General features: G+C 41.9%; 8 protein-coding genes across 13 annotated transcripts in view; 4 read left to right on the top strand and 4 right to left on the bottom strand.

Moving 5' to 3' along the window:
• LOC139623219 (rho-related GTP-binding protein RhoQ) overlaps window positions 1-2256 on the top strand; it is a 15996-nt gene extending 13740 nt beyond the window's left edge. The window contains exon 5 of the mRNA XM_071481265.1: window positions 2017-2256. Within this exon, the coding sequence (XP_071337366.1) occupies window positions 2017-2178 (162 nt within the window). The 3' untranslated portion in view covers window positions 2179-2256. The remainder of the gene's footprint in view (window positions 1-2016) is intronic.
• A 4670-nt stretch (window positions 2257-6926) lies between these two features.
• Window positions 6927-9635, bottom strand: LOC139623218 (GTP cyclohydrolase 1-like). Its single transcript, XM_071481264.1, has 6 exons — window positions 9266-9635; window positions 8925-9034; window positions 8770-8825; window positions 8630-8661; window positions 8439-8523; window positions 6927-7577 (listed from the first exon to the last, which is right to left on the bottom strand). Exons 1-6 carry the CDS (start codon window positions 9540-9542, stop codon window positions 7448-7450), a joined length of 690 nt encoding a protein of 229 aa, XP_071337365.1. The 5' UTR covers window positions 9543-9635; the 3' UTR covers window positions 6927-7447.
• A 7265-nt stretch (window positions 9636-16900) lies between these two features.
• Window positions 16901-32631, top strand: socs5b (suppressor of cytokine signaling 5b). Its single transcript, XM_071481263.1, has 2 exons — window positions 16901-17664; window positions 24178-32631. The coding sequence occupies exon 2, from the start codon at window positions 24197-24199 to the stop codon at window positions 25886-25888; it is 1692 nt and encodes a 563-aa protein (XP_071337364.1). The 5' UTR covers window positions 16901-17664; window positions 24178-24196; the 3' UTR covers window positions 25889-32631.
• Window positions 32632-60247: 27616 nt separating this feature from the next.
• prop1 (PROP paired-like homeobox 1) lies at window positions 60248-62620 on the top strand. The gene is made up of 3 exons (XM_071481257.1): window positions 60248-60450; window positions 61245-61474; window positions 61975-62620. Exons 1-3 carry the CDS (start codon window positions 60318-60320, stop codon window positions 62329-62331), a joined length of 720 nt encoding a protein of 239 aa, XP_071337358.1. The 5' UTR covers window positions 60248-60317; the 3' UTR covers window positions 62332-62620.
• Window positions 62621-62822: 202 nt separating this feature from the next.
• On the bottom strand, window positions 62823-66726 carry mcfd2 (multiple coagulation factor deficiency 2, ER cargo receptor complex subunit). 4 transcript variants are annotated; one of them, XM_071481258.1, is made up of 4 exons: window positions 66600-66726; window positions 65780-65959; window positions 65515-65674; window positions 62823-64804 (listed from the first exon to the last, which is right to left on the bottom strand). In XM_071481258.1, the coding sequence occupies exons 1-4, from the start codon at window positions 66683-66685 to the stop codon at window positions 64673-64675; spliced, it is 558 nt and encodes a 185-aa protein (XP_071337359.1). In that variant the 5' UTR covers window positions 66686-66726; the 3' UTR covers window positions 62823-64672. The 4 variants fall into 4 exon arrangements, with proteins under 4 accessions (XP_071337359.1, XP_071337360.1, XP_071337362.1 ...); XM_071481259.1 differs by having other exon boundaries at window positions 65780-65956; window positions 66600-66713; XM_071481261.1 differs by having other exon boundaries at window positions 64104-64804; window positions 65780-65956; window positions 66623-66671.
• Window positions 66727-67306: 580 nt separating this feature from the next.
• ttc7a (tetratricopeptide repeat domain 7A) lies at window positions 67307-121046 on the top strand. 3 transcript variants are annotated; one of them, XM_071481256.1, is made up of 21 exons: window positions 67307-67363; window positions 68447-68633; window positions 70424-70587; window positions 70774-70942; window positions 74644-74774; window positions 75880-76004; window positions 76995-77073; window positions 77621-77790; window positions 79704-79767; window positions 79954-80091; window positions 82468-82551; window positions 83500-83604; window positions 89559-89676; window positions 91396-91453; window positions 91845-91917; window positions 92034-92194; window positions 99622-99738; window positions 101363-101475; window positions 102114-102248; window positions 105631-105833; window positions 119303-120951. In XM_071481256.1, the coding sequence occupies exons 1-21, from the start codon at window positions 67307-67309 to the stop codon at window positions 119519-119521; spliced, it is 2670 nt and encodes an 889-aa protein (XP_071337357.1). In that variant the 3' UTR covers window positions 119522-120951. The 3 variants fall into 3 exon arrangements, 2 of the variants coding, with proteins under 2 accessions (XP_071337357.1, XP_071337356.1); XR_011691452.1 differs by lacking the exon at window positions 67307-67363 and having other exon boundaries at window positions 68365-68633; window positions 119303-119800; window positions 119911-121046; XM_071481255.1 differs by lacking the exon at window positions 67307-67363 and having other exon boundaries at window positions 68365-68633; window positions 119303-121046.
• A 5169-nt stretch (window positions 121047-126215) lies between these two features.
• Window positions 126216-135072, bottom strand: stpg4 (sperm-tail PG-rich repeat containing 4). The gene is made up of 6 exons (XM_071481252.1): window positions 134842-135072; window positions 133864-134118; window positions 133266-133330; window positions 132916-132961; window positions 128445-128549; window positions 126216-127068 (listed from the first exon to the last, which is right to left on the bottom strand). Exons 1-6 carry the CDS (start codon window positions 135010-135012, stop codon window positions 126961-126963), a joined length of 750 nt encoding a protein of 249 aa, XP_071337353.1. The 5' UTR covers window positions 135013-135072; the 3' UTR covers window positions 126216-126960.
• A 1544-nt stretch (window positions 135073-136616) lies between these two features.
• Window positions 136617-141011, bottom strand: calm2a (calmodulin 2a (phosphorylase kinase, delta)). The gene is made up of 6 exons (XM_071481254.1): window positions 140873-141011; window positions 139969-139999; window positions 138410-138553; window positions 138215-138321; window positions 138001-138136; window positions 136617-137907 (listed from the first exon to the last, which is right to left on the bottom strand). The coding sequence occupies exons 1-6, from the start codon at window positions 140873-140875 to the stop codon at window positions 137879-137881; spliced, it is 450 nt and encodes a 149-aa protein (XP_071337355.1). The 5' UTR covers window positions 140876-141011; the 3' UTR covers window positions 136617-137878.
• Between the last annotated feature and the right edge of the window lie 3168 nt (window positions 141012-144179).

The raw sequence follows: 144179 nt of genomic DNA, 5'->3' as shown, positions 1-144179 counted from the left end.
TATGAAAATCCCATAAATCTTTGAAAAAATCCAGAAGCAGAACCATCCAACACCCTCTTCAACAATCTGGATCAAAAAATACATCTGCTGCCAGATAAAAGCAATTTTTAAAGGAACAGTTAAATATTTTAGCAAATATGCTTATTCACTTTCTTGCTGAGAAGATCAATACCACTCTTAGATCTGTACACTAAATGTGCACTGGAGCCAGCAGCCAGCTAGATTGGCTTAGCATAGAGACTGGAAACAGGGGGAAACAGCAGGTTTGACTGGACACAAAGCCACAGAGAAGCACCTCTGAAGCTTACTGATCAACACATTATATTTGTTTTGTTTTATCCATACCAAAAACAAAGTTAGAAATGATGGCAAGAATACTTCTTGCCCAGGAGATGACAGCTCCCAGAAAAGATATAGTCCCCCTGTTAATACTCTTTATGCTAAAATAAGATAACCTGTTACTTACATTCACTGAGAGTTGCAAGGAAGTGAATTAGCTTATTCCCCAAAATGTTAATCTATTCCTTTGTGAGCCTGCATTTCATATCCATGTAGCTGGAAATGACATATCTCCTTGCTTCTTTAGCACAACACAGGAAACACATTAGCATGTCATTTAGTATGAAAATATAAAACAGTAGTAAGAGAAATATACAGAAATATAATGAATATTTTATATTTCGATTTTGGTGCATGTAGTGCAAACTGCTCAACAATATGTGTCACCTCCAGCTACCATCTTTGAGGATTTTGGAAATATGTTCAGAATAATGCTAAGGGTTGAATGACCAAAGCAACTGGGGTGCTTATTCAGACATGAGATTATCATGCCACCGTGCATATGTAATGAGGTGCACATCTGAGAAGCACTTAAAGCATACATAAGGTCATTTCTTATTGGCTGCAGACGTATAACATGAACTTAGTAAAGTTGTAAAGTAATTTTGGCTGCTTGGTCAGTGGCATTTTTTAATAGACAGTTAATAGACAGCAAAAGAGCTGCAGTAAGATGGGATGTTAAATCGAGTAACTGTACATCGTTGTGTCTCATCTGCACAAAGTGTAAAAACTGTAGTACACACTTTGTGTTGTTGTTTTAAATTATAACTTTTGTACAGATTACACAGACAAGATAGAACATGTTAATAAGAGTGTTAGATGTGCTGGTAGGAAGATTTTGTTACCTTTGGACCGTCAGGCTACACTCGCTGCACTTTCCATTTCCAGTCTTTATACTAGGCTAAGCTAGCCTGCTGCTGGCTATAGCTATAATATTTACCATATAGACCAAGTGGCAACCCCCTGTTACATCACCCATTGGTTTGTGAACTGCTGTTTTGAAGACTCAAGTTTGTAATGTGGCTGTTGCCATCTTGGTTTTTTGAAACCAGAAGAAACCATATTTGGATGAGAAGGTGGAGCTGAGGAGTGAGGGTACCTGCTTTATGCTCTATTCTGATTGTCCATCAGGTCACCACATGTGGTACAGTCTGTCAATCAAACCTTAGCCCCGCCCTAATGCATACCCCACTTTATTGTCTATTTTCCTCTAAATGGGACCATAATTTAAAAAATGAACATCATGTTGTGTTGAAGAAGACCTGAAACTACAGATTGAGAACAGAGAACTCATTAGGAAAACGATTACTGAGGTAAAAAAAATCACTTGAGGAGTTGGGCCATTTTCCCATAGACTTCAATACAATCAGGCTTCTTTTTGCAACTAGGGGAGTCGCCCCCTGATGGTTATTAGATAGAATGCAGGTTTAAGGCTCCTCAGCATTGGCTTCACTTTTCAGACCCGGAATCTACGTCCATTTTTATATACAGTCTATGGTACAGATGTGAGAATAATATAGATCTTCTCATCTAACCAAGCAAGCAAGAATAACTGTATTTCTCAAAACGTTAAATTATTTATTTACCTATGAATTTAATAACTTGAAATAACCTTTAGTTGACCACTTTTTTTCTGTTTTTTTTTTTACTGATGGTCTGTCTTTTCTTTCTCATCAGATCGGTGCATGTTGTTATGTGGAATGTTCAGCATTGACCCAGAAGGGCCTGAAGACAGTGTTCGACGAGGCCATCATTGCCATCCTGGCTCCCAAGAGAAAGAAGGGAGCCCTGAAGAGAAGACTGGGACCTCGCTGCATCAACTGCTGTCTGATCACGTGATACATAAACCCAGAGATCATTCAGCAGCCAACCATAAACCAAACCTGGACTGAAGGCAAAAGACAGACAAAAGTAAAATGCACAGACAGCAGAGAGAGACAAAAGAGAATGAAAAGGACAAAACAGGAGCTAGTTTCAAGCTGCAGTGCTCTTGAAAGGCCAAAACTTTTCCTCCTGCTGTCCATCACTGGGGTTGAGGATGCAGTTTACTACCAAAGGAGCACAAAACCCAAGTCAGTCTCTTCTTCGTAAAGACTTTTTGCCTCAAAATTACCTTCTTTTATAACCATTTTTAATCATTTTTTCCTGTACAAAATTGTTGTATGCTGTCATACAAAAAAGAAGAAAAAACACAAAATGACATTTCAGTTTTAAAAGAAATGCTACATTTAGGCGGTTCATATGATTTCTATGGTTTTAGAAGTTAGATTATTGATTTGTGAGTTTGACAAGATCAGATGACCAAATCAAGAGAGAAAAAACCTGCAGCTGATAAATAATGAGAGACTGATTTAAGTGACACTGTGACAGTGCCCAGGATATGTTTCTGGACAAAACGGCCCAGTTGTTTTCAATTTATAACTTGCTACAAAAACTCTGTTGGCCCACAAAGTCTGTCTCCAATTATTTGTCATTTGAAGACCTGCAGATTAAACCACATAAGAGGCTTTACTTTGTGTAGAGGATGACACAAATCAAAAACAGTGAAATGTTCAGATGACAGATTTTGGACCTAGAACTATATTATTTTAAAGTTTGAGTCTTGTGTTTTTGCCTTATGAAAACCCTGTCATTTTATAGTATGGCATGCCAAAACATACTGTAAGTTAAGACTGGGGCTGAGGTCTTTATCAGAAACTAAAGAGTTTATTATCCATTTTTAAAATATATATTATCCGGAGTTTATGATACTGTATCTCTAAAATAGAGATCATCCAGTCTGTGCAAATATTATTTTGTCATCCGATAGCTTAACTTTTTGTTTTATCTTTTGTTATCTTTCAATAATGTGTTATCCTTTTATCACCTTTAAGAAAGTTTAGAAGAGAGAACAAGAAGAGAGATCTCATTTTAGAAATGAAACTCTGATTCATATCCAACGTCCAAAGAATCAAATGCACACTTTCATCATCAGGTGGCTACAGTGACCCAATACTGTATATCTAATGCACAACATGAAGCACAGTCCGCACCACTTAATGTCCCAGCAAAACAAAGCACATTCCTCTGCTTCTACACACTGTCCCTCCCCCTGGAAGAGGCTGATTGAAGCTCAGCAGATGCACAAGTATTAGCATAGCACACCATCTTACCATGAACAATCATAGTCCATCACATCTCCAAAAATCTGTTAAAAGGCACTGGGTGAAAACCTTGGACATCCCAAATGTCAACTTTTTAGGAAACGTGGAAAATCCAAACAGTTCTGAACAAGAAGGATTCACAGTCCGTTGCACCAGCTCTTTGTAAATTTAAATTTAGCCTATTTATAATCTAAGTCTTTGCTAAGTGGAGATTTAAATATCACTCAATTCAAATAGGTAGCACCGCAGACAGAATAGCTGCCAGGTGTAGCTGTTCCGTAGCATTAGCTAACAGAACCAACTGACAAAGGTAATGTCACGTTATTGTTCACTCTTATATGGTTCACATCTGGTCTTATACGTGATTAAAATTCTTTCTAATAATGATAACAACTGGGAATATTTTAAATGAAACTGCACAAAACAACAAAACCTACCACAAAATGTTACGCCAATAAAGTTAGCTAGACTTAATGACAAAAATAACTCAAGTTCTGTCGGCATAAACATACATACATCCCACTCACACTCAAGTGTGTGAATGCTACTAACTCTGACACGTTTTTTCATACCTACATTTGCAAAATCCAATCTAAATATAGACTGCTACAGGAATGAGTCCTAAAAACGTTCAATTCGTTAGCACTTTAGAACTTCTGGTACCTTCTTCCAGAAGTGGGTTTTTTGAAGGGGTGTTTTAGTTAGATGACTGAAATAAGGTCTGTGGTGAACACAAGCTCAAGACATTTTAATGTCTTGTTCTGCGACACAAAACACATCGGTGACTTACCCCAGTCATGATTTCTTTAAGCTTTTATGTGTCCAAAAAAAGGCTGGTTTCTACCAAGCGGCTTAATGAGACAACAGAGGTTTTTAGGGATGTTAAACGTCATCACGCCAAACACAAAAACTGTCCTACTCATCAGTCCACCTGTACAGCCTTGTTGTGTTTATACTTGCACTTTTGCAAACTGTGACTAACTTTGTAAGAAGAAAGGCTTTTGTAGAAGGGGTAAGAGCTAAATCAACCTACAAGTTGGAAGTTTAGAGGTGGTGACACTGAAATCTTGTGTCATAGTTTGTTTATAGCCTAACATTAGCTTTTTACTTCTGGTTATTATATTGAGGCTTCAAAAATCATAAAACCGTTGTACATTTGTGAAGATTATTGTGCTGAACAAAACATAAGTATCACAAACTTTTGTTTGTCACAGAACTCATTTTCTTTAATAAACCAAAAGCTAATGTAAAAATCCAATTGGCTTTTTATCGAGGGATCCAGGGTTGGCCTACAAAATGACATCATCCCTGCGGCCCTCTACACCACTTGGCCTCCTAAAACTGTAGTCTTAAAGAGGTTTGTTACAGCTCTTGATGCTACAGTGACTTTATACAGATATAACCTTGCAACCAATTTCAACATTACTAAAGTAAACAGTTTCTTGAATTTTAATGGTGCAACCCAATTTTGTAAATGACAAATTTAAATCAAGACAGTAGTTAATAAGAACATTGTAACACTTTCAAACTAAGTGATGGATTTATAAATAGCTGGTGCAACCCAGGCTGTAGAAGTTGATTTAATAGAATTTAAATAAAAACAATTTGAAATCATGATATCCCCACATGATAGCCGTAAGTGATTTATGTAATGTATGGAAATAACATTAGTTTGACCAGCACTCATGTACCAACATTGTAGAGACTGGTTACCCCATAAGAATTCATTGATCTGTGTAATAAGATATTCTACGACATTTTGAACAAAAATGAAGGTAATATGCGAAGTTTACCAGGATTTAGAGAGTAGTTTAAATATCTATGACCCCCTAAAACAGTGTTATGCAACTAAGGTTTCAAACCTACATGTCTATCATACTGTAGGTAATAACCTGAGGTTGGGATGGAACTTTTTCTCGCAAGCCAAACTATTAGCTTTTCTTTTTTTTTATGCATTTCTTATTGGCTTTTTCTAATTTTTTTTTTAAAGACATTAATCAAAGGTGCCAACTCTTGCTAAATGACTTCTTTTAGTTTTCTGTTGAGATGATTGATTAAAAGCTTTAATGTAAATGGTGCTCCTCCTCTCCGTCCCAGCCTGTGTTGTATAACTGTCTTTTCGAGCTGAACAGCGGATTGCAGGCTGAACAGCCTTCTCTCTCGGACAGTTCTGCTTGCTTACGTTGTGTGAAGGTCCACCCTCAGGATCCAGGACCTAAGTGCCGCAGCCACCGATGCATTCTCCCGTTGATGCTTCTCTCTTCTCAATAAATGTGTTTACTGTGTTAATAAGTCGGCTCGGAGGGTTTAACTTGGAGAGCGTCAGATGTGACGTGAAACGCATTTGTGAAATTAACTTTTGCTGTGTTTATTCCTGGAACTAAGGGCGTTCATGTTTATAATGGGTCAGACATCACTGGGTTGACTTGATAAGCAGGTCAACAGAATTAAACTCTTACCTATTTTTGAATGAATGCACACGCATCCTCTATGTTGATGTATATATCCTTATATATTATATATTTATATAGGTTCCTTTTTATTTTCATCCATTTAGTGAAGACATTTCTTCACATTATTTTTAATGCCACTCCCAGGGATGAGTGTGGAGCAGTAGCACCACTCGTTGGCTGCCTCTTTGTATAGGGTTTCCCTCACCTTTCTGCTTAGAGGGCACCTTAACATGCACGCTACTCTTAAGTCAGCTGCCTTTGTTTCACAGTTACATAAAGCGTCTCTATCATGTAACCTTACACTCTGACTCATAGATTTTGTCTAAATGTTAAAGAAAATAACAACATTTTAGCCATATTCAGTTATGTAACTTCCATTAGGGATGCACAATACCATCAAATCTGGTTTTGATCTGATACTAAGTTTCACTAGGGTCAGCCACCAATAGCAATGCTTCTTATTAGTACAAGCAACTGTGTCATTTAAGTACCACTAAGTGATTTGCCAAACATTTTCTTTTACTATTCCTATGCATGTGTCAATCAGATGTATGTTAAATCTGAGAGTAGTTTTTAATATAATGTGTCTTAGTTTTGTTAAAGCTTATTTCTCAATTAATGAGCAGTAACTAAAAACCCAACACAGTGTACTTGATGTTAAAATGTTGGATGTGCAGACAAAGAACCGTCTCAAAGATGATTCACTCCACACCGTTACAGCCACATGTCTCATGCAGGGCTCTTCAACTCTTCAATGAAGTGACTCACTGATGATCAATGTGGCTTCACAGCAAGAAGGTGCTGTGTTTGTGGTTGACCATGTTGGAGTGGAGCCTTTCAGTGTGCAGTCTGCATCTTCTCCCCTGTGTGTTTACTGCCACAGTCCACAGACGTGCAGGAGAAGTTAATCAGAAACTGCTTTTCAGTGCAAAATGCTCTCTAATGTCTAGGATCAGCCACCTAGAGACTAATCAGACAACAAAGGAAAAAATTAAAGGCACCAAGAGTTTTTATTGATTTGTGAACTTTGACTGTACAAGTAAATAAATATCTCACACTGATGTATCAAAATGTTTTGAAATTATAATCCATCATGACCAGACATAGCACCATATAGCACCATATAGCACACAGTATAGTTGTTCATCAGCATACAATAAAATAACATATTCCAGAATAAGAAAGAAAAAAATGCCTTAAATATTTTTTCAATTATAAATCATTTCATTTACATTATGAAATCCACCTGAAGCACATTTTAGCCATTATACTATGACATCACTTCATATCCACAGACTTCATTTTTCAGTTATTTTTTTAGATTAATTTCATGTATTCCAACAGAGCTAGGCACCTACACAAAATATCATCTGAAGTGAGATTACAACCATCCCCACATGGAGACAGATGAAACAGCATTTCACTGAAAAAACTGGCAGATATAGACTTCTGGGGAGATCCAAGGGTGTGGACATGTCCCTCTGTAAACCTGCCTGCTGAGATCAAAACTTCTCATTTCCAACGTATCAGAGAAAGAAACTCGTGCCGGGTGTTGGGATCTTTCTGGAAAGTTCCCAGTAGGACACTTGTTACAGTCTTGGCGTTTATCCTCTGCACTCCTCTCATCATCATGCACATGTGACTGAAATTCAAAGAGACAGTTTAACTCAGCGTTAGAGTCCAAAGCATATGATTTATACAGAGGAGCTTAGTGTTGCAACATTTTTGCAAAAGTGTAAGTGACTAGTAGCATTTTGATCTAAACACTAAGGGCACCAGCCCCCGCGCTGTTTAAATGTTTTGGTCTTGTAATGAAGAAGGCTCAGGCGCATTGTCGGCGCATTGCTGCCGTGAGGCAGAGCACAGTGTTGCACTATTGAGCAACAAAAACTTGGTCTTAAGTATTTCACTGTCATTTTAAGGCAATACACTGGAACTGCGCTTCAGATGTTCGGATAAGGTGGAACATTAGAGAACAGCCTCGTAAGGTCGGAGCATCGTCTCTTGGACATAAACCAGGCTCTGGAGAGAAGCGCTCTTTTTTACTACCTGGTAAATCCACCACTGTGTTTCCCATTCATCACCTGCACGAAATTGGCCCCACCACATTTTCATAGTGAACCGAATATTGAATTACACTTCTCATAATGTAACATAAAAGATGTCTAACGTTGTGATCTGTGCCGTTTGTCCGCTTCTTGGCAGAGCTGTGCGCAGCGCATTGATTCGCTCGGTCGCTCCTTTCCCCTCAGGACGCACGTATTGTGTATATTCTCATTTGGATTGTTTCATGTTGCTTAAAATATTCAAGGGGTTTGAATCTAAACTGCCAACATCCCATTAATGATATGTCGTCTTTTGGTGCATATACTGAACCACGAAACCAGAACAATATGGTTTTTTTTGTAAATTTACCTTCCACAAGCAGAATACAGTAAAAACCAAGGTTTTTTTGCAAATAAATCTGAGTGTGTTAAGATTAAGACGAAGAGTTAAAACTCACGCAGCTTCGATCACCACTGCCACACCAGCAGGCTTCAGTGCCTCATCTATGGCTGTTGCTATCTGTTTGGTTAGACGCTCCTGAACTGTGGAGAAAAAACGCAGTGAATATAACACGGGTGGGGTGGGGTGGGGGTGGGGGTGGCGGTGGGGGATTATGAAAATAAAAGAGTAAAGTCAAACATATTTTACCTTGAAGCCTCCTGCTGAAGATCTCAACAATTCTGGAAAAGTAGACAACAAAGTGAATAAAATTTGTGTTTTGTTTTGTTTCATTTTTGCTCTGTGTGTGTGTGTGTGTGTGTGTGTGTGTGTGTGTTGCCATCCCTTACCTCGCCAGCTTGCTCAGACCAACCACCTTCTTGTTTGGGATGTACGCTATGTGAGCCTGACACAGTGAAACAAGGCATACAATAAGAACAAAAACAATAAGAACAAGAAAAAAAAGATTGTTTCGGGACTCTGGGTAACCCTTTCATCCATTTACCTTCCCGAAGAAGGGCACCAGATGATGTTCACAAAGAGAGAACAGTTCGATGTCCTTGACAACCACCACCTCGTCATGGTTTTCATCAAAGATGGCATCGTTCATTATAGCTGTGCAGATGAAAATGCTGGTTATGCATTCTGTCATACAACCAGCTTTCTGTATATAATGTTTCTCACTCTTAATTTTGGACAGTGACGCGCCTTTGCGTAAAGTTGCGTTTACACAATCTTAAACTTACTTTTATAAAACAACACCGCAGAGATTTATTGCAGTGAGGCCGCAAATGTTGACCGCTACTGAATTTTGTCATGTGAAAAGCTTGTCCCCTGCGCACTCACCTTGGGTCGTCTCCTGGTAGCCCTTTGTGAAGAACTGCATGGCTTTGGCTGCGCGTAATGGTGTGCGTAAAAGTCCCTCCCGCTCAGTGTTCTCTCCCAGCTCGCTCAGTATGGTGCTGTACGCTTTCTCTATGCAAGACAACCCGGTCAAATCTTCAGCTTCCTCTGGGTCTTTCTCCTCGTTGCGCAAATCACCATGTTTAGACTCAAGGCACTTGCTCAACGTTATAGCCACGGGACCCTTTCCGTTCACCTCTCTGGCGTAATGAAACTCCATTCTGGCTCTTGGTTGCTTTCAATGAAAGACGCTGCAGGACACGGATAGATGGGCCCCTGTTGTGAGTCCTTCGATCAGCGGTCTCAGGAGGGAAACCCCGCTGGTTTTTAAAGCCGAGGAGACCCCTTCGGGCAATTCTTTAACAGTCAAACAAATACGCAACAGTTTCCTGGAGTAAATGACCTGTGGATAATTTACCCTTTCCAGTTTCCCAGAGGGGGGCTCTGTAATGAGGAGAATTGCTGTGTTTTAGCAGGAGAAAATTACTAGATTACTAGATTACACCTATCAAACCGTATCTATCTCGGTTTTGTGGGGAGAAGTGAAGAGGGACAAGCAAAAGGGCCATTGTGGTGCTCCTGCCCAGCCAAGCTCAGCGTCATTGCTGAATCCTGATTCATCTGTGCCCATATATGATAGTTGTTTGAATTAATCTTACAAGTTTTCATTTTTTCATAAAATGTTGTGCTTAACCTCTTCCACGTAACCTCAGACTATCCCAGTCTCACTGTCCTGGCAGACAGAGATCTACAATCATTGGAATAACTCTACAATTTCCCAACAGAAGCATCTGATCAACATGCAAATCAATTCCAAATGATCTCACAACTGATGCCACAAACCAGCTGATCCCGTGACATCAGGGTAGATAATCAAGGGCTTGCTTATCTGAGCTAAGGTCACCATGGACCATGACTGCAGATTAAAACAGGAGGGTAGAACAAACCTCATTCTTATGACACTTAGGTTTCCTGTAGCCGGTGTTTGCCATGCATAACTGTCTGATCATGATAAAAATAAATATGGAGGAAAAGTATTAGAAGCAGCTCTCAGTATGACATGACATAACTGACTTTTTTCATTTACAGTCAAATGAAAGACATTATACTCAACTACATGTTCACAGTGAATTTGTGCTGAACCAGGTGACAACACTGAAAGGACTCAAAATGAATCTGCTCACATTTCATATGACCAGGCTGCAGGAAGTAGAGATGCTGGTTTCTGATAGGCTGGATTGAAAATGTATAGCGCTCTTATCTCCACAACAAGTTCAGTTAGTGTGCATCATGGTGAAAAATGTATCAGCCTACTGGTAACGTGACCAATCATATCAAACAAATCAACAGTTATGTATGAGGACAATGAAGTGGTGTTTCTGATTGTCATTCTCCTGATCACTGATCACTGACTTGCTACATACTGTTGTTATTGTTTGATGTGTTGATTGGTTTCTCCTCTGCTCTAGTTTCTTATTACCACATATCATAGCATCTCCTCCCTTATGAATTTTGTGTATCTCAGTAATATGTGTCTGTTTGCAGCCCTGGTGGGTTTATCGTGTTCCTTGCTGAATCCATTACTGCTTCTTAGATGTACTGATGAGCACCCTGAGGAGCAGAACTGATTCTGCAAAACAAAAGTGTGTAGCTGTTTATTGTGATGCTGGTGCGACATGAGTGTCTCAAACAGAAACACAGAAACAAGCCTTAGCTCATTTTAAATCGCACAAATATCCATGTAATATGCAAAATAAATGGTTCATAGAAGTTTTAACATGTGCAAAACAGAGTCCGAACAGTGGAAAGAGACTAATCAATCCAAGATCAATCAAATGATCATGAAAAGCTAAGAAAGCACAAATTATAAAGCAAGAAAGACGCCATGCTAAATTACAGCCTGTTCTCTGGCTCTGGGGTTAAGGGCCACAGTTTTACCACACCTGGAGCAGTGTGTTGTTGTTTGTATAATTTTTCACCTATCAGGACTGAATTAACAGGGAAAAAAACAAAAACTTAGCCAAAGGAGAAGAGTTTTGGAAGATACATAGAGTGTCGTCTGAGTCATAAGAGTGTAAATCCTCTACAGAAATTTTCAATAAGACTACTTGAAACAAATCGAATCTGCTATCAGGGGACTGCTCAAAATAACGAGTTCATTAGGCTGAAAAAGAGTCCGACAAATTGCAAGCAGTACAGATGACATGACCTTTTCTGGGGAAGCTATTCAAAGAGGACAAATGAATACAGACAAGGTTTTAACAACATATTCACAGAACTGGTGTAATGTGGCTCTTTAACATACAACACTGTGGCTACCCCCTCATTCAGAGCCATAAATGTTTTCATGGAGGCCTGCATTGGTGACTGCTCTGTTCATGTTTGGTTGTCTTACACTGTACTTGCTGCTAAACCATTTTTTTGCGCTTGCAAACATAGATTAAATTCATACGTCATCTTGGATTAAACTTTCAAGATTTCCAATCCTACCTGAGAGTTTTCTCCACATTTTCTGTGCACTGAGCTTTTGTCGTGCATTCTAGACATTTAAAACATCAACCATCAGCATGAACACACATCACACTGGAACACGAGGTGTGAAACACTTTCCCTGACGTGGAGAAGCCAGCTGAACAAAGAGCTTCCTGTCAGTCAGCGTAATCCCCAACTCCACTGTCCACATGATATCGGTTAAATCACCACTTTACATAACCCATTGTTACACCTTATCTCTGTGTTGTGGACTGAAATGATTTCATTCACTCATTTACATGGTTTGTGTCATGCATCTTTGTTTTGTTTCTAAGACGTTTTTCCTCTAATAACCTAAGAAACCTCTTTCTTTAAAATTTAGGCCCCTCACTTCTCAGCAACACAGACAGAACTAATTGAACAGAAAGTCACTTTTATGAGGCCTCTGTACAACAACTGTATGACCCTGTTTAACTGATGAACCAAAAACGATGCATTCTGTACTTATTTCTAGCCCTTACATTTATAAAAGGCTGCAAAAACAGCTAAAGCAACCTATGGACTTGGGAACGTGGAAACCTATGGAAAAGTGTGACTGTAAAATAATAACAAAGCAATCTACAATCTATAGGTCGATGCGACCTATAATTTTATACCTGAAAGTCATATTCTGTAATAGGGAGATTTGAAGAAAACTCCTTGAACCTATGTTAATTTGTGACACGTCAAATGTCATCACCTTTCAACCTTGTCTTTTTTCAAATTAGAGAATAATTCAGTTAAAAAAAAAGGTATTTTTAGACTTATCAGCACATAACTTCTTCATCTTCATTAGACAGGCAACTCACTGTGTCATTGATGTCACTTATCTTGCTGCTTTCTGATGTCACTGGGTGCTACATAGCTCTTAGGTAGTGACACTCAGTGCATCAAATTTGGATTATCCATCCTGTTCTACACAAGATCAGGCCTCACACTGCTGACTGTCTTGTGCTTCAGAGGGAAGCTGGTATCTACCCACATCACGTCTGGGTTCACTTACAGCACATTCATTAAAATGAATCCGGCACAGCAGGCTTGTCTATAATAACCACATCATCCAGTGATGGATCTGCATGTTGGTTTTTCAACATCTGGAAAATGGTTTGATGCTCCACATTGCTTATGATGCAAGAGTTCTCTTTATCTTGTTCTGTGTTTTCAAATGTTCAACGTGCAACACCAAATGCTGCATATCCAGAGCATCTTAAGACACGATGTAAAATCAATCTGTCTAAATTTTAGATGAAGCAGTGGCCAACAAAATATCCACTTCTATGATGTATGATAAGATAGCTTTGGTAGTTCACGGCCCTGCTAAAGTGTCCTTGAGAAAAATGCAAAATTCCTAATGCTGCGCCGGAGCTGATCCTGAGTTCTGACTCTGAACAACACATTTTTTAGTTCTGAATTGTTTGGCTTTGTTTTAAATGATTAAGCTTTTTGATCCTGTCAGGCATGACTGTGCAGGCATCACGAAGGACTGGTGTGTTCTGACTGTCACAATGCTGCCATGACTAATGATGCAGCAAATTCAATAAATTCTTCATGCATGCATGTACGTTGTGTATAAAATTGTCCTTTTTTTGAGACATTCATTTAATTTAGAGATACACTGGGACAAAAATAACGAAATAGCCTGATAATGAATTGATGCTGTCACTGTGGTTTATTTACAAGGTGTTAGGTGAGACTGTCATCAGACACACTGTGCACACATGAGGGATGTGCTGATAAAAATAATAAAATGATTAGACAAAGGAATCTTGATTAAAGCACAGCAGATTTCTGAAGTAGCTCACTGGTCGGCGACCCCCTACAGAAATCCCATATATGCAGAGACCATATGGCTTCAAATGAAGGGACATGCACTGCTTTACTGTCCAGCTGACTCATTTTTGATCCACGAGACCACAGTATTTTTTTAACAGAGCTCCAGGCTGTTGTCATGTCATATGTCTTCCTCCGGTGACTTCCCTCTGGTGACTGAGCAGCTCTGCCCAAATTCATGAGCTGCTGCTCTGACTGATCTCTTCTCGCAGCCATGGATCTCTGTGGTCTTCCGGCCTCCTGCCTGGCTGACCCCTTCAGTCAGAGTCTAATTGCTTTCACGTTTCTTCTTCTACAGATCTTAATTTTCTGTCTTCCCTGCATCTTCACTCTTGTGTTTGCCAGGACTTCCCGTCTTCCCGTGTAGTGGACAAAAAGACAGCTTTTTTTAAATGTTACTCGCCACCCTATGGGGTGAACAGTACTCCACTACTGACCCAACCATCCACAATACCTTTAAAACTCCTTAAAAACAACCGAATCCATGGAATTTATTAACTTAAATACACAAATTACCCAAGACACTAAATCAAGACTACAAGGTCAGAGCACATCGGCTACACAACAGCTCTCCACATTATGTAGCAATGGAGATTGATTTTGAGAAATGTTAAAATACAATAGATGCAAGGAGGACTGTTCTTCTTTAAATAAGACCACCTGCAGATACTATTAAGATATTCTTTATTTCAATGAAAATATTTCAGATTAAGTATAAAATTGATGTTTGAGCTATCATAAAATGGATAAGATAGGATTCTTTAACAAAAACCAAGAGGTTGAGCCGTGTTTGAAATGAAGTGCTCCACCAGGATGAGCAGGCATTTTGGGCTTGGAGGCGACATGGATAAAGTGACACCTGATTGGCTAATTCTTCTCTAAAAGCATGAAGAAACTCATGATTCATAGGATGAATCAACCAGCAGATTTAGATGTTTGTCACCAGGGATCAGTGAATCTGGATTTCATTTCAATGCAGTTTTGTTTCCACACTGTTGCCACAAGATGGCGACCCTGCCTTTGTCACCACATAAACAACTCCCATATACTCCTTATTAAGATTTATATAGTTTCATTTAAAACAGAAATAACTTTGTTCAAATATTTTATTCTATTTATTTATTGTTTACATGTCTTTTTTAGTCTGTGTGCATTTCTTTTATTTTGAATAATGTCTTTCTATATAGGACACTATTGTCTATTGTAACTCATAAATAATATCCCCTTTATCATTAAGCAGTTATTATTAGCAGTTATTATAAATCACAGCATCAGTTCTGTCCTGAATTTATATATATATATTTTTTATGTTATTATTTTCTCCAAAAGGTGCATTTAAATGAGTCATGAGTACAAGAGCTGCTCCCAGATTTAAAAAAGTGGATACTGTACATACTCGGCTTCTCCGCCAGCAAGAACTAGGCAAAGTGAATATGAACAGTAGCCATATGATAGTTATAGTAAAAAATAATAAAATCACAAGTATTAAAACAGCAAATACAAAAACTGACCTGGTTAAAAGGGTCAGTTATTCAGTTATCTTATAGCTTCAATTTCAGTGACTATAAAGAGAGATGTTGGACAAATTAATACCTTTATCCAACTGTAGCCCAACATGACTTGCTAAAGGGTTGATATTCCATCATTTCTTTAAATGTACAATACACAACCATTCACTTGAGTACTGTATAAGTACACTTTTGAGGTTTAAGTTAAATAAAGATTTCAGTGTGAAAAATGATCTGCACACCACACAAAATAATGCTTATGTTACTTTTCTTAGTCACCTTACTAGGAAAAAAACCTGAACCACTAAACATCCGACTTCTGTCTCACTCCATGTATTTAATATCACGACTGATCTGTATCCAAATCTATTTCTGTACTAAGTGACTCCACATGCTCAAACATTGTCTGTCAGCACTTATGATTTGCATTAGTTTATTTGGATGTCAGACTTGTAGCTTGCCCTCAATAAATTAAAGTTTACTAAACACTTTACCAACAGTGTATTCTTCTCTGTGATTGACACGACACCTAAAACTTTCAAAGTGATCCTGGTAGAATAAACTCCACCTCCTGCTCCTTCAATCTTCTGAAAGTGGTACATGCAAGCAGTCTTGCAAAAACAATCAATATTATTAATATTTCCGTGTGGCAGCTGGGACACTTCTCTCTCTGTAGTTTCTACAGTTTCACATTTATAGTAGAACTAGTGTGAGAATATGGGATTGTCATCAGACCTTACTCCTTCAGATCCCGCTGAATCACACCCATTCACCCACGACACAGTAGGGAGTTATCATATCCTCACTGTGGATTGCTTGCGGATGACACAGCACAGACCTGGTAGGAAAGGTCCCTCACTGACTAAAATAGTGTGAATCACTCCTGGCAGAAGAATCAGTGCTAATGCAATTCTCTTTCATTTCCTTTCATAAGCACAAATTAGATCAGCGTCTCGGAGATGTAAAAGCTAATGTGTTCGGGCTGGTGGTGATTTCCCCTGAACTCAACCTCAGCTCCAGCTAACTACTACATTACTCACACCACTTCCACTTCCCATTACGCCTTGTGTCATGTGCACATGAATGATCCGACTCCAGGAGATGACTTCATGTGTGGGTGCGAGTGACTATGAATGCTCCTTTCAGACATTTTAATTGTTCTAAGATTTACTTTGGTACAACCTATGACACATATTCACTGGTCACGGCAATATAATGCCACATCTAATTCTTCAGCACTTGAGGTTTGAGATGATGGCTTTAGTAAGTGTTTGACTTTATTTCACTTAGGGGGATTGTAGCTTTTACCATTCTGTCATTTCCACCAGTAAATGCCTTTATTCTTTGTTTTTTTGGGCACAAATGACTTTGTTCTGTACTTTAAAGTCCAACTGATATGTCCAGATTACCCTGCTAAGGGCTCCAGTGCAAAAATAAGCTTCTTGGCACCTTATAACCCCCTACTGCTCTCGCTTTTCTATGGCAGGATACTACCTGTCCTGACTTTGCTAAGTGGTAATGTGATTGAATACAAAACAAATTACAAATGTGCAATAAGAAAGCACAAAACTGGAATAGGGAGGATTTTAAAACTGAATTTGAACATGTGGAACCATCTTAAGAACCTTAATATTGTACTTCGGTGGTGCACATTCCCAAACACATTCAAATTACATTACTAGAAACCAGTTGATATTAGGTCTTGAGCTTTCCAGATCCCCAGAGCAGTTGCTCGACTGCTCATCCGGCCTTGGGTATGATGATAATATGAGGCAAATTGTAGTTATCATTATTCTTTAATTAAGACTCTCTAATCTTAGATGTGAAATTAAGCTATTCCTAGTTGTGTGGCTCATGCCCCGTGGTTTCACTCACTTCATGGGCAGAGCCTCTGCTGGCCTTCTTACCTGGATGACATCAGTGAGGCTGTAGTGTCCCTGGCCGGGACACCATCAGCATCACTTCACCTCTCCACGTTTCCAAGTAGCTGCCAGCGGACAGCCCCGGTCCCCTCTGCCCGTTCATTGGTGACGCGGAACGCCCATCAACAGGAGCCAGCTCCTGGGCATTCCCTATCCGTGTGCTCCGTCGGAAGTGGCCGCCTTTTCCTTTTCCTCCATTGGACTGAGCCGCCGTCAGTCGGGTTCACTCACGTTGAACATCGTCCGCCTCTCCGGCTCTCTGTCGGCTGAGACCGCCGTCATATTGGCTGCTAGAGGCAGCAGTGACCACGGCAGAGGAGAAGACCCCCACCATGACGAAGAACGGGCTTCCGCGGCACTTAAAGAATAATTTAACTTTTTAAATATTTTTTATTAGTATTTAACTAATTATTGCTTAAATATTCGGGATGATACCGTCAAGTATCCGCGTACCTTTAGTGCTTTCATCCGACACCGTGGTCCGCAAAGAGGATATATGCCTGACTTCTCTTAATAGCCATTTTTTGCAGACAAAGAGAGCAGTTGAATAGGGCTTTCAGGAGGCACAAGGGTAAGATATGATTTCCAGAAACAAACCATTACTTGCCAAGCATGTCATATTTGTCTACGCAGCATCTTTAAACATCACTGTACCACTTGGCTTATTTGTATAATTTTTTGTGTCGATTTTTCAAGAGCTAACCCGCTAACCCCGCTAGCTGGCTGGTTAGCCAAAGCTAACTAAAACGCTAGAAACCCCCATTCCAGGGAATGCTAACGGTTAGCATATTTGACAGCTCGTAAGCCTGAAGTGTAAGTTAGCCATCCGCTGTCAACTAAAATAAAGGCGTTTCTTATTTAGTTCCGAAACATGTTATACATCGGACTCAAGCCATTCAGCCAGCTTGGCAATGTGGGCTTAGCTAACGTTATCTTCGCGGCTGCAGCCACATTTAGCGGTGTGCTGGGGCTGGCTGTGGATGGTTAACGTGTTAGCAAGTCAGCTAACCTGGCTGGGACCGGGGAGAAGTGGGGCCTCCAGTAGCCTAAAGGCCTTCCAACCATTTCTATAGACTAGCTATTCCAACGGTATAGCCGGATTATTGTGTTTCTTGTATAGACATACCTCTTCGGTCTGTCCGCTAGAGTAACGGGACCGTCCTGTCCATGTTAATCTCTGTGACGAAATCACATTCAAACGAAGGCAGCTTTTATATTGTAGGAATAACTTAAGGTAGTTAACATGAACTCTAAACTGTGTTTGTCTTGAAATGCAAGTTATGGTATTTTTCCACATAATTTGACTTAACTAATGTGAATTATTTATTTTTGATCAGTCTAACTTGAATGTTTTCTTTATAAATTATTGAGTGAAAACTACTAACAAAGGTACACTAGGGCAAACTAAGCATTTTACATTCACTATGTTGGTTTGTTCAACAATACAATATTGCATTTCAGGAATATGCTTGACTGTACATGTTCTTTCTCTATTTGAAAGGTCTATTTTTAGGAAGAAAAAAAAATACCGTCTGAATCTGTTTTGTAGAGAAAAAAGCATGAAGAGCTTGCCATATCAACATTTTTATAAAAAGTCTTAATATTTGTTGAGAGTTAAATGATATGAAGAATCAGTGTGTTTTATCAGTCATTTGCAGACCCTGTATGGCTATCTGCCATGCCACATATCTTTAAGAATGCGAGACGCTGCAGATATCTCATTAACTCTGGTCTGGTCTGAGCAGAGAAGGCGCCCTCCCTTAATCTTGTCTTCTCTCCAGCCCTCTTAGATCAGTGTGATCCCAGGAGAATGGGTGTGTTGGGCTGCCGGAGAGCAGAAGTAGCCTAGTTCTGTTTCAGGGAGACTTTAAATGGTCGTGGACTGGATTGCACTATTGGTGTGGCCATTGTTATCAGTGGCGACTCGTGGAGAATTCTATAGGACGACTATATCAGATAATCACTCTTGAATTAGTTGAGCGGAGTTAATTCTAGGCAGAAATCTGCAATATGAGATGCCTTATCATTGTATGTCCAGCTGTAGACGTACAATGCGTTGTCTTCATTGTAAAATTGTATAAATGATTAGAGCTAGAGTTTAACATGAATGTTGCAACTTAGATATGCCACCACAAGTAAGTAAGTAAGTAGTTGCAAGCTCTTATTTAGTGCATTGCTGCAAATTGTCTGATATGGGAGTTTGACTTCATACAGTGGTTTGTGTCACCACCCTTACATTAATTAAATGCACTGACCTGAATGTTAGTGATTTTTGTTGTTGTTTGTTCAGACATATCCAGTATTATTAATGTTGTCTCTTTGGGATAGCTCCAACAGTTTCTTTGATGTCTCATAAGAATGGATCATGCAAATGAGGACACAGAGCAGATTATCTTAATATCAGAGTTGCACATAAGAGCTTTCAGCTCTCAGTGGTAATTCCTTCACATTCATAGTAATTCATACCATTTTCATGGTACAGCTCCCAGCATTTGGTCTCCTTGCTTGTCAGGTGAATCTTCTCAACCTTTGACATTTACTATTGTTAAATTGTGGCGACAGTCATATGGTTAAATTATAGGGGTGTTCTAATCATACTAATTACCAAAATTTGGACATCCTGTCCCCTTTTAGCCATGTCTCTTGGTCACCGGAACTTTTAATTGTTTGTATTTTTTAAGTGATTAGCAAGCTGAGGGATAAAACACACCAACCCGGATGGAAACTCTAGCCTCTCAAGATGTAACTGATAAAACATTAGCCTCACAGTTCCAGTTTATCTTGGAGGTTAAACAGCAGGGTGTGAACATGCAGTTGTAGTTTGTGGATCAGTGTTTTCTTGCTGACAGTGCAATAACAGAATCAAGACAGATCTGGCAAATTTAGGCTGTGTCTGGTAAGAGTTTGTGCTTAAACAAAAGGTTTGGTGAATGAGAGGCAGTTGTTTGCATGTGTTTACTTCTCAAGTCAGGTTGCCTGGACAAATACTTAAAGTATGTTTTGAGTCACACTGCTTCTTTGGTAAAATCTTTGATTGCCTGTCTAAGTTAGTTTGAATCTTGAAATTGTCAAGATGTGTTAGTATGTTACTGAGCCAACGTACTGAAATCATGAACAGCTTAAGTAACAATTTAGTTGAAATGTAACGTGGAATTGTAAATAGAGATGTACTGCTCCCACTTTCTGTATCCTGATTGTGATACCTGATGCCCAGTCTGTCTGATACTAGTACTAGTCTATTTAAATTTCTTTCTCAGATTATTGTTAGATCTGTTGTTACCTTGTGTAACATGAGGCATATCACCTCTTAACTAAAAGTAGAGACATTATACATCATTGTCTTTAGTTTATGCAGATTTTAGTTTATGTTGTTCGAGATGGTTTATAAAATTGTGTTGTTACAAATTTATGAAAACAGTGACTAAGAAACAATATTTATTGCAGCCCTGTCAGGCCTGGCTAATAAGTGATCCATTTATAGAAGGTCTGTATCAGAGTCAATATATATCTGGTGTAGCATATTGGGGTATCACAAATTATAGGAACCTTTTCTAAATAAATTTGAATCATCAACTGGTCATTTGGCTGCAGTAAGAAGTTTTGGATCAAATCATTAAAATAATTTACAACTTGAAGGACTTTGGTAGAAATTTTATTTTATAGTTAAGCATAGGACTACAATAAAAAATTATTCTCATTATTTATTAATCTGTCAGCTATTTTCTTAATTAATCATTTGGCACAAAAGCAAAGTCATCAATTTTTTTATGACTACAGCCCAGAACCTGAAAATATGCAGTGTACTATAATGTAAAACCAAGAAGTGCTGAAAATTCTCAGATTTGAAAACCTTGAACTGTCCAGTGTTTTGCATTTTTGCTTGAAAATGACTTTTAAAGAAAACAATCCATTATTAGAATGGTTGGCAATGAATATATCTTTTGATTGGATGATTCATTAGTCAGTTAATTGTTGCAGCATAAGGGAAGCATTAGCTTAATAAAGATATACTCAGTTGGCACAACATTATATTTGCATACATGGGACAGTTGAAGTTCCACACTGTGTGGATACCTGCCATAATGTGAGGAGTTATAATCAGAGCTTGTGCTGTGGGCACAGTGCCAGTGGTTTCACATACAACAGGAATGGCACAATGAAAAAAGTTTCTTACCTTGGTGACATGTTGCAAATTTGAGTTCACCCAAACTAGAGTCAGCTCTTCTTATCTGCAGCAGTTTGTCTAACCAGTTCATAGTGACTGCTGTTAGTATTGCTCAATATCCCCTGAAAAATGATGGATCGATGCACATTTTTTTGGATCAATTAGGGCTCACAGTGTACAATGATTCACATTTCACTAAATATATATACATTCTTACATATATACAAACAGAAGGAAGTGTGTTTGGAGATTCAGACACTTCATTTAACTTTTTCCCATTAATAACGACATTTGAAGGCTATGGTCCTCAGTGCAACATTGATCAGTTGAAAATAATCATATGATAAAGACAGCATGTTGCGTAAGGATGTGCACAAGCTGAAAGAGCAATGTTGGGCACTGTGATTCAAGTAGGAACTTTGTGTTTTGGTCGAAGAAAATTGACCATGTCATTATTTGAACGAAGGCTTCAATAAGAAAAACATACATTTTGTATTTTACAAGCTTTTAATGATCAATTAATAATTTGGCTAACTATCAGTTAATGTCTTTGCCAGTTTTATTACTAAGGATCTGCAACAGCATACACAGCATCAGAAAATAAGCATTAGCAACAACAATACTAACACTTAAATTCATGTAAATCAGAGACAAATGTAAGTAAATCCACCTGGCATTTTATATGGCCAAAATCAGATGCATAATAATTATAATTTTGTAATCAAATCTAGTATCAAAGTAACTCCTGGCCACCGCCTTGTGTGTGTGTGTGTGTGTGTGTGTGTGTGTGTGTGTGTGTGTGTGTGTGTGTGTGTGTGTGTGTGTGTGTGTGTGTGTGTGTGTTGCAGTGATGACATAGGCTTCATTGTTTGTGACAGAAGTTTTAAACACAGCTTTGAAACAAAGCAGGTTTAGTGATTGTAACTTTAACCCAACATATTTTTAAGTATGATTAAATAAGTATAATTGAATTGCAGCATACAGATGTTAGTACAATCAAATCCATCAGCAAACTGATTCTTAACATTCATGCATTTGCTGAATTGGCATTTGGTGCGGAAAAGCATGTGGGTGCTTTGCTTTGGATGTTGTTTGTTAGAAAATATGTCTAGTTTATCTTTCCAGTTCCATCTGAAGCCAGCGGTAATCAGATTGGAAGTGTATAGCCAGTTGTGGATTTAGATGCTGGCACTGTTGGTTAAGAGAATAAGAGGAAGACGTCCAACACACTAGACAATGCATTTTCTCAGGCTTATTGTGTGAATGCACATTTATTACAGAATAAGAGATGAATCACAGCGTGTTAGTCATGTCAAATTTGGAAGTTTAACTGATTATGTGAATAAGACATTATTTTTTCATAGCAACAAATTTATTGTAGGTGTATGCATCACAAAGATCTTCAAGTGAAGAGACTGTCATCTTTTGTGAGTCAGTATGTGGGATGACCATGGCCAGGTCTGGAGAGACGTCATGAGTTTGTTAGTGATGGCCTTAGAACTGCCCTCAGCAAATCAACTTAATCTGTCATGTGCTGATAACCGGTCTGGTTTCCTGTGCATCACAGAGTCCTTGTCTCTCACAGCTGACTGTGCAAATCCATAATGTGTTTATCAATATTTGGAGGCAAAGTCTGCATGATGGTTGACAGGATGCCAGGTAGTTGAATATCTGCTTTTAGCCCAGAAGCATATTGAGTTAGCTTATCAAAAAAAGGAAAAGAAGTGGGAGGAAGTGAGGTAGACGAGCCACAGAGGGGCTGATGTTCTTTGTTGAGTTCCTGTATATTAATGAATAACACATGCCATGAATGCTGACAGGATTAGGGATTTAAATCTCAATGAGAACTCTTATAATTGTAGTACATATTCTTACATATGATGCACTGCTCATGAATAATGTTGAATAATGCTATCAGTTACTGTACACTCATGTTTTCTTCAGAATTTATTCAGAATGGTATAAAATTTGTTCATATCTTTTTAAAAAAACGGTGTAGTAATATAATTCTAGGAACAAAACACTGAAACCTTAGTGTTTCAGAATTTTTTTTATATTGGCAAGGCTGTTTACTACAGTGATATGGATTTACTGGCAACAACAAAATGTGTATCTTAAGAAATCCATGACGTGGGGCGCCTCGGTGGCTCACCTGGTAGAGCGCATACCATTAAGGCTTAGTCCTACCCGCAGCGGCCCTGGGTTCGAATCCGACCCGCGGCCCTTTGCTGCATGTCATTCCCTCTCTCTCCCTGACTTTCCTGTCACTCTCTCACTGACCTATCCAATAAAGGCATTAAAAAGGCCAAAAAAAAAACTTTAAAAAAAAAGAACTCCATGACGTCTAGAAAAACTGTCAGAAACAGGGAAGGGAATGCTGCATTATGGGATCCTTCGAGGTTTCGTGTTTCGCAGGCCATGCACCTGTGGTGACTTTGCTCACTGTAAAATTCAAGCACAATTTGGTGCCACTACTTCCAAATCCCTGTCAAATTCTAGGAAAGTGATAAATCAATGACATATGTAAGTGTGTATGTGCATGTACGTTTGCCCCGTCTGCTGCTGTTACAGGGAAAGTTTTTGGTCAGGTCTAGACTGGCTCTGTAATACAGTACATACCAGCAGATCAGCTGTGAGCAGATCCTAGGTTCATTTATAGCTGTGGCCTTGTGTCCCTGCACGTCTGCCTGGCAACTCCTAACTCTGCTGTTCCAACTACTCAAGCTCACCCACCTCTCAGACACTTTGGCCCCGTTATACTCACACCATGTCTAATTACTAGATACACAGTAGTCTGGGGAATTTAAATGTAGGACATTCTTTATATAGCTTGTACCTCAGTATTAAATGTAGGCGCCATTGCTGTAGCAAGATTTCTCCACCTGTGACTTAATCAGTTTTGTCTCCTCTTACCTCCAGGTCCCAGGGGCTCCTATTGATGAAGAAGGCGGGCAACATGTGGAGCAACCTGAAGAGCAAATGCCAGACACTCTTTCACAACAACAGTTCAGGACCCAGTGAAAGCAGGGTTGAGGCAGATGCCGTCCACTGTGTGGTGGATCTTGGCCAAGGGGGCAGCTCAGGTGATGCACATGCATCAGGAGCCTCCAGTCCAACAAGGAGCCTCCTACCAGTGCCAATGGTAACATCAGGACGCCGTCATCACAACTGTGTGTCGGACATCCCTCAGATAGTAGAGATCACTATTGACAAGGATACTGAGGATGTGCGGGGGGGATCAGGGGGTGTTCCCCTGGCCCGCAGAGACTCCTATTCCCGTCATGCTCCATGGGGGGGCAAGAAAAAACATTCATGTTCCACCAAAACCCAGAGCTCTCTGGAGGCAGATAGGCGGTCTGGGCGTTTAAGGGGGAGTGGGAACCGTAGGGACAGGCGTTACGCCGTCAGCTCCATCCAGGAGATGAGCGACTCTGTATCTGGAGGACGCAGTCTGAATGCTCGGTCTTTGCGCCAGCGGCTAAGTGATACAGTAGGACTGTGCTTACCCCTGCCCACTCGTAGACGCTCCCGTTCAACTAAGAACCCTGTCACCTCCAAACGTAAGATTCACCTAACAGAGCTCATGCTGGAGACCTGCCCCTTCCCACCAGGCTCAGACCTTGCTCACAAGTGGCACTTGATCAAGCAACACACAGCACCGGTCAGCCCGCATTCCTCCACTGCCCTGCTTGATGCCTTTGACCCAGCCCACCCCTCACCTGAGGATGAAGAGGAACGTCTACGTGAGAGGCGCAGACTTAGCATCGAGGAAGGTGTGGACCCACCACCTAATGCACAGATCCACACCCTGGAGGCCTCAGTGCCAGGCTCCTCTCTCTACAAACTGGGACCAAAGATGGCTCCTGGCATGGGAGAGGCCTCTGGGGATGGCCGGGCCTCAGGGACTGGCACCTCTGTGAGTGCTGGATCATCAGGGGCCTGTGGGCAGGTGTTGGGGGCTTCAGCGTCAGCCCAGGACTGTGATTCTGAGGAGGATTCGACCACCCTCTGTCTGCAGGCCAGGAGGCCCAAGCAGAGGCACGCCTCTGGGGATGGTCACTTGAGCCGGCAGCAGCCTGGACCGTGGAAGGTTCACACCCAGATAGACTACATCCACTGCTTGGTGCCAGACCTATTGCAGATCACTGCTCTGCCCTGTTACTGGGGTGTGATGGACCGCTACGAGGCTGAGGCACTGCTGGATGGACGGCCAGAGGGCACCTTCCTACTGCGTGACTCAGCCCAGGAGGACTACCTCTTCTCCGTTAGCTTCCGCCGTTACAACCGCTCACTGCACGCCCGCATCGAGCAGTGGAACCACAACTTCAGCTTTGACGCCCATGACCCTTGTGTTTTTCACTCTTCCACCGTCACAGGACTGCTGGAGCACTACAAGGACCCCAGCGCCTGCATGTTTTTTGAACCGCTGCTTACAGCACCTCTCCATCGAACCTTTCCCTTTGGCCTGCAGCACTTGGCGCGAGCTGCCATCTGCCGCTGGACCACATACGATGGCATAGGCTCTTTGCCGCTGCCCCCTGCCCTGCAGGACTTCCTCAAGGAGTATCACTATAAACAGAAAGTACGAGTTCGCTGGCTGGAGAGGGAACCGCCACTCAAGGTCAAATAGGGCGGGCTTCTCCATTGCCTGTACACACACTGCAGCAGGATCACAGAACTTGAGAAATTCCTCATCAGCCAATTAGAGGCTATGCTGATATGGCTCTCTTTTTGGTGGGGGATGGAATTTAAATATAACAAGCTATACAAGATTCATTCTAATCTTTGTTTTAGTTATTACTTACATCACAAAAAATACATATGGTTATATTCAGTATAATGCTGTCTGGCAAGCACATGTTTTTGTGTTGAACAGGTTGTTTTGACAGGGAGGGAAAGCACAAATATCACTGCTTTGTGTCTTTTCTCTCCTGTTTTGTGCTAAATGTCTGCCTGATCCCACAACATCACCCTGCCTGTAGACCTGCCTGCATGCCAACCCTGTTCATCCCAAATTGCTATTTAGGCCCACATGGCTACGTTGTACAGTTCACTTTGTGCTTTCTCTATTTTTTAAATTTCCTTAGCTTGTCAAAGCACCTAGTGGAGACACCTTCCCAAGAGGGTTTTAAGGTGTGTGTGGGTTGAGAGGGCATCTGGAGGTGCTATTGGTATATTGCAGTCAGAGCTTGTCCCATGGATAGAGCTACATAAGGCACATTCTTTGCCATCTCTTTGCACGCATGAGTATCACCTGAGCCAGAGACAGGGACAAATTCTGAGAGGGTCCATAGAGTTCAGGCCAGCACATCAGGGAAATTAAGTGCTTTCTAAGGATAATACAGTAGTCCTTAAAAGCACTAGTTCCTCCTTAAGCAGTAATGGTGAACGTTAAATAATAAATCAGTCTACTGTGTCCTATTTAGTGAGCGGTCTAAATTTGTCAACTATTTTCCCCACTGTGCAGAATTACTTTTGAAACAGGAGCGACAGACTATACGGAATTTTTCTGACGATTCTTGCCATTGTTACAGATGTATAAGCAGTCTTTCACTTTCTCACCAGCCACAGGCACCTAAGCTCTCTGCACACTAATGTGCACATATGCATCCAGTTCATTTCTTCCTGTATGAAATTTAACTCAAGGGTAACATTTGAGCAGTCTGGTGTCTATGGAGTCATGCTCTGGCTTTATAGTGTTTAGTTTTACACCTCCTCCTTTCAGTTTGCACCTTTTGGTGACATCTGGCTATACAGACAGCTTGGACCCTGTGTATCCAGGTTGCTTATTTTTCTCACATCTTCACCAGACACTTGTAATATAAGTGCAGCTAGCTGTGCACTTTGTTTATTGTAAGGAATGCTAACAGGTGCTTTCTGAAGACTTGAGGGTGCGTGTGACAAGTGCTGGGTGAAGACAATCCATAAAAATTCAAAATACCAGTATCCCTTTAAACATGACAGTGAGCTGATTTGCTTGCACAAATGGGATTTGACTAGTAATGGGCTTTTTCATGGGAGACCTCATGCAGTAAAAGATCATAAATGGGCAGAACAGATGTCATATAAGAATCTGCTGTGAGGATAGTGAACTACAACTCCCACGATTAGATTGCAGTACCCTTTCCTGCCTGAATTTATATTTCTTTTATTAATCCATGTTAAAATGTGTGGAGCTGTTTTAATGACGAGCACTGTGTCACCAACAGGAAAGAGGTCATGTTGCCTTTTCTTGGGAGTTAATGTCTCACACTTAACAGCTTTACCCCAAGAAATCCCCTCATTGCCTGGTCGCATTTATAGTCATAGCATTGAGTGCGGGCAACACTCGATTCTCGAGAGGTTGGCATATACTTGAGAGCTTCAGTTATGTAATCTGAGTGATTTCAGTTGTGTGGGACAAAAACACTGCTGGCTATCCAGTCATTTCTGTTGTGTTCTCAGTGTGAAGAGAAAACAAGTATAACCTATGTGCCTTTTTAGAAAACCGTTTGTCTTGTTCCATAATCAATTGCTTTGTAGTTAAAGGATACTATCAAATGAGACTGAAGAGCATAACAATGAAGAGGTGCATGAGCTTAAAGCTCAACAAAAGAAAATTTAGTGGTGCTTTAATGGTTAAGATAAGACAGATTATTGAAGTAAGTTTTACATTGGTTACATCAGTTCTCACTCACTAATGCATGTATTAGTCTCCCGTCATATTATGGTTTGTGTGGTAGTATTAGGTCGGTAGAGGGTCCAAAGCCAGCCCTACTGTAGCGTATTTCAGCTCAAGATACCCATGTTTGTCCAGCCCTCACATGTGTACGTTCTTGGCTGCAACTTGACAAATCCTAATGAGAGGGCAGGAAGGTTAACTCGTTACTGTGAGCATTTTGATTAGAATAATCCAGCAATTGGCCATCAGCAAAAGCATTAGCTCAAAATCTAAGTTACTAGTAAATACACATTACCTTTTAAAACACATATGCACATGACTGTGGGAGAATGAGTTGGGTGCAAACAAACAGAGGTTCCCTTAAGGCGTTGAGAGAATGTTTTTATAAAATAAATATAGTATGTAGATGAAAAGCCTGCAGGTAATGTGTAAAACCGAAATACTGAAGCTGAGACACAAATGAGCTCATGATCACTGGAAGGGTTTATCTGTAAATTGTTGTCAAACTAGTTCATTTTTTAGTCTGTGTGTATGTGCTCATGTGTCTGTCAGCCCGCACATATGTTGAAGGTCATTTTTGTCCTCATCAGTTAGGACGAATCATGAACAAATGTCAGTGCGTTTTCTCGCCCATTAAAATCTGAGACTGTGACCAAAGCTCTTGCACACTGCCGTGTGTGTTAACGACTGGGCTGATGCTTATTGCACTGCTCAGTGGTGTTAAAATTTAAGCTAAATTATCGGCTTTACAAACAAGTGAAAACTAGTTCCATACAGGGGTATGGAGACTTAGGCTGCTCATCTTCAACATATTCACGTGGGAGGACCTGGCCATATGAAGCTTGCATCTCCATCCTGAAACTCAACAGTCGTCCTATTTTCACATATTTAGCAGGCAGGCAGCAAGACATTTTTATGAAGGTAGTAAAAAATGTGTAGGTATAAGGCATTGGTTAAAGGATTAATATTTCTCATATTTTACAAACCAGTTTGTACTTTCTATACTTGGTTTTAAATTGATCAGTGTTTATCAAATATTTCCTCACGTTAAAGTCCAGAGCATTTTCCACTGCCCGGCATTTTGTGGTCAGGAAGCATGAATACCACGTTAATCATCTTGAAGTGTTACAGTGGCAGGAGTGACCGTGAGGAGGAGGGAGATAAGGCTGACATTTTAGTTGCTCGCATGTACACTTTTATGTTTCACAATATTTAGCATCAACATTGTCAAATAGAAGAAATACATACAGCTGCTTCAGAAAGTATTCATACCCCTTTATTGTGTTGTAGATTTGATTTTATAAATGGCTAAATTTTTCCATCAGTCTGTACTCAGTCATCCATAATGACAAAGTGAAAACGTGATTTTACAATTTTTTCAAATTGATAAAAAATCTAAAACTGAAATCTCTTAATTTACCAAAGCATTCAGACCTTTTAATTTAGGACTCTGTAGAAGCCCCTGTGGCAGCAGTTACAGCTTCCAGGGCAGTGGGCAGTTTATCCCATTCTTCTGACAGATCCTCTCAAGCTCCGTCCAATTGGATGGGAAGTGTCTGTGAACAAAGAGTTACATTTTTGTCTCATCAGACCAGATAGTCAGGCTCTCAGTGTCCTTTAAATGGTGTTTGACAAACTCTCTCAAAGTCTTTAAAACTGTCTCAGACTGTGGTCTATGGTGTTGCTTTGCCATAAAGGCCTGACTAATGGAGGGCTGCTGAGATGGTCGTCCTTCAGGCAGGTTCTCCACATCTGCAGAGGCTTCATGAAGCTCTGGTGGAGGGACTGTTTTTTGGTCACCTCTCAGACCAGGGATCTACTTGCCTGGTGACTCTGGTCTGTTAATTCCGAACTTCTTCTTTCAAAATTGTTGAGGCCACTGTACTTTAGAAATGGTTTTATATTCTTGTCCTTATCTTTGCCTCACAACAATTTAAAATAAACTCTACAGCACAAAGTGTAGGGGTCTGTAGCCACTGTATCTATTTGAAAACCCACACACACTGCTCACTGCCACCTGCCGATCATGCTGCTGCTTAGCAATAGCATATAACGCCTTACCGTACTCCACCCAACTTGTGGGCACTAATCGCAGGCTAATTTTACCATGTGGGGATATAAATTTACTGGGTACTATAAGGGCCACTTTGTGTTGCCTTATGGCTGCTGTATGACTGAGGGAGTTTTTTTTGTTTTTTTTTGTTATTATACCCAACTGCTCTCCTCTCCCTCCCTCTCTCTCTCTCTCGATGTAGAGGGGACTTTGGTTTAGAGTGAACTTAAGGCCTGTTTGTCCTGCCCTCTGCTCTTTCTCCCACCCTGTCAGGGCGATGTTAGGAGAGATGGAGCTGGCTCACTGAACGTGCTACAACGTGCTCACAGAGAGGGCGAGGGATTTGTTGAAGTAAATAGCACTTTAATTGTGTATTTGTGTTCTGCAGTGCAGTCTCCAAGTATAAGGACAGCAACATGTTTCTTTACTCCATCGTATTTAAAATGACAGTTGGGCTTAGTGACAACTTTGAGGTTGAACTTAGGGATATATATCCATACTGGGTGAACATGGTAGGAATTATACTTTTTCATACAAATTAATTTCACAGTTAGACAAATTTAACACACGTAAATCTTCACATTTGAATTTCATTGAACGTCTTTTGCACTGCCAAAGTCTCTGGCACATACATGTGCAGACACTCTGTCTGTGGTGTTGTGCGAGGCCTGCAGCTGCATTCGTGTACATCCTCACTTGTTTTAGGAGCTTGTCTGGTTATCAGCAAGTGAAACGTCCTCGGTTGGACTGAGGTCAGGACTCGGACCGGATAAGGATCATTGTCCACCTTCTTGGACCTGAAATTGCATATAAAAAAGCCAGTGTTCCCTCTTTGTCCCCCCAATGTGGATTTGAACTCTCTCAAATGTAAGTAAAAAAACTGGGAGTTAGCACTTTAACCTGATAGTCATTGTTTCATTACCAGTATGCTGCACTACAGAGTCAAAACAACCGAAAATGTCCCACTGTCCCAATACTTATGGACTGCACTGTATGTGTATTAGCTCAAGATGGAGAGACTTGTGTGAGTGTTAGGAAGAAGCTGGTGGTCCTGAAAATATTTCACTTATATTCAGGTGTTGTACGCTGTGTCGATGGAGTTGTATTCTCCACCATGCTGCAGACTCTGTGCATGCGTGTGTGTTGTGTGGTAGTATATTAGTGTATGGACAGAGCCACACAAGAGGGTTCCAGTGGAGGGGAAGCAGAGTCGACTGTGAGGGGTGATGACAGTGACTCCAGTGAACAAGGCCTCTCTGCCCCATCCCAGCCGCCCCCACCCCTTATTCTCAGGCAGGCCCGTTGCAAGGAGAGTCCCAGGACCCTCTCAACCCAGTTTTCCCCATGGGAAATATCTGATGTTAAGCGTAGCACATGTTTGCCATATAACCTGTAGGTTTAGGAGAAGGAAAAAAAAAACATTGTATGTATGATGAATGATGGAGTTGTGTATTAGGAGCCTGATGAAAATACATTTTATTCTTCTGTGGTGCATTAACTGTCTGGGACACACACACATTTGCAGACACCATGACACTTCCTCTAACACCTACACTACCCCAGGTATTGACACACACCACACCACCCCCTCCCACCAACCCCACCCTAAGCCAGGGATGTGTAAAGATGGACCACATTTAGCCAGCACCACCTTTGTGTGTGACTCCCCCCAAAAAGGGAAAACAAAGAAAGGTGTTTATGTGTATATTCTATGTTCTTAAAAAAAAAAAAAACAAAATGCCATGAATTGAACTATTTTGACCTTATATTGTCATTAGTATGACACTATTTAGCTGCACTATGAGAGCCTCGCTTGTGGCAAGAAACCACTGGGTCTGGTCTGGATGAGAGACGGGCTGGTTATGTCGCTAGTTGTCCCTTTTTACAGCAACAACAGCAACACCCCAGGATGTAAGACTCCCACCCCCACCTCGGTACAACTCATGGTTTCAGCTGTTGAGAGGACAAACAAAAAAAAAAAAAAGATATTTTAAACATTTTTTTTCCTTGTTCCCATATATATTTTAGAAAGCTGGGTTAAGTGCTATATACAAACAGAAAAAGATGTATGAAAGAATTATTATTTTTCATTATTACTTCTCCCTAATATGCAATGGAGTGTAGTGTAACAATGGTTGCAATCCTCTGTCACTTTAATGCTGTATGTGCACATTGGTTGCTGTGTGGATGTGGGTGCCGAGGCAACAGGACTTGACAATGATGGGAACTAATGGTCGTCACTCTGCAGCGCTGCCGTGTTCCCAGACTGCCTTATTCGTTCTGACCAATCACAAGAGCCCCTCAAATCCGGGGCTGCAGCCGCTGCCACAGGCTGACCAAGCTGTAGTCAGACGAATATCGCTGTTCCATTTTCTTCTGCTTTTCCTCGCTTTTTTCATTTTCTTTTTCTTTTTTTTTTTTCCCCGTTTCTTCTGCTGTCAGGTAGGATTTGGAGCGTGTAAATGGCATAATCATGTTCACATCTCACTGTCTGTTCTGTGTATCTGCTTCACCATTCAAAGAGAAAAAAAAACAGTTGTTTTCCAGTATAACCCGTTCATTTTTAAGAGCCGTATGATGCGACACTTGTAGCTGTCACTCTTGGTGCTTGGCTTATGCTTCATTGTCTTAATATTCCAAATAAAACTGTTAAGTGTAATCCACACTGGCCCATGATATAATATGGTGTATGTTTGTTTTCTTTGTCATGCTGCAAAACACTTCTGGTGGTGTCTGATTTGGTCAGAGGTCACGGTAACATCTGGGTGTTTGATTCAGGTAATGTTCTTATTCTTAACTCTACCTCCAACCAGTATATATAAGTTGCTCACCTAATGTGTTGATGACAACACACTTCAATTTTAATTTCACTGACTCGTGGCTTCAGGTCAAATCTGTCCTTAACGCTGTTACCTTCAGTATGACATTTTTACCTGAGCAGCATAGTAAAACTGACTTCAGAAAAAAAAAAATGTCCATAAATGATTCACTGAAAGCATCCAAAAATGTATTCATTAGTCATTTTTAACTGTGCAGTGTATTTACAGTCGTAACCTCTGACCCTTGTAGCTCATGAGGGTAGAGTGTGTGCAGGGTTTAATGATGTGGCTCTGGTAACATTTGAATCTTGTTAGTCTTATTGTCAGTTGTCTTATCAGTTTTCATCAGTTGTCCTTCAGCAGAACTAATGAAGCGACTAATATAAGACAAGAAGATGCCATAGTGACGACAATAATAGCAAAGTCAACATACTCAAGATAGTGTGCAAACCGAGCAGAGCTACAATAAGCAGCAAAACATTTGGCTGTTTTCAAAGAGCCGTTAACTTTTATAAAATTAAACATTATATAACATACTTTTATAATTTAATTTAGCAAGACCTAGAGTGTTACCACACATAATCTTTTGTCAATTTAAATACCCAAAGGATATAAATCAATTTCCTACACAGCCTAATCAAGTCCTCAGAAATGTGACTGTAAGCCAATTCCAAGAATTTAACAATGGGCACACAGACACACACACATAGCTAAAATAAATAATATAATGCAGGGCTCAGTACTGCATGTCTAAGTCATGGCTTGGAAGCTATCCTGCAGTTTGATGAACTGAAGCAAGTTACCGACATTTAACCTTATAAGTGGATGAAATGTCACGTGGACTGTAGGTCCCACTGGGAAAGCCACAGGGTAGAATGGATCTCAGTCTGTGGACCCCAAAAAGAGCCAGAACTGCTTCACCAGTGGGCTAGATCTGTCTGTAAACTGGATAAAGTACAAAGAACACAGAGTTACCTCTCTGTGAACAGGCCAAACTACTTAAACTAATAATTTTGCTTATTTGTGCCTACAAAATGAGATTTAGGACCGTAGTGGGATTGATTTGGAAGATTACAGCAGACAAATCAAGTATTTGCAGCAGTAACGAATAGGATACAGTAAATAAATAAGGTTGTAAATAAGAATAAAGTAAATGGGGTGGTGGGTGTATAGTATTTTCTGAGCTCTACCCTGTAGTCTTACTTATCGTGTGCTGCTGCTGATTCAACCTTTCTCCCCAATAGACAGATGAACCCCCACCGTCCCCCACCCCTCCTAACCACCTCAGCCATACCCACAGTCTAACTCCCCTCACTGTGCCCAGCAGCGGCTATGCAGACAGACACGAGCAAGCTGCCTGGAACCTCACAGTTAAGTATTTGTTCATTTGAAATGAAGTATAAATAGCATGTGGGTTATCGGTTTCAAGTTAGCTACCCAAGGCTTATGAATAATTGACGCTCACCCAGGAGGAGGGTGAGGGTGAGGGTGAGCCACCGTACAGGGCAGGAAACTTTTCTGTTGGCTCAAAGCGAGGATGAGAAACCAACAAATCAGAGTAAAAAAACTTGTATGAATGTACCACAGTACATTAATATCCATGCTCTCAAAACATACCCTCAGGTCCCCTGTTAAACCTTCTGGCACTACCAGAATAGAAACCAAGCAATAACTCTCAAGCAATAAGTTGTGGAATCCAGAGTTGAATGTGGGTCACTGACAAGAGGAGGAGGAGGAGGGTGAAAGTGCATATGATGATGGTCTTGTCAGTTTATCATCAGGCCAAACCCTCCAGATTTCATCTCACTGTGGCCCAGTCAGCTTTGTCTAAGACGCCTCCTTATCAGCCCAGTGTGCCAGCCACTCTATCTGTGGTTTGCACATTGAGCTGCACTAAGCAGTTGCTGGCTTGTTTTTGGCAGCAGCATCAAAAGACAAGTCAAGGGTGAGAACCATCACACTGTTATCAACATAAAGGGTTTTTTTTTTTTTTGCTTGCTGTTCTTTGCCAAGAGCCTTATTATGTATTTTTATGTCATTTGATAATGAGGGTTCACACAGAAGTGCAGTACTTTTTTGGTGAGACACACTTAATAATACACTTAAAATGCCTGGTTCCACATAAGTGTTGTCACATGCACTCTGTCCTCTCCATGCTTTATTTTATGTTGTAATGTGTGGGAAAGTACAAAATGTTTTTGGTGTGGAAAAATATTTCCTGAATGTTGATGACTGTAGTTATAAAAGGAATACTTTGACATTTTGGCAAACACACTCTAGCATAATGTTGTTTAGTTAATATTTCTGTTTTTTAGTAGCTGTTAAGGAACACCAATATTTCCCATAAGCCCTAGACCATCACGGGTGAAACGTCACAGCTTCAGAAAAGAGAGATGAAGTTTAGGAGCTGTGGGTAGCTCAGACACATCTGTAACAGCAGGACAGAGGACTGATATGAGGACTGATAAGAAAAACAAAATAAATTGCATTGTGTGGAACAGAGGATGTTAAGTCATGACTTCAGCTCACTTCATAAAGCTGGAGCCAGCAGCCAATTAGCGTAGCTTAGCACAAAGGGGAAAAGCTAGCCTATCTCTGTCAAAGGTAAAAACCGGCACCTCTGAAGCTCTAAGTATAACATTTTATCCCGTTTCTCTTATTGGTGCAAATAGTGAGGGAACTATTTTTGATTTCATGAGGGGGTTTCTGCGCTAGACTTTTTTGTGCAGGCTTTTGTACAGATTAAAGAACATATAATTAATTAGTGTGAGTTTAGAGATGCTGGTAGGTGAATTTTGTCACCTTTGAGCAGAGCCAAACCAGCTGTTTCCAGTCTTAATGCTAAGCTAAGCTAACTGGCTGCTGACTAACACTTCATGTCTGGCATACAGATATGACATTTTCTCATCTCAATCCCCCTTTACACGGGTGAAAAAACCTGCTAAAACCAGCCAACATCTGGCTTTTACAATCTGCATTCACTACATTCAGATGACTCTGCGGTAATCACAGGCATTTATCAGCCCCTCCTCTGATCAGCCGTGATGTAAACACGACACCCAGGTGAACACGCTAACACTTTCAGGGCCGACACTGCACTTGGGCCAGCGAGAGTGACCGCAGCCCCAAAATAAGTTTTAAAAATACACAATCACCAATCAAAGCCTGTAACACTGAGGCGCCAGCACTTGGGAGAACCAATGCGGGGATGAGACACAACAAATCCTTTTTACCAGTCTGCACGGCAGCTAGCAGCTCACCGTTTGAATCTGTGTGTGTGTCTGTAACTCCATGTGATGACATTGGTTCATGCAGTTTTGTGTCCTCTCCGAACAGAAAATCAAGCTCGGTTGGCAGGTATTTAAAAAAACCCACTTATACGCACTGTTTTGCTGTATAAGCGTATCGCTCTCAGCTCTCTAACCAAATAAGCATATTTCCCAAAATGACGAACTATTTCTTGAAGTTGCAACATTTCTGGTAATAGAGTCAGTATTGCTTTGTATTTTTAGCTTTTACTATACCAGTAATACCTGTGAGGGCAGTTTTACAGCCCCATTTTCTGAGAACATCAGCAGAGTGTGGGGAAAACTTTCCTCCTGTTACGTTCTCTTGGGCTCATCGGACTCTTGTCTAACTTGAGAACTAGTTAGGCTTTTCATTTCCTTCACTTCTCATGCTCTGAGCCCACATTTCTCCCCACTCACACAGTGGGGCCCAGAGCTCAACACAGATACACACCACATGGCTCCCTGCATGTTATCTGCACGCAAACTACAGTAACACTGGCAAGAGGAGGAGGACGAGGAGGAGGAAGAGCGCACAGAGAGGGACAGGACGGAGAGTAAGAGTAAGAGACACTGCTGCTGCTTTTCCAGCGCTGGAGTGCCGCCAAGCCTGTGGCGGCAGAGTGAGCGTTGACCTCTGGTTAACCTTACGCGGATGCACATACACAGACAGGCACACGCTCACACAAGGCTTGCATCCATATTTCATAGCAGAAATATATCCGCCCGACAGTATTTTACACCCACTGCAGAGCTCACCTCCCAGTGGCTGAGAGGGCCGAGGAGGGCCGGGCCTGGAGACCGTTCCTCTTCCACCGACTGAGCCAAGAGCAACAGGGCCAATCGCACAATCATCTGGAGCTGAAGAGTTGAGGCAGCTTCAGGGGCTTAAAGAGGAAGATCCATCAGTCCGCTCTCCAGCTCTCTCTTGCTTTGCTACTTGTCATATTTACTGATCAATAACTCAGCTCTGACGACATCTGTAACAGCTGGATCTTTATCACGAGAGCCAAACACATTACAGTAAGTGGTAACTTTACCTCATGACCTTTGCCCCCTATGAATTCCCAGACCTCCTGGAGAGCTGACTCCCCACCTGTCCAACATCTGCTAGCCAAATGAAGTCCAGGTTCTGCTTCACATAATCTAATTATAGCCAAACACCCCCCCACCTAATCCCCCCACCCCCCACCCCCATCCAAACCACACTTAACCTCCTTCTTCGACACCCCTTCTTTCTTCGACAATTTCTCTGCCCCTCCACTCCAGAGAAGTTGGACCACATGTGAGCAGTCAGTGAACGGCATCTGGACTGACCTCTTTTTTTTGTTCTCTGGCAGAGACACTGGAAAATTTCAGTGGGCATGTCCTGTTAATTCCTCTCTCTTTCCCCCCTCCTTTGCTCTTTCTCATTCTCCATTACTGTCTTCCTCCCTGATCCTGTCTCAGTCTCTCTATATGTATGTATATACTGTTTGTACATGCACACATATCAAAGGAAGGTTTTATTTCTGAACATATCCAGATCAGACTACAGGAGTTTAGCATGTCCTATCTACCCTCTTCTTTCCCTTTTCTTTCTGGTTCTCTGCTCTCATTTCTATCACTTTTCTTCTCTCCCCCGTCCTTCTCCTCCATCGCAGTGTATCATTGCTGCTTGGCTGGCCTCTGCATAAACCCTGGGCTCGCTCAGCAGCCATGCTTACTCTCACCCTCGGCCTCCCCGTCGCTGAGCAAGCCTCTGGAAAGTTCTCCTCTTGCTGAGGGCTGGCATCAGAACCCAGTCCATGTATGTGTTTATGGAGTTCTGACAAATTCCTTCCTCCTTGCTCCCTCTCTTGCAATGCAGACTTGTCATGCGAGCATTATATTTAATCCCTCATTCCTCGTGCAGGCAGAAGCAGTGTGGTGGAGGAGAAATGGGGCTTGGAGCTGGAGCTACGGCCTCTGTGGTGGCTGGTGCACCATTATGGAGGCAGCAGGACAGGCAGGCGATGGGTCCAGATAGGCCTTGTGGTAGAGCTATGGGATGTGTGGTGGAGCTGTATTTTCTTATGGCGGGGTATTGCCAGGGTCATTGGCACTGGGAATACTGGTCACTTTGTAATTAATTGAATCATGATTAAACTATTCCACTCCACTGGGTATTAGGTTCTCCACTCGAGGTTAGAGAAATAACTGCCTGCTGTTTTGTTAACTAGACCCAGTTATACTACGCCACATTGTATGGCCTTAGTACAACAGAAATACACCGTAAAGTTACAGCACATAATGGTACACCACATACAGTGCTGTAAGTATAAATCAGCCCCATAACAACCCTGTTAGTAGACAGTGTTGCCTCCAGACTGGAGTCAAATTACAGTTGCAAAAAAAAACCCACTTTGAGAACTACACGGCTAGTTTACCACATGGGGTGGATTCGGAGATGTCACATGACTTCTGAAATGCAGCAAAATAAATTAACTTGACTTTTAAATGTGAATTAAACCTCTTTGGGCCTCGGCTACACCCCACCTCTCTGGCAAACCATAGAGTTTGAAACAAGACTTCAGGCCTCAGGATATTTCAGAGTTTTCTGAGTTTGCTTGTGTTTTGTCTATTTGCGTGTGCTTTCTTAAGTTGCAGTGCATTGAGCGCTCAGGGCCACCGTAGGTATTCATCTTCTGCATTAACACAGCAGTTAACTGAATTGACTGCATGTGGAACCACGAGTTGGACATCTATGTTTAACCTGCCAGTTACAAGCACCTTCGAATGCAGACATTCAGAACAGGTATATCAACACTTTTGCCTTTAGACAAAGTCTGATAACATGTGATACAACCTAGTTTGTTTTCAGCCTTTACAATCCATGCTGCTCCAAATGAGACCAAAGTGGTTCTAACTTGCAATATAAGCAAACCATTGACATATTATCAGTGGTGTAGCACAGGGTTAATGCTAATATACAGCATATAGCTCATTGTTTTCCATCAGCATTGAGCATACCTTCTTCTAAATCCCTATGATGTGCAGCATTCAGTATTTTGCAGCAAGCCAAATTTGTTTTCCAAGGATAGCGATGGCATGACCCGCTCTACTCTGCCTCTGACTGGCTAGAACTCATTGCCTTCGTTGGTTGGGTTGGTTAGGTTTAGGCATGAGGAGTAATGACTGGTTAGAGTAACAATATCAGGGTAAGCCAATCAGAAGCAGACAAGGGTGGTTCATGCCCTCGCCTTGCTTTCCTGGGAAAAAATAAAAACGTTGCCTGCCTCCTCCCTGACCTATTGGATTACCTCAGCAATAATAAACAATATTTGTGAACATGTGCTGAGAATTGTCAAATCAAGTTTTGAAATATTTTACTTAAAACAACAGCTCTGTCATTCTGAATATTTGTTAAAAAATAAACTAATCTCTGACTGAAACACCATGTTTGCCTTATCTTGAACATTTGTTATATTCATGCATTGCACTCTCCTAGTGGTGGTCTCCACTGTCTGCAAATAAGCTGCTCCAAGAGACAGTTTACACAGGAAACTTCTAGACCATAGACTACTTGCAAAGTGATAAAAGAAGTTCATGTGTGGATGGACTAAGGAATACTTGAGTCAAGATGCATAGTTATGTGACTGTCTCATCCTATAGTCTGTGGGCCAGTGTTCATTGCGAAATCTGCCTCTCTTCTGTGGCTAAGGTTAATTTTGTAATGATCCTTACTTCCTGAAGCAGCAGAAGTTAAGTGATAATGTGCAAATACTACTGAACCATGTCACACATCACTATTTATAACACGGGGTATTTATCCCTTGCTGCGTGGGCTGCTTTAAGAAAAAAAACTTTGGGCGCAAATTAAGAGTAGACCCACTTCTCCAGGCTCCACCACACCCACTGCATATTATCACCCTGTAAAGATGATGGGGAGAACATTTTAACAAATAGTTGCCTTTTCACACCCCCATCACGGAGCAACATTAGCAAAGCTGCAAAGTGACTGCCCTTTGGCAAGATTCACTGTTTTGAATGAAATATATGGTGGAGGTACATTAAGTCCAGACACATGTTTGCAATGCAAAGTGTTTTTGGTAGCTGAGTTACCTTGTCCAAAGTGAGTTAACTTAATGAGGCCAACACAGAGGTGCCAAAAACTGCAGTCCCTCAAATGGCCACTTCAGGCTGGCTCCAACAGTGACTCAGTCCCCATAGACTCCCGTGTTAAAATGCCCAACTTTACAGCAGAAATAAACATGTTTACAGCCTGATGCAAAAAAAACAAAACAAAACAAAACTGGTTTGGCCTCTATAGCTAATTTCCTCCTTCATGACCACTGTAACTCATCAAAACTCAAGAACAGTGATAAAGAGGAAGATCAGAGCTTCATCTGTTTAAATTTGAGTAAGACTTATGCATAATTGAGGATGCAGCTACTCTTAGTTACACGTGGGTGAGTATATGCTTTTCACAAATCAGCATTCACCAAAGTCCTGGCTCCACACATGCCCCACCTCTTTGCCCATTTTTTGATGAGGAGTCGGGCACTGCCAAGATTGCGACAGTGGAGCAGCTCACTCTGAGCTTCAAAGCTGCTCTTCAGAAACTTGTAGGTGACGCCACGGAGACTACATCCATCTTCATATACAGTCTGTGTCTAAGAGATGCAAAATGCAGGTCACTGCAGCCATATTCATTTCTGTGGGACAGGAGCGAGTCGCTTCTGAATGCATTGCAGCCAGCCGCATATGATGCACGTATCTCCTCAGGACCATTTCTGTCCATTCATTTGAACACTCTTGTGTTTGATCCTTTTCAAAGGTCCGCTGCAGTAGCTTGGACTCTGTGGGTCTGTGTTCATGAAAATATTCCTCAAAGTTCAAAATGAACTTTCATGTGACAGTGGAGGCTCCAAATGTTGAAGAGTTTCAGGGCCGCTGACACACTTGGCGTTTTCCTCTTCCGTTTGAGTTGAGAAATTGAGAATGAACTGTTTGGTAACAATAAACTCAGATCCCTTAACAGTCACATTCACTAACTCCATAATTGGTGTCACTGCTTTTGTTTCCAGAGACGCGTTGCGCTCTGGGACTAGTGTGTGTTAGTCTCCTGTAGTACAAAGTCTATCGCACTGAAGTATGTTCTCCTTTCATCTTTGTCTGAGGAGCCTGTTGTTTCTCCATCAGTGTAATCATCCAGCATCCTGTTTTTTAGTTCATCTCTATTTTGGTGCAGGGCATCTGTAGCTGTGGAATCTGTGGCTGTAAATGTCATACTTCTTCTTCACGGCGCAGCTTGTGCGCATGTTCGGTTGCATTGAAGAACCAGTAGCATGAGAATCTTATGCACAAGATGTTCAATAAACATAAATCTAGGCTCAGTCAGTTCTCTCAGCAGCCATTATTTTCCTTATTTCAGGGCCAAGTGCTTGCATGATGACTCCAAAAAGTAGTGACATAATGTCTTTGAAGGATGCAATGACAGCTGACATAGTGGCCAGATGACCATGGCATCTCTGATTGAGCAAACACTTCATGTGAAGTGATCACAGACTTGTTGAAAAAGTAGTACAGTGTGCTGCAAACTATAAAAAAAATCCTGTACAATTTGTTCTCTTGACAGTGCATGAACAATAATGAAGTGCAGCTGGTGATTAAGTCAATATACGTACGGTATTTATCTTCTTCGAGATCTTCTGAACACCACTATGCTTGCCAGACAGACTTGACTCAATATCTTGGCTGTGTTGATTCTTGTTTTCCCGAGTTCAGTGATTATGGTGTCAGTCAGAGTTTTGGCTTCTCGTGCATCCACTCGAGTCATCGGGAGCAGATGCTCCTTGACTTCTTTGGCAACTTCACAGATAAAATGAACAACTACTGATAGATTCTCAGTGCCAGTGAGATCCCTTTGGCCATCCACCTTTAGGGTATACCAAGACCACTTTATTTGGATGACCATTGCATCGCTGACAATACTACCGACAGGCAACTGGTTCTGCACATTATGGCACGTGCATGTTGTATTACAGGAGATAGTTTGCACTATTTAGGCCAAGTCACAGTTCTCTTTAATTGTGTAATCCAGTTGAGACAGAAAAAGTTCACTTCCTCCATCTGCAGTGTTATGACATGTGTCAACGTTTCCTCTTAGAGGCAACTGATTAGACACTTAACATTAAATACATCAGCGATTGACAAAATCTATATCTATTCAGGTCAGAATTCACTTCTTGTCCTGTTTCACATTTTGCCTCCTGTTCCTTCAGTAGAGACTGACAGGTGCGATGAGGTTAGGGTTAGGGTTCCCCCTGAAGCACATGGCTTAGCTATCTTTCTAATTACACCTGTGCAGACCCATCTTTGCCGAAGTCATCTGGTGGTTCAGCTGGGATGGACATTCCTGCTGAAGTGCTATGTGATATTTCAGATTTTAATTTTTAATAAATTTGCAAACTTTTCTAAAATTCTGTTTTCATTTTGTCATTATGGAGTACTGAGTGTGGATCAATTAGAGATTTTTTAAATTTATTTTAGCATAAGGCTGCTACATAAAAAGTGAAAAAAGTGAAGGGGTCTGAAGACTTTCTGAATGCACTGTGTGATGATGCATGAGACATAAGGAAGAAGTTTGATTTTTACTTGACAACACAATTTAAAACCAACAAAATAACAGCAGCTGCCATGAGTACTTTCAGAAATGTCATTAGAAATATCAGCTTCTAACGACATTGGTGGCCAGCTGTGTGCCTGCTGGGACAGTGCTGGGAAATGCAATGAATTATTTGTTACTGTGACCACCACTGAAGAAATACAAAAAGACCCTGTTCAATGTTAACAATAAAAAGCATCAACAGCTCTATCCCTTTACTGTTACGATGTCTTCAAGGCACAACAAGAAAGAGAAACAGACAAAGAGAATGAAAGGAGATCAACAAGACAACAAGAAACAAGGCTGTTTTGTGGTTTCTCGTCTGACCTAACTTTCCCAGAAGAGTGAATCAGCTAAGGGCGACCGCAGAGGAGCCCAGAGGCTTTTCATCTAGGCCCCAGGGTCTCTTCTAGGATGAGCAGTGGGGGTTAGGCTGAACCACCACTCAAATGCTAACACTGGCCCCACTCTCTGTTTCCCAGTGACTCACACAGCTGTTGTCACACCACTGGGCACCAGCTTTATGACCACAACCCACCCAGGTGGTAGAAGGTTCAATTGTTAATGTGTTGACATATTTTCCTCTCAGTCATAACTCTCCACACGCTGTTTACATGCTGCTGACATGTTTTATTTTCTGTGGCAACTATGACACATGTAACTCTTCTCCAGGGATATAAACATAATGTATGAGCTTCGGTGGTGTTGAATGATCTGCTTTGACCTGCTCATATGGATCCACTATGGATGTTGTTGATGATGCAGTGCCTAACTACAGTTGTGGGGCACTTTATGGCCATACCTACTCTGACCCTGCTCTACTAATACTTTATACAGAACCTTTATTATCTTGCGTTTCAGTATTTTGTTTCAGTAGACTTTTGAACCGAGTAATTTTAGTTGCTGTTTCTTGTAATCTCTGTTACACTAGAAAATGTTCTTGGATCTCTCCGCTCTTTTGTCAGGAAGGCTCGCCTTCACATCCTGCATGGGAGCTGCCCAAAACAGCCGCAACTCATTGAGCAACTCCACTCGAGCTCCTGCTTGTTGTGTAACTTGCTCAGGAGCATCTGTGGATATGAACCTGTAACTTCTGGTTATAACTTCCAACATATTCTAACTCAAGCATTTGCTTTGTCAGCAAATTTTCAAATGTCATCCAATTTCTCTACAATTAAAGAATAATAATAATGATAAGGATAATAATGAAGCATAATTGGGGTATTACAACTTGGGCCTTGATATGAGTGGTAAAAATATCATTGTTATTATTCCTAATAATAGTAAGTTAGAGCTCACAAAGTTACTGTAATCTCTGAAATTTTGGGAACAAATTTTGAGACACTGCTAAAAAGAAGTCCACTGGGGTGAGAAGCCGGAGCGGTCAGGGGATCATACAGATTTTAAAGGATATTTCTGTTGATATTCAATTTTTTTCTTGTTATCAGTGATCAGTGAATTGATTCTACTAACAAACATTGCATGTGCGTCTCTATCCAAAGCATGTTATTTGTTTCTCTGTGCCATTAAGATGCATTTTTTGTTCAAAAACTATTACAAACACATCAGTGAGCCTTGATGTTGCACTGGGTGACATGTTCTTTCATTACCACGAACACACACAAACGCATACACTGTAGTTTATTTTGAGTCAGATTCATGTACACATTTGTGCTGCCAGAAAATACTCAATAGAGCACCAAATGTGTATTAATCCACAGCTGAAAATAATCCCCAACAAATACACTGTTCACTCCTGTTTGAGTAACATTTGCTAAGAACTACAGTCCCCAGCTGTGTCAGAAAATTATCTAGTCTTTTGTTTTGTTTTTAAAGATTTGAAATGAAAGGGCTAGGCGGCTGAGAGCCAGAAACTGGCTGGGAAAGTCGGAAAGTATTGAGACACACATCATAACACATCTTTGGTTTGGGTCTTTTCATAAGATTTGTTGACTGTAACAAAAATGTAGAATATTTCCAGCTTCATCCTTTGAACAAACCCTGAAAGTAGCCTAAGGTACACACATTTAGCCAAACGTGCTAAGGTGGGGACAAACAATAAAATTATCAGCCAAAATGTTCATTGTAAACATTGTGACAGTTTACGTTGTGCATACTCACAGTTAGCCACAGGCATTACCGGCCAACTTACTTTCACGCTTACCCGCAAATAAAATGGTTTAAATAACCAGGATAAATTGTTGGCATATGATGGTCAAAACAATGAAAACAAGACCCATGTTTTGAAAAGAAATTAACTTTTAGAATTTGAAAAAATCTTGTTCATCTTATTTTGATGATTTGTTTGTTAAAGGGGCTATTTGTAAATTTTCTCTGCCGCTGAACGTGGTTTCTTGCTGGGAGCTGATGGTGGTGACTGACGCTTGACAAGAGCTTCTGCCATCACTGTCTTTATGATTTGAGAGGTTATAATCTGTCTCCTGAGCAGTGCTACGTCATCTGGGCAGACTGGAGGCTATCAGAAAGAGACAAGGCCAGGGCTAGCAGGTCAGCATACTAAGTTCAGTAGAATAAAAGATATGACGGAGACAAGAGTTGCTTTTTCTCTTGGCTGTAAAGGAACGAAGTTCAATTTGAACTTGCAATGTTTCTTCTAGACTGGTAAGGAAACAGATGCTTATGTTGGCTACATAGCATTAGCAAAGCCTACAAATAGCTCCTTTAAATGTCATGCAGTTTCTTTGTCTGTTCATGCTACATCAGACAATAACTGCATCACTGTGCAGTGTGCAGAGGATGTTTCTGATGAAGAACCTGCCCCACACAAAGTATGCCGAGGAGCAAATGCAAACATATTCTAAGTGCTTTAGAATAAACATGATCACATTATGTTAGTGTAATGTAGTGTGCTTCATTTGGATGAACTGAGAGGCTCCAGTTCTCCCCACAGTGTTCCCTGTGTATCCTAACCTAACCCTGTGTAGAGAATATTTCAGAGGTGGCCCTTCACCTGAATACAGACTGACCAACCCTCTCCATTTATTTCACTGCATTCACTGTATTGTATGATTCAGTATCAGATGATCTGCTGGATCAGTGAACTTCCCTGTGCAGCTGCAGCCATGATGTTAGACACCCTGCTTCAATGCAACCAGCCATTCTGCTCCCAGTTGAATGTATATTTGTAGAATGATCTGTATAGTCTACTGTCCACACTTTTATTTGCACTACTTTGTCTTTGCACTGCTTGTGAGGTCTTCGTGTCTTGGGTCAGAATAGCATACTGTATGTTAAGCATCTGTACCGTGTCGACATAGATTTATTAGTTTGGTTCTGAATGTGGAAGTACTGTACAAAAAAAAAAAAAAAAAAAATCAAAGTACAGGGGATTATGTGTGATTTATTTGTCGAGAGTAAAAAGATTTGTCTGGGAGTGTAAAATTCTTTGTTGGTATAAATCAAAACAGCAATTCTGCTGTTTTGTTTGCAGAATTGCTGATTTACATTAGGAACATGTGAAATTATTTAAGCAGCTTTTTCTTTGCTTGTTTTGACAAGACAGTTTTAGGTGTCATCCTAAATAAAATGCAGCGGTGAACCACAGACCAAGTGTCTTCTGGTTTATCTCCACAGTGGGTGTCGCATAAAGACCCGGACAGTTCAGTTGGGTCACGTTGTGCACTTGGGTGTGTGAGGAACTGGTGTGATGGTGGAAGCCAAGCACAGAGGCACAGAGTGTTTGACTCTGCTTGTGGTCGAAAGCACAGCGAGCTCTGCAACAGGAAATGACAGAACCCTGCGCAGCGGCTAAAAATAATGCCCGTTGTTAAGGGAGAACAGAGCCGGGGAGGCAGCGGAGTACAGCAAATATTATTTCAATTAAACCACAGGCCTGAAACCACGGCCTTCTTTTCAGAGAAAAACCCAGGTGGCTGCCAGGGGAGAAAATAAAGTGAGGAGAAGGAGAGGTGAGGAGTTGAAGCTCTTGCAAATGGAGTTGAAGGTTGGGTGTTGGTGATGGGTGGGGTGGTGGGGTTCTGAGTAAAATTCCTGTTACGTTATGCCACTCTGACTGACTCAGAGTCGACAGCTATCTTTTTTTGGGGGGGGGGGTCATTTCGCAATGGCCTCCACCGCCTCCTGCCCTGACTTTACTATTGTTACCAAAAGAAGGAGGAGGGGGCATGTGGGGCTATAACGCTGGCATCAAACTGACACTAATGCCACTCCAGTTCACCTCCCCCTTTTGTAACCCCACTCACACACACACATACACACTGGCAAGCTCAACACACCCTGGCACTCAGTGGTGCCGAGCTAAGAATGGAGCGCTCCTTCGGCTCACGCAATGTGGTGTGCTGAAATTTCCTGCAATAAAAACTTGATTGGGAAGATACCCATTAAAATGTGTGAGGAAAGAGGAAAGAGCCGAGAGCCTGCCAGCCAGCAAAGAATGAGAGAGCAGAGGAGGAGGAGGAGGAGGAGGAGGTTGATGGACGGGGGGGGGTGTGTAGAGAAACGTTAGAGGGGGGGAGGTTGAGGGATATTCTCTGTGCTGACCACTGGCTACCCTGCCACCTCTCTGCAAGAAAAAAAAGCACATTTTGGCTTCTTTTGCCTTCTCTCGCACTCCTCTTTTTCACCCTTTTTTTTTTCAAATGCTGTTTTCATTTAGCACATGGCAGCGCTCCCTCAAACTCTTGAGTTTCCCAAACCAAAAGCTATTTCCTGATTCACTCCCTCTCTCATATAATTATTCTGCTGGCCCGTGTTTCTCCGTTCTTTTTTCAGACTTTCTCTTCCAGCACTGCCTGTTCTGTACTCAGGGTGACATCACAGCCTCAATGGGGCAAAGGCGGCCAGGTTCATACTCTATGGGTCAGAGGTCAGGGCTGCTCCCACTTGTTCACACATACTTAATGACTATTTTCACTGGTGCTGCGTTAGACCTGATGTAATCTTATGAAACACTTTTGCATGGGATATGAAATTTGCCTGAATCACGTGTCTTCAAATACCGTCATTTGAGGTTAAGAACTTGATTTTAGCAAAGAAAGTCTTGAACTAGAAAAACACTAAAACATGCAAAGTTTCATCTACAGTGCATCTGTACAAGAGGTCGTCTGTATCTGTATTTGGGGGTATGGGTGTATCGCAGGAGAGCAGAGCTAGGGTTGTTACAAGACCTTTTCTGAGCTCAAGCAGGTCACATGGTTAATATGTTAAGGGCCCTTGTTAAAGACTGCAGTATTCACCCCATAAATGGCCACATTGTTCCTGTTCACACACACACTTGTGCACACACTGAGGCTTTTTAGGCCATAGCTATTCTGAATCACTCGTAATGTGCCCTCAAATCTGCTCTTAAAAGTGCACACTCGGTCGCATTAACAGTGCATTATAGCCACTCGACCTATGTGCTGTATGTTTTCTAGCCCCTCTCCCTGTCTTTCTGCCGGTGGCGTTAAGCTGCGTTCACACTCATCTCTTTCCCTCCCTCCCACAGCTGTGTGCTTCTGTCCTCATTCCAGCTGTTTGGGTGTGGCTGCTGGCACCATGAGAGACCGCCACAAACTCGGGGACGTTGTGCTCATTAATTGACTGCTGGAGACGAGGCTGTAAAAGAAGAGGCAGGCTGCAGATAGACATACACTGGATCGTTGCGTATTATTGCATGCATATTAACACAATGGTTGGGTCAGGGTTTGGTCGTAAGTAATGTCCTTAAGATTGTAATCCACTGTTGTTGTTAACAAGTTCAAAAAGTAAAAAATCATACTGACCAATCAGAATTATGGATTTTAGAGCTGCACTAGTCAATATTTTTATAATCACAATTGGTCCAATTATAACATATAATGTAAGTGGTGTCATTCACTTTAATGAACTCATGGAATTATCACCGAACTGTACAGCTTTACAGAGCGTTTTAGCATCTTTTTAGTGCTCCCATAACTTTACTGTTTTGGTTCACTCTCGGCGTTCTCATCAGCCTTGTTCCCACCAGCAGCAGGCAGCTGTTTTCAATGCTAAACCTACTGTACATTTACTGCCCAGAGTCAAACAACAGACTGACAAAGCAGCTAGCTTTAGCACTCATAGCAGATAGATAGATGTTGTGGAGAGGACGGTTGATATTGTCCAAAATGGTGTGCATCTCTCCACAAAAGTCCTGAGTGAGCCAAGCACAGACCCAGCCTTTTTAACTATAGCTTGGATTTTGGATATACTGTATAAAAATAAATATATGTAATGTAAAATAGATATACTTTGGATATATTGGATTTTCATTCATCGGGTGGCTATAAACATAACTCTCAATAAATGATAATGTTGCCCTCTGTCAGGTGGATGTGTTAATATGCAACATTTTAGCACAAATCCCATGTTTTAAACAAGAAAATAGTAAATTGCATCATTATTTTCCTAAAATACAGTCTAAAATTAGCAAAATTACTATTTAAGTAAACAGTAAACATCTAATCAAAGACTGACAAGACTAAGTCTGACAATACCAACTTTTAGTACTTAACAGTTTTCTATTTTCTGTTCCATCAATATTTTGGTTTAGTTAATGGAATTTTTTTTCCATGTAAATGCCCAACATACAGTATATAATATACAGTATAGTAGCTGCAGAGTCACATAGGGACAGCAGGTTACATTTAGGACCTTATGACCACATTCAGTCATTTTATTGGCGCTGTACCACTGCTTTCATGTTTCATGAGCTCAACTGTTGTGCACTTTTTAGATGCAAATTCATACTACTGTCAGATCGCAAAGCTGCTTTGAATTTGTTAGCCTCATAATGGGTGGTCAAAAAGTGGAGTCCAAAATGCTAGAAGCTATCCAGCCCATTCAGTTTTATATGGCTCTCCTCTGGCAGAGTAGAAGTTGCAATGCAAAATAATAGCAGCATGGTCCGCAGTCAGCTGCAATATAAGCTCAAATAAATGGCATTAATGGCTGTTCCTTTTTTTTTTACTGCATTCTTATTTTATTTTTAGATGGTCTCCTATGGGTCCAAGCTTGGGGAATGGCCAATTCTCCTCACGCTGCGCTCTTCCACTCCTCTCTTTTACTTTTTGCATCCTCGTCAGCCTCAACAGAGTGTTTTTAATTGTGAATGATGGAGCTAGTTTGAGAGCTAAAGCTCTTAGAACCATAATGGCAGTATAAGAAACCAGTATACATTATTGGGAACAAAGTTATAACTCCCATTGACTTGGAATTACCTCAGTCAAAAGCTGCAAACCATCAATGTCTTTGGGAGAACAAGCGGAAACAGACTAAGACAGCATGAAAATATCTCTGTCTTGGCGCATCAGATATTTAAGTTGATGATTTGTTTAACTATGCAGCATATATCTGATGCAGCCTTTAGAAACCTTCCAACTTTCTTCCTTATGTTTTCACTTAGCTGTGCTTAGAATAGCCTGCAGACTAGACTACAATATGCACTGTAATAGCAGCAGAAATCCTATACCAGTCTAGAGGTCAGTCAGTGTGCATACAAGTGCTGATCTGAGTTGAGAGAGTACATGAGTTTGCAGGGCAAAATATAGCCTACATGTGTGTAAAGTCAGGAAGCATGCATGTCTACATGACTGTAAGTATGTGCATGTGCAGCCTTACAGTAGGAGACTGGCTGGTGATGAACAGCCATCTGCTCAGCGAGGTCAGTGTAGTGTGCCGGGGGTCAGAGCAGGGCTTAGCACCAAAGACCATGATATAACATAGGATAGCACAGGCATGCAGGAGAGTTTCTTTCAGAGCAGCTGCCATAACCATGGTTACAACCACATAGATGCTGGCACACCCCGCCTATGATAAGCAAGTTGTTGCATTAGAGGAAGCGCTCCACAATCAATGCAAACCAATGCTGATTAACAAGGCTGCACAAATAAAAAAGACACAACCATGAGGGTTGTTGAGCATTGTTATCTAGGACATGGTAAGTCAAGTCACTTTTGTGAACTATCTCTAATTGAGCATTTGCTAAACCCTCCCATCACAGCTCAGACACGAACACCAGGCACGGCAGGCCTGTCAAGTTTGGGATCTCTTCTTGTGTTGATGCGCTGTGCATGGGGCTGCAGTGAGAGAGATGCTCCTAATATGAAGAGTTTAGGGGGTGGTGTCTTTTTTAAACCTTTCCAAAACCCCAAATAGGCTGTAAGAGCAAAAGTGTAAGAATGATTAAACAGTCTGTATGTGGCTAACTAACTTAGTACCCAGAATGCCCAGAAAGTACTTAGAAAAAACGAAGATCTGATTCACAAATCTCTTTTCAGTTTTTGGACTTTTTCTCTAAGTTAGATTTTTGGTGATATATTGGATCCTTTGAACACTTATTGAAATGAAACCATGTGAGAAGTTCGGGGGGAAAATCACTTTTTGGTGGAGCTGTTAACAACTCATACAGATCTGAAATGTGACCCCAACTACACACTGCTTTTGGTACGACATCAGAAGCCACAATGGTTGGAAATCACTGGTTTGATCTTTAACAATGTGTTGTATTTTAGCTTGTTATTTTTAGCGTGCTATAATATCTATTATGTGACATGTAGTGGAGTGGAAGTATAGAGTAGCATAAAATGAAAATAAGCACTTTAAAGACCCCCTCTGATGAAAATCAAGTTTTTAACATGTCCATATGATGTTTTTATACAATACAAGGCATATCATGAGCTAAATAAGCTGTCAGCACCATGACTGAGTATTTCCACCTTTGCGATACTACCTGCTCTTTCACCTGTCAACCTAGCAGCTGTGGCGGGCGAGGCACAAGTCCTGATCCAGATGATTTCTCACTTTTTATGTTATTAACTTGCTCCTTTATTCAGCAGGTCCGTGGAGAGTGACAGGAAATGAGGGGAGAGAGGGGGGAATGCAGCAAAGGGTCTGGCTGGTTGGGAATCGAACCGGCGACCCACCTGCTCTGAGCATATGTGCTCACATGGTACGCACCCTAACCACTTAGAGAAATGAGAAGCCTGCCTGAGTTCACCTGTGTCTGAAATCAAGGACCATTTGTTCCAAAAATTACAGAGAATTTTGACTGGTAAAGATCAAGTGTGGCAGGTGTAGCAACTGGAGCTAAGGCTTAGCAACTGGTCAGTTTATAACAACAGCTCAGTAATAATATCCTGACAATCAGTCATTGCTGTAATTTGTCTGTGGATAATTTCATATAATGATCGGTGGTGAACTGCATGGTGTCTTTGCCATAGCTTTGAGGTTAGAGAGTTCATGCCCCCGTTAAGTCTACCAACCCTGCTTAGTTGAGCCATGGAGGTATCATGAGATGTCTTGTAAGGAAACCAAGGTGAAGAGAGAGATGTAGAAAGAAGATAATGATACCATGCCAGTCTGTGCCTCCTCCAGGCCATTTCCTCCCCTGTGGCAGCAGATGAGAGCAGGGGTGGAGTGGCAGGTTTCAGGGCAGAGTGTCATGCATAAGTTCGGGGAGTGCCTTTGAGGACCACAGGAGGCCCACAGAGCCAATAAAAGGCTGTCGGGAGGGAAAGACGACACCACCAAGGGAGTCTGGAGCGGGAAGAGGCATCCAGACAACAGCTCTGCAAATCCGCTGGCCCTCCCTCCCAAACAGCTGAACCTCGAAAACCTCGCGCAGGGCAGGCTGCCACACGCCACCATTATCTCAATCACTCTACAATAAAGCTGACATTTTCATGGATATACGACAGAAACTGTGAAAAAAAAACATATTCTTAGAATTACATTTAAAGCTGCAGTCAAAGTACTATGTTTTTTTACACTGTGTGAGGCTGTAGGACTCAAAGCCGCACTGCGGGCGTCTTGAGTAGGACATCTTTGCAGTGCCCAGGAAACCTGTCCAGTTTAAACCTGGCATTCTTGGCTTTATATCTGTATCTGGGAAAGATGAGATTCCCAAGGCGCAGGGTAATATGACGGCCTAGATGAGTTAAATGTCATTAGAGAACACAGAGTACTCCTGCAGGCACATGGGCACTGATAGGGTGGTGCTGCATACCGCACCATCTGCTGAGTCATAATGGGCACAGTGGTTCCCACTTCAGCCTGCAGACTGGTCCAGTGGTCACAGAGACAAAGCTGTAACCAGAGTGATTTAGGTTGTAATTGTATTGATACAACATACTTTGCCTAGGTAACAACTGTAACAAACTGTCAATCACAGTAAATAAAATAGAAAGTAATGACAATTTAAGCAGAGACCCTTTTAAGAACAAGACTAAAAGGATTCATTTGGAGTCGTGTTTCTGGCCACCTGACGTATGTTAGTAATAATACACCAGCAATGAGTAGTTGAGATGGACAGAGGCAGTCATGTGGCATTAAAAATGTGTCCATTTAGCAATGTAGATGTTTATTTGGGAACAGGTACCAAATTCAAAGCTAATTAAAGGAGTAGTTACTAAAATATCCAGCAGTCACTACCACGTGCTGCTTGAGCAACTGCTGTTTTGCCTGTTAGAGAGAAAGTGCCCCATTTCTGGGGTGGGCACAGCCTGTCTAAATCAAAATATCAGGTTGGGAGATTGGCGCTCCCTGGTGATGCCCTCCACCCTCCCTCCCCTGGTTTCCTGCCACAGCAGCGAGCACACACACACACACACACACACACACACACCAGGTATATGGTCAAAGTGTAAATATACTGTTTATTTTTGTTTTATGTTAAAAAAATTTGACACTATTTGGCAAATAGGTCCAGTCTATGTGTGCTTGAACTATTTAGCAGCTGGAAATGCGCTGACGAGCTATTGTTAGCATTGACACCTGTAATGTGGGACTCGGTGGAATATGGTCGAGTTCTTGTGTCGCATCCACTGAACTTAAAAGTCTCACCACACCACAGCAGTTTTAATGTTGTCTTACTGTCTCTGTGGCTAACTTAGCTAATGTAATACGTTAGTTAGCCTCACTCTCAGTTCTATCAAAGAAAACAAATGTTCTCTAGTATCATAATTGCTCATTAAGATCACACAGGTTGACTGGGCTCCTCTGGAAGGCATTCAGGCTTATGGACTACTGCTGCTGCTACGTCCACACCTCCACGTTTTAGCTGTAAAACACATATCTTGTGCTAAGTTTACGCCTGCTGAAAAAGCTGCTGGACCTGCTTTAGTTGCAGTCTGGAGGAGAAAAAAAAGAGACCTGTGGAAACGGTGATGACGACACCCAAGATCGCTAACTGATTGGTTGTTATCAGCCTCAGCTGCCGGTGGCATCAGCAACATGGATAACGCATTACAGGTGTTACTGACCTTGTTGTCTTTGCTAGCAGCTGATGTGCACTTAATTTCTGTATTTATAGCTACAACTGCCTCTGCTGGTCTCTGTTTGTAATATTTTGTGCAACTAATCATCCGCAGAGTAGACAATAAATGAATGGTCATGCATGTATGCATTTTCAAGTGTGTTAGTATGGACAGAGACTCTGATACGGAGCTAATACGGTCACCTGGACAGAGAAACGTATTAGTGTGGATGTGGCCTTAAACAGTAACTGCATAATTTTGATTGTAGGTTTAATAACCAGTCATTCTACTGAATTGCTTTGGGTTTGCTCACAGATCATCAGCGACGGCCGACAAAGATGGGTGCAGTTATAGTAGCAGTAGTTCAGTTATAGTAGTAGTTTGATGTGGTATATGAACACAGGCACACAGAGCAGTGAAATATTTGCAGGCAGCATAAGGTGGGCTAATAAAATAATAAATAATAGTAATAATAACAAAAATAGCAGCCATGCCTCGCCCAAATTCATACCAGGCCCTTTATGAATTTGGGTTTTCCTTCTTGCTATGTTTACTGTTTGCACCAAAACACCAAAGCAAATTCCTCGTATGTGAAAATAAAACAGATTCTGATCCTGATCCTGATTCAAACATCTTCAGCTCGTCTCTGACCACGTGGGAGAAAACGTGAGCGGTGTTTGTCGGCTGGTTTACATGATAACTTCCATTTGACGTAAACCTACTTACGTACTTTGGGCTTCAACATTAACACGAGCTTTGTTGTGAGCTCGGTGCTAAGTTTAACATGCAGTTTGTCGCTGTATCTGCTGTCGTTTATTGGTGTAAGGAGTTAGGAATGATTATGTGGTTGGCTTTGTTTGTCTCTTTGTTTCCACTGTTGTTATTGTGGAGTTTCTTTTCTGGCCTTTTGTTATTACTGTGTCTGTTTTCACTTTTTTCAACTCTTGTTGCTGCTTTTGCTCTTGTTCCTGTTTCAGTTGTTGCGGCTCTTATGGTTATTGTTTTGGTGGACTGGACGTACTTTCTGAGTTGCATAAGAAAAAAAGTGTTGACCTGATGTCAAACACAGATTAATCTTTTCCACAACAAACACATAGGTGGCTCAAATAGTGCTCACCAAAGTTTGGTGAGGAGTTTCAAGAAGTAGAGATAAAAAAAACCATCCCTCTCACCCTACAGTACTGTATGTTTCTCTCACTGTCCTCACACAGCTGGGCCAGCAGCAGACTGCTGGATGGATGGGAGGGGGGTAGTTGATGGTGGGGGGAGTTGAGCTGCATTCCTTCCATCGGGGCTGTGTGTCTGCCAACCAGGTCACTCCCAGTTCAGTCCCGGGAAATTGGGAGGGAAGAATTTCCTCTATGTGTCCATACTGGGCATGGCCACAAACATACAGAGGCCTGTGTACGCCCGGTGCACATGTGTGTGTGTGTGTGTGTGTGCGTGTGTGTCGATGTCTAAAACTGAGCACCCAGTGTAGTATGACTAGCATGTTAATTTCTTCCAAGTACATCGTAGGAGAGGTGGGGTTGTACATGGTGCGTAAGTGTGCACTGTATCAAATTGTGTGGGCATGTGTGTGCTCTGTAACTGATGTGTGTGTCTGTGTACGCGTCTGAGACAGAAAGTGAAACTGAGACGGAGGGAGATAACAAAGTTCTTTGACTGGATCTACAATGTTTTTCACATTTTACCGAAGAAAATATTCGTTTGCAGCGCAGTGACAATCCAGTGGTGCATAAAGGACGCTGCATTCACCAACCCTGTGGCCTCTAATGATCTCTGTGTTGACGACAACTCGATGTGTCACCGTTGAAACCAAGACAGGTTGCCATATATTTATTGTTTTTACCTGTGCAAAAAAAAAAATAATCCCAGTCCTGTTCACTATTCACTCATCAGCACACAGAGGATTGATGAGTCCAGTAGATTCCAGGTCCTCTGGCCTCGCTGCAGCCTGATAATAGAAATATGGAAGTGAAACATAAGTATGCATCAATATCAACCAAAGTGTGTACAGGCCATTTCACAGATTCATCTCCAGCTCCACATCATCTGCCACCTCTCCTGACCGTTAATGTTGCCTTCTAGTAAAGTGTCATCATCGTACCGAATTCATTACCTTTGTTTACGTCTCATACGGACATCTGTCTTGTTTTTTCAATTCGGCGCCCATGTTAACTGATTAGAGCGAGCACACTGCCTGCGTGAGACTCCAGTGAGATGCACGTGTCACATGTTGCGGCTGGGTTGCATGATCTAGGAGGTCATCGTCTTGCGTATTTTTTACACATGTAACGTGTGCGCCTTGCAGCAAGAATAGAGAAAAGACCTGTTGATGTCATTCTGAGATCATACTAGACTGTCTAGTATAGACTGAATCTGAGTATGTCATTGACACAATTTTTTTTTAAACCATTTTAGCAGCTGCATGTGGAGACAGTGGTGCTTTAGAGACATTTTCTGTCAAAAATAAATCTGAAATGAATTAAAAGTGAAGTAGTATCCTGCAAACTCTTTGCGCACAGATAGAGTTGGCAGCAGCAGTGATGCAGCAGACACGCAGCCAATGTGAACGCACACACGTTTTTCCACAGCAGATCAGCAACAGCAGCAGCAATACACACGCCATGCATCTAGTGTGGCCCCGGTGTTAGGATTGAATATTCAGAGTAACTCAGTATTTCAAGTCATGTTTCTTTCTATCTTGGCGAATGTAAGTCCGATATTCACTCTTCTTGTGGCTCTGTTTTTGGTCTTCACCTACTTCTGAGGAAAATATCCAGCTCTTTAGCTGCTATGTGCTCCGATATGTTCACCAGCTGGTCTCTAGTTTTATCTGCCTGCTGTTTGGTGCTGGGCAGATAGCATGCAGTGTGTTTATCAATGACATTTTGCTGAAAACAGCTGCGTCTAGAAACACAACTAATGGGCATGGTGAGAAGAAAATCAAAACAGTGAAGTTGTGGACCATAAATCAAAACAATTAGTTGACAGTGAAGCTGGGGATTATTATCTGTGAGTTTCTCACCCCAACCAACCCCTTTCACAGAGTAACAGAATCCAGTGTTAAGTAAAAATAATAATAATAATAATAATAATAATAATAATAGCAGCAGTAATGTATAATAACCTGGTACATTTTGGGACAGGAGGGTAACTATAAACACAAACCAATCTTTAAAAACAAAGGCAGCCTCATCACTGCCTTCTGTCGTGCCATGAGGTTTTGGCCTGAAAAACTGTGCTGCTTTATAGCACTAAACAGAAACTTATTTTGCTCAGCAACAAGTCAAAATTAGACTTCAGTTCCACTACCCTGATGGCAAATGTTCAGTTTGTGCCTTCAATCAAATTCCTGTGGACAAAGAAATTCCTGGAAAAGAGGAGGACATATGGTAACATCCTCTTTGGAGTCTGGAGTTTTTGTGAAATATGGTCTTGATTTTGAGATATGAAAATTCTATACATTTAACCAACTAAACAGTTGTTTCTCATTTTTACCTCAAAGAAGAGCAAAAAAAAAAAAAAAAACGTTAGCTGCTTCAACATCAACCTCTTCCAAAATTGTTAAATTGTTGTTTCAGAGTCAGAAACCATTAACTTGATACTAAAAATATAAACATGGATAATAAAGTTTAAGCCCAAATCATTGACTGTTGCTAGACATTGTATTTATTAGGGAGACAAACAGACGTGAAGGTACAGACAGAAAACACAGACAGGCTCAGTGTGCTTTGCTGGGGGGTGGGGTGGGGAGGGGGGGTTGTGGCCGAGTCGTTGTCCGGGACAGGAAACATGTGAGCTGAATATGGGATCCGTAGAGAACTTGGCAGCCACACACACACACACACACACCCACACACACGCACCCACGCACACACACACACACACACACACGCACACGCACACACACACACACAATGCAGGGAAGATAGACGCTCTTCCAGGACACACAGGACTTGGCTCTTGCAAACGACGTGTCACAAGGAATTAAATTAGATGTTGCTGTGCAGAGAGCCCAGAACAAGGCAAAGGGACTTTCTCAAGGAATCTGCAGTAAAGTTGGTTCAACCGGAGAATTCATATGTAACAGACAATCCTGCAGCAGGTCATTCAATCACTGCAATTACCTTCCTGGAAAGGCTTCTGGACCGAGGAGGCGGAGGTGGGGGCTACAATCTACGGTATCAATTTGACCCATCAGTCTCCATTTGTACCTCTGATTTACTGGTTCTTAGGAGTCACATGTATCGCTCAGGTCAAATGGCTTATGACATGTTACACAAGAGGGAGAGGGACTACTCAGAATTCAGCACTATCAAACACACTGACATTAGACGTTCTCATGTGATATATAACCACCCTCCTCGGATAAGCTGCATGTGGCCAACATGCGCGGGGTGTTCCCAGTACACATTACTGCCACTATATGAATACACACACACACACACACACAAACAGCATTGTTCAACAAATATAGTGCATGATGACTGGGTGTCTGATAAAAAGCCAGCTGCTGCTCTCCAGCTATGTAGCTGCCTGCCATGCTCCCTGTCATGACTCAGTGCTGAGTAGGACATTAGTGGGTCTCTTCCTAGTATCCAGTGGAGTGTAAGAGGGCCAGCCCTCCATACTGGCCCTGGACTGAGTTTAGCATCATGGGAACTGCTGATAGCAGCTGGGGTCCTGGGAGGTTACAGATGAGTTCAACTGAGTTAATCCAGCCGACGGGGTGCCCTGTCAGTCACGATACAGCGAACCAAAGGGAGGAACTGACCTGAGAGGGGTTGTGTTTGTGGGAGACTGGGGAGTGTACTCAGCTGGGTGGTCTCTGCCCCTGTAGCAAAACATAGACTGCTGAGGATTGTTTCTTTTACATATGCAAGGTTTTGAAATTTCATCTTCAGTTTTTCTGTGTGACACAGCCTGAGGGCCACCTGGTGGGCGCAAAGGCAGCTGCAGCTCACCAGATTAGTTTAGAATTAACTCATGAATTGAAAAGCAGCAAATTGGCATTTTGAGTTTCAGTGCAAAGAAGGATTTTCACCCAGTGATCTGTTTCTGCAAAAACAAAAACAAGCATTATCACCTGAATTACTGGAATTAAAATGATGAGAATAATGAGACTTTAAATTCTTCAATACTGAAGTAAAATAATAGCCCCTCAAAGTTTTTTTGTTTTTTGTTTTTTTCTAACACATTCATGTATGTGAACATAACATACACATGTAAAAAAAAAAATGTCTGCATTCATGTGTCAATGCAAATGCATTGATGCAAAATTCTCCATTGCAAATAAAATCGTACAGAGGAACAAAAGTGTTGTCATCAAAATGGACTGAAAGTATAATCAACTTCTTACTGTGCAACAGAAGAGTCCCTGTTATGGTTTTATTGTCGTATATTATATTATTGTTTAATTATTAGTAAAGCATTACCAAATGGGAGGCATGTTAGTGTTGTAACTGTTTAATGTGGAGCAAATTTTAACTACTTTATAAACTGTTAGGCAGCTTAATCTGTAATATTTCATCATATTTTATATATTGATGATTTTTGATATTGATGATATTTTTGTATGTACCTGCAAAGTAACTAGTAAATGCAGTGTAATACCAAAAAAGTACAATATTTCTCATTCAAATTTAAGAGTGCACATATCATCAACAGTAGAAGCATAAAATGGAAATACTCGAGATTGACAAATAACTCAAGTACTGCACTGCACTTGAATAAACATACTTTTTCCTTAATCTTTTATAGTCAAATGTTTTTTTAAGCTAAATTTAAAAACCTAACCGGGGACACGGGGGATGCAGATTTTCCCTTGTGTTATTTTAGATACTGGGCGAATGTAGAAACATCCAAATAAAGTCCCTCAGAGTCACGCGCAAAGAGGATATTGTTTGAAGAATTTTCAGTTTGTACAGGGAGAAATGCGGCCAGTGTTGACACCAGGAGCAGAAATTAAACCTGCATCCAGTGCCGCGTCAGACATTTGACGTCTGAAGAGATCATCATCAATCATCACATCCCAGTGTCTCAGAAACTTCTACCTGCATATCTACAGAAAGAAAAAGGTTTTTGTCCCTTCTCAGGGCCTCCTTGAAGGGCATTCTGGGAAATGTAGGGAAGTCACTGTAGCAGATAAATAAATGCAGAAATTTAAGAAATACAGATACAACAAAAAGTCTATCACATCTCAAAATAACGCCTCAGATAAACTGAACTCTCCCTGAGCTGCATTAGTCCCTCTCTAAGTATCCACTCCACTGGCCCCTGATGCACACCCACAAAGTTAAAGGTAACCCTGATGGGTGGGACATGGGCACGGCATGTGACTATATGGTCAGTTGTGTCTGTGTGGGGATCAGATGGTGCGGATCATCCCGTCACTGAGCAGAGCTGCAGTTATGGCGCAGGTAAAGGTGTCAGGGGACGCAGTGAGGAGCCACCCAGACTGTGCAGAGGTCTACTCTGATATGGCTACTGTCAGCTCCAGTGCAGGTGAGTCCAAAGAAGACAAGTTGTAATAATATAAAATTAATATTTTTTATTTTGATATATGTAACTTTAATGCATTGATGGTCTCCTTCCATTTAGTCAGTGGAGAGTTACAGTGTTACATGGTGATCTAAAAGCTAGAGGAGTCACATTTTAAACTTGAAAATGTGTATGGGATTTCTGAATCATCAAAATTGTTAAATTTAAAGATGCTGAATAGTATAAATCTGTTGTCTCTTCACATCTTTAAATTCTTAATTGAAAACCTTATTGCTCAGGTTCGTATAGTGTGTTAGTTGTTGAAGTTGCCAATTAGCAACATAAAAGTATTACTCTGTGAACAGTATTCAAAGCTTAGTAGTTTGTAGTGTGTGATCCAATTTTATTCTTATTTCAAAATTTCATTTTTTGAGATAGTTTGAATGAAGTCACCAGATTTGCAAAAAATAGATAAATAAGTAAGAGAGAGAGAGAAAAACAAACAAACTGTCATCAGTCTTCTGTGTCTTCTCCAGCCATTATGGTATGAGCAGACGAGGTCAGCTCCATCCACCAATTTGACAGATTAGTCACTTTGTTAGTGACTGTGTTAATAATCTTGGTCAAATCCCCCAGTTTCTGGTATCTCTTTCTCACGAGCTCGTCTTTGGCAGCTAAAGCTCTCTGGCTCTCAGGTTGCCTGATGGCAGTGGGAACCATTAAGTCAGTGTAATCCCTCTTTTTTGAGACAGTCATCGGTGAAATTCGCTCTTCAGCAGCTACTCAAAGCCTTGACCTTTTCTTCCTGCTCAAAACAGATATAGGAGAGTCGGTGAGGAAGGGGTCATTGCGCGAGACCTCCATCGCTGCTGGTCTCAGCCGACGGAGCAGGGCCTACCCCACCCCAGCCAGGAGACGCCATCGCACCACCTTCAGCCACAAGCAGCTGGAACAGCTGGAGGTGGCCTTTGGGCAAAACCAGTATCCTGATATCTACTACAGAGAAGAGCTGGCCCGCATCACCAAACTCAACGAGGCTCGCATACAGGTCGGTCAGCTTTCAAACCGCAACTCTCTTACAACCTCATTTTGTTGATAGTTGTGATGTGCAACCTGATATTTGAGCCAAGGGTCAAGAGACGGGGGTTAGTTATTTTATGGATAATCAACTTCACTTTGTCATGGGCCTTTTTCACAACAGACATTCAGACTTGTCATAGCATGAAAGGCAGAGGTGTCCCAGTAAGTGGAACAGAAAGGAACCTAGAAATGATAGCACACCTGGCAATATGATGCAATCCTGTGGTGCTGAAGCAACAAATATGTAATTATCAGAAGGTTATTGACAGCAAGTCCGATAATTCCTGGAGATGTGGCAAGATTTCATGGTAAAATAAAATCTGTACCAGTTCTGTCTCGTTCAATGACAAAACAAGGCAAAGCTTAAATGTCCCGGTTTTGCTGAACCCACCCTATTGAATTACTTGATATCATCAGGTGCAGGCTGACTAATCTGTCCTTTTCTCCAACCTGCCCTCGTCCCTGCAGGTGTGGTTTCAAAACAGAAGAGCCAAACAGCGGAAGCAGGAGCGGGCCTCCCAGAAGGTGCTCCCTGTGGGTGTGATGCCGGGCCACAGGGCTCTGCTGGGAGGCATGCACGTCCAGCCGTCCGGCATGGCTCGACAGTACTACACCCAGCCCCTGGCTCACATCCCCCGTCTCTCCCCCATGTACTCCCGCCACCCAGGCCCGGTCAGCCAGTGTCCCTACCCCAGTGTCCCCACACAGTCTGCCTCCCAGCACCAGCACGACGACTGGTACAGCCCTCTGAGGGGCAACCTCACCTCGCCCATGTTCTCATTGGCCTCCATGCAGCCTCTGGACCCCACCTCCCCCTGGAGCTAAGGTGTCGATGGGGAAACATGTTGTATATTACAAAATAAAATTCACTAACACCTTTCCTTTTAACCTACACCTTCTTACACACATTCACGACTCCACTGTTTCATACCTGCATTTTCTAAACTAGCCTGTAGATTCAAATTTGCAACTTTCTAGTCACACGTGTGCTTCTGTGGACTCTGGGTTACAAGTGCAACAACTCATTTCATGTCCTGCAATCACCTCAAGTATGTACTGAAGTGTATGTCAGATACCTTTGTTTACGTGTATTAAAATGTTCTTTCAATTTTGATTTTTTTTTTTTTTTTTTACCTCAGAATGACTAGTTCACTTAAGGTTCATATACTAGATGTTACTGTGAAGCTTGCAGCCACGTCTCACTGAGTTTTCTCTCTGTTGACAGCCACAAGAAGTGTTAAGTTCCAGAAGAAATGTAGTTGTTAGTTATTAGTTGACTATGCGCACACAAACACACAAGAACACAAACATAAAACTTTTTCTCAGCATTTCAGCCAAAATATGGTTTGGAATCTGCTCCATGTGCAGAGTATCTTGCCTTTGCATTTCAAAAATAAACATACGCATTTGATGATACTACAAGTGCTTTAATGTACTTAATCTAATCCCACACCATAATTCAATTTAAAACAAGAGACATTACAAGACAAAACGTTCTTTTTCGTTTTTTTTTTTTTTAATATTTCACATGTCAGAAACAACAGAGTTGTATCTGTTATGCTTTCAGTCTTTTTTTTAATATATATATTTGCATTCAACAATCTGAAACAATACTGAATGGCAAAAATATAGAATTCATTTATACCAAAATCATACTATAGAAGAAAGTACAGATGTATTCAACAATCGTTGACACACTCAAAGACCTGAAGTGTCGCATTCACATCTGTTTGAAAGGCAGCTAATAGCTCAAGCGAAGGAGTTGTGAACAAATGCTTTTGTGGAAACACATGAAGCTAAGACAGCTTTTCAAAAAAACTGCAGTGGCAGCAGCATCAACCAGTGTGCTTTGAGTCGAGCTTATCCAGTGATAAAGAACCAGCACTGCACTGTACGATGCTGATTTACATTCACTTCATGACTAAACCTGCTGGCTGCCCGACTACAGGCAGGATAATGGTGATTGGCTCATTTTGTTGTCGTAATCATCATGAGGATCACAGCAAAAACTACCTCAAGGAGAAACGTGTGGTGCTGTGGCGCCACACCGTGTCATTCAGGTTCATATTCTGCTTGTAACCCTGGGCTTCCTTCAGCCGCCTCATCAGTTCAACAAAGTTTCTACTCTCTACACACAAACACACACACACTACATGATAAACTCTACATCTGAGCAAGGCCACTTTCTGTTGTCATGAGGACGACCTGTTTGTCTCACAAACAGCAAATGAAATGGATTCGCAGAAGGAATCGTTTGGTCCACTATGATGAGCATCAAACAGCAGGTGTGTGACAAGTCCACCATCTACACAGCACAGTGTGAAATGGACACTGGTGCAGTTAAAATGATGACCTTCTGTTTACATGCTACTGTGCTACCAGAATGAATTAAGTGTAGCACCACGAAAAGACAAACACAGAAGTAGACACAAACTACAGCACTCCTGCACGTGTAAAGGATCAGTTCACCCAAATTACAAAATTGGTTTTACAGCTTTTTTTTTTTTTTTTTTTTTTTTTTTTTTTAAAACAGGTTTTGAGATATCTGAGACTTCTGTGTGACACATCAGTGCAGTGAAGGGGAATCAGTGTTCAGGGTAGTACTTTGGTAGAATGAAAAGTTTTGAGCTTGCTTGTATTTGGCCATTGACAGGAGTCAGAGTTCTCTCTAAACCACACTGAACAGAACTGACAGTGTATTTTATGGCTATATACCAATAAAGTTTAAAATAAGTGATATTGGGTGAACTGGTCCTTTTAAAATGACATGATTTCAAGGAACCTACAAAAACAGAGGATGTAGAAACACCCCTCTGTGACTTATACACCAGCATACACCAGAGTCACCAGAGAAAAAAAAAAAACTGTGGCATCTTGAGCTCCACTTTTTTCTGTTGCTTGTTAAATTACTGGCAGAACCAAAGTTGTTCCTGCTTTCCAGCTTGGACAAAAAAAACTGCCACGAGCTTAGAAAGGATGAAAAACTCTCATAAATCACCAACAACCCTGACTGATCACCTGTGAGAGAATTAGAAAAGATTAAATGATGGTCTTCCACGATATGAGGCAGCTTCTCAGTGTGGCTCCATGTAAACCCACTAATGGTCCTCCCCTTCTCTGCAGATTCCTTGCTGTTGTTGTGGACATGATGACATGTGAGGACACTCTACTCCAGTGATTTGGCAAACTCTGCATAATCTATATAACCGTCATTGTTTTTGTCATCGTCCCTCAGAACATCATCGATGAGATTAATCAGTTCCTCCTCTCTCATTGGCTGGCTGTTCTCTCCTCTCTCCTAAACAAGAAAAGAAAAAGAAAAAAGACACATGTCTGACAACAGAATTCCTGTTCATGTATTATGTGGCAACATGTGGCAATCACAGATGTTATTCATTAGGACAGCTACAATGTTCATATTGCAAATATTTGCTGGTTAACATTTTTCAAATGTGAAACTTTGCTGCTCTTTTGTGTTTCATATTACTTTCATTAAATATCTTTGGGCTTTGACAAAACAAGACACCTTGTGTCACCTTGGGCTTTTGAAACTTGAGAGGGGCATTAGTCCCCATTTCTTTTTTTAATTTTCAAAGATATTTTTAAAAATGATTGATAATGAAAATAACTGTTGGCCCTAATTCATTATTATTATTTTTAATTGTGTTACACTGAGAAAAACAAAACCAGGCCAGGTTGGAAAAGCTCAGAGACAAGTGTGTGGTGTGTTATCTAATGAACGCAGTGAAACCTGTTGCACACTCCAAATAATACAGATTAAGTAACCACTAAGTGCGTTTACCAGGGTAATGAAATCAGTTGCACTCGCAAAATATGACCGTATACATTTTTTTTTGTCAAAACATAAACCTTTAGCACAAACAAGTGCATTAAGCTGGTAAACACACACGTCCTCTGTGCTCCCTCTTTAAGCAGTCAGTAACACATGGTTTTATGTACCAAAGGCAACAACAAACAAAGCAAATGTTCACAACCACACACACCTACCTCTCTGTGTACATGTGTGATCGCTGTAGCTAGCTCCAGCCCATCCAAGAGGTTGTTTCCATCATAATCATGCATCTTGAAATAGTGCAGCTGAAGCTCCTGGGGTGTCATGTCTGTCTCTGGTTTGTCTATCACTCCCTCCAGATGCTCCATGATGTGGCTGGTAGACAAAGAGGTCACAGAGTTTGCGAACGTTGCTGCTGACTCCGTTCAAAGTTCATTGGTATGTGCAAATAACCCTTCTGAATCAGGAGCTATTACTCACTCTTTGTCCTGAACCATGTTTTTGTCCAGGCGACCATGGCCCGTTATGTGAGCCGCACTCTCTATGACAGGTGGCTGCTGCTGCTGATGTGGATCCACATGAGAATAAACACACAGCAGACAGCAGGACAGTAGGAGCAGACCCCCCCAGTGCACACTGAACCGGCCACTCATCATTCTGCTGGGCACACAGAGAGTGGGACACACAGACAGCAGGACAGGCAGAGTTAAAAAAAACAAAAAAAACAGGTGTACTGTATTCTATAAATCTACAATGGTGGACATCACATATCCTGATAATGCACAATAGGCTTACATAGTTTTTTAAAACTTATCTACGTTCTGTAATTTATTTTTCTCTCACAGATTTCATTCAAATATCCCAGTATTTCAAGCAGACAACCTTCAACTTTAGACTTTTAGGTAAATCGAGTTTCTTTTTCTTGTTGTTTCTGTCATTAATCACCATTGTGTGCCATATGTTTATCATGAAACACTGATTTTAAAAAAAACCCCAAAAAAAACAAAACATTAAACTACCAAAGGCTATTAATAGGCTAAAAGCATGATTGTTTCTGTGAAAATATCAGACTGAGCGCTCTGCTACATGCACTATGAGGTTACATTACCATGCCTGCCATGTCTTTAGACTAGAAATTATCAGAAACAATGATCATCGTTAGCTCAAAAGCTATACAAAGATTGGCTAGCACGAAGCTTCAATTCAAGCCTACATACAATTGACAAGACCTGTTAAATGCATGAACTACTACAAGACTTACAATGATATAGTTTGTAAAAAAGACAGGTTTGCTACCTACTTGAAGCTAATTTGTATCTTCACCTGGCTCCGCGGACTGTTATCTTGTTTGAATAGTTGGGAGGCAATAACGTTTAGCCACAGCATTTACGGGCCAAGCGGCTTGCCGTAGCCCCTCTTGGACACGACAGCTCATTATGATTGGTTAATGTTATCAGAGAGTATACAACGGAAGTTAGAGGATTAACTCCACTAACGTCCGTACGCTCTTAAAAACAGCCTACATGGCAACTTTTATCTGAGATAATTACATTTTTATTATAACCTGTAAATACATGTTTATACGTATACATGCTTCAACAAAAAGTGTAAAGTTGGAGTAAGATAACGACACAGCTGTAACACCCTAACACCTACAAATAGCATTAAATAAGTAACAAAACGTATGTTTCCTGGGGTGGCCGAAAGCCGGCTGAAATCGTATGAAGTTGTTTAGTCTGTTGGGTAAAACAACATCTAACAACAACAGCTAACATCTTAGCTATTTCACAAAACTACTGGAATATGTGCACTTGTGGCACTTCTCACAGGGCAAAGTAGTTTTACGTCGATATTTATCTTGACAGAGAAGAAACCTTTGACGTGACCCTCTTACTACGTCATCAGGGGGCGTGAGGCAGCCGCTCAGCTGTCAAATCTGCGGCGCACAAGCTCACGCTGTGTGGTGGACTTATGATGAGGAGGAGAAGCGTCGAGAGTGTCACACAAATGTCAAGTTTCCCGAGAGAAAATGACGCAGCTAAATCTCTGTTCAGGAGGCTTGAGGTTTTATTTTATGTCATAAAGTAGCTCATTTACACCCCCAGTAAGAGCCCTCAGTAGTGCGTGACCCGTTTCTCCCTGTGTATTTAAACCCTGTGCTGTGGTTGATAGGACTAATGTTAGGACAACTGTTGTTAAACTGCTGATGGATTCATGTGATTTCTTCCCTTTTTCCCCTTAACTTCACAGTTTCCACATGTAAGAGCTATAGTTTGTGTGAACTGACCGCCGAGCGCAGCCATTAGTGTGCGCAACCTGCTTGATACAGTGCAATTACATGTCACGGTGCAGTAGCTGACAGATGTAATGTTTTGTATCTGAGCCAGGAGGTTAGCCAGCGTCAGCCTGCCAGCGGTGCTGAACCCAGATCAGGGACCAGGCCAAGCAATTACAATTTGATTTTTTCCCCCACTGAACTCATCTGTGAAATGAACACTATCAAAAGAAGAAAACAGCACCTTATATGCACGTACCCTGCCTGAGCCTGGTCGCACACTCCGGCTATTAGAGCACAGCATTCTTTGCACTGCTGTTTCTTAAGCCCTACCTGATCCAGTTAAAGTGTTAACGGGAACGATTAGGGACATGGGTTGTGAGAGGAAGACATCCCTCCTTCACACAGCTACAGATCAAGCCCTCTCAAAATGCCACACTTACTTCAAGAAGAAACCTTTACAGACAGGAGTCACTAATGCATTGCCAAACGCTCAACAAGACAATTTATGCATAATACTGCGCAGTGTAATAAGTATGCATGGTAAAGTGCTGCAAGATGACAGTAAATTTAAAACGGTTTAAGTTCAAAATAGATGAAATCACTGTGAATATTGCAGAAATGTCCTTGTTAATTGGAATAAAACTTAGTCCTGCTGTAGATGATATTAGATTTTAATAATTCGTTGTTATAGTAACAACACAAATTCTGATTGAAACAACATGTAGCCTATTCAGTAGCCTATTTACTTTTGCGCACTGGCTTTTTTTTTTTTTTTTTTGTTTGTCCATGACCTCCTGTGCCTGTAGTAACCCACACTCCACCCTCCATCCCTCCGCTCTCAAAGATTACACATTTATTTCTGCTGGTAGTCCGCAGTTACTCCCATCGTGTCCGGGGAGTACAGTCACCACCGGGACAGAGCAGCGATGGCATCCCGGGTGTCCTTCACCCAGATCCGGCTAGAAGCGGAGCTGGAGCGGTACCGGGCCGAGTGCCAGTGGGACAAGATGCCAGCGATCATCGACCAGATGCACGCTGCGCGGATCCACGACGACGGTGAGCGTTTACACCAGCTTTAAGTTGAGGTGTGTGCTGTCGCTTCCTGGCTGTCCGTGCTGCTCGCTGATGTCCCCGCTGCAAAAAATAACCATAGGAAAAGAAGTCACAAGGTCCCATTATCGGGTTGAAAACCAGGGATCAAGAAATTTTGCCCAAAGTTGTTTAAATTCCAGTTGTTTCGAGAGGAATTTCTTTCCCTTGATCAGTAAAAAAAAAAAGTTAGATTTTATGATCATGAAGAATCTAAATAGTTTGTGCAGGTCGGATACTTTTTTTTTTTTTTTTTTTGCAGCGCATTTTTGCGCGATAGGCTACACAAGTTGGACTTTGAACTCTCAACAATATAGAGTGAGTTACTGTACTCAGAGGTTTCCTCAGTATTCAGATGAATTCCACATAATATTAATAACAATGATGAGCTGATTACAACTGTCTCAGTGGGTCAGACCATGGGTCACAGAGGGGTTACCAGATGTCTCCAAAAATAAAACCCCTCCCTGGGAGTTTACAGTAAACACGGTGAAAGGCTGTGTACGTGAGCGCAGGTATTGTATGGGCTCCAGACAGGACAGACAGTAGGCCACCTGCTATTTCTCATGCAAAACAGGACTTTCCAGTGAACCATTCACTGCCTGCATTACCCTTGAAATCGTTCACACTGTACATGTGCTCAAAGAAATGCAAACACACTTATCACTGCGTGCCTCATAAAGCATTACTTTGGTAAGTCACTAATGCACCAGCCCCCACCTCTCACCTTAGGAAAGCAAACACGGGTTCAGGTGACTTGACTGTGAGTCTGCTGTTGTTGAGCCCTTAAGTGGCTGACAGTGCAGACCCGCATTTTCCCCCTGCATGCACACGCACCGACGTGTTAAATCAGTGCGGTATTACTGTGTGCATGCATGCTTCTCATTAGCCGAGCTCACAGCCTTGGGGACATGGAGAAGTTAGTTTCTTAGAGACAGAGGAACTTCATGGCAGGTAAAGTAATAAAGAAATAAACTTAATGGTAAAAATCCACCCTACTATAAAACAATGCACAACAATGCATCACGAAACGACTCCTGAAAACAGAGAATGTGAAATTCATCTTCTCACACTGGAACAGGAACATTTTATCTCAGACTGTCCCCACACCAGCGTTTGCTCTTTATTGCAACACTGGCTCTTACCAAGTTTGCGCTGCAACTTGTTTGAAATCATTAAATAGCTGTAACTGTGGTTATGGGCCGAGACACGTCCTGCTGTTTATCTCTCACCTTCCTCTCACTGATAGGCTAAGCCTTGGCTGTGCTGATAAAACCAGCTGGCAAATATGTCAAGTATATCAGAACATAAACACTGCTCCATAGTTGGCGTCAGAACACACACACACACAAAATGAAAAAGCTAAACAGGAAGGCTTTAATCAAGTGTGTGTGTGTACACAGAAACCGAGGTTTACTACTGGACACTAAATGTGAGGCACAGTCCGAACAGGGTTAGTTTACCAGTTCAGTAAAGTTTGATATGTTGATTCAGTGTAGGTGGATGTGGAGTGCTTATCATGTGATTACAACATTACAGCTATTTAAGGAAAGTACGAGGGAAATGGAAACTGTAGCTAAATAGACTTCAGATCTCTGGGATATTTGAACTGCTCCCCCTGAGCCGGTGGGAAACGCTGTTTTTAAAAGGCCGAGTGAGGTTTGCTTTGGCTACAGAAACAAATGACCTGTGACCCCACGCTCAGGCCTACTCCAGGAAACTCCGTTCACGTTTAACTTTTTAAATCCCACCCCCAGATGATTACGGGACACTGCTGATGGCTGAGGCGCTGCTGGAGGAGTGCCTGCAGGAAAACATGGACCTATTACGGAGATCAATACCTTTGATGGACAAGACCCAGCCCAGATTGTCCAAGGCCAAAGGCCACATCAACACCATCCTGAGTCGAGGCCGACTCACAGTCAGTCTGATATGTGTTCCTTCAGGCCATCATATAGCTATAGATTCCTCTCTGCTTCTATTTTTTATTGTTTAACATAATAAAGGAAGTACATTATGCCACAGAACACAGGAAGTTTTATATACAAATCTCTTCCTTTGTGTTGTTCCAGTTATTGCCAACAATGTGTCGCCTTTTGTCCTCCAGCCCAGGTACTTGAATGAAGCTCTGCTGCTAATGGCTAAAGTGCACTATGTGCAGGGTCGCTACCGGGACGCCCAGGGAATGTGTGCGAGGGTGGGACTGGAGGAGCTGACACAGGACGACCAGCCTACCTATCACCTGCGACTGCTGGCTGAGGCATTTGTCATTAAAGGTACCTGGGGGTTGGTTTTATTTTCTTTCGTCTCACTGTCAATGTTGTTGTTACCAGTTGTTGTTGTTCCAAATGGCAGTAACAACGGGAACACGGCAACATCACTAAGAAGAAATCAGATGGGGCAAATAAAGCAGTACAACATCAAACACGTTTTTAACATTAACGACCTGCAAAGAAGAAATGAACGCAGCCTGGAACAAAAACAATTTTAGTGAATTTTTATGTATTGAACTGTTCAAGTTCAATACACTGTGAATTTGGCTCTAGGCTGACGTGTGTTGAGCGTTGCTTGACTATTATTTTGTGTGTTCAGCTTGTGTATACCTGGTAATTAGGGTTGGTACAAGGTATCATATCCTCTGTAGGGTTTTGCTAGTTTTCCTCAGTATTTTGTCAGACTAGGACTCTGACTGGTACCCCAATGTCCCCAGGAAACCACTACAAACTCACCCATTTACATTTTATTAAGGCTTAAAGGTATGCATAATTGAGGGCATGGCCACTTTGAGTGACAGGTGGGTGCCGTCACAGTTAGCTGTCCGCTAGGCCTCCCCTCAGCTAATTCGGGTCGGCTTGTTGTGCGGTTAATTGACTCACAGAATGTGAGGAAGTCAGTGCTCCCGTATTTTGAGTGAAATTCTAGCAGTATTATTTTATCACTAATTAGCGGGTACCTGTGTATACACTCACCATACCTGGCTTGTTAGCTTAGCTCATTAACTAGCTAATTAGCCAGCGAATGAATTAGCCAAGGGTTAGCCCAGACCCACTCTAAGCTTCAAGACTGCTCTCCAGAAACCTATGGATCACGTCGCAGAGGCCATGTCCATCTTCATTTACACTCTATGGATAACACACAATTTTGATGGCAACAAAACAGTGAACATAAACACAATGGTGTTATAACACAGACAAAATATTGACAGTAGAAGCTTTCAGGTTATGCATTTTATTATTAAAACCACTTATTACATGTGGGACATTCATACATCTGCCCAGAGAAACCTGTGCAGTGGTCTTATCACCACTCAACTAGTTTATAACGAAGCTATTTCCAGTACTGCAAAAAATATCAGGGGCCTAAAAAAACCTACAGAATGTCAGCCGGAGCCTTGTGTTAGCTGTCAGGAGGATTTCAGACTCTGTAGAGCTGCACAGTTTACTTTTACAGCAGATCTCCTACCTGTTAGCCTTATATAAGCAGGAACAGCAACTGAAGACTGGCACGTTCCCCTGAAAAACACCACAGGCAAGACCGAACAGTTGCCTGCATACATTTCCTTGATGATCCCCTTCCTAATCCCTTTGCTGGGAGTTATTACAGCCCTGAAATCACAATGACCTTGTATGGAGTTTAGAAGTAGAAATGGAAGTCAGGATGGTGGGCAGATAAATTTCAGTTTGTGGAGATGAATCTAACACAGCTGGAAAACCTCAGCTTGATTTGACAGATGGTTATGTCACTATCCTCCTAGTGTATTTGTCTGAGATTTTAACCTCACCTTGTGAATGACACAGATGATGCGGACATGTTATCTCTGTAACTGCCTCTCCTGAAGACACCCCTGGGGGTAATAATGTCTGCGATTGGACAGATCCAGAGTGAAGTAACAGCATATAGTCCCTCTGGGAACAGATTTACTGCAACTGGTGTGTGTGTCCTGACAGATTTCTATACAGATGCTGTTTTTAAAAGCCTGATGATTGTGAGTCATATGTCAAAGAGGCGTTCACTGTTACTCACAGTCACACATGCACACAAGCTGTCTGAAGTCTCCAGAAATGCAGTTTTGTTATTGCTGGTTATTTTGGGGGTTAATTCTAAAATGTGATTTTTTTTTCCAGTCAGATACCATCTTAAAAATTCTGACTATTGTGACACATTGAATACCAACATTTTTGAAAGGTCAGAGGTCACAGAACATTACACAGTCTGTGGTCCTTAGAGCACAGTGTCTTGTTACACTCATCATCATCATCATGTCATTATACTCCCTGTTTCCTAATCATCGGACATGACCTCATGCTCATGAAACTGAGGAGAATTTTATTATAATAACTGTCAGATTTTGATTTCCTTTGATTGTTTTGAATCCAGCTAAATGATATGATACTGAGGAAACAGATAAGATCCTGTGGGGGTTGCAAAGCTCCTTCGCATGCTGTCTTGTGTGTGTATTGTTGTGGGAATTAAGTCAATGGTGAATATTTGGATGATGATGTCTTGTCTCTTGGCAGCTGTCTGTTTATTTGATTAGGCCTGGCGTCTGGCCTGAGGCTGCTGTCCGTCACAGGCCTACAGCGGTCTAGAAAAGTTCCTGCTCCATCCGTTTATTTGCACCAATAAGTCCACTAACGGACATCAGAGCAGGCATCTGGACCACCGCTGCCCCATCCACTGTATTCATACATCTGCAATGAGTCTGTCTGCACAGCACAATATTAGAAAAACACACAGAACGACTTTAGAAATGCAGAAAGAAATTCAGCTTCTGTTAGAGGCTAATCAGCGCTCTAAAGGTGATGTTTTGTTTACACTTGAAAAAAACAAATTGAAGAGCCTACAGCCATGCTAGCAGCTGTGTGTATCTGTGTGCAGACTGCTAACAATAACAATGCTAAGGTGCTACTGTTTAGCAGATATACTGTTTACTATATTTGCAATCTTAGTTTAGCTTTACCTAGGCTTTAGGCTAATTTGTTATCATTATCATGATCACCGGGGGACCCTTAAATGTCTGAGCAGAATTTAGTGGTGGACCATCAATCCTTATCTTGGCTACAAATTCAAACTGTAGACCTATTTTTAGCAGAATCAGTTGATCATGAGTAGCCCAGTTGTTTCTTTCCTTCTGTCTTTTTGTTGTCCATACATTGTGAGGTGAGGAATTGCTGTGTGACTGTTGTCTGTGAAATCAAAATAGCAGCATATTTATTATCACATGTTGAGTTTTCCAAACAACAGAAATAGCTGAGATTAAAACACAGAGACATGTGGCACCAAAACTACAATGTCCTGCAAACTATAAAATTAATACTCTAATAATTGTGTCCTTCACTGTTGCAATTTTTCAAAATCACTTTACTATCATTTTAGTTCATTTAGAGGTGCGTTTCCATAATGCTAGAGGACTCTTTGGCCACAGGAGAAAGATTAAAAAAATATTCCCACCTTAGTTTGAGGCAAGCTCCACTAACGCTGGACACAACACTTCACATAATGCTTCCCATGATGAAACCCATATTTCACTTGCCTGGCAAATACCTAGTTTAAAACTCCATGTGCCTAGTTCCTAATATCAGGCCTTCTCTTATACATGTCCAAGGCCAAGCTGAGGCGACCCCAATGACATCATCAAGGTTATTTCCTCTGTGCTTCTGTAGCAGACATATGTTTTTACTCCTAATGACAAGTAAACTGGCCTTTAGGTTTAAAACTGGTGGCATTTCCCTTTAAGACATTTGTTTAATCAGTTCACGACAGCTGGAGTTTGTTTTCTTTATTTTCTTTATTACACACAACTCAGACGCTTTAAACTTAAAACTAGTTACAAAATAGAACAATGACATGCTTTAAATAGTGCATTTTATTGAGTGTTTTACTTTCTGTCCTAGACCACACAGTCATTGGCCATTTGCTGGTTGGTAATAGCAGGTGGTGGTAAAATTCATGACTGCGGACTCTCCTTGTCTTTCAGGTCTGTCTCTGGACCACCAGACAGTTTCTGCAGTGTCTCGGGTTCGTCTGTCAGAGAGGGAGGAGGAGAGTCTGTCCTGTTACCTCAGGGCCTGCGATGCTGCTCTGTCCTACCTGCAGGAACTCGATAAGGTGGGTGTTTATACCTGTAGAGTGTGCATGACATGAGCATGTTTTTATGTTTGTGTGTTTCTGCAGGGTCACCAACATTGTAAACAGAAGTGTTTCTGTGAGTTATACACATCTTATTGTCATCACTTATAAAGGTTTCCAGTACTCTTTATTTAAGTGTATTTATAGCTTCATTCTTTACCACGTTGTGACATAAATATTTAGTATTTAGTAATATTCAGTGGTTCTGTATCTGTCAGTGGTGTAAAGTAACTAAGTATAAATTCCATATTTGGAATTTGGAAAAACAACCCTGCAGCAAACAGACATAAAAAATGAAACATATACAAAACCTTTTGTACATGCCACTTTGTCCTATCTTTTAAGTTCATTGAATAAAAAGTATCAGTGCCTTAATGTTTTAACATCAGTTTGCTGCAGGGTTGTTTTTCCTCTTTTTCACTTCAAAAATCAAGAAAATAACAAATTTACCCAAACTTTTTTTATACAACTGTCCATTTAAGGTAAATACTTGAAAGTTTCAATTTTGTGATAGTTCTGCTATAGTTGCTGCTTACTTGTCAGATTAATGTTTTACATATAAAACATATTATCAGTTCATCAAATATGATGCACTTTTATAGAGTAAACTGCACAATATATCATGGAGTAGTTATAATTAACTGTGTCTCAATTAACGATCGACTTACATGCTCATACAGCAACAATAATGATCAATTAATGTTATAACTGCTTCAATTCTGCATCAGTATTTTTACTTTTGAGACTTGACATTTTGCTGCCAATGCTTCTCTATTTTTACTTGAGTAAGGTTTTGAATGTAGAACTTAAACATGTCATGAAGTATTTTTACAGGTGTATTAGTACTTTTAGTTAAGTAAAAGGTCTGAATACTTCCCTCACTAGTGTCATGTGTATTACTCTGACTGGTATGTAATGATTTTATCTGTGTTCATTCACTATGAGACACTTGCTTTGCTTCTCCACTGACAGCACACTGGAGCATGATGAAAAAATAAGAACCAAAAGCATCTTTGGATTTTTTTTAATTAATGTGTACCTAAATGTTGTCAATTAAAACTTCCATGTGTGCATGTGTTTTCAGGTAGTAAGCACGCCCCACAGCAAGACAGCCAAAGCCAGCCTGCTTCCTCCACCTATGGACATCGACCTGGGATACTTCCTGCAGGCTGCATTGCAGAGCGCTTACATTTGTCTGCTGCAGAGGGGGTGAGTCTACCAAGTGTTTACACAACAAACAGCACACAACTCATACTGAGAGTCTGCCGCAGTCTTCTTTTGTTCTTTGTAGCCCATTTACCAGTTAAAAGTGCCTTTTAACATAATAACCCTTGACCTGCAACAGTTAAAACATGTACAGCAACAAAAACTGCTCTCCTACATGTTACCTTCAATGTGATGAACACTTTGTGATAATTAACCTCCTCTACAACAGTACAAGTCAACAAATGGTGAAAAGTCTGTCAAATACAACTGCTTCTTAATCAGGATCATTTGTAATAATAGCAAAAGTAACAGGAAGAATCTCTTTAAATTGATTTTTCTTATATAAATGATCGTAGGCCTTATGTAACCACAGACTGGAAGTCACAGTTTATCCACCTGTATTTATGTGACTTCACCGGTTATGCAGTGTGTTTAGTGGCTGCTGTCTTTTGCTGATTCATCCTTGTCTGTACTGGAGGAAAACTTTGGGCTTTGACCTCTTGTCTTGTTTTAGAAAGTGAGGAGGAGAAGAAATCAAGAAAAGGCTCTGGAGCGCTACATGACCCCAGTGCAGCAGAGATGCATTTTTATTTGTGACCAGCAGGTGCCAGTGTTGCTCTTAGACTTAAAAAGGCAAAGTCCGACAAGTGCTGCACTGTCACATACACTCAGGCGTGAGTTTATTAGGTACATCTACTGTAGCTAAAACCTCAGATGTCTGATACAACAGCATAATAATGCCCAAGTTTTGATGGCTGCAGTTTGGGGTACTGTTGAATTGTACTGTGTTACACTGTTTTTTTTTTCTAATATTTATACCATGTGAATAGGATGGAGAATATATTAGAAATGCTAGCTAGTTAGAGCATTGCACGACTTTTCTTTATTGTTTATATGGCAAACTGTGTTTATTTTTTGTATTTATTACAACTTCACAACTTACTGAATACATCTCTGATATAAGCCGACCGTGTGTGTGTCTGTGTGTGTTAGTCATCTTGCTCAGGGTGCTCACCAGCTGCGCAGGGTGCTCAGGGTGGTGGAGTCACGAGGGTCTCAGAGCTTCAGGAAGGTGAGGTGTCTCATGCACGCACGCACACACACACACACACACACACACACACACACACACACACACACACACACACACACACACACACACACGCATTGCATTGCTGGCCACTAAGCATTCATAATTCAATAGGTATATTTGAAAGATTATAAGGGAAAAGCCTGTGTCACTAAATTACTCCAAGCGTAGGTCAGTAGCTTGTTGCTAACACTTTATGCAGGCAGTGCCAACAGGCAGTTTAATAGTGCAGCTTTTAAAAAATCTGACTTAAAATATGATGAAAACATAGTATTATGTCTTGAACACTAAGGAGTAATTTCTCTGTTTCCATTTGAAGTTCAGATGATGGACTGATAGGATATGGTAAGGATGATAGGATAGGATATATAAGTGTATGGCCGAAACTCATAAGGTTAACATTTGTACGGTATAATTAGTAATGATTACTTATCATGTTTCTGTCTGTATTATGATCTTTTAATACTGTGAGCTCGTCAACATGCCAGTCCACCAGTTCGTTGATTATTGCATTGTGGTTGCATCGTAGTCTGCAGCGAAGAAGCTAGCAGAGGTGCTGCTGAGCTCAGTGAGTGAGGACAGCTACTGGCCCCCGCTGGGCCCCCCACCCCCATCCTGGCTCCACAGAGAGGGAGCCGCCGCCTCCAAAGATGCCATCTACCCCACTGTTAAACCACCGCAACGTTACAGCATCGAGTGGTTTGTGTTCTTTGTTTTTGTCTTTGTTATATTTTGCTTTTGTGAGCTGTCTTAAGTCTGTGTCTCTTATCCAGTTTGTCCTGTTCTCAGTGTACTGAGTGCACTTGCCGAACCCAAGCTCAGCACTGATGATAGTTAATGCAACCTGTGATTGTGTTTTGTTGCTCTACTGTATCAGCTAACTATTGTACACAAACAAATGATCCCTGTAGGTTTCAATTGCCTTTGTCAAAGTTTTACTTTCATCCCAAGTGCACCACTTTTATCCAAGTTACCGTCCTATCAGCAACTGCAGATCTTGGAACTTGGTGCCAGTTTTCTTTGTTCAAGTGGGTCTTGGATTATTTGTACTAAAGACTATGAGTCATCAGCAGGGTGGTGTGAATCCGAGCCACATCTCTACAAAGTAAAAGAACACCCTTTTCTATGGAAACCAAATTGGTGTTATATAACACAACTACCAGCAGAGTGCTCACTATAGGCCACCAGTTTACACTGGTTCATCCAAGGTGAGGACTCCCACAGCACACCCCGATTAGTTCTTATCACTGAGATCTAAAACTTTTATAGATGTGAGATTTTTAGCATCTAGGAAAATCAGTAGCACACACCGAAATGCAGCCTACCAGTGATCCAACAAACCAATTCAATTATTAACAGCAATCGTTATATAACACACCTGTGATAACGTAGCCCGTTATTTGGTCCTATGTAGGTTATAACAACAATTTCCCAGGGAACTTAAAAGTTATTTGACATAGAAAAAGAAAAATATATTTGGGTTGGGCCGCAGTCTGTTGGATATCATATGACAAAGGACAGCTTCGACTGTGCACAATACTAAGATGCCACAATGGTGCACAAACATGAGAGAAAGAAGGGCTGTTGTTTGTCATTAGCACTTTTAGATGAGTTTAAACCTCTGTTGTCTAAATCAAAGTCACATGGTTTCTTAAGCCCCACCACCGTGTCTTCACAGACTGCAGTTTAAACTGTAGAAACCACCTAAATGCCACCACAGGTCATCATATCCGGCGTTTCACTGAAACCCTCTGAATGGTTTAACCGTATTTAGGGTCATATGATGAAGGGCAGATGTCTACAGCTCAAATGACAGAGGGTCATCAACTGACAAACTGAAGACGTCAGTTCATAGCAACCATGTACTAATGAATGCAGCACAAGTTCAGTAACGGCAGATACTGTATGAGTTTTGTCAGTCATCACACGCTGTAGCACCATTTTGTTGCCTCATTTCTGCATTTCCCACTTTGCAGGGATCCTGCACTCGTTGTTCAGGCCCTGTGAGCCATACTTAGTCACCGCCACATGACTAATCCTGCCCACACTATCATAAGTGAAGATCTAAATCCATGTCTGAGATTAGAGGGAGAGGTTGAACAGGAGAATTCACCCTGAGGAATAGCTGTACTTCAGTATTGTTCATGGCTTTTGTCATCAGTTACGTCCTCTGAAAAGGACGTGATGGTGTCTGGTAAATATGTCCTTGAACAGGACACAGGGCTGACCAGAGCACGGGAAGTGATGCATGAGAGGGATGGGAGAGGTACAGATGGAATAAATAAAGGAGCCGGTGTGTGTGTATGTGTGAGTGTGTGTGTGTGTGTGTGTGTGTGTGTGTGTGTCTGTGTGTGAGAGAGAGTGAGACATCTGATATACTTCTGTGTAGTGATACACCCAGGGAGGTCCATATTGTGTTACAGTACCACAGGTGAGACAGAAACTCGACGCTCCAGGCAATCTACCTACGGACAAGCTGTGTGTGTGTGTGTGTGAGTGTGTGTGTGTGTGTGTGTGTGTGTGTGTGTGTGTGTGTGTGTGTGTGTATGTGTGCGTTGGATGGATAGACTTCCTGTTCTTGGTACTATTTCCTGTTTCCTGTGTCCTGGCAGTTGCTTCTGTCCTCAGGACGTGGTGGAAGAGGCAGTGTTGCTGCTGCTCATCACAGAGTCCATGGTGAGACACACACACACACACACACACACACACCATTCTCTGCCTTTTTGCTTCCTAATGTTTCATCACATTTCTTGGAGAACCCTTTAGCAGAGACCACCTGTCCAACCACCTTTTCCCTCCTTAGCCTTCCTCCTTTTCATCCTTACTCCTCCTCATCGTCACTCAGTCTCTCTCCTGATTCAGGCCAGTGGCGAGGCGGTGATCAGCCGTCTGCCTGACCAGGCCGAGGCTCGCCAGGCCAGTCTGCAGGATGCCGCCTCTGTCTACGATCTGCTCACCATCGGCATGGCCAGGAGGGGGCAGTACGCCATGCTGTCGGAGGTGTGCCCACACACACAAATATACACACAGCCTATGCTGGAGGTCTTGGGGGAGGCGAGCAACAGAGTGAGAGATGAGATGTGTTAGTAGGAGCTTTGCCTTTGCCAAACTTTTTAATGAATGTCTTTATCACTTTGAGCGAAGGGATTATGTATGTTTTTCTCGCACTGTCTCTCCGTCTTCTCTCATCTCTCAACATCCCCTTCACTGTCTGTCTTTTTCTACTTCTTCCTCCCATCTTCTTTCACTGTTCCTCCTCTTTCTCCAAGTTCCTCCTCTGTTTTCTCACTTTTTTAACAAACTTTGTTACCTCTGTAATGTGACCTCTACTCAGATGTGGGAAGTTGGGGAGGCAGAGGTTGGAGGGGTCATCTCAAATTAGATTTATTCGACTGTCTGACAGGTTCAGAGATAGCATCCGTCATTTTATAAGGAGGACCACACACACACTCACAGTCTGAGGTACCTCCACCTACACCAGTGGATCAGTTTGCTGATATCTAAGGCCAGTATGGGCCATTTATTAAAAAAGAGATGTCAGCCAGTCAGTGTCATCCATCTCTGATGTGTTGAAAAAGATTCACTGTGATCAGTTACATACTCACTGTAGCATTAATCAGGTCATGGGTTTTTTGCTGCAAACTCTAATTTTAATATTTAATTTCAGTTCAAGGATACACATGTATTGCATGTATCAGTATTACTAGATTTTGCAGATGCGTTCCCTTCCTTGAAATAATAACATTCAAGGAAAAACACTGAAGGCTTGTATGGAAAAAAAGTCTCAACTCAATGCCCTGAAATATCTATAGAATAAAATCAACCACTGGCTGTGGTGAAACTGCTTTTCAAATGTACTTAAGACAGGTAGCCTATGTATTGTATAAACAACATAAACTTTGAGCTAAAGTACATAAATATTATGAGCAAAATATATCAAGAGTAAAAGTATTTGTTATGCACGGTGGCCATTTTCAGACTTAAATTATTAAATCTGCTAAACTGCTGGATTATTATAACAGGTACATTAATATGTATGCAGCACTTTTTGTTGTGGCTGAATATAGGAAGCTAGTTTAAATTTAGTGACAGTGACTGGTTGTTTAATGTATAGAAATGTATCATATTCTACTAGATGAGACTGTATTATATTTGTACAGATATGTAGGATCTTAATTACAGTTTTTGCAGTAATTATGGCTTCAGAATAAATATATTAGTTAAAAATACAATATCCCTCTCTGAAATGTAGTGGAGAAGAAGTATAAACATAGAATACTCACAATTGCACTTAAACCTGCATTAATTCATTTCAGCACAACAAGCTGTAAACACAACACTGACATATTTAACCTTTTTAAGTTGATATAATGAACATGTCAGCAAACAGTTACCACACCCAGCAGATACAGAGCAACATCAGCTTTAATTTATGTTAAAAACACTGAACTGAAAGATGCTACAACACAATATGGATCTAAGGGGAACTGCAGAGTTATAACACACAGCACAGTAGCTTACATACAATAAACACAGTCATTAGACCACTTGAGAATATAAAAGTATTGATTACTGCCGCTTAAGTTACAGCTGTTGAGTCAGTGTATGTAGTTACCTTTCACCTTACAGTTTTCTGTTCATGTTTTTCAGTTTGTCTGAATCCTAATTCAGGCTTCTCTTGTAAACCCTCTGAACAGGGGTTAAATGGGATTTGTAATGGGGTGGGGCCTGATTTAGCAGGGTTAACAAGGCTCAACACTGTTCGCGAAGATAGCTGCAGCTTCAAATGGCTTTATAAAGACCTAGCAAGTATTAATGAAGCGTTACAATGGATACATAGCTGAGTCCATTCATTTTTAGTCAGTCCACAGTTAATCAGATCCCTCAGGGGACACCCCTGTCTGCAGGGTCAGCAGCCTGTCTATTAAGTGCACATTATTTAATCAGAAAATGGGGCAGACCTTTCTCCTGGTTCAACTCACTTCTGCATGACTGACAACATCTAACTAGGCGCTCCATGCCTTCCTCTGCTCGTCCACACACACATCAATCACATCATTATGTACTGAGACAGAACAGAGTAGGTGGTGTGTGGTGACTGACAGTCATTTCATGCTACATGAATGTAGCCAAGGAGAGTGGCCGTTCAGTTTAGTGACTATGTAACGGAGAAAAAATGAGTGAATAAATCTAATGCTCTTAATCCTTGTCTTCCTGATTTCTTAATGGCGTACTGTATGAACAGTTTGAGTCTTTTTATTTTTGGGTTAGTGCAGGGTTACCTGGGCAGTTTCTCTGTACATGTACACATCCTACTTATACAAAATGACAAAACTAAAACGTATTTGAGTGTGTGCGCGTGTGTTTCTTCTCCAGTGTCTGGAGCGAGCCATGAAGTTCTCATTCAACGAGTTTCACCTCTGGCACCAGCTGGGCCTGTCACTCATGGCGGCCGGGAAGGTGAGCTCATTTCTCCTTATATACCAGCCGCAGACCCTCACACACACACACACCCCGCCACACCCGCAGGAGACATCCATCTTCTGCCATGCCTCTGCCCTGTACGCTGCGGTGCTCCTTCCTCACCCTCGTGTTCAGACGTGCAACAAATAGCATTCACAGCTAAATGTTCAGTCTGCTTGTGGGGGGGGGGGGGGGGTGAATTTTTCTCAAGTGGGACAAATCAGGTATTGCCAAGTAACTGACAGAAAGTACAATAAAAGGGCATTCAGCTACCTTTTTAATCTAAACCATGTGGTATAGATTGTGTTGTCCTACTGATGCAGCCCCTACCATCAACTGCTACTATTCAAAAAAAGCTTGAAATTATTGGGAAATAAAATTGAATCTATTTGCAGCTAATTAAACTAGTGTTAAAAAACTGGACATTCTTCAAACGGGAGTGCTCACGAGGAATAGCACAATCACAATCCTCTCTCTCTCTCTTTCTCCTTCTGCCTCTCGGTCCCTCTGTGTATGTGAGTGCGTATGTGTGTGACAGAAAAATTGATCTGGGTCGCAGGATGAAGTGACACTGCAGATCAATGGAGAGCTCTAGAAATAGGCTGCTCCCTAGAAGGAGAAGGGGCCGCCTCAGTGTCGTCAGATCCGCTTCTATTTAGGGCCAGCCGAGTGTGTGTGTGTGTGTGTGTGTGTGTGTGTATGTGTGTGTGTGCATGTGTGTGAGCACAAGTGAGTGTGCACGTGGTCCATTAATGATTGACCTACATGTATTAAGTGACTGTGTGTCTAAATGGGTCTATTAGGGCTGTGTAGGGACAGTTGATGTGTGTTTGATACACTCACTTAAAAGTGATCCATGTCATCTGTGGCTACATGATAACTGGCTGCCACGTGCACATGAATCACAATTTGTCACTGACATCTTTGTGTGTGTGTGTTTTCCAGGGGGTTGGTGCTGTGTCTGTATTTAAAGAGTGCGCCAGGATGAGACCCGAGGACCCTTCGTTGCCCCTGTTGGCTGCTAAAGTCTGCATTGGTCAACTGCACTGGGTGATTACACACACATCACCTACATAAACTTGCATGTTATGGTGAACTGCATTTACCATAACATACATACACATGCAGTTGAGGGTCAGGCCTGGGAGCCTGAAGTATCCACATACATTTGAATTGTACCCTAAGTCTCAATATCTTTGATGGCATTGGTGTGCTTGCTGTAATGTTTTTGCACTGCATTTCCCAGAGGTAGCAACAAGTACCAAGATGCGTCTCTGTAGGTGGAGCTGTTTTCCGTATCTGTTCAGCCTTGTGGTGGCTTTTATTGCTCTCACTGACTCTTCTATTTAGAGAGATACCAGTGTTTCCCCCTAGGATTCTTTTTAGCAGCAGTGGTGTTGAGCACACATCCACAATAGCACGATACCAGACCTGTGGAGGAATAGCTTGAAACAACCTATTGTTATAGATAGGACTATTCATGTTCACCTTGTCAGGAGCCAGGTATCCCCTGGTCTATCAGGGGTTTTCACTATGTGTGTTAATTTACCAGAAACTTTTGAAACTTGAAGAGCTCTAGAGGCCTTTTCTTTAAATTTTTGCCTTTTTTCATGTGAAATATTAAATACCTTCACCTCTTAGGTGAAGCAGGAGGCACAGCGGGCGCTCGCTGACCAGATACTGTGTGTGGAGCAGACCTACCCGGACTCCGTAGTTATTGTCCTTGGTGACTTTAACAAAGGGAACCTCAGCCATGAACTGCCCAAATACAGACAGTTTGTTAATTGCCCGACCAGAGAGGGGAACACTCTGGACCAATGTTACACCACAATCAGTGGTGCTTATCACGCCGTCCCCCGGGCTGCACTGGGCCACTCTGACCATGTCATGGTCCACCTGATTCCCACATACAGGCAGAAACTAAAACTGTGTAAACCTGTTGCGAGGACATCGAAGCAGTGGAGCAGTGAAGCCATAGAGGATCTGCGGGCATGTTTGGACTGCACTGACTGGGAGGTGTTCAGGACTGCTTCCAACAGTCTGGATGAGTTCACAGAGGCTGTGACGTCATACATCAGCTTCTGTGAGGACTGCTGTATCCCATCATGCACCAGGGTGAGTTATAACAATGACAAACCCTGGTTCACAGCTAAGCTCAGTCAGCTCAGGAGGCAAAAGGAGGAAGCTTTCAGGAGTGGGGACAGGGACAAGTTTAAAGAGTCCAAGTACAGGTTTAGCAAAGCGGTGAGAGAAGCTAAACGTCTGTACTCTGAGAAACTTCAGCTCCAGTTCTCAGCCAATGACTCTGCTTCTGTCTGGAAGGGGCTCAGACAGATCACTAACTACAAACCTAAACCCCCCCACTCCATTAATGACTTCCGTCTGGCCAACGATCTGAATGAGTTCTACTGCCGCTTTGAAAGACAGTGGGACAAGCCTGACACTAACCTCCACATCAGAGCCACATCAGAACCCCCCTCCTCCCCTACCAAAGGAACGTCTCTCTCTATCCTGGAGAGAGATGTCAACAGGCTTTTTAAGAAGCAGAACCCCCGCAAAGCAGCCGGTCCTGACTCTGTCTCTCCATCATCCCTGAAGCACTGTGCTGATCAGCTGTCTCCAGTGTTCACAGACATCTTCAACACCTCACTGCAGACCTGCCACGTGCCAGCCTGCTTCAAATCCTCCACCATCATCCCTGTCCCCAAAAAACCAAGGCCCACAGGACTAAATGACTACAGACCCATTGCCCTGACCTCTGTGGTCATGAAATCATTTGAGCTCTTGTCCTGTCCCACCTCAAATCCATCACTGACCCACTCCTGGACCCCCTGCAGTTCGCCTACAGAGCCAACAGGTCTGTAGACGACGCCGTCAACATGGCTCTCCACTTCATCCTCCAGCACCTGGACTCCTCAGGGACCTATGCCAGGATCCTGTTTGTGGACTTCAGCTCTGCCTTCAACACCATCATCCCGGCTCTGCTGCAGGACAAGCTCTCCCAGCTGAGCGTGCCTGACTCCACCTGCAGGTGGATCACCGACTTCCTGTCTGACAGGAGGCAGCACGGGAAGCTAGGAAAGCACGTGTCTGACTCCCAGACCATCAGCACTGGATCCCCGCAAGGCTGCGTTCTTTCTCCTCTGCTCTTCTCCCTGTACACCAACACCTGCACCTCCAGCCATCAGTCTGTCAAGCTCCTGAAGTTTGCAGACGACACCACTCTCATTGGACTCATCTCTGATGGCGATGAGTCTGCCTACAGGTGGGAGACTGAGCGTCTGGTGACCTGGTGCAGGCAGAACAACCTAGAGCTAAACGCTCTGAAGACAGTGGAAATGATAGTGGACTTCAGGAAGAGCCCAGCCCCACCCACGCCCATCACCCTGTGCGACTCCCCCGTGGCTACCGTGGAGCATTTCCGCTTCTTGGGAACCACCATCACACAGGATCTCAAATGGGAGCTAAACATCAGCTCCCTCATCAAAAAAGCTCAGCAGAGGATGTATTTCCTGAGGCAGTTGAAGAAGTTCAACCTGCCAAGGACTATGATGGTGAACTTCTACACCTCCATCATTGAGTCCATCCTCACCTCCTCCATCACCATCTGGTACGCTGCTGCCACGGAGAGGGACAATAACAGACTGCAGCGTATCATCCACTCTGCTGAGAAGGTGATTGGCTGCAATCTTCCGTCCCTCCAGGACCTGTACACCTCAAGGACTCTGAGGCGTGCAAGGAAGATTGTAGCTGACTCCTCCCACCCTGGACACAAACTCTTTGAGACACTCCCCTCTGGCAGGAGGCTGCGGTCCTTCAGGACCAAAACCTCTCGCCACAAAAATAGCTTCTTCCCATCTGCTATTAGCCTCATCAACAAGGCTAGAGAGCCCCACTGTTGCTGATCAATTGCACCAATCACCAGAAAAAATTCCTTGTATGTGAAAACATACTTGGCAATAAAACTGATTCTGATTCTGATTCTGATTAATCCTTCAAATATCCTCTAAATCAAACAATCTAAAAGAAAGAAAAATCCCTTTTTGCTTCCACTGCTCACAACTCATGTCCACACCATGGCCATAATATGTGATGAGACATCACAAGCGGACATGGACTCATTTTACAGGGTCATTGGGAAAAAACACTGGGAACCGCTGGTTTACATTACAGCATCTCACATCTTTGTATGTTCTTCCTGTGTTCCACTCCTGTTGATTCACCTTTCTTTCACATACCAAGGTGCCTCAGTGGGACCACTGGTGGTACATTGAAAATCAGGCTTAGTAATTTATATTTCATCTTGCAGTAGGTTTGTTCCAATGTGTGGACTGACTGCGACAGTCTGACATGTGTGACCCTGCATTTACCCTTAAAACAGTGGCTTCTCATGAAATGATTACTGGGTAAATATATTTCATCAGAGACAAATATGTTTATTTTTCAAAAATTTTTCCTACCATTTTCTGCTAAATTTTGGCCATGCTAGCAGCATGGCTCTAAGGATGGGGGTACTATTGTCGGTCTATCAGCTTTAGTCCACAATAAAATATCAACTTCTAGCTGGACAACTGTATGGTGGATTCCCATGAAATGTGGTGCACACATTCATGTTCCCCACAGGGTGATTTGTAATAATTTTGTTAGCCACAAAAAAAACATTAATCTGTCTAGTACTTTGGTCTATGACCTAAATACCTTCAAAACAAGAAATATTCCCATCAGCCTCGGTTGTACTTTGTGTTCAGTGCTAATTAAAAAAAAACGTTAGCATGCTAGCACACTAAATTGAGACAGTCAGTGCAGTAAACATAATGCTAAATATCGTCATGCTAGTATGGTCATTGTGAGCATGTGAACATGTTGACATTAGCATTGCATCCAAGCACCGCTGTACAAGCTAACAGAGTGGTTAGCATGGCTAGACTCTCTCAGTCTTGTTTAATACTGTGTAATAATATTACCTCACCAGGCCAGAGGGGAAATCTCTCATAGTCTTTGTGTTTGAACGCAACTCGCTGACATGCGCTGTGACAAGCAGCCGAAAGTAGATGCTGCTTTGTATTAATAGGTTACAAGCAGAAAAGGTTGCTGACATAAAGTACCCATCCAGTCAGGGTCAACAAAATATGGACTCCTCACAAAGCCACATAGTAATAGATGTAAAGGTTATGATTTCACAGGATTACAGCCATAGTAGCAAGGATCCATTCTCCATCTGGAACTAATGAGATATTGCAAATCTCCATGTCAATGCAGCATCACAGACAGTCACCCCTGTAATCCATGCATGTTCATTTTCATTTAGGTAGACCTGCCCCCTCAGCTTGTTAACACGTATATGATGAGAAGCTGAAAGGTGAAGTTGCATCATAGAATTGTGTGGCGCATGCACTGGAGGTTTATAAAATATTTTTTGCGCATGATAGTTGTGTGTGTATGCATGTTTTGAAACGCAGTGTGTGTGTGCATGAAGTCAGAAAGTCACTGCGCAGCATCACTGCATTGCTGATGTTTCAGCATTGACACTTGTGTCACTCAGGCAGATACACATCAGCGTGAAGCCCGGCCAGCTTGAATAGTCCTGCTGTTGATGATCTGGGCAGGAGGGAGAAAGTCACATCAACAGTAGTATTTAGGGTGGAGGGAGAGAGAGAGAGAGACAGAAAGAAAGAGTGAGGGTGAGTTAGAGAGAGAGAGAAAGGGGTCAGAGATTAGAAAGGAGGAGCTAACAGGGGCGAATGGAGAGTGCACATCTGTCAGTGGCTGGAGATCATGGAAGGCCGGAGACACTAAGGAGCTTACAGCCTTAATCACAATGGGACACTATGGCCATAGTGCAGTGGGGCATTACATAAATGGGCCACCATTATCCACCATCAGCTCCACTGGACAGTCTGGACAGTTATCTAGCCAGCAACATTGTTTTGCCCGTTGCGTTAGCCCATTAGCCCACAGACCAGACCAAAACTTCATAAGAATATTGTTCTCTTTTTTCAGGTTTTCACAGGGCTCTTGTGCACGTACATGAAACAGTACAGGATGTTAGGGCACATGAAACTCTCTCCAAACCCATGACATCACCACAAACTGCACGACTGGCGATCTGAAAGCAAAGCTGCTTTTCTAAATTCCTGAAGAGCAGTTTTGCAGATGCAACGTTTTCACCCGACAACAGTGGCATGTTCTTCTTTCACACCATTCAAGGGGGGAAAAAAACTTAATCCTCCTAAGATGTGCATGTGTGTTTAAATGACGGGCTATTGTGCGCCGGCTTTGAACTCGCAAGGACTGGATTCAGAGAAAGAGACACAGAGAGAGAAGAGAGAAGAGAGGAGGAGGAAGAGGAGGAGGAGGAGGAGGGGGAGGAAGGAGCAGTTGGCTTGCTGTTGCGCTGGCGTGCCGTCAAAGGCATTACCCCCCTACGCCCACCTACCCACCTGCCTGCCTGCCACCAGCCATACCTCAAACGGAGTGACACACTTTTTCCTCGGCTCAGAGCACCTCGGCTCGGCTCAGCCACACACCGCCTGCAGTCTACTGCTGCGTGTGTGGGCGAGTGTGAGTGTATGTGTGTGTGTCCTTCAGCAAACTCTGCGTTGTCCTTCAGATGAATCTACTCTGAGTAAACTCACACCAGGCTCAGCCATCAATACTCCATTCCCTGCTGCACTTCAGCCTCATTTGCCTTACAGTGCTCCAAAGGCTTTTCCTGTCACACACACACTCATATTCAAGAGGATGTTGCAGGTCCTGCTCACAGCACAATACCTCACAATGCTTCTTGGAGATTTTTTTTTAATTATTATTATAGGTCACTGGTTTAATGGTGTAACTGTATTTGTGCATGATAGCAGAGTTATTCGTTTTACCTGTCCATTGAAGTACATACAGTCATGTTAACATCATTCAGAGTATACAACTGAGTGTGTGTGTGTGTGTGTGTGTGTGTGTGTGTGTGTGTGTGTGTGTGTGTGTGCGTGTGTGTGCGTGTGTGTGTGCAGTTTGAGGAGGCAGAGGCTCTGTCCCAGAGTGTGGTGTCTATGGGGGAGGAAGCCGGAGAATTTCTTCCCAGGGCCTACCTGGCTCTGGGCCTCTGCTACAGTCTGCAGGCCTCTGATGGTATGGATACACAACACGCTACCAAACGAACAAATACTGTGACTCTCTTCACCAGAAAGTCCGCAGCATTAGTCATTTGTTAAAAGGACCAATGTTTATGTTTTGCTGACAAGCAACCTCCTGTGGTCATGCAAGAGGTTTCTGAGAGAGTGAGACCAATCTCTCAGAAGAGAAGGCAGCAGGCCACAAAACCTCTCAAGGAGTCAAGAGGTATGGAGGACCACAAGTGTCACGGAAATAGTAATAAAGCACTTTATTGATTAATCAATATTAATACAAATTAATTTTTTAACCTATAAATGAATAGACTAAATTATAAAACAATTAATTATTGATTTAAAAAAATAATTTACAAATTCAGTATTAATCTTTAATAACTAGTTCAGATTAAAAAGGGGTGAACAAAATCAGCGTAAAAAGTACAGTGCAACATTAAAAAATACATCAGTGACTTCATTAGCAAATAATGGAATTAGTATTTGAAATAAAGTATTTGAAAGTGCAGTTTGAAAAATTAATAACTGGATTGACAAATTAAATTAAGAATACAGATTTTAATCAGGCATTTAAAACGGCAATTTGCTTTGCAATTTTACCTTTCCCTGCTGTTTTTCCTTTTCCTATTAGCTTTTTGATTTGCTTAGTCATTCAGCTTCTCCTTTTAGCTTCTCCATTTGGCCTTTCCATGGCACTCTGGGTCTTTCACTGGTAAAAAGAGGTAAAAAACTGCAAATTAGCCATCAGATGTAACAAGCTCTCTGATTGGCTATCACCTGGCATGTCATATGCAGATGTTTAATGTGGATGTGGGAAGGAGACAATCAGGATGGGTGCTGATGTTGAGGGTGTCTCTAATGATGCAACAGACTAACTAAATTAATTGTATATTAATACATTAATGTATTTGTAAATGATGTACATGACTGTTTTATGTTGTTTTGTAAACCCCTTTTAATTTGACTATTTATTGATGCATTAATAGTCATTTAACGTGTGGCCCTCCATGGTGGTCCTCCATAAAAAAAGCGTTGGTTGGCAGTCCACATAGATTTCTTTTAACTATAGCCATCTTTCCATAACCTTTAACCAGTGGTTTAGTTGTATAAAGTTAACCAGATCTTAAGGGAAGAGTTCAACATTGTGAAACTCATTTATTTACTCTCTTGCTGAAAGGTATATCCATTAAATATGAAGCCAGGAGATGGTTAGCTTAGCTTAGCATGAAGAGTGAAAGTGGGAGCAAACATCTATCCGCAAAATATTTTGGTCCATGGCTTAAACAACTCTGCCGTCTAGCACCTCTAAAGCTCAGTAATCATATATCTCTCTATTTTAAGTCGTCGAGTGTAAAAATGACAAGTAGTGGTTTTCCTTGAAATTTTGTGCCAGACTATTCTTGGATGGACGCAGTGACCTCCTGGAGTGTTGTCACAGTGAGGTTGCCAGGAAACCAGCAGAGACTCCAGGAGGTTACTGTGCCAGCCAGGCAAGCTGCCCCCCTACTCCCCCGTCCTTACTGCCAGTGTTTATGCTACATTATGGGTCGTATAGGTGTATTTGTCATAAGGGTCATTTAAAAATAAAAAAGGACTAACAAATGACCTACTTTGCTGGGTATGAGGACTTGTTTTGACTGTCTGTTACTTCCATATTATACATAGACATTAACTGTTAACTGTTAATTTCTTTTTTAAGCTTAAAATGAATGTCTCTCTGCAGCTACTCTCAAAGCAGACCGGAATGAATTCAACAAAAAAGCACTCCAAGCTCTGAGCAAGTAGGTCTGGTTCTTCCATTCTTTACAACACAGCTTTCTCAGTTGTCATAATCTTAGTCACCAAAGCTACAAAACGAGTGACATTCCCATTAGCTCAGATGTACTGTACTAATTAGCAAACGCTGCTAACATGCAACACTAAGATGGTTAACATGTAAGCAGTATACCTGCCAAACATCAGCCTGTTAGCATCGTCATTATTAGCATGTTAACATGCATTTAGCTCAAATGTTCACTACTTAATTAATGTTCTTGAGTAATTTAATCTATAAAAGTGCATCAAATGCAACTTGTTTTTAAATTATTTTATCCCACTAACACCTAGGTTTTTTGAGTTTACTACATAAATGATAATCAAAGAAGTTTGATATCACCATCCTCTTCTCCACAGGGCTCGCTCATTGGACCCACAGGATGCTCAGATTGCTATGTACCTGGCTCTGCAGCTGGCACTTGTACGCCAGGTATAAGAAAACAAATGGGAAGCATATTGTATGTTGGGATAATCAACAACAGATATTATTGATAGAAAACGTTGCAGATTGTAAGCTATACCTTAGAATGTGTGTGCGTCTGACAGGTATCCGCAGCCATGGAGCCCCTGCAGGCAGCTTTAAATCTCCAAGGGGATGACTTACACTCCCTCCACCTGCTGACCCTGCTGCTCAGCGCCCAGAAACACCACCGTCATGCCTTGGACACCCTGGGCCTGGCCCTCAGCCAGCACCCTGACAACTTCAAGTAAAACCCACTACACCCTCCCACTCACACACGCAATAGAAAATCTTGGTAGAAATGTTGGTGAATCAAGGATAAGGTGCCAGTCGATTGCTGTATTTTTAAGACTTTTGTGTGTGTGTGTGTGTGTGTGTGTGTGTGTAAGTGGGTAAGTGTGTAAGAACAGCTCCTGTGAGCGGTGCTGTGAGGCCCTGTCCTAACACTAGTCCTCTCCGTAGGGATAAGGTGTCTCAACTCCACTGTGTTGGGGGCCAACCGCACACATACACACACACACACACACACACACACACACTTGATGCCTTATTTAGATGTGCTAGAGTGGAGGCCTGCATTGCGGTACCTATGCCCCTCATACACCCTTACCCTTTTAACACTGCAGCTCTGACCCGAGCCCTAGTCCTGCTTTCCACAGAACTGAGTCGTCCAGCACATAAAACAGCCCGTCTGCTCTGCTAAGCAGGTTACAACAGAGTAAAACAGACTTGGATGTTAACACTCTAATCATTTTGGGACATGCAGGGATTTAGTGATTTACTTTAGCACACTTTGAAAGGACACATCACAGTTACAGGAACTCAACCTGTGACCTTTTGGTTGTAGGTCGGTATCTCGAACAGTCCAGCCACCATTTTGCCTTCATGCCAAATCTTACCTCACATAGGCTTAATATGTGCATCGATGTTATGAATTGTATTATTGCAGAATATAATGTAACTTTATAGTTTACCAGTTACTAAGAAGGATGTGGGATAAAATAGCTTAAAACACAAAGCAGTGAAAAAATTATTTTTTCCTCAAGTATATTATTATCAATTCACATCTCAAATTCTCATTAAAAGGCCATCTTGACATTAAATTGTTTGAGGCAAGTTAGTGACTCTACATCCCCCAAACTGTGGTTATAGATGTTTGCATTATGTTGCAGGAATGTTTTCAGTTAAAAACATATTCATAAGCTGTGGATGAAGCTCTGTTGTATCAGAGACAGACAACATTAACTATCCAGGCCAATTATTTCACACTAACCAAAACATGGACGCATGTTGCATCATCTCTCTGATGCATTTTCTCCCTACTTCAAAGCCCAGTAAAGCATTTCATAATACAACCATTTGGGGTCAGTGTTGGCCTCCACGGTCTCAGCACAGACAGATGGGGTACATCCATACACCAGGAGCAAGAGGACGAGAGAGGAAATGCAGAAAAACAAGAAAACTGATGACACAATGAAGGGAAGGAAGGATGTAAGAGACCGACGGGAAGAAGAAAACACAGAGACAGAGTGAGAGGATGCAGGAAAGATGACGGGTTCACAATTGCACATGCTTTACTGATCAGTATTGTCTGTTCAGTTGGAAGATTAAATCTGTTCTCTCACTGTCTAGATGCACAATCATACACTTAGACACACACACACCTTTTCCATAGAGACACTTGACTGCTTTGACCCATTTAAGAGCTCTTTTCCAGGCTCAGCCAATCACATCGCTCTCTGTGCCAGGAATCCCCATCGCCCCAGTAACCATGAGGTCATATGGGTAGAGCAGGCAGCATCAGTTGTTGTTCCCAAACTGTTGTTATGGAGTGGTAGAGAGACACTGAGTCAGAGAAGAGAGAGACAGAGTCATACACATCTACATATCTTTAGTTTGCTGAATGGAACAGCTGAATCAAAATGACTTATTACTGAATGTCCATTAACTCTATCATTACCCTTTTTAATAATTTTTGATAACTTTACTGCCAGTAAACGGAACCAACTGAGAGCTAGAGAGAGATCTATACAGCAGATCTCTGCAGTGGCCTGAAATTTCCACCCAGGCCTGACCTTGCCCAATTGATTCAGGCCCAAACTCAGCTCTATCTCTCTACCTCTCTCTCTGTCTCTTTCAAAATAAAGGATTCGACTGATTTGAGTGGAGCAGTGTAACAAACAAATGGTCTAATCTGCTGTTATAACAATCTGTCCATAATAATGCAGTAAACAGATCTGAATATAATAGTATAGAATACTATGGTGTACTATATATTATACATACTAAATATTATAACACATAACAAAGAAATTTAATGAAGGGTAATATTACAGCTCTTACCAAGCATTAGTTAGCCAATGTCTCTCCCCACTGATAAAGTACTAGTATCCTCTAAAGTCAGTCCCAACAATATGTTTGTGAGCCTGTTAACAATGAATTAAATGACTAAGTGCATGTGAAAGGTGTCTCCTTTAGTGACAAACCCACAAAGAATTATCGCTCAACTCTGCACTTTTAACATCTGTCAGCTTATTGTTTCAGTGTTGCACTTGTATATCTTTGTTCTGTCTCAGTGATCTCAGTAAACATCAGCTAGACAAAGTTAGTGGCTATCAGGTGAACAGAGCCAGGAATCAGTGGACACCATATCAAGGCCAAAAGGAGAGTAAATATCATTAACATCCGGCAAGTTAATTAATACTCTGTGTGTCTGCTGTTTGCAAAAGCAGGGAAATGTTTGCTAACACATTAGCCATTAGCAATTGATATAACTTTAATAAACCAAACCTGAAGATACAAGTAGGCCTGAATGTATCTCCCAACGTCAACCACATGAAGCTTATAAGCTCATTGGTTGATCCAGCTTCCTGTTGAGAGGCAAGTTTGAAACAGACACATTAATCTTATTTCCAGAATTCATACAGAGGTATGAATCAAAACACCTACAGGATCACCTCCACATGAAACCTGTGCATGTTTACTTACATGCAGAGAAGGAACATTAGAAGTGCAAAAAAGACAAGATTATCAGTATGCACTGTAAATAGTCATTCTAATTGTTATAGTGATTACTATTGTAGCCTGAAACCCTGCCCAAATCTGAAATATACACATGAAAATCAATCCACACCCAGCCAGAATACATCAGTACCCTTGGGATCTGTCAGGCTGAGGCCTGGGTGCAGATCCCAGAGTGGAAAATGAGAGATTGAGACAGAGAGAGAGAGATAGTCAGAGGAGGTGTTTTCTCAGTAACAAGCTCATTGAATATCTTTGCTTTGGATGTGTGAGCGAGCATCTGAGATCAAAGCTTGTATTGTGCGTGATGCTGGGCATTCCGCGACAGTAGTGCGTGTTGTGGTGCTGGGGGATGTGGGTGTACATGTGCACCCAATTGTAATCTTGCACATGCATGTTTGTGTGTCACTGTGTGCTCTTGTGTGTGTGTGTGTGTGTGTGTGTGTGTGTGTGTGTGTGTAAGTGCATGCATGCATGTGTGTGATTCTTGTTAGACACTGCCTCTCTGCACCACAACAAACTGTCAGCTCGCTGTAGCATACCGAATTTCTCCTTCCTCCTTTTCTCCCACATCCTCTACCCCCGGCTTCTTTCTCTCTCTGTCTCTCCTTCTCCACCTCTTCCTCGCTCTTTCTTCCTTTCTCGCCTTCTCTTTCTCTCCTTGCCTCTCATCTTTTCTATCTCTCTGTCTCTGTTTCTCCCTTTTCTTTGAAATTTTAATCACCCAGTAAACAGGCATACATTTCAATGTGAAATGTGATTCTGCTACAGATTGAGAGAGCTGAGGAGAGAGAGGGTGAGAGGGGGAGGGTTGAGTGTGTGTGTGTGTGTGTGTGTGTGTGTGTGTGTGTGTGAGAGAGAGAGAGAGAGAGAGAAAGAAAGAGGGAGAGAGAGTGATCGTGGTCTCACAGTTTGTACTAAAGAGAATGATTAATCCCAGCCTTTGATTCTGCATTCATCTAAAGGGATGTTGCAGCATGAGCAAGTGTGTTTGTGTGTGTTTGTGTGTGTGCATCTGTACAAGTGTGTGTACAAGCATGCACATGCATGCCTGGCTTGTGCCTTATGCCTTACAAAGCAAGCATGTCTGCACAGGCTTGTGTGTGTTAATCTCTATGCATGCACCACGAGTATATGCTGGGGAATGATGTGTGTGTGCACTTGTGCGTCTGCCTGTAGAGAATACACACTCTGATCTGTGGGAGTGCAGAATGAGTAATACTGTAGATGTACCACTTCTTCAAGGGAACATTATTAGCTATTTTTATATGGAGTTTACGCTGGCACTCACTACTCTTAGCTGGCCACCACTGAACATTTACACTGAGCTACGCTGCTCGCTGCCATCCATCCTCGCACACTACACTTTGCACACACCAGGTTCATTCCCAGGAGGCTGGAAATGACAGTCTTTGTAATCTGATGTGTAGCTGTGAGTGCTGTAATCTTGATGAAATCTATTTTTCTGGAAGTAGGAGGGAAACACTAGTGTGTGTGATCAAGTAGTGAATAACAAAGTGGAAGACTCTGTCCTTGGATGACTTAAATCAGTCTGATATTACTTATCATGATGTACCAGTTGGCTCATGGTAGACTAAATATGTGAATACATTTCAAAGCAGTAGTTGTAAGATTCCAATCACCTACAGAGAAAACAGAGAAAACAAATCTCTACAGAGATTAAATTAGACAGATCTAAAGGGGCTATTTGTAAGTTTTCCTTTTGCTGCATAACCAGTGTTAACATGAACAGCTGTTAACTTACCAGTCCTGCCAAGAGCGTCACCTTCTGAGCAGCCCTGCTTTCTTCAGGGCAGACTGGACGCTGCAGTGATGGGCCCTGGCTCGCTAATTAGCATGTTAACTTCAGTAGGAGAAAAGAAGTGACAGAAGTGTAAGCAAAGCAGGAGTTAACACTGATGTTAACTTTCCACTGCTGGAGACATCTATAGGGAGGGAAGGATTGAAGTTTGATGCCGAACTTGCAGTGTTTCTTCCAGACTGGTAAGTAAACAGCTGTTAATCCTGTTGGGTACATAGCAATAGCAAGACTTTCAAATAGCTCCTTTAAATGTACTTTCACGTTTTTATATTTTGCACAAGCGTTTTTATATGTACAAGATAACTCTGTGTTTTCTGATCTGCTCCCATATTATTTTGCTGTTGCTGATATTTCCTGTTAATGCAAACTCAAGTCTCTGTTACCTCCATTGCAGTCTTTTCTACTTTATCTATCTCTATCTGTATCAAGCTGCCATCAGTTATGTTCTTCCAAGACCTGGAACATCCTTAGAAAATGGATCGTGTGCACACTTAAATTCAGCAAATTACCCAAAAATGTGCAATATAATTTTTTTTTTTTTTTGCAAAATGCTTTATTTGAAAGGGGGCTTCTTTTAATGTGAAACTTCTGCAATAAGGAACGAAGACTTTTATTGAGGACAGCTTAACACCAATCAAAGAAAAAAAAATGTAGAAGCAATTGGAATTCATTTGTGAATGAGAAAAGTATTTGTGTTGAAAAGAGACATAAGTAAAGACATTGATTAAAACTCTACCATTATTTGAATAATCTTAATCTCATGAGAATTTACAGTAGACTCAGTTTTGGTATTTAATCAGTCAGTATTAATGAATAATGCACATTTAAGGCAAAGAGAGAAGTCAGTTCTTTGTATGTATGATATACACCCACCCACACACCTTGTCACATTTTAACACTAGGACGGATTTACACCATCACAGTGCTTCTAAACTGGTAATGGGGAGCCAAGAGACACACAAAATCACACCCATACTCCAGTGCACCCCTACTGGCAGGCGTACCCTTCACACAGCATCCCTCTGCAAGCACTTGTCATCCACTCATCAAAAAATCCAACCCCCTTCCTCCCACACATATACACTTTCAATTTTTTCTTTTCCCAGCATCCCTCCACCTTCTTCTCACACCCTCCTCACACACACACACACACACACACACACACACACACACACACATACATACACACCCACCCCAGCCCCAGTCATCCACCGACCCGTGAGTTGGTAACGAGGCTCATTTCACTGAGAGTTTTATCCCCTGACACGAGCTCATCTCCCTCTGCTATTGATCCTCGCCTTCTCTCCATTCCTTCACCCATGTCTTCATCCTTCCCTTTCTCCCTCTCTCTACCTTTCCTCCCCCCACCCCTCACCCTGTGACAGGAGAGTACAGAATAATTGGAGGAGCCTTCAACAACAGGGAGGCAGTGGACAGCTAGGCAGGCGGGCGTCAGATGTGGCGAAAGCCATAGTCTCTCTGTCTCTCTCACTCTCTCTCTCCATCCTCACACTCATGGATGAGTGATGCCTGTGACAGACTGCATCCTCTGAGAGCCCCTTCTGGCAATTACTACACAACCACACAGACACACACACACACATCAGAGACTCCCACATCACTTAACCAGTTGTCGTCAACTGAAAGGCCGAGCGGAAACGCTCTATGGCCTCTACTCATCAACCTCTCAACACGCCACAACACACACACACACACACACACACCACAAGACACACACACACACACACACACCACAGGACACACACACACAAACACTCTTAGAGCTTGTTCTTGATGACTATCTTTACCCCGACTCTTTTTGTATTGATCCATGTGTGCCTCAATCCACATGCATCAGTGAGATGTTGATGGGTTCTGAGCACTTAGCTTCTGTAGAAGCCCAAACACTTACACAATGATATGACTGTTTACATGAATTCATATTTTGATACTTGTATATACTTTTATAGCAACTGGGATAATATCTACTAGTTTCCACTGCTCATCCCATAGACTGTATACAAAAATGGACGCACACCCCGGGAAAGTGACGCCAATGCTGAGGAGCCTTAAACCTGCATTCTGTCTAATGACCATCAGGGGGTGACTCCACCGGTTGTGAAATAAAAAGTCTGATTGTATTGAAGTCTATGGGAAAATGTCTCTACTTCTCACTTGGTTTATGACCCCAGTAAACATTTTCCTGAAGAGTTTATGGTCTCAATCTCTAGTTTCAAGTCTTCTCCAATACAACATGATGTTCATTTTTTTTGTTATGGTCCCATTTAGAAGAAAATAGACCATAAAGCAGGGTATGCATTAGGGCGGGACTACTGTGTGATGACAGACTGTACCACACACTGCAACCTGTCTAACTATCAGGATAGAGTACAGAGCAGGTCAGATCCACCCCTCACTCCTCCTCAGCTCCACCTTCTCATCCAAATATGGTTTTGTCTGGTTTCAAAAAACCAAGATGGCAACAACCACATTGCAAACTTGAGTCTTCAATATGGCCACTCACAAACCAATGGGTGACATCACGGTGGGTTGACACTTGGTTCATCTGAAAGAGATCCACTTTTCAGTAGTGGACACTGACAAATACTGAAAGTCTTGCAAACATGTGTTCATGTTCTAGCTAATGTGATCAGTGACAATAAGAACAGGCTTGCGTGTGTTTGGGTACAGTTTACAGTTTAATTTCCGTACTGGTACAAACACATCAGATATTTTACTGCATAATAAGGGCACAAAAGGAACATGAAAAAGCACCATAACATTAAACAAAGATGAGTAACTTTTGTGTGTGTGTGTGTTTTGTCATCCAGTTTGCTGTTCACAAAGGTGAAGCTTGAAGAGGCCCTGTTTGGCCCGGCTGCAGCCCTGCAGACCTGTGAAGAGATGCTGCAGCGCTGGCAGAGCCGCTATGATGTCAGCCGCTCCAGGTGAGAGTCTTGGTGCAGGATATGTGCTACTTTGCCTATTGTGTACTGTAGAATGTGCAATACCTTGCTGCTCATGTATTTTTTTTTACTGCTATACATGTTGAGGCTGTTGTGGTATTGATTATATTGATTACTTAATGTGTGTGCATGTGTGCGTGCGTGCGTGCGTGCGTGCGTGCGTGCGTGCGTGCGTGTGTGTATGCACTTCTAATTTCTTCTGTTTCATGTGTAGAATTGGTCATACTGGTATTTTAGCACAATTCCTCATTTTGATCTGGCCCCATTTTTTATGCAAACTCAACACTTCCTGTAACCATTTCAAATTAAAATCCCTGTAGTGTTTTAGTACACAGATACCTTTTATTTATTAATAGGGCTTTTATTGTAGTGCTGACATGCCATGTAAAGAGTAATGTCTCATTACTGGTTGCTGCTGTTCGGATCTGCTAGTTTGTTTAACTTAGCAGTTATCGATGGCCTCTCTCTCCCCCTCCCTCGCTCCCTCCAACTCTGCTGCTCTCTCTTGCTCAGTGCGTCTTATGTTTAGTTATTCCTCTGCTTCCTTTAGCTATAATGGTACATGTAATAAATGTAGTTTATTTGCCATAATGAAGGCAAGAATCAGTGAATTGGAAGTGCAGCTCCATGTTATAGTTATATAGATATATAGCTATAGTTAGCCAGCCCCTGCCTGCCATGATTATTGTTGAATTTATTAAATGAAAGCAGTAAAAAGTGTACATAATGCTTAACTGGCATGGGTAAAGTTTTTCAGAAATCACACCCTGCACACACCCATGCACATATACTTGGTTTATACCAAACCTAATTTAAAAAAAAAAAATTTATTGAGCAGAATACATATCTGCTAGACAGTACAAAATAACCCCCGGGCCTGACAGCTATACAGCACATCCAACAGAGATAATTGAGTAAGATTGAATAAAATAAAAAATAAAAATAATGTAAAAAGTCTCAGTCAAACTTGAAAGAGGAGAAAAGGAAGCTAACAGGGACAATGTGCAGCCAGGGAAGAATCTTGTACTGAGCCTCCCTCATGTAAAAGTGGATCTGATCAAGTCTATAGCAGCCTGCCAATCATCTTCAATATATTCATTACCCGAATCTCCTTCCCATTCATGAGAAATTTTTGGCAACTTGTGTGTCAGAGGAACCGGGAAGTGAATAAAATATTGATATAGAATGGTTGGTTTTTTTTTGGCACTCCAAGATAAATTGAGGTGACCTGAGAAGATATAAAATGTCTCATTTGCAGATATCCAAAGAAAAGTTCTTGAGAAAGATAAACATATCCTGTACCTGCAGGAAATACAGTAGAGCCTTATCTTTGAATAAGTCACCAAGTGAATCCCACAGATGAGCTGTTGCCTGCAGGAAAGTCAGGATTTTGGACAATAGGAGATGTTTCCTTCCCAGATATCTAGTTATACACACAAAATATTAATAACTTGTCAAAGAAAAGGTTGGATACCTCAGAAAGGCTTATAATTCTAGGGTGAGTATATGTTGTGTATATCTGTGCTTGCATTAGTGGGTGTGTTTGTTTACATATGTTTGTGCTATACTGTACATGTCTTTATTGGTGTGTGCATGTGTGTTGCAGTGAGACAGATGACAGCAGCAGTATACCGATGGCTGAGAGGACAGAGGTCAGCCCCGGAGGCAGGAAACCCTCCATCCACCTGACCCTGCCTGACTTCCAGGACACCTCCACTGGTCTGCTCTCTCTCTGGTTTAAGTCTTTCTAATGGGGGCCTGTCACTGTACATATTTGGATTGCAGCATGCTGAATTGATTATTTTAAGTTAAACACATCTTTCTTCCTCTCTGGTGTTGGGTAAATACCAGTGAGGAAGGTGAGTGTGCAGGTCAGTTTAAATCCCTCAGCATTTGACCTGTTATGGATTAAAACTATGTTTGCCTGTCTGCAACCCAGCTTTGGGCAACAGACGTGCTGTTTAGATATCAATGATCTGACTCACCTCCACATCTGTGTTTCTGGTTGGATCAGGAGTCTGTACACTCGCCACTCAGTTACAGGAAATCTATTGATGTTCTGAAAATTAACACAGAACGAATGTTTGGTTTCCTGAGCATAGCTCGATTCTGTCATTGTGTTATTTTCTGGCGGCAAATGATCAAATGATCTCTATGTCATATTAAAGGGTTTCAAAATGAATTTTACAAATTATTTGGGAAAAAATATTGTTTCCATGTGTTTGCCATTCAGTATCTGTAACTTAATTCACTATTCATTGTGTTAAAACCAGGATCTAGCTTTGTACTGTTTCTTAAAAAGGTGCAATAGACTTCAACACCTACAGCTTTTTGTCCTTTCACTTCCCTTCCCACAGGCTCATTAAGCCCTTCATCAGTTGCAGTGTCTCGTCTGGAAGCTGCGCTTTCTGAGGTATCAGACATCAGCTCGCCCTGTCGCCAAGGACCCACCTACATCTGGACCACCCTGGAACGCATTTGGCTACAGGCTGGTATGACAATGATACATGACGCTATAAGACAAGTTTTCAAACTTTGAGGTTCGGATTGCTTGGGAAATTGGATTTGAAATTCCTTCTGTCAATAGGGACTTTCTTTTCATTCTCAGCTGGGTTTCGGGGTCAGTCAGTTACCATGTGATCACAGTGTGTGCTGCGTGGGAGTTCATTTGTTGTTGAACTGAGAGAACAGGGAAACTGCCCATGTATTTATTGACTGTGAGCTGAAAAAAGTTAGTTATGAGGAAATTTTTGTTGGAAATTGACAATTGACAGTAATCAGATTCCATTGATTTGGGTTTCCCAATGTTGTTAAGCTGTATGAATAATAACCCAATTGGCAAGTGTAAAATGGACCGAGCATTGATTTCAGACAATTAAAGTTTTTTTTCCAGAGTCTACAGCCATGCTGTATGCTGCCCTGTGAGGCTGTACTTTGTATGTTGTTGCTTTGAGCTGAATGCTGTTTACACTGAAAATGTTAACATGCGGATGTTTAACAGGTTTCGTCTTAGTGTAGTGTGTTAGCATGCTAGTATTTGCTAACTAGCTCAAAGCACAAAGTACAGCTGGGGCTGATGGACGTGTCATTAGTTTTGCAGGTATTTGCAGGTATTTTCCTCTAGGGACCATGGATCTCATGACAGTTCATCCAGTAGCTGTTAAGATATTTCAGTCCACCATCAAAGTGGCGGACCAGTTGCCCAAATGACAGACTGCCATCCATAAATATTAAAAACAATACTTACAGAATAGTTAAATCCACAGTTTAGGTCTGTATTCGTTGTAAAGGCATTTTAGTTTGTTCATACTGGTCTTTAACATGGTCTTTGACTCTACTGATTATACCTCACTCATCTGTCAAGTGGTCGTTGATTGTTTCTCTTCCTGTTTGTTAAACAGGAAAGTTGTGACTTCATCTTGGGAACATGTGGTGTACCTCAAGAATTATTTGTTGGGCTGCAGATACTTACTACTAAAGTATCCCAACAATTAAGGGCCCAGTTGGAATGGAAACCTTTACCCACCATGGCCTCATCAGACTAATCCAGATCAAATAAATCAATACAAATCTAAATATTTGATTGGAACCTTTGATTAAAAATCTTCTGTGTGCAGTATTGGATGGATGCTACTATGAAGCTGTGCAGCCTGACTGTCTTACACAGCTTACTGACCTGTTTACTTCAGTCTCTGTGGGGTGTCAGACATTGTTTATGCTCTTTATGTACAATGTGAGCACTGTAGTCACAGAAATTCAGTTGGGGTCTTTATAAAAGTTTGAAAAACTTTGTTATATAACATAAGGGATATAGATATACAACAAAACAACTGTATGTATTTGCAACCATGTTTAAACTACATAATTTAGTGTGATTACTGCAGCCATTTTCTACTATCTCTGCCTTCACAAACAAGGCTAAACAAGGAAAATGTTAACAATTTAGTGGTCAGAGCTATTTCAGTCCCATTGAATACTGCATACCTTATGTAGGAGCCCGGGGTATACCTGTGTACATGCAGCCACTGCTCTATTAAGGGCAGAATGGCAGTGATGCATACAGCTATTACTTCCACCCCTTCAGCCTTCAGTCTGCATGTGGAAGTTCACAGGAGAGCAGAGCATTAGCAGGAATTGAAGGGAGAGAAGGACAGAGATGCTCCGCACAAACAACACTCCATCTATCCGCTCAGCTGGAGTGGATGAGGCATGGGAATGGGAATCCATATAGTGACCGAGCGAAGGCAGTGATGCAACCAGAATACCAGTGTGTTACAGTACAGGATGGGATGGGTGGAGAGGCCGAGGGGTCACATCCCCTGTGGCCTGGTGTAATTTGAAGGTTATTTTCTACGTCCAACCTTTGATCCCCACTATTCCTCTGCTGAGAACAGGCAAAATAGAACATGCTCACTAAACTATGTGTGTGTGTTTGTGTTTGTGTTTGTGTGTGTGTGTGTGTATGTGTGAGACCAGGGGTGTGTCCCCTCACTCAAGGCTGAACCAGTTGTACCCCCAGTCCACCCTACCCCCCCCCACCCCCACTTCCCAGCATTCCTCTTCACATCGGTCACTTCCTCTCTCTATCTCACATCCTCATTGACCACACAGAAAAAAACACACACACACAGAGGACTCTTTTAAAGGGATACACTTAGCTGTATGTAACCACACATACACACACACCTGCAAGCATATAAATGGACTGTATACATGCACGCACTGATCTAATAGTTAATAGAGAGCTCAGGTAACGAGTAGGAAAAGTCCTTACATAACCATTCACTGAATCTGTTTTCCCTGAAATGAAGCAATGAAAAGGAAGCCTGAGGCTGAGAAATGGCTCTTTTTCATCTGACAGAGGTAGCATGCGTGCGCTAAGTATTTCCCATCTGTGCATCTATGAGACACAGGTAAACAAACAAAACATCCGCTACCAAACACACACATGGGTTCACACAGCGCTGAGGAGCAGACGGCGCACACGGTGTATTTGCACAGCACAGTTCGCTCTATCTCTCTGTAACACACAGACACACACAGACGCAGGGCTTTCTGCGTTTAGAGCTGAGGGGTTTCTTTCTCAGGGTTTCTCTGGGTGTTGACCCAGCGCTGACTCATGAGAATGATTGACGGCTCCCTGCTCCAGCATCCTGTCCACACAGTGGTCTGCTCCATCCTCAGGGGCGGGCCCTCCGGTCAGCTCTGTGTCCGAGGGCTTATTGGACAATGAAATGCTTGTAGGCGTAATTATCTGTGTGCGTCTATGTGTGCGTATGTGTGTGTAAGTGTGTGTGTCTGGGGTTTGTCCTCATCTTCCCAGCAGCAGCCAGAGAGGAGGCAGCCAGCTTTAGTATGAGATGGCCATATTTAGGCAAGATTTTCATGACTTCCCAGGCACTACGTTGCTCCCGCTCTCTCTTTCTTCGTGTGCGTCTGTGTATGTGTGTGTATATGTGTCCATCTAAGTGTAGTGTTTTGTGTTTGTGTTTGAGTGCTGCACAGTTTACATTTGAGTATGATGCTGACCTCACAGTTAAGTCATCTCTGTCACTTTCGCTTGTTACTGAGGAGACTAATGATATTTTTTCCTCCATTCTCTGTCCCTGATTATCCCTCTTTTCTCCATCCATCCTTTTCTTACCTCCTTTTCCTTCCCCTACCCTCTCCTCTTTTGATTCATGTCCTCTCTGTCCTCTTTCACCTCTTTTCATTCTTTCTCCTTTTCTCCTCCATTATCCTGTTTTCCTCTCTCTTTCCTGTATCATTTTATTCATCTCTCTGATTTAATTTTCCTTCCACGTCCTATCCTCTCCTCCCTCTCACCTTTCTCTCCTTTCCTCCCCCTTCCTCACTCTCCATCTCCTCCCACAGGGGAGTTGTTCATGGCCGACGGTCGGCTAAAGGAGGCCCAGTTCTGCTTTACCGAGGCCAGCTCACTCTTCCCCAACTCGTACTCAGTGCTGCTGCAGCGGGGCCGCCTGGCCGAGCTCCGGGGTCAATTGGACGAAGCCAAAGGCCTGTACGACGAGGCCCTGGCTATCCATCCCACAGGAGAGCGCATACTGGTGCACATGGTGAGAGACGGTGAAAGCATTAGAGGCTGCTGAATAAGAATTCATACGACATTGTTCTCTGTTAAGTGTCTCATACAATTTATGGTTTTAAATTACCATTGACCTAAAATGGGTTAGGGTCAGGGTTAGGTTAACATAAGAACGTCGGAGTCAAGTCAGACTCACATGCAGTCATGCACTAACTTGCACATGACACACATAAAGATGCACACAAATCAAATGTTTTTCTTACATCCACTAAATTAGATTACACAAAATTCAGTTCTGTAAGCTCTCCTTAACATGTATACAAACACACCACACACATGTTTATTTTTACAGGCCTATTTATTGCATCTCAATAGGTTAAAATCATGACTTTCCACTGTTATGTGGAAGGCAGCAATACAGTGTAATATATCTATACATATATACATATATATATAAGTGTGTGTGTGTGTGTGTGTGTGTGTGTGTGTGTGTGTGTGTGTGTATGTGTGTTATTGTTGTGTAATTGTGTAACATGTTATTTGATAAAATTTACATTTTTCATGTGTAATTCAACAGGAATTACAAGCCTAGTTTGCTATTAACTGCTGACATTAGCTCACAAGCTGGCGGTGATGTCAGTGATGTCATTATTCTTCCTCCCCCATGTGCAGCACTGAACTGTGTCAGTGTCAGGATTATGGTCATTATAGTAATATCACATTATAGCTCAGTCATATGCTGAGATGTGTTAATTTGTTGTGGGCAAACTTCAAATTTCAGAAAATAGAAACAAGCTTTGGTCCATAACCAGCAAAGGACAAACACAGCTCAAAGACTGGCTTTCTCTCGCCTGATTACTCCCCCACATTTCTTTCATCTGAGCAGATCCTCTCTCTCTCTCGCTTGCACACTATAAAGATCCTCTCTCGCCCACTTCCACTCACTCCCTTTCTCAGTCTCTCTCCCAGTCTGTCCTCCAGATGATCCACTGGATTAACCACAATTGCTCTGACCTTTGAACTTTCTCTGTTGTCATGGTGAAATGACCAGAGAGGGATATTTTTCAAATCCAAGACTCACACCACCTGACACTTGCTCACACACAGCACACATGTAAGCACACAATGACTGTGGTCTCCACAGTGACCACAGATGTGCCGGTTGATATCTCTTTGACTTCAGTACTGGCCACCTTGTGACCACATAAGACTATAGGTTTTGTTCCTATTGTGCACTTTAGTCTGGGTGTGTGTGTCCCTGTGTGTGTGTGTGTGTGTGTGTGTGTCCCTGTGTGTGTGTGTGTGTGTGTGTGTGTGTGTGTGTGTGTGTGTATGTGTGTGTGTGTGTGTGTGTGTGTGTGTGTGTGTGTGTATAAGCCCCATTGGGGAAGACAGAGGTACGTGTCTCTTCCATATTTGGCCTGTGGGAGAACCAATCCCAGGGGGTGAAAAGTTGAAACAAAGCCAGCTGGCAGTGTCCTACTCTGGGTCTCTTACAGGGCAGAAGTGTTCTCAGTGTGTGTGTGTGTGTGCACATGTGCATGTGTTAAGCCATGATTGTGTTTGTGTATGCCTGCCTTCCTCCATGGATTTGGCGTACATGTAGATTGCTCTTGTAGTATTTGCTCTTTTTTTTTTTTGAGTAAACTGTATATACAGTTGCTTCAGGAAGTATTCAGACCCTTCACTTTTTGCACACTGTAGATTTATTTTTGAATTGATAAAATTGCCATTTTTGATCAATCAAAAACTATTCAGACCCTTTGCTGTGGTACTCCAGATTGTGATCAGGTGCAACCTTTATTTTCTCTGAGATGTGTCTAGAACTTGCATTCACACTGCATGTCAGTACAAAAACCATGACATGAAGTCCAGGAAACTCTCTGTAGATCTCTGCTATAAAGTTGTGGTGAAGCATAGATCAGGTCAAGGTTAGAAAACATTTCTAAAGCTTTAAGTGTTCCCAGGAGCACAGTGGCCTCAATAATTGTAAAACGGAAGAGGTTTGAAACCTCCCCAGAGCTGGTCTTCAGCCAAACTGAGTAACTGGACAAGAAGGGCCTTGCAGGAGACCAAGAACCAAACAGTCACTGTAATAAAGGACCTGTTCAGACCTGACATTAACTTACATCTTGGGTGATCTGATCACAAATGGAGAGCTCTTAATACAGGTGTGAATGCACTGAGGAGGCATTTAATATCTGATCACTCAGACCACATTCAGAGGTGGTTTGAGCCGCATGTGAGGACTGAAGGACTGCCCACTCAACTGATGAATTTGTCCCATTCACAGTTTCATAATGAACCAAAAATATTTTTACACTTATCACAGTGTTTTCACTCTCATTGGCTGTTGCAGGTTTCTGCTCAATATTCCATCACTGTTCCCTTCACACTACAGGATCCAATATCAGGGAGACTCGGATTCAGTCAGTAACATTACAATTATGTTTGTAAACCCCTCACATTACAGCATCATTTGGACAGATAATCAGTTTAGACCAGCCTTGAGTGGGGAACGCCCCTGCGATTTACAGGAGAAGCAAATAGGACCCAAAATCTGCCCAGCATAAAGGACTCTGAGAGCATGAGGAAAAAGGTCTAATAAGACAAAGATTATACCTGGTTAATACTGTCCCTAAGGTTACACCTAGACAAGGAGACTTAGAGAATTGAGGGAAGGCTGAATGCTGTCAAGTACAGAGAGGTCCTTGAAGAAAACCTGCTCCAGAGTCCACAAGGCCTGACACTGGGGTGACGGTTTACGGTAGTGACCCAAACAGCCAACACAACAGACAAGTCTCTGACTGTCCTTTAGTGGCCCATCCAAAACCATAGAACATTTCTAGAGAAACCTGTAGATGGCAGTTCATAGACACTTCCCATCCAATCTGGCAGAGCCTGGGAGGATCTGTCAGGAACAATGGAATAAACTGCTCAAATCCAGTTGTGCAAAGCTTGTAGAGACTTATCCAAGAAGAATCTAATCTTGCTGCCTTCTTTGGGTCTTTGACAAACTACTGAATTAAAGGGCAAATGATTTTGGAAGTGAGAGATTTCAGTTTTTCACCCGAAAATTCTACACACATATTTTCACATTGTCATTGTGGGTTATTCAGTGTAGACTGAGCTCGCATTTTTTTCTAAAATTTAATCTACAACTTTAAAAAAAGAATAGAATAGGTCTGAATCCTTTCTGAAGCAACTGCCTGGGTTTGGACTAAAAGGTACATGTCCTTACTACATGTTGTAGTAGGGACTAATATAACCCAAATACAAATGCTAACATCACAAAATGCTGCGATATAAAATTTTGTATGTTGTGTATTATATATATGATATATACATGCAAATGGAGCAGTGTGGTAAATAGTGGGATCCTTGCATTGCGATGGAGCCTAAGTGGGACAGTGTGTGGGACATTTTATTTGGAGCACTGCCCATATTTCTGGCTTGCATCAGCCTTCCAGAATACAACCTACAGTTGCTGCTACTCAGTGGCTCTGGCTTCATGCATTTATTTTTATACTGTATCTGCTGTGGACACTTTGTGTGCCGGTGGCCCATTTATTCTGCTCTGCCTTAAGGGGAGCTCTGATGATATTTTTGGTTGATATTCTTACACTTGAGCAATTATTCTGCAAAAGTACATACTGTACTTTCCTTGAATGTCCTTAAGATCTTTTACAGCTTTTTTTAGTCATGAGGGGTACAGGGAAAAAAAGATGTGCTCCTATTGTGGCTTCAAAAGAAAATTTTTCTCATTTTCAGTTTTCATTGTGGAAGATTTTTTATGAACGTGCCATATCATCATATGTAAAATGTCTCTAAAAACCAAAATATTATTCATATTATTTGTGCAGTTTGCCTTTAATTGACAGCCTACAGTGTTGATATAGAAATATAGAGAATGTATAAAGGTCTGCAGAATCAATGTGGGGACATAGATCTTTCTTGTATGCATTTTAATCACTTGGCCAAAATAACTTCTTCAGCCAAACATGACATTTTCACAGGAACCTGAATGCAAGTTATTTTAGTATTTGATTACAGTGTCATATTTTCCCCATTTTTTAAATTACGCAGACATTTAAGGTTTATCTTTTAGAAATTCCCTATTATAGAAACTCTTTATTAACAAAGGCTATTGTTAATCCATTACATATAGCTCCAATAATCAATATAGGTAGCTGCCTGTCCATGAAACAACAACAGCATATAGCAAGTGCCATTTTTATTCCTCCATGGGAGCGACAGCTGTGGCTGGAGCCTTTATGTCTTTGTACTTCCCATTTTTGTGAATGCGATATCTCAGTAATGCCTCAAAGGAATCCCTTCACATTTGGCACAGATGTTCCCTTGGAGTCAAAAATGAACTGATTAGATTCTGGTGGGCAAAAGTCAACGGTCAAGGTCACTATGACCTCACAAAGCTTTCAGAAACCCTCAAAAGGAATAAGGTTACCTCCTTCTGACTCAAACAGCTGATCTGCAGCATAATATGGTGTGTGCTATTGGTGCATAGTTCAACAACTGAGAAAATGTAGTTCCGAAGGAAAAAGCTGGTTGATGGCAAGATAAAGTAATAAAAATATTCAAAATAAAGCATTTGCTTCAACTGATACTGGCTCTTTTTGGTGGGCAGTCTTTACGTGACTAAAACACGTTTGCTGCTGACCCCGTCCACAGCAGCACATTGCTCAGCTTTCTTGTCGGTATTTGTGTCTTTTGAATAACTAGCTCATACAAACCCACGTTAAATTGAATAGCCTACCATAAAGTGTGGAAGCAGGGGAAAACAGTCAGCCTGGCTCCCTCATAGGCAAACAAAAACATAAAAATTATTATTGAAGAAACAGTCAGACCATGGATCTCCCTCTAAAGCCACAAACTGTGGTTCTTACATTTGTACGCTCCAATGAGTTTAAGAAAGGTCAATTTTTGAACTTTGGAGATGACTTGGCTAGCTGCTTTCCTCAAGCTCCAGTCTTTATGCTAAGCTAATCTTAGCTCCTGCTGCTTCTTGCTTCGCTCCTTCTTTGCTCTAGCCTTCATAGCCCGATTTCTTGTCCATTTGTCGATTTAAGAGGGATTTCACATTGACGGATACATTTTCTTTTGTAAAAGCAGAAAACGCAATGAAGCAAAAGAACTTTTTCAAGGTTTAAGACAGAATTACATATCTTCACCTAAGCCAAACAGTCTGGAGTAACTTTGTTAGGCAGATGAATTTCTAGCAAGTGAGAATCCATCCTGCCAGGCTTCAAGTTATTCACTTGTGGTCGAACAACCACAGTGGTTCAGACCAAGTCCTGTGAAGAAGGAACTATTGCCAACTATGGGCGCGTCTTTAGTGTGATGACAGCAAGAACCTACAGAACCTACAGTTTGTTAGCTTTTCTTGATGGTAACGATGTTATTCCCTCTTCTCATGACTGTCTCCAATGGTTGTGAAAAAATGGGAGGGCTGGAGAATCTGATTGGTTAAAGTTAGCCTGTGATGGACGGTAATAGTCAGATGGTTCATCCAATCACCTGCCAAGTAGTTTTTGAAAGCACCTTCCCTTTTCCAATCAGTTTTGACAAAGCCCACCCAGATGGCTCTGTGTTACAAACCATCTGGTGTGTCAGGTTAAGTCTGGAGTGCAGTCGTAATTTTCTCCACAGTAGCCACAGTCGATGGAAAGGGGAAATGTGTAGTAAGGGAAACCCATAACTGGGAGCCATGCAGAAGCTCCACAGCCCCTGTGGTGTAGTTCCTAATAACACACCACCACCATCTTCCCTCAGTCACCACTCGCCATTTTACTCAGTCCACTTCTACATGTTAACATCATCTGTGTCTGTTTTCTGGTTGTGTGTGTGTGTATGTGTGTGTGTGAGTGTGTGTGTGTGTGTGTGTGTGTGTGTGAGAGAGAGAGAGAGAAATGCAGTAATCAGACAGTGACTCACAGCTCTGGTCAGCTGCTGGTTTCAGAGTATTTTTGGATGAATGAGGGTGTGTTAGCGAGGGAAACCAGTATAGGGTTATGGTATGCTGTGTGTGTGTAAGTTTGTGTGTGCGAATGATTAGCTGTAGATTTCTGTTTTAATGTCTTGGTTGTTGTGGTCCACAGGTTAAATCTAAGCATCTTTTCTGTTTGTCTATCACGGTATCAGCCATGTCAGCATTTACACATTTGTCTGCCTGTTAACGTCATCATAGTGAGCATTTGGTTTGACATGTGTGTGTGTGTGTATGTGTGGCATGTGGTGCATGTGTGTCTGTTCTGATGGGTAGCTGATCCTGAAACACAGCCCAGCCTAGCTTCCAGCGATGGTATGAAATGAATCTGACCCACTCCCAACATCCTCCACATCTCAGCCCTCCTGTTCTGTAGTGGAGCCTGCTGTGAGTCAGCCACACACACACCCACACACATACACTGAGACTCACACACACACACACACACAACCTTAACACACACACTTTACTTTTCCCCCCTCTCCAACAGAAGCATATTCATACACAGCTTCACATATGCATGCATACTCTCAAGGACGAGGACTTGTGCTCATTGAATTAATTGCGTTCCAATTATCAAATGCCCCCCATCTCTCTCTTCCTCTCTCTCTCTCCCTCTCTCTCCCTCTCACTCTCTCCTCTCCTTTCTGTGTGGATGGGGGTGGTTGTCAGCTGATTAGATAATGCAAATGCATTATTTATAACACTTTGCTCGTTCTCGCCGCTTTATGGGATTGCCTAGCAACCAGGGAAATATATTCTATTGAGCAAGACCTCTGATAACCAGAGAGAGAGAGAGATAGAGAGAGAAGGAGAGTGTGTGTATGAGAGAGAGAGAGAGAAAGTCGGAGAGAGAGGAAGAAAAAAATCAGGGTTGCAAACAGAGAGACGATTGGGAGTTGGCTGGTGCCTCCGTTGCTATGTATGGCTCATCTGGGCTCACTTATTTTTTCCTTTTTCTTTGACGCCTCTCTTTTTCTCTCCATCTCTCTCTCTATTCATTGTTCCCATTTTAGCTCTTTCTCACTCGCTCACACTCCCTCTCTTCCTCGCTTTCTTCCTTTTCCTTCCCCCTGTGGATCACTCCCCTCTGTCATCCCTTCTCTTTCTGTTTGCCTTTCCTGTTGCTATCTTCCCATGTGTGTTTTTGCAAGTGTGTGCGTGCTTGTGTGTCATGCTGACTTTTATACTGTTCTATATTCATGTATCTGCTCTAATCTGTAGAGAAGGGGGATGCAAGAATCGAATCTAGATGCATTAAGTATCCTATTTCTTTTTTCAAACGCACACTACAGGTAAAGATACACATTCATATACATACTATTTTCCATGCCAACATGCCATGTAGGGGGCAGTGGGTCAGTCATTACACATTGTTCCAACGCAGAGACCTTTATTTTGAATTTTAGTGGAAAATATCCAAAGATACCAAGTATGTCTGGCTAAATTTTTTACGCAATGTATGTAAATGCACAAAACATGGAGTCTTGGGTTTAAATATTTCACTTGGTGTCAACATCATAACGCTTCAGTGAAGAGTTGGAACAAGCTAAAACAGAATATATACATATATATGATACTGAATAAGATGATGATTTTGGAGGAGTGTGCAGGATGGGAAGATTTAAGCTAATCATAAAACTGGCTCAATATACCCACTAACACCAACTGTTACTGGACTACTCTTTTCCCCCTGTTTCCAGTCTTAATACGAAGCTAAGCTAATGATCTGCAGGCTGTAGCTTTATATACAGGCACACATGAGAGTATAGAGGGAGACTGTAGATGAAAGGGTTAATACCTAAGGAAAGTTCAAGCCAACATGACTAAGGTAAATATAGCAGCCTTGGCTCACCTCACCTCTCCCTGTCTGTCCAGACTTAACCACTGACAGGATTAAGAGTTCAGGTGAAGGATCTCTCCCTGGTTCAATGGCAGGGCATTGGGCCACTAGGTTACACTGTATGTATGTGTGTAGTAGATGTTAGCCTCCAGGGGTTCAACAGATGGTTATTGAGTGTCATAACAAGCCCTCTGGCTGCCACATTGCATTATTATGGAACTTATTGACCTAAACCATGCCCTGCACCCACTTAACCACTTCTACACCAAAACTCTAACATGACAATTTCTAACCTTTTACCAAAACCAAACTATTTATTACCTTATCCTTATTCTACAGTTTGCCTGGTCAGGCACAGCTCTTCAGCTATGTAGGCAGCATGGCTGACAACAGCAGATTGCAAGTCTAAATTTAGAGTTCAGCTGTTTCTACACTGTCTAGAAGACGTTAATTCCTGTGCTTTTTCTTTCTGGGAACTGATCCATATGAATATTTTGTGACTGACTGATTTTGTGTTTGTCATGTGCATAGTTGCTTTAAAAAGTATTCAGCACCTGTCACTTTTTACACACTTTATTGCACTGTAGATTCAATTGTAAATAGATAAAGTTGCCACTAAAGTAAGTAAAAAAAAGTTTATGAACTTTCTGCGTATGTATTAAAAATAAAAACTGAAATATATAGTATATATAACTGTAAGTGTGTAACTAGTTTACCATCAGTCTTATCTGGTTAGTTCAGCTACGTAAACTTGTAATGAAATGTTATCTTAAGGCAGAGAAAGTTTTTAGATAATGAAGAAGTTATCCAATAAATATTATTCCCATAAATAAATCTCTGTGGTTGCTGCTTAGCTTTAGTTGGTATGTTAGAATATTACAAAGTACTCTTTCTGTCTCTGCACAGTATGAAATATGAATTACATTAACTGACGCCAAAGAACAAAAACTAATTTCCCCAATGCTAATCAATTCCATAATCAAATCTCTGTTGGGTGTGTTTGTTTGTTACATCCAGGAAGCTTTTTTCATTCCCTTCAATCTAGCTTATTGAAATATGCTTAATTAAATGCTGTTTATTGTTGCAGCATTTCAAAAGTTTGCTTAAATTTTGCTTGAAAGATGGATGAAAACACTACTGCCCACTTGCTCGGTTTGGCTCAGCTCAGTTCAGTTGTGCTTTAATGGCACGACAAGAAACAAACCTATGCTGCCAAGTTTGATGGGATCAACTGAGGTAAAACTGGAGACAGATGGCTGGGAGTAATTAAAGCGAAACCAATAGATACCAGTTTTATCAGTGTAATGCCAGAAACGCTCGGCAGAAATCTCAATGTTCTTGAACACACGTTTGTTCACTCACTTCCTTTTTTTATCTGTTCACTCTCCTGCCCCCTCTTTCATTTTTTTGCATGGCTGCATTTATATAGCACTTTTATCCTCTGCACTTAACAATTTGCCTCATGCACCCATTCATACTCGCACACCGCTGACAGTGAGCTGCCATGGCTGGATCATCAGAGGCAGTTTGGCATGTGGACAGGGGGAGCTGGGGATTGGACCACCAACCCTGTGATTAGCAGATGACCATGTCTCATTTTCTGTTGTCATACTGATTGAAAATCTTTACTTATCTTTCACTGAATCATTTTTTCTTTTTTCTCCAACTTAAAGGAATAGTTCAGCATTTTTTGTGTTACGCACTTGCTTTGTTTTCGATATTGAGTCAAGAACATTGATTTCAGTCCCATGACTGAGTGTTAGATACTGAGCAGGACTCAGGATGAAGCCTCGCTTGGCATAAAGACCAAAACGAAAATAAAACACTGACCGTAGCCTTTAAACGCTCACTGACATTTTATATCTAGGAGAACAGTTTCACACACAGATGGTTGTAGAAGCTCTGTCACTTAATCACTACTCAAAGGGCTGGTTGGTGAAGTTACTACTGTAGCTGGCACCCGACTCACTAACATGGTAGCCAGCTGGGACATACTAGCGGTACTCAGTCACAATAGCTCCCCAGGCTCATGTTTGTTTCTCTGCGCTGGGCTGTGTACTCCACTCTGGCGTTTTGTTGACAGGAATGAACAACATTTCATTCAACTCAGTTTGATTAAAGAAGAAAACAAGCTTGTTACCTGTTTGTTAACTGCCAGATAACAAGTTCGATAGCTAAGGGGACAATATATGTTTGCGTAGTATCTGTGCCATGGAATGAAGTTGTGGAGCAGGTTACACTGCAATGGTGCCACACAGATAATGAGCTATAGCAGTTCCTTCAAAGATCAGCATTGTCAAAACAGTTTGCTACAAGACAACGTTGTGAATTTGTGGGTCAAAGGTCACAAAAGATGAACTGAACTGATTTTCTTTGCCCCAGCAGTTATAGACACTGATGTGACTCTGGGCCTTAAGGTTGTCAGGTTTGAAACCATCATGTTTACAGAGATCACTCAACCCACTTATATCCTGAGACACTGCACAGGAGTAGCTTGTACTGGGTGGATGGATAAACTGTGAACAGTCTCTAAGTCAAACATTGTCATGTTTAAATCTCTGTTCACATAAAAAAAAAACAATACAATTATGTATTTTAAAAAAACTTCTGAGGTTTGGTAGCTTTCTTTATTTGCTGCTAAGCTATGCTAACCACATCTGTACATCTGACAGATGTGAGATTAACATTGTTCTTATCTCACTCACAAATAGAAAAATACTTATTTGCTAAAATATTTCACTTTGTCTTCAAATGTTCTACTTGCTGTACTATTGGCCAGTGTGCGTGTGTCGTGCAGTGCGTTCTTCTCTGTCAGCTTGACCACAGTGTGTACAGTAGTGTTCATTTGATTGAGCTGCTGACCGAGAAGGATCAACTTTTCCATGATTACCAGCATAACTGACGTGCTGCACAGATGGAAGGGTGTGTATTAGTGTGTTTTAGTCCAGAGGCCGACTCTGTTTATGCTAGAAACACTGGAACAATGTAACCCCTGTGAGTCTGGAGACGGGAGAGCACAGGCAGTAAGATGAGGAGGCTAGTGGCCAAACCAGCAGCAAGGAATACATCATATACCTCAAGCATACTCCCATACACACTTGTGCATGCATACACACACTCATGTAGTTGCACACACACACACACACACACACACACACACACACACACAAGTTGGTAAACCCGTGCGTACATCCTGTGACAGGTTTTCTCTGTACCCAGGAGTTTCGATCTTCCTCTGTTTTCCACACAGCAGCGCAGAGGAAAGGGAGAACAGAGGAAGAGAGAAAGTCTGTGTGTGTGTGTGTGTGTGTGTGTGTGTGTGTGTGTGCGTGTGTGTGTGTGTGCTTGTATTGAAAGTTGCATCAGAGCCCCTAGACAGCTATGTGAATTTCAGCCCAATTAATCTGGAGCTTGTGAGTAGAGGCTGCATAACAAGACTTGTCTGTCTGACCTCAGGCCAGCTTAGTGTGTGTGTGTGTGTGTGTGTGTGTGTGTGTTTGTGTTGTGTTTGTGTGTGTAACAGATAGCCAAAGTAAGGGAGGGGATGATATTGTGCAAGAGTGGCTGCCTGTTGTCACCTTGAGTCTGCATGTGACACTGTAGCTTTCATGCGGGTGTGCGCCTGTGCAGTGTGTTTGTGCGTGAGACAGATTTGACTCCATGCTGTTGGTCAGTTGCGTGACGCCCTTTTCCGCTGGGCTCTCAAACACACTGCACCCCGACTGAGCTGAGCGTCGAAGAGACAGAACACGCACACACACACACAAAGTTCTACATGACCTTTAACATGGCGACAACACATATCATCCGTAATATCCCTCTCTTTCTCACATGTATTCCTCTTTGCACACACACCCTGCCAGATCAGCCTCAACAGCCACACAGTTTACATGAAATGCTACTTATATACTTCTCAATCCTTCCTTCTTCAGCCTTTTCTGCCACACACACATGCACACACATATACAGTATATACAGTGATACCGTATAAAATCAGTGAGTGTGGTGATTGCATGCATACCCACCACTCTTCCTGGCAGAGCCCCGGGCAGTAGTCGCCCAGCACGTCACTGTAAATAACATTTTGGAATAAATGTTCATTAAAGGTACATACCGCCGTTTTTTAGATAATTTCAAATTCATTTTTCTTTCTTCCAATAGAGCCACTGAGTTCACTTCATTTTAATATTTAGGAGAATATTATTTTTGAATCTAGATTTTTGAAGCTTGCTTGACCTGGGCAGTAATGCATCACTTAGTAACTTGCAAAAGTAATGGGATTAGTTTTTTCCAGTAATGAATAGTATGAGGAATTATGATTTAAAATCACAGCATCTCCAGGAACACACTTTTACTGCAGTTTAGGGGTGGGACAAACTGGTCCAGTACTTCACGACATAGGCTGGAGGTTTGGACCTTAGCTTCCTCTGTAGAGATGAAATGTTCCCTCTGCTTGTCTTATTTTCATGTTGTGTCTTCTTAGTTACCTGGCTTGCGAACCTTACCCACTGGTAAGCCAGGAACCACCTGGTGGCTTCACTGTGAGGATGGGACCGCTGTGTGCAGTCACCAGAGCTAACATTAAGCTAGCTGCTAACAAGTAAATACCTCCAGAGTGTAGGCTAGCTAGTTGCTAATGTCTCATTTTTTGTCTCTACACCTTCTGAATATAGAATATGTCATGTTTGGATGTAGAAGATTTGGTATTGATTGTCATTCTGTGTTTTCATTACATTAACTGAAACCAGTAAAACCAGAGACATTAAAAAATATATATATTTTACCAATCTAAAAAGTGATCTTTGTTAAATCATCCGTCGTGATGTAAAGTGTACATAATATGTTTGGTACTTAAATGATCCTTTTAACCTGCAGTCTCTCCTCTAGGCAGGTTAAACAAGCATCTCTTTAGTCATCACTCTAATGTGTGTGTGTGTGTGTGGTTGTGTGTGTGTGTGCGCCCAGCTCCTAACATAATGCATCAGATTTCTGCAGAAGGCTACCCCTAATCTCATGATTTGTGGATTTTCTCCCTTCAGTTGTACAATCCCAGTTGAATATGACTCTAGTCAAGTGTAGTACAGTTGGTTGCTGTTGCTGTTTTTTTTGTACTAAACTAGTCCGCAGGACAGCAGGCATTATAATCCAAGATTTGGATTTTTTTTTTTTGTAAAAAGCCACCATCTGCTTGCTATGAAAAAATGTTTTAATGGTAGATATTTAGGATAAAAAACATTAGAGGCAACGTTCTCGGGTTTAATGTGAAATGGCCATTGTGTACTCTGAAAATTAGAGCATGCCATAGGTCAACTTTTATCCTGTAACTTACCTCACAAGTGAAGTTAATTCAGTTTTAACTCAACAAATTCAGCAATGAAATAACACTTTGTTCAGTTTAAACCACTGTCTGTTTAATTACTTTTTATTCCCAAAATATATAAACTACTAAATCTCAACCGCTGTGTACTTAAGAGTTACTCTATGTGTATTAGAGTTTTAAAAGGGTTCCAGGGGATGAATAGAAGTATTGATATTTTCTGCCATGGGTGGGACATGTCTGAAATTGAACATGCTTTAATGACATTAAATACATATATTTCAACTGAACTAGGTTTCTTTTATTTTTTATCTCTCTATCCATCTGTCCATCAAGGGTCGTTTGCTGGTGAAAAGCGGACGTGTCCACCTGGGGGAGAAAGTCCTGCGTGATGCAGTTCAGGTCCACAGCACCTCCCATGAAGCGTGGAGCGGCCTGGGCGAGGCCCTGCAGTCTCGGAGCTCCAGCCAGGCCCCAGACTGCTTCTTGACGGCCCTGGAGCTCGAAGCTTCCTGCCCCATCCGTCCCTTCACCATCATCCCCAGGGAGCTCTGAGGGGCCTGGGCTGGGGTGGAGGTTTGGGTTAAGATTATGGAATTTGTCTCAGGCTGGATGATTATACACTGATGCAGATAGAAAAAAAGCAGAAGCAGGAAAATGTCCCTTATATGAATAGTCCTTGTTTGCTTTGTTGCCAAAATAAGATGAGAAGATTGATACCTTTGTGATATCTGTCCGTTAAACATGAAGCTACAGAACTGCAGTTTTTGTACAAATTAAACAAGATATGTGTCAAAGAAGTTAAGAGATTTTATCATCTTTGGACACCGCCAGGCTAACTGCAACACTGCAACATAAGAAAACACAAGTGTTGAACCCGGCTGGGACGCACTTGTTATTCAGTGCTTTGTGACTGCATTGAACTTCAAATGCATCCCAGCCAGGTTCATCACTTTTTTGTGTCCGTTCCATTGTCGTCTCTGCTACTTGCAGCATGTGTCTGTATTTGTTTGTGTTTTGTCTATTTGCATGTTTTCTTAAGCTGCAGTGTGTTGAGCTCTCTGGGCCACCGTACTAACATCCTCCTGTATGTAGTTTCATATGTAACAAACAGAAATGAGAATAGTATCAATTTTCTCATCTAACTATTGGCAAGAAAGTAAATAAATATTCATTAAAATATTTGTAGTATTCCTCTAACAAGAATATTTTAAATAACACAACATGTGACAAATTATTTTTCACTTTGACTGATAATGTTCTCAGAAACTGAGTTGTGACTTTCATTGTCACCCTCTAATTTTCCCAAAAATACTGTATCTGTACATTCCTAGCATCAGTTCTTAATAAGCTATATTGAATGAAAAAAGGCAAGTGTTGAAAACTAACATGAAAACAGTTTTTTCAGAGACCAGAGGGATGTATAGAAAAAATCATGTTTCAGTTTTTCCTTCACAATTCTTGACAAATGATGAGTAATATTTGTAATAATCACAATCACTGGGTGTCACTTTAATGGTTCATACATGGCAGAGATGTGCTGGTTACGTCTTGAGATAGAATGTATGTTGCTGTGTTGTATGTGGAAATGCAGATACATAGATTATGTAAAGGCAGCCAGTCACAACAGCAGCTCCACTTCAGCTTTATTTTAGCCTTTGATGTATTTTGATGATCACGTTGATTGACACAGCTTTTATGTACACACACAAACACACACACACACATGTATACACGCACATGTATGCAAGCATTCCTCACCCTCATCTTCAATATTCATATTCATTCATTTTCTAAGGAATAACATATTGTCATTCTGTGTCATTATGATGTATGTGTGTGTCTATGTGTGTTTTCACACACTATGTCTTTACGTAATGTATCTTCATGCATGTGTGTTTGTTTAAAACCATCGCTCCGGGGTGTTATCAGTCCCTGTTATGTTTGTTATGTTTGCACAGTACAGTTGGCGACTCATCCTCTAATAATGTGTGTGTTTGTGGTTTTTTGTGTTTTGTTTTTTTGGACTCATCTGTTCGTACTGCTCTCCATTATAAACAACAACGACTTTTAAAAATCACTGCTGGATGCCACGTCTTCACCTGCCTTGTCACTTGTGACTAATGGACATCACTTCCGAGTGCCTACCCACATTAATGTGAGCAGTGGGACTGGGCTGCCGGCTTATGTAATACTGCCAGCACAGTTTTCTGCCTCCAAACTCCCTCCTCCTCCTCCTCCTCCTCCTCTTCTCTCTCTCTCTCTCTCTCTTCTTCCTGTATCTCTCTATGTCTCTCGCTCTCTCCCGCCTTGCCTGATGTGATGTGATGTGGCTTGGTTGCCTAGCAGCCATCCCCTTGTTTGAGTAACTGGGGAAGGAGAGAGATATCTGGTCTGCTGAACAACACACACACACACACACACACACACAGTGAGAGGCAGATAATGCCCCTGTTGTGTGGTTTTACAGGCTTGACAGTGTCTGTTTGATGTCTGCTGTTACCATGTGAGGTATGAGCCAGCTATAATCAATGTCTCAGGCTGGTGTAAATTGATTTGTGTTAAGGGAAGAGTCACTGTCTTTGCTCTGAGCAAACCCACAATTTCTTAGCCCTTTTACCCCCCTGCAGGGCTACAAACACTAATCCCTGGCCTCTCTGTCTTATTTGAAACCTCCACTATCACCCACGTTCCCAACGCTCCTGGCATGAAAATCTCATCTATCAATACTTTGATTTTCGCAGAGGAATTATCGATCACTGTCACCTCTTTTCTGCCATCCGAACAATCTATTTTTACTTTTTCCCTCCTCGCTCAGTGGCTCTCCCTTGTTCCATCCTCTCCTCATTAGCGCTGTGTGTGACACCTACACAGGGGCTTCGGGAGATGAATGGTCTAATCCCTGTGGGTAAGGAGTGAAATATTACATGGTGCGCTCACATGCAGAAATACACTCACGCACACACTGACAATCGGAGGCACATGAACGCATTGTATTATACAGTACACATGCTCATATACACACTCACACACACACACACACGCCATGGTCCTGACAGCTCTGGTGAAAGGAGACAGATTGATGGAGGAAGTGACCGACTGAAAGGCCTTTCAGAACGACAACAGGCAGATGAAGCCCCCCACCCACACACACACATACACAGACTCAAACAAAAACAACAACAACAACACACACACACACATATATATATATATATATATATATATATACAGTTCATATACCAGGGATCAATAAGCAGAGTGCATTAGATCTTAGTATGTAGGTGTGACTGCGTCATTGTGATGTCAGAGCACCCAGGTATGGATAACAAGAGTGTCTGTATGTGTGATTGGAGGGTGGATCCACGTACATTGTACTATACATTTAAGGTTTCCGTTACACCACCTCCATACACAGCATCATGAAATGTGCCACAGCCATATTAGATTGAATAACAATCAATAACAAACAAATAACTGACAGTAAAAAGTGGTGAGTGAGGCGTGTGTGGGCTTGTTATTCAGGTCATTGTGGTGTATGTGTGTATGTGTGCCTGTGTGTATGTGCGTGTGTCGATGCCAGCTCTGCAGGGGCATATAGAGGGCACGGGCTGGGAGGTGCTGGTGTAGGGCGCCAAGGAGGAAACCATAAACCATCATTGTGATGTCCAAACAAGGCCAGAGAGTCACGGATGGGTGAGGGGTGTGATGGAGGTTATGAGGATCAGATGCGGTTCCATAATCTCATTTATAAATAAAATGGCCGGTACAGTAGATGTATACATAGTTCATCCCTGAGGGCCAAATGTGCTCCAGCAGAGTTCAGAGTGACAGTGCTTTCAGAGTTCACATGATGAAAAGACAGTGCATTGCCTAAAGGTGAGGAGTGAATACAGCATATTCTCAGAAATACCTCGGACTTTCTACTGTATAAAATATCATACAGCTGTGAACACAAAGTGTGAAGGCTAAAAGGTCACATTTTCAAACACACAAAAACTCTTCTGCTCTGCAGGCTGCACACAGCCCAGATAACCCTGCAGAACGAATTGCAATAAGAGTTGAGTTATTCTCACATTGTTGCCACACTCAGCATCAGACAGATTTTTGGACGTGCTCTGATGCTCATTTATGAGGCTGAAATGATCGAGCACAGAGTCGAGTAACACTGCAGCAAACAGCAGCTTGGCAGGCGCCGTGTTCTCTTCCATCAGTCACTCCAGCTCACCTGATCGGCCTCCAGCTCTTTTGGTCTACGTCCACACATGCCACAACAGTGCCAGCACCATTACCCACTTAAACAATGACCCCCCCTTGTTCGCTAACAGTCCCCCATTTGAGCTGATTAAACTTTTAAATGTCATTTAATAGAAGCGTTATGTTGCTCCATTGTGTCTGTCAGCAGCCTGATGGGAGGAGGAGGGGGGGTAAAAGGATACCTGGTCACCCTCCTGGCATGTCACACTGCCCGCTAAATTCCTCCGCTGGCCAGTCATCACCCTTAGTGTGGGATGTGGTGATGAGAGGGAATGTGACCTGGACTTAAAGGAGACACAAGGGAGCAGCACCTCTGAACCTGCCACCTCTTTGTTTGACCCTCTCACTGCTGGCAGGAGATTCTCAAGGTGCTCGTGTTATCCATCCGGGGAGAAAGGGAGACGGAGCCCAGCCGGTTCTGTGATACAGGGAGGCCATTTTAGTTCAGCACAATGTCAATGGGCAAACAAAGGCTGCTCTGTTTGAGGGTTTGTTTGTTTGGCGACCTTTAGCCGGGACTCAGCAACTGATAATGGCATTTGTCCTGCGCCAGTATTGGATTATGGGTATTTTTAAGTAACCTCACATTCTTAGGAAATTCCAGCGGCCTGCCTTCGTCATCATTCTGGAGCAGTGTCACATTTTCACAGCATGTTGTCCTGAGTTAGCTGTTAATTTGATGTCCTTGACTCTGGCCCAGCTGCACCACTGAGTAGCAGGGTCAGCTCCTGTAGGAAGCTGCCAAAAACACAGATTTATCCCAGACCCTCGCTGATGTGCTGCGCCGATGTGCTTGCTGAATGTTCTCATTAAGCTGTTCCCGGAAACTGAAGTTGATGTTTGCGCTCCGTGTGTGACCTGCCCCGACTCCAGATGCTCTTATGATCTTTAAGTGCTACAGCTCCACTGTGTCAGCGCAACTCAAATCTTAAATTGCACTTAAATCACCTTCTCAAAATCCCTCACAGGAAACAGTAGCACAGACGAAAAGATTGTGTGTGGTAGGATTTGTGAAGTGCATGCTTGTAAAGCCGTTACTGTGGTGCACGTGTTACCTACCATGCAGGTCATTTTCTGCAAGTTCCACTTTGATATTTCAGTAAAGTGCTTATTTATATATATAAAAAGTATATATTTATGTGATAAATATAAACATTTTTAACCTTTATATTTAAAAAAAAAATGATTTTAAGAATCCAGTTATGATCCAGTTATAAGAGCCTTTAAGAAATGAGGGTTTGCAGTTTTGTGCATCACTTTGCAAGATCATCTTTAAAAAGGATCCGTGCATGCGAGCATTTGCATTCATGGCATTGCGTGGCTGCTTGCGTATTCTTTGAAGAAACAGCTTGCTTGATTGACAGCGAAAGAGCGGGTGCCCGGCCATGCCTGTGGTCGAGGCAGGCTCTGGGAGATGGAGGGTGTTAAGTCGTCAGTATGAGGCATATGTCAGAGATCAGTGCTGGACTATGGAGATCACTGAGATGAGAAGGGAGGAAGGGCGCCGGGGGTTGAGAGGGACAGAGATTACTGGGGGTTTGGTGCCTTGACCACAGGCCGAATAGCTGCTCATCGCACACAAACACACACACACACACACACACATTCACATCTCTCTCATTGCATCTTCCTCACAAGCAGTGGATACACATGCCCAGCCCTCCAGAGGCTGCGCGCAAAGCCCAGTGTTAATAAGATTGTCTTCCTCTCTGGGTGTAAGTGTGCGCTCCTTTGTCTCTACCATAATGACAGGGGGAATAAGAGCCCAGCTCTTGAACCTCTTCATGCTCTTAAGTGCCGGCTACTGAAGGAAAACAGAGTGGTGGAGATTAAATTCGGCCTAGTAGATGTGCCGTGATAACGTCGTGTATACCTCGCCTGACTGTGTTTCCAAACAAAACACTTTACTGATGTCAGAACATGTAGAGCAGTCAACACAATGGCTCTTTGTAATATATGTATATGTAATACCTCAAAGCTTCCAGGTCCTCCAAATAGTTACATAGAAATAGAAATAATCCCTATACGTGACACAACATATAGTCTCCACCAGCTCTGTGGATACTGCTCTGTCAACTGACCCTGACTGTCAATCCACAAGTGGAGGCGGTTTAAGATGTTGGATATGAACAACTCTTCACCAGAGCTAGACTGCAGCTGGCAATCCCAACTCAAACCTTCAGGGAAAAAAAAAGAAAAAAGAACTAAATAATTTTTTTTACCTGTTATCCAGCAGCAGGTTGTATCTTCATCTTCTCACAGATGTTTACAGTCTGCCAGGACTGATAAAACATTTGTCGAGGGGCAAATGGGCAAAACCATTGTTTACTATTTCCACAGACGGTGCCAGGTTTTCCAGTTACATCACTACAAACATGGCTTCAGTTGTCTCTTCTTACAAGCTGTGCACCTTGTCCTGCTATTTACTAGGGCAGCAGACTTATAGGAGCATTGATTGTTTATGTGTTGTTGTTGGCAGTGGTGATTGTTTTCCAGCCACTTGGGAGCTGGGTCATAAGCTGCGAACACAACACTGAAATTTTACCACATTATTAAGTTACATGGAAAGCGTGTAAGCAAATCTTTTGCAATCATAAACACACAGAAATGTGTCCAGATCCTCTGTCAAAGTCACAACTAATTTTCTATCAATGAATCAGCTATGTTACTGTTCGCTAATGGCACTGTGCTGTGTAATTAGTTGCTATGGGTGATTATTCATGCACTAAAATAAAGCTCAATCCAGTGGGCTTTAATTACTGTTGTACATCTTTTCTTCTTTGGATCTGATAGCTGAATCTGGGTGGGCAGTGTATGGATGATTATAACTCTGCGCTCCCTCAACAACTGCCCAACTGGCCGCGGCACAAAATTCTGCTGCTCTGCGTCTAACTCTATGAATATGAATCAGTGCTAATAAAGTGCATATATATGCTCAGCAAAACCCTTCTCTGAATAAGTAGCAGATAAAGAAACGTTGTCCGGGATCGTACCAATAAGAGATCTGCAATGTGTTTGTTGTTATTTTTGTACTTTTTCCCTGTTCTGTTGTAATCTACACCACCATTATGTTCCACGCTCAGGTGATTCCTATCTCCTCTGCTCTCCGTGTCCCAACATTATTGCCCGCATTTGTTTGGTTCATCGAAAGAAAGCGTGAGTATGCAGAGTAGGTAGCGATAAGAATAGCTGTTTTATTGTGTGCCACTGCTTTGGCCCCTAATGCTGAATGTGTTATCTGAGGGTGCAGCATGCCACACTAAGCTATGTGCATGTGACGCATGGCTGAGCAGCATTCCTCCTCCTGAGTGCATCGCAGGGCAGAGATAGTAGGAAGGCGAAGCAGCCTGACTGCCAACAGAGAGGGAGAGAGGGGCGAGAGCAGGCAAGAGGAGAAATGAAGGGAGAGAGCAATACCGGGAACATGTAGTTAAGTGGAATGAAGTACCCTTTGTTGCAGATAAGATCATTCTGCTTCCCTGGCTGGCATCACCAAAGGGATTTGAGTACAATGAATGTAACTGATTATGTCGTTGGCAGCCCACAAAATCCCTCACTGACGTGCAGAAAAACACTGGTCCGAGTAAAGAGAGACTGGAGGTTTTCTTTCGTTAGTGCGGTCATGATTTTACTTATTGTTTGGATCAGTAAGGCAGAGTCAAGTGTGCCCTGCCAGTAGGTTGACAGGAGGAGGAGATGGTAGAAGGAATGGGACATTATGGGAAATCAAGTCCACACTAGGGATGGTTGCGGAAAAAGAGGCTAAACGAGGGGTCCACAACCTCTGTGTTCAGACGGTCACCCAACTTCCAGCAAGGTTCGCAGGCCCCTGGTCCGGGGGTCTTCTGTGGAACACAAAGACAATACGATTACATGTAAAGTATTTACAGAATGGTCTGCAGTTGCTTATCTACGGTATGCTTATCTGTTCTCCATTCTTGTCTAGTGTAGGAGGTATGTTTTCTTTGCCGCATCCTGTTATGTACAGTTGCTTCAGGAAGTCTTCAGATAATTCACTTCATTATGTTAGAGATTTTTTTTTTTCAAATTTTCATTTTTGCCCATCAGTTTCACAAAAACTGAATCTCTCATTTACAAAAGTATTCAGCCCCTTAATTCAGTACTTTGTAGAAACAAATACAGTTTCCTGTTTTCTTGGGTAAGTCTCTGGATTTGGATCCTCTCAAGCTCTGTCAGATTGGATGGGGAGTGTCTGTGAAGTGCCATCTTCAGAGATTTGTCCCAAAGTCATTCCAGCATTTTTTGTTTTTTTTTCGTACTGAAGGGTGAACCATTGTATTTGGCTGCATTTATCCTTCTCTCAGTTCTGACCACCATGGCTCATCACAGGGATGGTATTAGCATTATCTGGTGTTTGACTTTGGTGTTTTTGTCAAACACCAAAATTCTGCCAAATGATTCAGTATTTGTCTCATCAGACCAGAGAATCTTTTGTGTCTTGCTCTCAGAGTCCTTTAAGTGCCGTTTAGCAAACACCAAGAGGGTTGTCATATGATATGCCTTTTACTCAAAGTGGCTTCCATCTAGCCGCTCTAACATAAAGGCCTGATTGATGGAGTGCTGCTGAGATGGTTGTCTTTCCGGCTGGTTCTCCCGTCTCTTCAGAGGACTTCTGAAGCTCAGTCAGACTGACCATTGGGTTCAGTTTGGCCAGACAGCCAACTCTAGGAAGAGTCCTGGTAGTTCCAGACTTCTTTCATTTCGCAATTATTTCACATTCACCATTCTCCTGCGAACGATCAAAGCTTTGAAATGTTTTATACACCACAACTTTAATGCAGAGGTCTACAGGGAGGTCCTTAGACTTCACAGCTTGGTTCTTGTCTTGTCATGTAGTGTATATAAGATCAACCCACTGTATATAAACAGGCATGTGCCTTTCTAAACTATGTACAACAAATTCAGTTTGCCACAAGTGGACTCTAATCAAGCAAAGAAGATGCACCTGACCATAATTTGTAGCAGAGGGTCTGATAACTTCTGTAAATAAGAGTTTTCAGTCTACAATGCAACAAAATGTGCAAAAAGTGAGGCGGTCTAGATACTTTCTGAAGCTAAAATATGATACAGTTTCATCAATTATATGGAAATCAATTCCATAAAAAACAGTAACAAGTATAAGTACACATTGTGCATGTTTACAGATGGTAACTATATGTGCAACTATGGAGGAGGTGTAAATGTGAAGCCCTGGACTCACTGGGTGCACATAGTGGAGCCGAGGTAAAGTGGATTTGAAGCAGGAAGTGATGCCTTTCTCAGGTCTGGTCTGGGGATTGTAGTGACATGGAGCAGGTCCCTCCTTCTGTGGTGGTGGGAAGGTGTTACTGAGTGAGAGTTTGATTGATTGATTGATTGATTGATTGATTGATTGATTGATTGATTGATGATTGATTTTTTGAGCATCAATATGCTGTTGAAGAAGGCTAGCATATAATCATTACCATGTAATGAGAGTTTTTCCCATGTTTTCTTGATTTGAAAATGTCAATATGATTAATAATTAATTAATATTCATAATGTAACTTGGTGTTTTAGAAGAGCTTCACTGCACAAAGTGGAAGTGCTGTGAGTGGCATGTAAAAAGGCTTTGACCAGAAAAAGGCTTCAGACTGACACATGACCATAATGGATGAATGATAATGTACAATGTAGTCATAATGGCTCACTCATCTCTACTTGTAAATTACTTTCATTAGTACAGAATTAATATGGGTTGATATATATGTACATATGATTTTTGTTTTGTGTATTACTTTTGTTTAAATGTAAATTACAAAAACAAATGAAGTAGCTTTTTAGCAGCCTGTTAATTCTTATTGTTGTTTTTGTCAGCTAAACGCAAATATCTTGGTCTTTCTCATTTGGATTTTTTCTCCAACATTATTTTTTTGAAAATGTCAGTATTTTGTACCAAGAAGCTTGGTCATTGGACAGAGGCTCAGTAAGCCAGAGGTTTTAAAACCAACTGGATTGTAGTATACCATAGTATACCATAACTTTTACCTCAGGCCCAGTAGATTTTGCATTTACAAACAATAGAGGATGTCCACACAGCATTGAGGTAGAAAACATATTTCCATGACGTCACAACAGCTACAGATATTTTCACTATTTAGAAATAAAGCAGCTGGAAACCCCAGAGATTACAGTTTAGCGGCAATTTTCTTTGTGACTCACATCCTTGTATTGCTCAGCTTTGTTTTAACCGCACGCTACTTTGACAGACATTTTTGACACATACTCCAGTGAGAAACAGCAGCACTGTGGTAGTGCTAAATGGGCCTATACACAAAGTTAGAGAAATGACCTGCAAGTGAAAGAGAGGTTAAACTTAAAAACAAAACACGAGCATATAAAAACTGTAAAGAGCACTGGTGCACTCCATATTATTCATACAATCCATATTATACTTGTAACATTAGTATGAGAATGGTACTCTTTTCCATTAATGCAATGAGTCATATTCGAAATGACTGCAGTGTAAACACCTGTCACAATCTGTGATTTTATATTGATCAACCACAGACAATCATTAGAAGAGACTCTGTACAAGTGTTTATAATTTCCTGGAAAATTATAGGCATGACAACATGACATATTTTCCATCCAAAGCCATGAGACTGCTCCTCTATCAACTGTCATGGAGTCCCAAATTGAAACTCTAAACGGATGTCGGCCAAGTGATAAATCCCTAAGAGTTTATGAACAGTTTTGCTGAAGCTGGGTGCAAGATTTCCTAATTCACAAGCCAGCAAACTGAGAGAACCTACAATACAAAGGTAAGGTGGTACTCCTTTTTATGGCCCAATAATTAAACCACCACAATAAAACATTAAGCTGTGTGATTATTTTATTGAGTCATAGGCATTGGGTTTGATCAGTCGCATTATTAGTAAAAATTATTTGCTGAAATCTTGCACCTTGTTAAAAAAAATGTGGGTTTCAACTTGCAGTGGGCTATATGTTTAGTTTTTGGTTATGTATATATGGATGGAGATGTGATTTTACTGGTCCAACAGTGTGTGCACAAAAAGAGGATTCTTTAGGTTTAAATGCAGAAAGGCAGCAGGATGATGATGATGATGATGATGACGTCAGTTACCCCAAATTGAACACAGCTTCACATTCCCTATAGCTAAACATTTTCTAACCCAGCCTCATGAGGATCTAATTTTTATGGCACCTTAACTGAAACTATTCTTAGGAATCCAAACCAAGCTAGCTTACAGTTCAGTCAGAGCCAGTCTTACTGTAGATTTGCCTACTGCACATCATGACCTCTAACCTTTTTAATGCCAAATGAGAGATTAATTCTCACACCCTTGGACTTGCACTCATTAAAACTCTATTGTTATACTGTGCTGATACGCCACTCATCTGAAGGATGCCCTATCAGTATACACCAGAACTATTTTAGGGACCCATACCAATATTTTTAAGACCTATGACATATCATTTGACCATGACTTTATGGTCTTTGCCAGTAGATCTGTTGATTAGGTATGTTAGAGTCAGTCTCTATCAAAAGTCCCCCCCCCCCCCGCCAACTCTCCTTGCCTTTCACTTCTCCTTTTCTCTTACCCACTAACACACATACTGGTCATCACCAGCGGCGTGCCATGCAGAAATAGCATCACCCCCCTCCACCCTCCTCCTCAGACATAAAACTGTCTCCCTGTCCCTGAACACAGGACTAGCCTTTCATTTTCAGCCGCTCTCTGATTCTGACAGAAGAAGACAGGAAGGTGTCTTTTTCTCTCCTTTACTCCTTGGAGGAATGACGGCTACCATTTTGTGCCATTTGAACCCAGTTGTCAGTTCACTTGATCCTCTGCAACTGGCCCCCATGCGCCTGGCTGATGCTCCCAAAGGTGCTAATGCAGGTGTATTTCAGAGGAGCCGGTGGACAGCAGTAAAACTCTTTTACAGATGTGTGTAAGTGTGTTTGAGCCAAAGCACCTGGCCTACTTTCCTGCAGTGGCACCGCACATTAGAAATGTGGCACATGCTCTGAGTGTCTGTGCAACTTTTAAACTTTGACCTCTTTTTGATTGGTGCATTGAAGACCTTTTAAAATGAGGTGAAATTAATATGAGATATTCTTGAGTTTTTTGATTTGGAAAATGAGGCTGTTTTGCCTCCATATACATATAAAAAAATTAATGTAGTGGGTTTTTTTCTCAGCAAACAAAAAGGCATTACAACCATGCAAGTGGCTAAGCACAGAACTTGCTAATGCTAATGTCAGCAAGCTAACATGTTCACAATGACAATGCTGAGGGTTACCAGGTATAATGGTAACCAATTAGCACTAAACACAAAGTACTGGATAAAAACCATTTTAAGCTGAAGGTGTATGGTACCAGATGAAAAGTAAAAGGATCACCGGAGTTAATAGAGATCATCCTGAACGGGCCATGAAGTCCATCCAAAGAAACGTCTAGATACTTCACTTAAAACTGCAAAGGTCAAGCTCGTGGTGGGGCTATCTGTATTACATTTCAATGCAATCCATCAAATAGCTGCCATGTCAAGATATGGCGTTAAAAAACAAACATGTCTACCTCATGAGGAAAAGTCATTTGGAGATGTCTGTACAAATTCTAATGGAAATCCCCAATAGTTGTTGAGATATTTCTGTGTGGACAAAAGTGGTGAACTGACCAGCCAGCAGGTGTTTCGATCAGCAAGTTCTCATGCAGTAGTTGTCGGCTGAATCACGTTTCTGCTCGAGCAATAGAGAGTAGGATATCTATTCATATGAAAATGTATGGGATTATGATTTTAATTCAAACGGGCTTGAATCTCAAGGGAGGATTTGTTCCTTCGGAGCATCACGTGCAGCTGATATAGCAAAAAAGCACAACATGTAAATCTAGGACACACTGTGGCCTCAGGATGGAGAAATTAAGTTCAATCATAAAAAAGTATATATATGCTTTTTGTTGTGTTTCCAAACATCTCCAGCTCACTGGAGGCTTATTTTCAAATGCGTGGAAATAAATTTTACTCTGTGCTGAGAGTCCACGCTCAGAGAAGTCTAAAAATTCTTGTCTCCCATCTCAGGCTGGACCTAGCCTTCCCAGTATAAACCATTAAGACGCCTCAACTTAGATCCACTAATGTCTGTCCAGCTCTGTCACGACAGCTGTCTGTATGATCGGAGCTTTCAGTTAACTTCGCTGCGGGATTTGTGTAGCTGCTTAACCTTTGACAATAAACTTGTCTTAGAGTCGCTATGACACCACTAACAGCAGAAAACTGCTCCCATCTCTGCAGTAATAACACCCTCGGGATTTCTTAGCGCCTTTCCTTCTCTGTCAACACTCAGCACCTGCCAGCATGGCTCAAATATCCATCAGCTACCAGCATGGACACACGGGGTTAGGCAGCAGCACGCTGCAATATGAACCAAAGCTGACTGGTCAGCCAGTACAGCGCCATAACAGGCCCTCGAATGGGTCAAATGGTACAATCAGACTGTGGAGTCAGTTTTCTTTGACCCTTGTGGTTGTCATAACTAGCCCATGTACAGCACATGGCAGATACACATTGGCTCAGAACTTGCAATCAAAACCTATTGAAAGTGTATTGTATTGAAGCCTTTTTGTGGGCAATGGAAAGAACTGAATGGTTCTAATAACTAGTCTTGGTGACCAGATACTTACAGGAGGAAAGCTGATCCGTTGCACAGTCGACCGAAACATCACATGCCTGCAAGGGGAGGAGAGAAGAGAGAAGGGGGGGGTGGGTTGGTGGCTGTCAAAAAAAAAGAAGAGAGGAGAACAGTGAGGGGAAGAGAGAGAGAAGAAAAGAGTAAGGCCGTGCATGATCAGAGGTAGTGAAAATGAGAGAGCAGATTGGTGGTTGCTCCTTCATCTTTGAAATGTGAGGAAGATGAGAAAGGGAAGAAGAAGTTGAACGGGGAGGAAGGACTCAGCGATCAAGGCATGATTCATGGGATGTCTGCTCTGCTGTGATCTGAGCGTTAGAGAGAGGCTGTCTGTCGAGAGCTCACTTGCAGGGAATCTTCTCCACTGGTTTCGGTGTCACGTTGTAGTCACACGGTGAAGTGTTTATATCCTGGCACAGGGAATAAAGATAAAGAGGTGTTTAAATATACATGACAGTATCACCATGGGCTTGTTTTTTCTGTTTACAATACATCTCAATACATTCGTTCAGCTAGTCTGCTGCAGGTACATTTTGAAGAGCACCTACTGCAATTTTAAGCAAAGTACTGTGATGATATTTAGACACCGCAGCCGAAATTATATTAAAACAAAACAACTAATAAATACTGCTTATGCTAAGAAATACTAGAATCAAGGTGGTGTAGAGGCCTGTGATGGAGCAACCGTTCCTGCTACAAACCATCAGCATGAATGTGTATCACATTTTACTTATACTTGGGATACAAACAAACTAGGACCCGCTGTTAAAAGCATTGCTCCATAGCACCACAAGTGGTCAAAACCAGGATGGACAATGTTGTGAAAGTTTTTATCTAATTCTAAAAAACAAGGTGAGTTTGTGTATTTCCTAATATGTTGAATTATTTAATTGATATTTGGTCAAATGCACGTGCCAGGAGGAGGGAGGGATCTGAATCCCACCTTGTCTCTGATGCCGAGGGTGACGATGTCAGGCCGTGGACAGTTCTTGAAAGAGTATGACACCTGGTGCCTCAGGACCTCCTGGGTGGAGTCAGTGTAGTCATATGCCCCGGGTAGCAGCAGATCCCCGTTGTGTACACCCAGAGTGTGGGCTTTCCTACCCACACCTTTAAACCCGTAAGTCTTCCTCACCGGGTTCAGCTCAGCTTCCTCAATAAAGTCTCGAATGTGATAGAGGCCAGGGATGGGTGTGTCCTGGAAGAAGATTTGGGGCGGGGGGCATTGGGGGAGTGTGTGATCACATTGCCTGTTGCAGGGATAGGCAATTTACTGAGCTGTTATCATGTTGTAGGAATCACTACGTCGTTGTCTGTGTGAGCTAAATCCGCATCAGACAACTGGAGCACTGGCTTTGACTGAATTTTTATACTTAACCTTTAAGCTTATATGTATTACATAATAAATGTGCTACACTGTTAATAGATGCTAGACACATCAGGCAGCTGGCCTGCTGTTTGCTGCATGGAATACATTACTAGAAAGAAGAAAGGAAGCTGATTAACAATGGAGCCTGAGAGCTGGGATCACATTAAGATAAACTGATAATTAATTAGGTCTATGTGTTATTATGATAAATGCACTGTGAGGCACTTAGAGACTGGACTCACTGTAGTGTAAGTGTTTGGCACACGGCAGACTTTAGAAAGTGGCAATGGGAAAGTGCTGTGCAATAAAAAACCGTAATTGAAAACTATACACGTTGCAGGAACAATGATATGTTTATGAGGCTCCGCTCTGTTTATCATGCTCAAATCAAAGCTATTGGAATCTAACTGAAGGCAGTACAGTGATACTATAGTTACATATGAGCTAATGCGCCACAAGCCAGTCACAAGTGCTTGGGCCTGATCAGAAGGTAATGTAGTAGCCTCTGCTCTGAGGACAGGTCATGACACCAAACTGCAGCGTGACACCTACTTTCAGCGTTGCCAGCCACCAGCTCCCCCGGCCACACAGGTCCACTTTGTCATCACCCTGCAGATAACAGGATACGAGCCACAACACAGACTGTTTCAGTTTTGACAACGATCTGTTGATGTATCTACCACATGTATCATCCTGTGCTTTACCAGTTCTACTTCCCATCATTTACCACACAGACTTATGAGGGCTTTAAAGGTACAGTAGATCCTTACCTTGTCTGTTCTATTACCTCCCCTGGACATGTCACCGACTTTACAGACGGCTTTGTTTTTCCATGTGGCTGTATCCTGCACTGTAACCATTGTCGTTCACTATCTGCTTGACTGGCGATCCGGTGACACCTGACCACCATTAAAACTGTGACTGTTACTATAGCAGCGACTCTACTATTGATCAATTTTTCAACAAGCTGGCCTGGCGGAGGGCTAATTTTAGACTCACCTACCAACATACTGAGAGTAAGAGACAATAGCAAGCCAGCACCAAGGCACATACTGTACATGCCGCAGTTACTTCATCCTCATTATCTGCCATCATGTGATATTTGGAGGGAGACTGTGATATCGATTAGAATATACAGATCAAAAGTTGGCATTGAGGTGCAAACTGCAATCCAGGACATGATAAAGCAGGAAAACATGTATCTGGAAGTGGTGAGGTTGTTTGTAAGCACTGGTTTCCAGACTACAATGTGTTCCAATGAAATGAGCAATAGTTCAGTTATGCAGCTTATTTTCTCCTTTGACATGAATAAATTAAGAGAACTTTATTGATCAGTCAGTTTCTGAACACTGTTGTCACCTACAGTGGAGATAAGAGTGTAATGTGTGTGTGTGTGTGTGTGTGTGTGTGTGTGTGTGTGCGTGTGTGTGGTAAGAGGGGGTTCTTGAAATTAAAATAAAATGCTAATCTTAACCTCTAGTGGCATACCAGGCTGAGGAGTGATGTCAGGTACAAGCACACACACAGCCTCTCTCTCTCTCTCTCTCTCTCAGTACAGCATCAACAGAAGTGAAAATCTCGCTCTGGGAGCCAAAGAGCCAAATTCAGCCTGGTTGCTAGGCTACATGAAACACATGTTTTGGAGGAACGAAGAATTCATGTTCACACTACTTGTCAAGGAAATCTTGTGAGACCTTAGAGTACATGAGGAAAAATACACAACACAGAGAGAGAAACCACACAGGCGGCAGAGGAGTGGTCATGTGATTGACGTCCCTTCTCATCATGGTGTCTGATGTACATTCACAGCCCTCACCTGAGTGGACCACGCATGAATGCAGAGGAGGGCTGGGACTAGCATTTCATGTACTGTGTAATCAGCAGCTTTTTGTAAGTAGACTGCCACAACACTAACTGTGAGTTTTTTTAGTCTTGTGATAATTGCTTTTGACAAGATGAGAGCCACTCGTGTCACCAATTCACACCTGAAATAGCTGTGGGTCAGGGTGTTCCTTGTCTTAAACTGAATGTGTTCCTATGCACTCTGTGAAGGAGCTAGTCACCTCATTCACAGCTTCACAAAAGGGAAAATCAAAGCAGGTGTACTGTAAATAAACTGCCAATTTACATCATAGTTCTTTGTGTACAGCTGTTACTGAAGTGCATTTTGTAATGTTGTAAATGTTGTTTGCATGACTGACCAAGCCAGTCACTAATTAAAACTTGTTACAGGATTTTAAAATTCCTTAAGTGTTAATCTAACCACAGCACAGGATCAAGTGCGCATTTTATAAACAGCAAGCATAAAATTCACACAGGAGGCGGAACAGAGGTCCACAATAGAGCTTTATTTTGTCATTCATCAAAATAACAAACTTAGTATCTCTGCAAGCTACTGTAACAAACTCAATAATCCAAAATTAACAAAAGAAAAAAAAACAGGTACACCTCTATTTACACCATGGTTTCTGATGTACACTCAATCACCCGCTCCTTGTGATTGGGGGGCAAATGCCAAGTAAGACATGAGGCAGTCAGCTTCTACATGGTGCTGTGCCAACAGTAGCAGACAACACATGGCCTATATAGTCAGTAGGGGAGCTGGATAGTACAAGGCTAATCTAATGTTTAGTACCATTGTGTGCACTTCACAATAGAAGCCTTTGATCCCACTCAGTCCTCCTATTGTGATGACAATACAGATTTGATCTGAGCTTATCTGAACATTAAGAGGCATTGGCTGATGCTCCTCAGTGCTTTTGGGAAATTAACAGAGGACACATTAAATTTAGATGGTAAACATTTCATGTATATTCTAAGCAACAAGGGAAAAGAAAAAAATCCTATCAAAAATGGAGCATCCTGTCTTCAATACAAAAATGGGAATTATTACAGGGTATACAAACTCAAGGATCCATTAACTGAGAAAACAAGACAATTTTCATATCCGGGTAGATTGTAAATTTTATTGGAAAACAAAAATATACAACTTGGAATGAATTATTTGAGGCATGACCAGAGGCCATAAAAAAAAAAAAAGAAAACGAAAGAAAGAAAAATAAAAGTTGTGAGTAAAACATTAAAAAGCATAAGATTAGTTGTTTTCTGGTATATAGAACAGCAGATACAAAAAGAGTTTGTACGAGTACCTAGGAGATACACCCGTGTCATTTTTTTTGCAGTAGTGCAATGCTGAGAGATTTCCATATATACTTTGTCCATAGTCCATGCAGAGTTTAAACTCCTCTACATTGTTTCCATGCCAACAGTGTTGCCAAGTGACAACCAGCTGACAGGTTTCCAATGTCGCCATGCGTGGAGGGGCCCCGAGCACACAAGACAGGAAGATTCGAAGTTCTCCAGCTCCCAGGGGCCTCCGCAGGCTTCTGGTTGTATGACCGTTCCGTCACTCCAAAACACCATGACAGCAAAAGAAAGGGACATGGGGACAAGAGCCTATGCAGTTTACATGCAGTTCCTTTGGACAGCAGAAGGGGCAGGGACAAAGGGGGGCTATTAAGATTTTACAGATAAATTACACAAAGAAAAAAAAGGCAAATTATTTATATACGAAATCTGTACAAGGCCTTCACTTCGCCGTCATCATTTGTACGAACTCTGCAGGAAAGAGAGGGGAAAATAAAGTTGTGAATCAATATCCAATGAGTGACCCAAGCAGATGAAAAATTATCAAGCACAACAGCTACCAACCTTCATAGTTGACCTGTCCATCTCCATCAATGTCTGCTTCCCTGATCATCTCGTCAACTTCCTCATCAGTCAGCTTCTCTCCAAGGTTTGTCATCACATGGCGCAGCTCAGCAGCACTGATGTATCCATTGCCATCCTGAAATTCAGATCAGTCAGTAAGCAAATTCAAAAACTCCTGTACATACACGTATGTGGGAATGCAGACAGCTTTTACCTTGTCAAAGACACGGAATGCTTCTCTGATCTCCTCTTCACTGTCTGTGTCCTTCATCTTCCTGGCCATCATGGTCAGGAACTCTGGGAAGTCTATCGTTCCATTTCCTGAAGACAGAAAACAGACATTGATGTGGTATTCCCATCCAGCACATTGACTGTATGTGTGTACTTCAAAGCCAGATTGAGTTCTCACCATCAGCGTCCACTTCATTGATCATGTCCTGCAGCTCTGCCTCTGTGGGGTTCTGGCCCAAAGAGCGCATGACTGTGCCCAGCTCTTTGGTGGTGATGGTGCCATCTCCATCCTTGTCAAAAAGCGAAAATGCCTCCTTGAATTCTGGTTGCAAAAGAGAAGAGAATGTGCTTCTTGAGTAAGGCACAGATGTCACACCGACAGCTAAATATGCACAACAAATCTGGCAAGACAGTATAATGGTGGTTGTAAAAAACAAACAAAATACTGCAGAAGGCTCATTCCAGCTTAAAAAAAAAAAAAAACTCATTAAAAATCTATGTAAATGTTGCCAGTCCACCCTGCATTAATACTTCATCTCACCTTAAGCCTGCAATACAACACTGACTCAAACCTTGAATTGGCTGAAGTCTCAAAAAGGGCATTACATCACTAATGTTTCAGTTATAAACTAGGTACAGCATAATGACAAGCCCTTCTGTTTTGAGTTCCAACTGCAGTCGTTTCTGGCTAAACAAGGACAGCGACCACGAGACCAAGCAGCAGGGCAGAGTCACATCATAAATGAATGACAGCCTCTGTAGTTTGGTGAAGCCGTGAGGGATGAGGAATGATGACACACATCAAATGTGATGAGGCCAGTGGGCTGTGTGTAGTGGCATGCAGCAGCTTGTCAGCGTCATTAAAACTACAACCTACCCTGCCATTTGCAGGGTCAAACGCACAGGGCAACACCCTTTTCGTTATGAGGAAAGGCCTTCCATCCACATCAACCAGAGAAAACATCAGGGAGGTCCATTTTCTCTGGTATGAGCCATTAAAAACCCACCACCGATGCAGTTGCTTATGGTACATTAAATTACTATTCATTACCCCAAGTCAACAGTACACATTTGTACTGTTCATGTCGTGCTGTTTATACAAACAATCTAAAAACTGTCATATCAGCAAACATCAAGTAAATGTTTACTCACTTAAAGGTGATACCATGAAATACAGTAAGAGTATGATCAGTATATTGTAAAACCTGAGACCTGAGCCGAATCAAGTCAACAAAGGCAGTGGTGCCCCATTCTAAGCATGAACTGCACACATTTCAGGAAGTCTGAGCGAGAACACACTGGCAGCACAGAGACACCCTTCCTGCATGATTTACATTACAACATCTTAGGAAACCAGTATACTAAACCCAGATTACTGCTGCAACTGTTCTTGAAGCGTTCCATCTGATGAGAACACACCCAGGGCAAAGGACACATGCACAGCATGTAAAAGGCGACGGCCAACACCTCACCAGAATACACAGCCCTTGCAGATTACATCATTTATTACATAGCAACCATGAAAATGCAAAGTTTTCCATGAGGGAGTCCTTCTGCGTTCCTGAGCCAGCAAGCAACAGCCGTTTCATTCATTCCTGTTTTATGACGAGTAGGGTGCCCTGTGGAATGCCTTAAAAGGCAAAAGTATAAATCCACTGCAAGGGATGCAAGGATCCATAAAGCAGGCCACTTTGGAAGATATGAGGAAAGTAGAAGATCAGTGCAGCGGTGTCTTACCAGCAATCTGCTCTTCTGTAAGCTGATCAGCCTGTAAAAAGGAAGATGAAGTAATTAATAGCATGCCATGGAGCAAAATATCCCGAATTAGTTTTTCCATCTTAAAGGGTCATCCGAATTCGTAATAGCTACACAGTAGGTAAAAAACACATGATAGCCATGTAAGCAGTATACACAATAGAGACATTTTCGTGCCGATAGCTAGCAAGCTTATCTCTGAACTCGAAATAAATATCGACAAAATATGAGACTCCGCTTGCCCTTGAAACGTTAGACTGGTCTACATTTGAATGCTCGATGACGGGAACTTTGCCATAGACAATGAATGACTTACAATTTGGCGGTAAGTGTTAGCTACGAGGAGCTAAAGTTAGCTAGCTATCGTTTTTAACCTTAAACACCAACGTTTCAGATTTATAGCAGAATAACTAACTAATACAACAGTCGTCACAACCAAAGCAGCATTTGGCAAACACTTCTCGATCACCGCCTATCCCCAACTTGGACAAAGCACGTATTTAACAAAACGGACATCGTCACAGTTTAACAAACCAGATATTACAAAGTTTGGCTTGCACAATAGCAACATTATGAGGAAACGTAGCTCTCATGCACTGTTTGAAGTGTAACTACGCTAACATTACATGGGTGTTTCTGCATTCATTCAGAGCAGCCCAGCTTTAGCTAACCTTAGCTTTGTCTGACAACGTAGCGACTAGCAAGCTGTCATTTGCTTAGCCGGCACTGCGGTAGTTACAGCGCACCGTTTATATTGGCTTAGGCTTAGCCACTGGTTACGTTATGTTACACTGAAATTAATTCTGAACAAGTACAATACGACAACTGCTAAGGGACTATAAATCAACTCTAGACTAGAGAGAATGCACAATCCCGTTCTTCTTACCATTTCGATGTGGATACAGCGACCGGTTCACGACAAAATCCTTAACAACCAGAGCCAACACTGGGTCTCTGCGGACTCACAATCTCTATGAACACACTGAGACGGAGGCAACTGGACTCGCCTTTAACGGCTGTCCTAAACTCCTCCTCTTTTCAATATCACTCCGCCAACTTCCCATTTCCTCAGTTTCTAAATTAATCGAATACATGTTTAATAGAAATTAATAGCGACCCAGAAAAATTGATAAACATCTGAAATACCCATGTACGACCGTCGCGCGTGTTTCGACAGCGATATTAGACATAACTTTACGTATCGTTGGCGGTCTACATAACGGCGCATGAATACTTTCTGCTACTCTGTGATGCGGCACAAGACGTAGCCGACAGAAATCGCGCTCTCTGATTGGTGTGTTTGTACCTGCAATGCGTCACTCCCATGGCCTGCTCTGCCGCTGCATCTTGTCCATAGACATCCCAGACAGGCTTGTTGCAGAGTGTGTATAGATATGGGCATCATCTTTAGAGAGACCCAATAAGATAGTTTTGATAAGTAATTAGCTACAAGGAGCACAGTTTGTGACTTGTTACTGGGGTTTTACTGACCCAGTTTGTGCTTACATTAGTTTCTGTTTTATCTATTCAAGCAGTTTCCTCATTTCTGATGTTTCTTGTATTTTTATTTATTTTTTTTAAATTGGTGTTACAAGGTTACCACAGCCCGTGAGGACCTTGAGTAAGGTTCCTCTTGTCTGCTGTGCAAGTCTTCCCTTACGATTGTGTGCATAATGAAATGCTGTGTAAGTGCCGAAGTGTTTGGGTGTAATAGTTTGTAATAGGTGGTAGTTTGTGCATATGTGTATTGTCTATGTGCATGCACATTTAGAGGTGTGATATGTGACTGGGTCTGTGGCTGGCGTTGCTGTCAGATTATTGTGGATTCTCAGGTCTAATTGAGCTGCTGGTGTGGAGGGGAGTATCTGATAGCCTGATTGCTTATGCCTGACTGCTCTCCTGTCTCCCAGTGACCACCTGTCTCTGGCCTGATCCCATGGGAGATGCTGTGGAGGAGGGTGAGCAGAGATGTGCGAGGAGAAGGATTTGAAGAACCACTCAGAGAATGTACTAGAATCTCCATGTCCCAAAACAGCCCCCCTTCCTCCCAATTCTGTCGCCTCTCTTATTATTAGACACAGATGTCACACTATAAGTAGAGAGCAGGGATTGTGAAAAGCTCAATATCTCACAAGTAAGTGTAAGAAACGAGGATCCAAAGTGGTTCTCACCTCCATCTGCACTGCTGACAGAGGTGATGTTGCCTGTGCCATGTGTTTTACTGAGCAGCTTCAGAATCAACCAGGCTTTTTCCAACCTGCTTAATCTGGTGCACATTGGATTCCTTTCATTTAAATCTGTTTTTCTGTGGGTTTTTGTCACTGTGCAGATTATGTAATTCCAAAGATGACGGCTTGAAGGCCTAAACCTGTCACAAGAGTCAGATAAGCTGGAGCATGTGTGGCCGACCATATGTGGAGGTGTTTGAATTCACCTTTTGCCTCTTTGAAAATAGTTGGAAAACACTGTAAAGTGTGACTGTAAATATTAATAAGTAGCTGCCATGAACACTTAACTGCATTTCTTCTAGTATTTGCACGTTGTAAACATTATTATGCAACACCTATAGTGAATTGTTTCAATAAAACTTTTGTGCAGAGACAATGGTTTAGTGTTGGGTCATAAATATTTCAAAATCAGAATAGCCTTCTACTTTGTCCTCCTGCCCAAATTCTATAGCAGCACTTCATCCGATATGCACGATCAGCTGTTTGGCTCGTTGATGACATGCCCCTCAATGAGGCTCAGGTCTCAGAGGACCTGCTCAGGGTCAAAGGTCACTGTAGGCTGAAGATTAATATGGATAGGGAATATTGGAACCTGGGAGACCTGTCTATAAAACCTGAAACCAATCTCCATGATGTAAACCACAGGAGACTCAACTCTCAACATGGAGAACAATTCCGTATATGTTACAGTGTCATTTTTGTGTTATGGATGTTAGGTGTTGTGTTAATTCCAAAGTGTTTTTTGTTACTAAGATGAATGCACATACACACTATGCTCAAACCACTGCTGTTCCTAATTATGTTTCCTCTGGTTATCAGCTCTGTGAATATGTAACCACCTCACGTAATAAGTCCTTATCAGACACTGCCCCACCCAGAACATTTTTATAAAACGGCAGCTTTAATTTCCATATCATGGGGGTCAAAGTTCATTTTAGTTCAGCAGAGGCAACGCTGAAGTCACCCCTCCATCTTCATTAATGTCACCTCCCAGTGGCCTGTAACATCACTCCTGCTGACAGCAGTTAGCATTGTTCCCTTCATAGAAAAACTTACCATGTGGGTCAGTTCAGTTTTTGGCAAAGGGGGCAGATTGGCAGTGGCACACGGCACGTGAGATACAGTATGTGGTAGTACTGTGCAGGGTGTTCTGCAGTCTTGTTGTAAAATAAAGCCGCTTTCAAGCAAAATGCCTCAAAGAGAAGGCTAATTTGTGGCCTGTGAGGGCTTTGAGGGATAAAACACTGGTGACAAATATGAGAAGATGTTTACCTGTGTAACTAAAAGACGTGGACACCATTAATAATGAATGAGGCTTTGTAATGCACCTGCTGGTTCCATGCCAAGGGAGTGGATCACCTTTCATGGGAGAGAATGGCAGTTGTTTGTGTGTCATGGATGTAGCTGCTATCTATGAGTGAAAAGACCTTTACAATCTGCCAGCGAGCATGTCTGTGCACATTCAGGCCTGCATCTGTTTGTTCTGGAGTGTGTGTGTTTGAACAGCCACACATGTGTGTGTATGTTAGATTAGCCGCTATGCCTCTATGCAGTGCTTCTGTCTGTATGTATGCACTGATAGTAAATACAATGGGGGAGGGGGGTGTTCATATATGCATGTATATTTTATGACCTGCAGGCAATTTTGGCCACGTCCGACTGTCCTGCGAGAGTTTCTTTATTACCAGTGACACTTACCAGCGTACACCGGCCGAAGGTCGGCCTCAGTAGGTGGACAAAGTTGATAGACTACAGCAAACTATTTCCAGTTAGCGTGAATGGTTTTACAGCCATGCAATAAGGGCATTAGCTGAATAAGGTCCAACAGCAGACTCGCTGCACATGAGCCAATCCCGTTGGCATTCTGGCCTACCTGTTACTGAGAAATGACTTGTTTTCTAAAATTACATCATGAGGCAGAAATGATTAATGGCCTCAAATCAGATAAGAGGATTTGGTGGGCCT

This window comes from Trachinotus anak, unplaced genomic scaffold (assembly GCF_046630095.1).
Source record: "Trachinotus anak isolate AG129_WGS33_773 ecotype Australia unplaced genomic scaffold, CSIRO_AGI_Tana_v1 ptg000007l, whole genome shotgun sequence".
NCBI lineage: Eukaryota > Metazoa > Chordata > Actinopteri > Carangiformes > Carangidae > Trachinotus > Trachinotus anak.
Note: the sequence above shows the minus strand (reverse complement) of the source record. Positions and strands in the feature narration are given on the sequence as shown.

Bases quoted from the DNA above. Each gene is read 5' to 3' on its own strand.
- LOC139623218 (XM_071481264.1), bottom strand. From the start codon at position 9,542: ATGGAGTTTCATTACGCCAGAGAGGTGAACGGAAAGGGTCCCGTGGCT. The intron at 9,035-9,265 runs GTGAGTGCGCAG...TCATCTGCACAG, and splicing joins CTACCAGGAGACGACCCAAG to CTATAATGAACGATGCCATC. The intron at 8,524-8,629 runs GTAAAATATGTT...TTTTCTCCACAG, and splicing joins CTTCAGCAGGAGGCTTCAAG to TTCAGGAGCGTCTAACCAAA.
- socs5b (XM_071481263.1), top strand. From the start codon at position 24,197: ATGAAGAAGGCGGGCAACATGTGGAGCAACCTGAAGAGCAAATGCCAG.
- prop1 (XM_071481257.1), top strand. From the start codon at position 60,318: ATGGTGCGGATCATCCCGTCACTGAGCAGAGCTGCAGTTATGGCGCAG. The intron at 60,451-61,244 runs GTGAGTCCAAAG...TGCTCAAAACAG, and splicing joins TACTGTCAGCTCCAGTGCAG to ATATAGGAGAGTCGGTGAGG. The intron at 61,475-61,974 runs GTCGGTCAGCTT...TCGTCCCTGCAG, and splicing joins TCAACGAGGCTCGCATACAG to GTGTGGTTTCAAAACAGAAG.
- mcfd2 (XM_071481258.1), bottom strand. From the start codon at position 66,685: ATGCTGTGGCTAAACGTTATTGCCTCCCAACTATTCAAACAAGATAAC. The intron at 65,960-66,599 runs GTAGGTAGCAAA...CTGTGTGCCCAG, and splicing joins AAGATACAAATTAGCTTCAA to CAGAATGATGAGTGGCCGGT. The intron at 64,805-65,514 runs GTAGGTGTGTGT...TTTCTTGTTTAG, and splicing joins TCACACATGTACACAGAGAG to GAGAGAGGAGAGAACAGCCA.
- ttc7a (XM_071481256.1), top strand. From the start codon at position 67,307: ATGTCAAGTTTCCCGAGAGAAAATGACGCAGCTAAATCTCTGTTCAGG. The intron at 70,943-74,643 runs GTACCTGGGGGT...CTTGTCTTTCAG, and splicing joins TGAGGCATTTGTCATTAAAG to GTCTGTCTCTGGACCACCAG. The intron at 105,834-119,302 runs GTGAGAGACGGT...CTGTCCATCAAG, and splicing joins AGCGCATACTGGTGCACATG to GGTCGTTTGCTGGTGAAAAG.
- stpg4 (XM_071481252.1), bottom strand. From the start codon at position 135,012: ATGATGGGAAGTAGAACTGGTAAAGCACAGGATGATACATGTGGTAGA. The intron at 132,962-133,265 runs GTGAGCTCTCGA...CTCCCCTTGCAG, and splicing joins GTGGAGAAGATTCCCTGCAA to GCATGTGATGTTTCGGTCGA. The intron at 128,550-132,915 runs GTAAGTATCTGG...CCACCACCACAG, and splicing joins AACGGATCAGCTTTCCTCCT to AAGGAGGGACCTGCTCCATG.
- calm2a (XM_071481254.1), bottom strand. The intron at 138,554-139,968 runs GTAAGACACCGC...TTTTGCAACCAG, and splicing joins TACAGAAGAGCAGATTGCTG to AATTCAAGGAGGCATTTTCG. The intron at 138,322-138,409 runs GTGAGAACTCAA...TTCTGTCTTCAG, and splicing joins CAATGAAGTGGACGCTGATG to GAAATGGAACGATAGACTTC.